Source organism: Oryx dammah, unplaced genomic scaffold (assembly GCF_014754425.2).
Source record: "Oryx dammah isolate SB20612 unplaced genomic scaffold, SCBI_Odam_1.1 HiC_scaffold_2, whole genome shotgun sequence".
Taxonomy (NCBI): domain Eukaryota; kingdom Metazoa; phylum Chordata; class Mammalia; order Artiodactyla; family Bovidae; genus Oryx; species Oryx dammah.
The window spans coordinates 34,191,585-34,335,763 of record NW_024070186.1 but is presented as its reverse complement, the minus strand read 5'-3'; positions in this window follow the sequence as shown (position 1 = coordinate 34,335,763).

Below are 144,179 nucleotides of genomic sequence, written 5' to 3'. Positions count from 1 at the left end.
GCTCAGTTCTTATATTTTAACAAATAATCTAAGCCAGATTCTGTGCCAAAGACCAAAATTCTGTCCATACCATGTTCTCTACTATCAAATAGTAGAACATCTTCAGACTTTTAAAAACTCTTATAATCAGCAGGTATCACATAACCACTTCTTTTGGAGAGGATAAGAGAAGTTTCATTCTTTTTTTGTCTCCAACTTATAATAACACATGATAAATTTAAAAGATGGCATTAGAGAACAAGCTGTTGTATCTAAATTAGCTGGAAAATTGATAAATAATGCTCTCAAAGATTGCTGTGAGTTACTAGTTGCCTCTTTTATATTTGCTGTAGCTTGGTATGTTTTTGGCTTTGACAGGTGGAAGGAATGTCTGTGCTCACTGAAGGATTTAAAAAACTGAAATGTTATCATTTTCTATTGTAGTAACACCAAAACTAGCTATTTTGTCTTTTACAATAAAATGTTTTAAAGCCAATAGTTGTGTGATGAAACTGATTGTGGCAAAGATTTTAATGGCTAAAATAACTAGAACCTATCTATCTGTGTCTATTTATATTATCTTCAAAGAAATATAAAAAAGACATTTATATCTACTGTCACCATTATTATTTAACATTATTTTGGAAATTTGGAGTAAAGCAATAAGGCCAGAAAAGAATCTTAATCATAAACTTGGGAAAAGATTGTAAAATATTATTACTAGCAGATGATATGCTTGTCTAACAAGAAAATAAAAGAGGACCACTAAAAGATTCTAAAATGTTTAAGTGAATTAAGCATGCTGACTAAAACAAATATATAAAATTTACATATTTCTAAAATATGAAGAATAATCAGTTAAAATAAAAATAGAGAAGAAAGATCATATATATTTGCAGCAATAAGCCATACAGAGGTGATAAATTAAAAAAAAAAAACTAAGTAATGAACTTCAAAAACAAGTATACTTAACTATACAGAAATGTTAAAAATTCTACCATGGAACAAACAAAATTATTTTAATGGGAGAAGGATAACAAATTTCTTTATTGTAATACTTGTTAAATATATCCTAGTGTAAACAGAGGGGCTTTCCTGATAGCTCAGTCAGTAAAGAATCCACCTGCAATGCAGGAAACCCTGGTTCAATTCCAGGGTCAGGAAGATCTGCTGGACAAGGGATAGGTTACCAACTCCACTATTCTTGGGCTTCTTGTGTGGCTCAACTGGTAAAGAATATGCCTGCAATGTGGGAGATTTGGGTTCAATCCCTGGGTTGGGAAGATACCTGGAGAAGGGAAAGGCTACCCACTAAAGTACTCTGGCCTGACTGAGCAACTTTCACTTTAATTTAAACAAAAGACAAATTTAGGAAACTTATTCATTTATGAAGTTTACTTCCAAGAAAAAAATGAGTTTAGAATAAAGTGGGAGAAAAGCCAATCATACAGTTTAAAATAGAGAGTCATGTTTTATAATTTATTGTGATATTTGCACAGTATGACATAGATCAGACTACAACAGGACAGAAAGCTCAAAATGTTGTCCAGAAGAAGAATTATGATGAATATAGTTCATTACAAAGATAACATTTTAAGGGTAGAGAAAGACTAAATTATTCAATAAGTGTCCTGTTATAGCTAGGTTCATTATTTGGAAAAACAAAAGAATCTATGACTCTCATAAACTATGTGAGCAGCAATTATTGAAGAACTAAATGAACAGATAATTAAAATAATATTCAACCTTACAAATACAGTCACAAAATATTTCAAAATATTTATGGGACTAGTCTTTGTAAACATAAAATAAAAAATAATAAGGAAAAATTGATAATTTTGACTATATAAAAATGTGAAACATTTTTTAAGATGAAAAGTAAACCACCATTAAAAGATATGTGATGAATCAATTAACAAATGTTTTCTAAAATATAAAATATAAAAGCCACAATATAAAGCATTTGGCCTTGAAATATTAAGATATTCTATACCAATTATATTTGAAGAAAAACATAGTTTGCAAATGCTTGTATCTTGCTATAGTATATAAAGTTTAATTAAAATTTCAGATTAAAATTTTGGCAACTCATTATGAAAGTTGCAAGTTGCCTATTTCAAATAACTAGTTTTTCATACAATCCAACTACAAGAAAGCCTGCAAATCTTCACTTATAAGGTAGAGATTTCTCTTTGTAGGCTCAGTAGTTTGTATTTTCTCCCACAAAGTACTATAATGATACCTCTGTGATGAAGCTGCTAGTTTTATTGTTCAGCCCACTCTGACATCAATGGCAATGTCACTGATGATGATATCTTTTGGATTCAGACTGTTAATCTCATCATTATACATAGGTGAATAAAACAAAATACCTTATAGCTGCTATGGAAAAAAAGAATAAATCCTGTGACAGCAGGTTCTTATAATGAAACAGATCATGCATAGAGGACTTTGAAATTTGGTGCTAAGGCAATAACAGCTTCTGTCAGATCCGGGTAACTTCATTTGACAGGCGTAATGTTTCTACTTTGTCTTCATTTAGGACAGCTTTGCTTCAGTGACTGGGAAACATGACGGTGAGTTGTAACAGCTAGCAGCTAAAACTAGTTTCCAGCGAAGATAACAGATTTTTGCAAATAGGGAAATAAATGGTCTTTCACTAGCTCCCTCTTGAAATCACACAACTATGATTTTTTTTTTAATGTAGATGTGTAATGATAATTGAAATCATTATGGGAAACTATTGAATATTAGCAATAAATTTAAGTAAGAGTGACTTTTGCTGCAATGGATGTTTTTATTTGGATGTGCTTCCCAAAAGCCATGCTTCATGCTACAATGGTTTTCTTCAAGAATGAGTTTGGGTTTCAAGTCAAGCAAGTATTTATAGATTTCCTCAAGGATTGAGGCTAAGTAGTGAGAGGTCTACAACTGAAAAAATGTTATTGGATAAAATTAAGGTGTTATATTGACTTAATTGTACAGAGATATCATTGCATTACATTCTTTTCATGAATTTCTGAGTATTCAGAGAAACATAAGGTGAAGTTACTTTGTAAAAAATTTAGTGAAATTCAGATGTGGGCTCTGAGCCCTTCTTTGCAGGTGCTAGCTGTGTGACCTTGGAAAATTTAATTCACTTATTTGGGTTAGGGTTTTTTCATCTGTAAAATGAAGAATTGGCTGTCCTTTATATTGGGGTGCCTTCCATGAGAAATCACTCTGAAATTTCACTGAACATTAAAGGGATGTTTTCTCATTACCGTCAGAGTAATCAGCATGAAGTTTTCTAAAAATAAGCCATTTGCCATGTTACAAAGTGACAAATGGTGTAATTTGAGGGCAAAAGGTAACTAGGAAAATATCTGTTTATGATTGACTGTCAATGCAAGCTATATGAAGTATAATAAGCTTATTCACAGTGATTTTTTCTGCATCTGCATAGAAAAATACAAACCTTTGTATTTTTCTTTTGCCTCAAGATAAGCCCTTATCCTTCTCCATCAGAGGACAGACAGACTAAAAACCGCAATTACAGAAAACTAACCAATCTGATCACAGGGACCACAGCCTTGTCTAACTTAATGAAACTATGGGCGACATCGTGTAGGGCCACCCAAGGTGGAGAATTCTGACAAAATGTGGTCGACTGGAGAAAGGAATGGCAAAACACTTCAGTATTCTTACCTTGAGAACCTCATGAACAGTATGAAAAGACAAAAAGATAGGACACTGAAAGGTGAACTCCCAGATTGGTAGGTTCCCAATATGCTACTGGAGATCAGTGAAGAAATAACTCCAGAAAGAATGAAAAGACAGAGCCAAAGCAAAAACAACATCCAGTTGTGAATGTGACTGGTGATGGAATCAAGTACCGATACTGTAAATAGCAATATTGCATGGGAACCTGGAATGTTAGGTCCAAGAATCAAGGCAAATTGGAAGTGGTCAAACAGGAGATGGCAAGAGTGAATGTTGACATTTTAGGAATCAGTGAACTAAAATGGACTGGGATGGGTTAATTTAACTTAGATGACCATTATATCTACTACTGTGGGCAAGAATCCCTTTGAAGAAATGGAGTAGCCATCATAGTCAACAAAAGAATCTGAAATGCATACTTGGATGCAATCTCAAAACTGACAGAATGATCTTTGTTCATTTACAAAGCAAATCGTCCAATATCACAGTAATCCAAGTCTATGCCCCAGTCAGTAATATTGAAGAAGCTGAAGATGAACAGTACTATGAAGACCTACGAGACCTTCTAGAACTAACACTCAAAAAAGATGTTATTTTCATTATAGGGGACTGGAATGCAAAAGTAGGAAGTCAAGAAACACCCACAGAAACAGAAAAATTTGGCCTTGGAGTACAGAATGAAGCAGGGCAAAGGCTAACAGAGTATTGGCAAGAGAACACACAAGTCATAGCAAACGCCCTCTTCCAACAACACAAGAGAAGATTCAACACATGGACATCACCAGATGGTCAACACTGAAATCAGATTGATAATATTCTTTGCAGCCAAAGATGGAGAAGCTCTATACAGTCAGCAAAAACAAGACTGGGAGCTGACTATGGCTCAGATAATGAACCCCTTATTGCCAAATTCAGACTTAAACAGAAGAAATTAGGGAAAACCACTAGACCTTTCAGGTATAACCTAAATCAAATTCCTAAAGATTATAGAGTGGAAGTGAGAAATATATTTAAGGCAAGAGATCTGATAGAGTGCCTGATGAACTATGGACAGAGGTTCATGACATTGTACAAGAGACAGGGAGCAAGACCATCATCAAGAAAAAGAAATGCAAAAAAACAAAATGACTGTCTGAGGAGGACTTACAAATAGCTGTGAAAAGAAGAGAAACAAAAAGAAAAGGAGAAAAGGAAAGATATACCCATTTGAATGCAGAATTCCAAAGAATAGCAAGGAGAGATAAGAAAGCCTTCCCCAGTGATCAATGCAAAGAAATAGAGGAAAACAATAGAATGGGAAAGACTAGAGATCTCTTTAAGAAAATCAAATATACCAAGGGAACATTTCATGCACAGATGGGCTCAATAAAGGACAGAAATTGTAGGGACCAAACAGAAGCAGAAGATATTAAGAAGAGGTGGCAAGAATACACAGAAGAACTGTACAAAAAAGATTTTCACGACCCAGATAATCATGATGGTGTGATCATTCACCTAGAGCCAGACAACATGGAATGTGAAGTCGTGGGCCTTAGGAAGCATCACTACAAACAAAGCTAGTGGAGGTGATAGAATTCAAGTTGAGCTCTTGCAAATTCTGAAAGATGATGCTGTGAAAGAGCTGCACTCAATATGCCAGCAAATTTGGAAAACTCAGCAGTGGCCACAAGACTGGAAAAATGTCAGTTTCCATTCCAATCCCAAAGAAAGGCAATGCCAAAGAATGCTCAAAATACCATACATTTATACTCGTTTTACATGCTAGTAAGATTATGTTCATAATCTTTCAAGCTACCGCACAATTGCACTCATCTCACACACTAGGAAAGTAATGCTTAAAATCCTCCAAACCAGGCTTCAGCAGTACATGAACCATGAAATTCCAGATGTTCAAGCTGGATTTAGAAAAGCTGGAGGAACCAGAAATCACATTGCTAGCATCCCTGGAACATTGAAAAAGTAAGAGCGCCAGAAAAGCACCTATTTCTGCTGTATTGATTATGCCAAAGCCTTTGACGAGGTGGATCACAATTAACTGGAAAATTCTCAATGAGATGGGAATACCAGACCACCTGACCTGTCTCTTGAGAAACCTATATGCAGGTCAGGAAGCAACTGTTAGAATCCGACCTGGAACAACAGACTGGTTCCAAATAGGACAAGGAGTACATCAAAGCTGTATATTGTCACCCACTTATTTAACTTATATGCAGAGTACATCATGAGAAATGCTGGGCTGGATGAAGCACAAGCTGGAATCAAGATTGCTGGGAGAAATATCAATAACCTCAGATATGCAGATGGCACCATCCCTACAGCAGAAAGCAAAAAACTAAAGAGCCTCTTGATGAAAGTGAAAGAGAAGAGTGAAAAAGTTTGCTTAAAGCTCAACATTCAGAAAATGAAGATCATGGCATCCAGTCTCAACACTTCATGGCAAATAGATGGGGAAACAATGGAAACAGTGAGAGACTATTTTTGGGGGCTCCAAAATCACTTCATTTTGGGACTGCTGCAATGAAGCTAAAAATATACTTTCTCCTTGGAAGAAAACTGATGACCAATTTAGGCAGCATATTAAAAAGCAGAGATATTAGTTTGCCAACAAACATCGGTCTAGTCAAAGCTATGGTTTTTCCAGTGGTCATGTACAGATGTGAGAGTTGGATTATAAAGAAAGCTGAGTGCCGCAGTTTGATACTTTTGAACTGTTGTGCTGGAGAAGACTCTTGAGAATCCCTTGGACTGCAGGGAGATCCAACCAGTCCATCCTTAAGGAAATCAGTCCTGAATATTCATTGGGAGGACTGATGTTGAAGCTATACTTGGTGGTCCAATACTTTGGCCACCTGATGCAAAGAGCTGACTCATTGGAAAAGACCCTGATGCTGGGAAAGATTAAAGGCAGGCAAAGAAGGATGAGATGGTTGGTTGGCATCGACTGATTGACTGCACTGAGCTGAACTGATGGAGTTAGAAAGTGTTCTAATTTCTTTCTTTTACATGTAGCTGTTCAGTTTTCTGAGGACTATTTATTGAAGAGGCTGTCTTTTCCCCATTGTATATTCTTGCTTCCTTTGTCAAAAATAATGTACTCATTGGTGCACTAGTTTATTTCTGAGGTTCTGTCTTGTTCCATTAGTCTGTATTTTTGTTTTTATGATAGTACCATGCTGTCTTGATGACTGTAGCTTTGTAGTATAACCTGAAGTCAAGAAGCTCATTTCCTCAAGCTCCATTCTTTGTAAAGACTACCTTGGCTATTTGAGATCTTTTGTGTTTCCATATGAATTGTGAAATGTTTTGTTCTAGTTCTGTGAAAAATGTCATTGGTAATTTGATAAGGATCACATTGAATCTGTATTGTGTTTGGTAATATAGTCAATTTCACAATATTGATTTTTCCTTCCCAGGAACGTGTAATATCCCTCCATCTGTTTACATCATCTTTGATTTTTTTTCATTAGTGTCTTGTAATTTTCTGTGTACAGTTCTTTCATCTCCTTAGGTAAGTTTATCCCTAGATATTTAATTCTTTTTTTTGCAATGGTGAATGTGATTGATTCCATAATTTCTCTTTCTGATTTTTCATTGTTAGTGTATAGAAATGCAGGTGATTTCTGTGTGTTGATTTTGTATCCTGCAACTTTGCTAAATGCACTGATTAGCTCTAGTAATTTTATGATAATACCTTTAGGGTTTTCAATGTACATTATCCACAATTTATTGTGATCCACACAGTCAAAGGCTTTGGCATAGTCAATAAAGCAGAAATAGATGTTTTTTGGAACTCTCTTGCTTTTTCCATGATCCAGCGGATGTTGGCAATTTGATCTCTGGTTCCTCTGCCTTTTCTAAAACCAGCTTGAACATCAGGGAGTTCACGGTTCACGTATTGCTGAAGCCTGGCTTGGAGAATTTTGAGCATTACCTTACCAGCATGTGAGATGAGTGCAATTGTGTGGTAGTTTGAGCATTCTTTTGCATTGCCTTTCTTTGGAATTGGGATGAAAACTGACCTTTTGCAGTCCTGTGGCCACTGCTGAGTTTTCCAAATTTGTTGGCATATTGAGTGCAGCACTTTCAAAGCATCATCTTTCAGGATTTGAAACAGCTCAACTGGAGTACTAGTCAGGAAGCAACGGTTAGAACTGGACATGGAACAACAGACTGGTTCCAAATAGGAAAAGGAGTATGTCAAGGCTGTATATTGTCACCCTGCTTATTTAACTTATATGCAGAGTACATCATGAGAAATGCCAGACTGGAAGAAATACAAGCTGGAATCAAGAGTGCCGGGAGAAATATCAATAACGTCAGATATGCAGATGACACCACCCTTCTGTCAAAAAGTGAAGAGGAACTGAAAAGCCTCTTCATGAAAGTGAAAGAGGAGAGCGAAAAAGTTGGCTTAAAGCTCAACATTCAGAAAACGAAGATCATGGCATCTGGTCCCATCACTTCATGGGAAATAGATGGGGAAACAGTAGAAAGAGTGTCAGACTTTATTTTGGGGGGCTCCAAAATCACTGCAGATGGTGACTGCAGCCATGAAATTAAAAGACGCTTACTCCTTGGAAGAAAAGTTATGACCAACCTAGATAGTATATTCAAAAGCAGAGACATTACTTTGCCAACTAAGGTCCGTCTAGTCAAGGCTATGGTTTTTCCTGTCGTCATGTATGGATGTGAGAGTTGGACTGTGAAGAAAGCTGAGCACCGAAGAATTGATGCTTTTGAACTGTGGTGTTGGAGAAGACTCTTGAGGGTCCCTTGGACTGCAAGGAGATCCAACCAGTCCATTCTGAAGGAGATCAACCCTGGGATTTCTTTGGAAAGAATGATGCTAAGGCTGAAACTCCAGTACTTTGGCCACGGCATGCGAAGAGTTGACTCATGGGAAAAGTCTCTGATGCTGGAAGGGACTGGGGGCAGGAGAAGAAGGGGACGACCGAGCATGAGATGGCTGGATGGCATCACGGACTCGATGGATGTGAGTCTGAGTGAATTCTGGGAGGTGGAGATGGACAGGGAGACCTAGTGTGCTGCGATTCATGGGGTCGCAAAGAGTCGGACACGACTGAGCGACTGAACTGAACTGATGTACATTATTATGTCATTTGCAAACAGTGAGAGCTTTACTTCCTCTTTTCTGATCTGGACTCCTTTTATTTATTTTTATTCGCTGATTTCTGTAGCTAGGACTTCCAGAACTATGTTAAATAATAGTTGTTAAAGTGGACACCCTTGTCTTGTTCCTGATCTTAGGGGGAAGGATTTCAGTTTTTCACCATTGAGAATAATGTTTGCTGTAGGCTTGTCATATTCATGGGGTCGCAAAGAGTCGGATATGACTGAGCGACTGAACTGAACTGAACTGAACTGTCATATATGGCCTTTATTATGTTGAGGTAGGTTCCTTCTATTCCCATTTTTTGAAGAGTTTTAATCATAAATAGGTGGTGAATTTTGTCAAAGATTTTTTCTACATGTATTGATATGATCATATGGTTTCTATATTTCAATTTGTTAATATGGTATATCACATTAATTGATTTCTGTATATTGAGGAGACTTTGCATCCCTGGAATAAACCCAACTTGATCATGGTATATGAATTTTTTGATGTGTAGCTGAATTCCATTTGCTAAAATTTTGTTGAGGACTCGTGCATCTATGTTTATCAGTGATATTGGCCTGTAGCTTTCTTTTTTTGTGTTGTCTGTCTGATTTTGGTATCAGGGTGATGGTGGGCTCATAGAATGAATTTGGAAGTGTTCCTTCCTCTACAATTTTCTGAGAGTTTTAGAAGGATAGGTATTATCTCTTGTCTAAATATTTGATAGAATTCTCCTATGAAGCCAATTGGTCTTGGGTTTTTGTTTGTTCGGAGATTTTTGATCACAGCTTCAATTTCAGTGCTTGTAATTGGGTTGTTCATCATTTCTATTTCTTCCTGGATCGGTCTTGGAAGATTGAACTTTTCTAAGAACTCTGTCCATTTCTACCAGGTTATCTATTTTATTGCCATATAGTTGTTCACAATAGCCTCTTATAATCTTTTGTATTTCACCATTGTCTGTTGTAACCTCTCTTTTTTCATTTCTAATTTTGTTGATTTGATTCTCCTCTCTTGTTTTTCTTGATGAGTCTGACTAAGGGTTTGTTAATTTTGTTTTTCTCAAAGAACCAGCTTTTAGTTTTATTAATCTTTACTATTCTTTCTTTCTTTTTTTTAAATTTTTTTCTGCTAGGATTTTTATGATTTATTTACTTCTACTAATTTGGTTTTTTTTTTTTTTTTTGGTTCTTCTTTTTCCAGTTGCTTTAGTTGTAAATTTAGGTTGTCTATTCGATGTTTTTCTTGTTTCTTGAGGTAGGGTTGTATTGCAATAAATTTCCCTCATAGAACTGCTGTTTCTGTATTCCATAGATTTTGAGTTGTCTTGTTCTTGTTGTCATTTTTTTTTTTCTAGAAAAATTTTGATTTCCCTTTGATTTCTTCAGTAACATGTTTGTTATTCAGAAATGTGTTGTTTAATCTCCATGAGTTTGTGTGTCTTACAGTTATTTTCTTGCAATTGATATATAGTCTCATAGCGTGATCAGAGAAGATGCTTGATATGATATTAATTTTCTTAAATTTACTGATGTTTGATTTGTGACACAAGATGTAGTCTATCTTGGAAAATGTTCCATATGCACTTGAAAAGAAGATGTTTTCTTCTGAATTTGGATGGGATGTCCTGAAGATATCAATAAGATTCATCTCATCTAATGTATCATTTAAGACTTGTGCTTCCTTATTAATTTTCTGTTTGGATAATCTGTCCATTGGTGTGAGTGGGATATTAAAGTCTCCCACTATTATTATGTTACTGTCAATTTTTCCTTTTATGTCTGTTCAGTTCAGTTCAGTCATTCTGTCCAACTCTTTGTGACCCCCATAGACTGCAGCACACCAGGCCTCCCTGTGCATCACCAAATCCGGAATTCACTCAAACTCATGTTCATTGAGTCAGTGATGCCATCCAACCATCTCATCCTCTGTCGTCCCCTTCTTCTCCCGCTTTCAATCTTTCCCAGCATCAGGGTCTTTTCCAATGAGTCAGCTCTTTGCATCAGGTGGCCAAAGTACTGGAGTTTTAGCTTCAGCATCAGTCCTTCCAATGAATATTCAGGACTGATTTCCTTAAAGATGGACTGGTTGGATATCCTTGCAGCCAAGGGACTCTCAAGAGTCTTCTCCAACACCACAGTACAAAAGCATCAATTCTTTGGCACTCAGCTTTCTTTATAGTCCCACTCTCACATCCATACATGACCACTGGAAAAAACATCATCTTGACTAGACGGACCTTTTTTATGTATGTTAGTGTTTGTCTTATGTATTGAGGTGCTCCTATGTTAGCTGCATAGATATTTATAATGGTTATGTGTTCCTCTTGGACTGATCCCTTGATCATTATGTAGTGTCCTTCCTTCTCTCTTGTAATCTTCTTTATTTTAAGGTCTATTTTGTCTGATATGAGGATTGCTACTCCAGCTTTCTTTTGCTTCCCATTTGTATGGGATATATTTTTCCATCCTCTCACTTTCAGTTTATATGTGTCTTGAGGCCTGAAGTTTTTTTTTTGTAGACAACATATATATGGGTCTTGTTGTTGTATCCATTCAGACAGTCTGTGTCTTTTGGTTGGAGCATTTAATTCATTTACATTTAAATTAATTGTTGATATATATGTTCCTATTGCCATTTTCTAATTGTTTGGGGTTGATTTTGTAGATCTTTTTTCTTCTGTTTTATTTCTTAATTATAGAAGTTCATTTAACATTGTTGTAAAGCTGATTTTGTGGTACTGAATTCTCTTAACTTTTGCTAGTTTGAAAAATTTTTATTTCTCCATCAATTTTGAATGAGATCCTTTCCAGGTACAGTAATCTTGGTTGTAGATTTTTCCCAGTCAGTATTTAAAATATATGCTGCCATTCCTTTCTGGTCTGCAGTTTCTGCTAAAAGATCAGCTGTAAAGCATATGGGGTTTCCCTTGTATGTTACTTGTTGCTTTTCCCTTGCTGCTTTTAATATTCTTTTTTTGTGTGTTTAGTCTTTGTTAGTTTGATTAGTATGCACCATGGTGTGTTTCTCCTTGGGTTTATCCTGTATGGGACTCTTTGTGCCTCTTGGACTTGTTTGGTTATTTCCTTTTCCATGTTGGGGGGATTTTCAACTATAATCTCTGCAAAAATTTGCTCATACCGTTCTTTCTCTCTTCTTTTTCTGGGACCCATCTAATTCCAATATTGGTATTCCATTTTGTATGGTCCTTTAGGTGTCTGAGACTGTTGTCAGCTCTTTTTATACTTTTTACCTTATTCTGCTCTTCAGAAGTTATTTCCACCATTTCATGTTCCAGCTCACTGATTCCTTCTGCTTCAGATATTCTGCTATTGATTTCTTCTATTTTTAATTTCAGTAATTGTCTCGTTTGTCTCTGTATGTTTATTTTTTAAATTCTTCTAGGTCTTTGTTAGTTGATTTTTGCATTTTTTCCATTTTGTTTTCAAGGTTTTTTATCATCTTTACTATCAGTATTCTGAAATCTTTTCCAGATAATTTTCCTATTTCTTCTTCATTTATTTGGACTTCTGTGTTTTTAGGTTGCTCCCTCATTTGTACAGTATTTTTCTGTTTTTATTTTTATTTTTTAATTTTTCTTAAGTTATTGTGTTTGTGGTCTCTTTTTCCCAGCCTTCAAGGGAAGTTGAATTCTTTTCTTGAAGAAGATTGAATTATTTCTTCCTTTTGATTTCTGCCCTCCTAAGGTTGGTCCAGTGGTTTGTGTGAATTTCGTTTAGGGTGAGATTTGTGCTTAGTTTTTGTTTGTTTGGTTGTTTCTCCTCTGATGGGCAAGGCTGGATGAGGTGGTACACCTGTTTGCTGATGATTGGGTTTGTATTTCTGTTTAGTTTGTTGTTTAGCTGATGCGTCCTGCACAGGGTGCTACTGCTGGTTGGGTGATGCCAGGTCTTGTATTCAAGTGGTTTCCTTTGTGTGAGTTCTCACTATTTGACACTCCCTAGGGTTAGTTCTCTGGTAGTCTAAGGTCTTGGATTCTAGACTCCAAAGACTCAGGGTTTGATCTCTGGTCAGGAACAAAGATTCCACAAGTGGTTTGTTATGGCATTAAGGGAGAGTAAAACAAATATCCAATAATGAGAAACCAAAGATGAACCCCAGACCAATGGCAGTTACAAAATCAGGAAAATAATAATTAAAGTAATGGAATAAACACATTTACACCCATGAGCAAAGTGAAAACAGTCTAACAAAAATAAAGAACAGTAGATTGATCTGGAGAACAAAAGAAATAAAAAATATATTTACCAGTTAAGAACAAACTAACTAAAGCACAAACTGGAAAACAAAACTAAAGCAAGGTGCCAAGTGGGGAATAAAGCAATGAAAACAAATCTAACAAATATATAGATAGGAAAGGAAAGAAAGAAAGAATAGATATGCAAAGTTAAACAGAGGTAGATGAAGATTTATATACATTAAAGATTAACTGCAAGGAGGAAAGAACAGTAGGGAAATCAAACAAAGTAATAAATGTATAAAAAATATAATAGGTTTAAAATTTTTGAAAATTAAAATCATAAAAAAGAGAAAAGAGAAAAAAACAGAAGAAAAGGGGTGTGGGGGAGGAAAATGCCACAGAACTGTAAAAGCCAGATATAGAGGTGGAGATTTATAACAACAATAGACAGTGTGACTGAATATACATGTATACATCTACAGCCATAAGCAAAATCAAAACAGTCCAACAAAAATAAAGTACAATAGACTGACCCAAAGAAGAAAGAAACCAAAAATTATATTTATCAGAACAAAACTAATTAAAGCAGAAACTGGAAAACAAAATGAAAGCAATGTGCCAATTGGGGAATACAGCAATGAAAATAAAACCAACATATATGTTGAGAGGAAAGGAAAGAAAGAATAAATATGCAAAGTTAAGTAGAGGTAGATAAAGAAGACATATAAATTAAAGAGTAACTGCAAGGGGGAAAGAACAGTACAAAAGCAAGCAAAGGAAAAAAATATAAAAATAAAATTAATAGGTTTAAAAATTTAAAATTAAAGTTAAAGAAATAGAAAATTTTTAAAAAAGAGGAAAACTCCACATAATTGCAAAAGCCCAATGTAGAGGCAGAGGTTTATGACAACAATAAAAAATATGACTGAGGAAAAAAAAAAAACCAACTCAAAAGCTTAATTGGATTTCTCAGTGCCAATAAAATCAACAACTACAACAGAAGGGGAATTAAAAAAAGAAAAGAAAAGAAAGAAAAAATCCAAAAGAATCTACAGAATGTCAAAAAATAAGAAAAATAAATGTTTTCCTGAGTCACTGTTGTCATAGTACTTTCCAGCGCTGGAAATCATAGTCCAGTTTATCTCCCTAGAATGCCCTCCAACACTGTGCTGATCTCTGGACCTGCTGTGGGGGCAGCTCAAATTCTAATCTGGTCCTACTCCTCTGTATTCTTGTTTCCAATGTCCACAGCTATCAGAGACAGTGCGTTTTCTTTTGTGGGAGCTCTCAGTGTCCTTTTAAATATTTCATAGACACAGAGTCTGCCTAGTTAATAGTGTGGATTTAATCTCTGGATTGTACATCTGGTCTGAAGGTTTTGGATATTCTTCCTTAGCCACACTGCCCCTGGAAATAAAACCCTGGCAGTGGTTTTATTTCCACCTCTGCATGTGGGTTGTCCACTGGGGTTTAGCTCCTGAATCTGCCCTGGAGGGCTTGGGTTTGCCCCTATGAGGGCCAGGTATGGAGGTGGTGCAGCTGCTTGGGTCACAGGGGTTCTGACAGTTCCAGGTACTCAGTGGGTTGGCAGCTAGGGTAGTAGGAAATATAGTGCTCTAGAAGGGTATGGCAACATGTAATGTCCAATAACACTTCAGTATTCTTGCCTGGAAAACCCCCTCTCTGACAATGAAGCCTGGCAGGCTACAGTCTACAGGGTTGTAAAGAGTTGGATAGGATGGAAACGACCCTGCATGCATAAACCCAAGACTTTTTTTTTTTTTTTGGCCTGTCACAGCTCTGCCCCAGTGAGAGTTGAGCAGGAAGGTGGTGCAGCTGCTTGGCTTGAGGGGACCCTGGTGGTCCCAAGTGTGCAGGGACACAGACTGTCTCCCTGGTAAGAGTTATGGCCCTATTAGTGTCTTTTTTCTAGGCTCTTATAGCTGGCGATCAGAAGGCCTCTTTGGCCAGTCTTTCTTCAAAGCTCCAACCATTCAGGCACTTAGAGGGATCCCTTGCCTGGGGTCCTTCTCTGTTGATCTGTGCATCAGGCACATAGAGGTGCCACCTGATGGGGGTCCCACTCTGTAGCTCGGTGCATCAGGCACTGAAAGAAGCACCCTGGGTGGGGTCCTAGTCTGTAGTTCAGTGTGTCAGGCGTTTGATGGGTCAGGCTCTCTATTGTTCATCTGCCGATGCTGGCGTGTGGGGAGAGAGAGAGACTATGGTGATGGCTCCACACCCTACGTGTGACTCAGCAGTATTGCCTTGCTTCCATGGCTGCCTGGCTTTCCTCCACAGGCATTTCCCACCATGATCTCTTCTTTCACATTTCCTCGATCCAACTCTCCAGTCAACAGCAGCCCACACTCTGGGATTTCACCACAATCCCTAAACTCCAGCTCCCAGCTGCTGCCCTTCCAAGAGACCCATGTTCCTGCCCAGTGTATATATGGCTGTGGCAAGGACTGTCTGATTCTCATTCCATTCAGGCTGCCACAGATCAGCTGTTTTGGGCTCAGCCTTAAATGTTTCTCTTCTGACTCAGACAATGGCCCAGCTATGGGGATTGGACCCCTGCCTCAGTTCCCCTACCTGCTAAGGGCTGGTCCAGTCTTACTAACACTCTTGTTTTCCCCCCTAGTCCTTTGTCCTACCGAGTTTTGCGTGGTTCTGTATATTCTTTTCCACTGGTCAAGTACTCCTGTCTGCTCTCAGCTGCTGTTCTGCACGCACTTCTCTGTTTGAAGGTGTATTCCTGATGTATCCATGGAGACAGAGGTACCCAACATCCACCTACTCCTCTGCCATCTTGTTCTCCCTCCCTTGAATTCTTAATATTGGATGTAGAACCTTCTAGAAAATTCCCCTAGTTTTAAAATTATTCTCTCCCAGTTATTATCACTTATCTTTTCACTTTAACATTATTGAAAAAATTTTTTAATGTTGCCTTCTACACATACATACTTTCCAAAGTATCTGTGTGTATATAATGTGTACATGTATACATGTTATACAATATATATTTTAATTTTCATATATCTTATTATTAATTTCCAAGAGCCCTTTCTAGTTTTTCTTTCATATGTGCATTTTCATTTTTTTAAAATTACCTTCTATGACCAGATTCACTTTACACTCCTTTTCTGCTTTGTGTCCCCAACTTATCACAGTGGGCTGATTGATACAAATGGCCTCTCTAGGGCTTCCTGTCCTCTGACTTCTGGTTGGGATTTGTCAATAGAGTCTGGTCCCATTTTCAGTAGTATCTTTGCTTTGCCTTCTTTATAGTGCTTGGTTTCCCTGATCTGGTGTCTCTCTGCTTCCACTTTTCTTTTTATGACTTAAACTTGTAGTCTCCTGGTGGATGGAGAAGGAATGGTCCCCTGGATGTGTTGAATCTGGGAGAAGACTGGTGGTATCATTGCTCCTCATATAGACTTTCTTTTTTCTTTTCTTTTGTCTTTAGTTCCCCAATGAGGGATCAGACCAATGTCTCCTGCATTGGAAGTGTGGAGTCTTAACCACTGGAAACCCACTGGACCACCAGGGAAATCCTTATATAGACTTTAAAACATGCCTCCTATTTTCAACTTTTGGCTCACATAGCCTTTCTGCAATTCCTCAATCCTTCCAGTGTGGTACAGAAGAGATTGGCCTGATTTTCATGGCATCTGCAGGCATTCAGTTATCAATTTTATCAGATAAAGTTGTTTCATGTATTCTAAAATTATACAAACACCTTTCAGGTCTTCTTGCCCATTGTCTTGATGTGTGTTCATATTAAAAATATATATATATATTCTTGCAATTGTTATGACATAATTTTATTTGAAAAAATTTAAATTTGAATTTGTTTTGGGGTGGCGAAGATTATTGCCTCTAATAATCGAAAGTCCTTTGAGCTAATCTCCTTATGAGACTTTATATCTCTCATGGGGTTGGAGAATTAAAAGAGAAATTGTAAACAGTTACTTAGGGCTTGCCAGGTGGAGCTAGTGGTCAAAAATCCACTTGCCAATGCCAGAGACATAAGAGATGCAGTTCAGTCTTTTAGTCCTTCTGTTGGAATGATATCTTGGAGGAGAACATGGCATCCCACTGCAGTATTTTTGCCAGTAGAATCCCATGGGCAGAGAAGCCTGGCAGGCTGTAGTCATGAGGTTGCAAAGACTCAGATATGGCTGAGTTTCTGAGCAAACAGCTCCTTCAAAGATCAGTTTTAGGGTGTTGTCCCTCCCAGGACTCCTAAGAAGTATTTTAGATAAAATGAATTTTTGTCACTTAAACATAGTACTAAATATAGTCTTTGCTCAAAAGATCAAAATAATATGCCTGTTTTTCCTGACCACACATTTAATAGTTCCCTTTTATCAAATGCAATGAGAAACAATGTTAAGAACCTAGAAGTGAATTAAACACATGCATGCACACTTCTGACATGACAATTGGTTTAGCTACATTCACTTTTGAGCACTCCATATTGCTGTGAGATCATACTTATTATATTTATACACTTCAAACTACTAAAACACATTTTGACAATGCTGTAGACTTCTTCAAAATCTGGAGAATAATTACTTTCTAAAACTGTAGGTTCCATAATGGAACATGTAAACGTGAATCCAGAAATAAAATAAAAACATAGCTTGCCTTATATATAAGCTCTTTCTTAATCTTTAATAAAATTCTATCAATAATGACTTCTATTATGGAACAACTTTGTATCATATCTGTATTAATTAAAATTTATGGCCAATGTTTAATTGCAATATAACTCTAACTTGCTATCTGCCACGTTGGAAAGTTTTTAACATAAAAGAAATTGTTAGAATATTTAATCTTTAAGGCCTTAATGGCCCTAAGTTGATTTTTTCATGTAGTCTTAAAGTAATATTAAAAGAATCATTTGGAAATAAAATTTTTAGACAGTTAATATGTTGCTTAGCATATTTCTACTACAGACTTACAGATGCATCTTATAGATGTAGACAATTTTTGTTAGATTATAGAGTTGATAACCCAAGACTTATTTCAGTTAACTAAAGCAGTGGTGCTAAATTGAGGCTGCATCATTAATACATTTATTCAGTTCAGTTCAGTTCTATTCAGTCACTCAGTCGTGTCCAATTCTTTGTGACCCCATGAATCGCAGCAGGCCAGGCCTCCCTGTCCATCACCAACTCCCGGAGTTCACTCAGACTCATGTCCACCGAGTCAGTGATGCCATCCAGCCATCTCATCCTCTGTTGTCCCCTTCTCCTCCTGCCCCCAATCCCTCCCAGCATCAGAGTCTTTTCCAATGAGTCAACTCTTCGCATGAGGTGGCCAAAGTATTGGAGTTTCAGCTTTAGCATCAGTCCTTCCAAAGAACACCCAGGACTGATTTCCTTTAGAATGGACTGGTTGGATCTCCTTGCAGTCCAAGGGACTCTCAAGAGTCTTTTCCAACACCATAGATCAAAAGCATCAATTCTTCCGCGCTCAGCTTTCTTCACAGTCCAACTCTCACACCCATACATGACCACTGGAAAAACCATAGCCTTGACCAGATGGACCTTTGTTAGCAAAGTAATGTCTCTGCTTTTGAATATGCTATCTAGGTTGGTCATAAGTTTCAGATTCGTGCCATTGTCTGCATTCTTGTATTTGTGACCAATCAATTTTGAAAGAGAAGCAACTCCACGTCCAAGGAGAGGTGGCTGCATGGGCGCAGGAGGGCCGAGAGGAGCTACTCCATGTTCAAGGTCAGGAGAGGTGGCTGTGAAGAGATACCCCACATCCAAGGTAAGAGAAACCCAAGTAAGATGGTAGGTGTTGTGAGAGGCATCAGAGGGCAGACACACTGAAACCATAATCACAGAAAACTAGTCAATACATTTGTTACTACTATATATTTAAAATGGAGATTATCTTAAATACTAATATTAATATCTGTGAATAATTATGCTTTTGATGGAGAGAATGTAGTTCATTCCTTAATAAATATGAATCCCTAATAAGCATACATGCTTCAGAGAATGACTAATAAGAAGTGTTGCTTTAAGGGAAACATTTTTTGTGAGAAAAAAAATATTTTCTCAAACACAGTTATGAAACTTTCTACATATTTTTATGAACGTATTCTAAAAGAATTATTTTACTCAGTCACTTCATTTTAGAGAAAAATTGAGATAGCAGATCATTTTCCAACTTAATCATGTGTGTATGTTGTGTGTGAATTTACCTTTTTCTTAAATAATTTTACCACGTGAATATATCTTTCTATTTTGCTAAGCCATTATGTAAGTTTTGGAATGACTACTAAGTCCAAACATGAAAAATCTAAAAAATAAGTGTATACCATTCTGTGTTATAATTCTTATATTTATAAAGAAAAGTCTATTTTTTGATTACTTGGGTTTACTTGAAGATTTAGATTGAGAAATTCATTTTAATACAAATTTGTTACAAATTGAGCACTTAAAATTATCTAAAATGGAGTTTTCACTTTAAGAGTGATACCCTATGTTTATCTGTAGCTCTTTTCTGAATTATCATCCTACTCTTAATAGAATCTAAATAATTCATGAAAGACACTGGACAAAGACTAAAGTATTTGCATAACATTAATCAGAATATTTCTGCCTCTTCCATTTCCTGATGCCAAATACTTCTTTTACAACTAATGGTGCAATAAAATTTCTTAGTGTTTTGAGTAACTACCATTGGGCTGAGGCTTACTTTGCTCTTTTATTAATTCTTTCCACTTCACATCCACACTTTGCTTCCAGCACTGTTTATGTCAATATTATAGGTTTGACAGTTTTAAAATAAATATTTTTCTTGAATATAATAAAATGTGTCAATACAATTGTATTTTAGAGTAATTTAATATGTATAAAATATATGTAGATATAATTATTTTAGTGTAATTTAATGTATACTAATACACCATGTGATGCTGCTATTATATTTGTTATATGAAAACAATGGAAAACAACCTAGATGTCCATCAGCAGATGAATGGATAAGAAAGCTGTGGTACATATACACAATGGAGTATTACTCAGCTATTAAAAAGAATACATTTGAATCAGTTCTAATGAGATGGATGAAACTGGAGCCAATTATACAGAGTGAAGTAAGCCAGAAAGAAAAACACCAATACAGTATACTAACACATATATATGGAATTTAGAAAGATGGCAATGATGACCCTGTATGCAGGACAGCAAAAAAGACACAGATGTGTAGAGTGGACTTTTGGACTCAGTGGGAGAGGGAGAGGGTGAGATGACTTGGGAGAATGGTATTGAAACATGTATAATATCATGTAAGAATCAAATTGCCAGTCTATGTCCGATGCAGGATATGGCATGCTTGGGGCTGGTACGTGGCGATGACCCAGAGAGATGTTGTGGGGAGGGGGGTGGGAGGGGGGTTCAGGTTTGGGAACGCATGTACACTCGTGGTGGATTCATGTCAATGTATGGCAAAACCAATACAGAATTGTAAAGTAAAATAAAAAATAAATAAATTAAAAAAAAAGAAAACAATAACTTATCTAATCCATCACTAAGTCCTATTGATTCCACCTTCTAAGTATATTTTGAATTTGTATCCTATTTTCTAACCAGTTTACTCCTGACTTGAGACTAGTTGTTATCAATCAGACTTTATCGGTGACATCCAAATTGGTCTTATTTCCACTCTCCCCAGTTTCCAACTTGCCCTCTATGATAATCTGTATACCACAGAAATCTAATCAGATCTTTTCAATGATTTATGGTTCTTAGATGAAGTTAGTACTCATTAGATTGTATATTAAAAATGTCCATCTCAACCATGGCATTGTGTCTTTCTTGAGTTTTATCAATTGTTACTCCTATTACTCTCCATCCACATAAATTTCACTTGCATACTAAATTTTGAAAATACTCTTCTATAGTCTTCTGCCTTATCAAGTACTTTTCATTCTTTATGAATTGGCTCAAGATTAACTCTTTCCTGAGATGTCATCATGAGAAACGTTGGGCTGGAGGAAGCACAAGCTGGAATCAAGATTACCGGGAGAAATATCAATAACCTCAGATATGCAGATGACATCACACTTATGGCAGAAAGTGAAGAGGAACTAAAAAGCCTCCTGATGAAAGTGCAAGAGGAGAGTGAAAAAGTTGGCTTAAAGCTCAACATTCAGAAAACGAAGATCATGCCACCTGGTCCCATCACTTCATGGGAAATAGATGGGGAAACAGTGGAAACAATGTCAGATTTCATTTTTGGGGGCTCCAAAATCACTGTAGATGGTGATTACAGCCATGAAATTAAAAGACACTTACTCCTTGGAAGGAAAGTTATGACCAACATAGATAGCATATCAAAAAACAGAGACATTACTTTGCCAACAAAGGTCCATTATTCAAGGCTATGGTTTTTCCAGTGGTCATGTATGGATGTGAGAGTTGGACTGTGAAGAAAGCTGAGCGCGGAAGAATTGATGCTTTTGATCTATGGTGTTGGAGAAGACTCTTGAGAGTCCCTTGGACTGCAAGGAAATCCAACCAGTCCATTTTAAAGGAAATCAGTCCTGGGTGTTCTTTGGAAGGACTGATGCTAAAGCTGAAACTCCAATACTTTGGCCACCTCATGCGAAGAGTTGACTCATTGGAAAAGACTCTGATGCTGGGAGGGATTGGGGGCAGGAGGAGAAGGGGACAACAGAGGATGAGATGGCTGGATGGCATCACTGACTTGATGGACGCAACACTGAGTGAACTCCGGGAGTTGGTGATGGACAGGGAGGCCTGGCGTGCTGCGATTCATGGGGTCGCAAAGAGTCGGACACGACTGAGCAACTGAACTGAACTGAGATGTCATCTATTGATCTTTTTCTACCCCCAAACTTTCTTATGACATTGAAAGTTAGGCCTTCATCTAATCCTGTCATATTGAAAGTTAGGCCTTCGTCTAATTCTGTCATATACCATGCTATCTCTATATATTTACTATTTAATTTCTAAAAAGAACCCTATGAAGTAGGTACTTTTATTTACTCCTTTTTGAAGAAAAGAAAATAAGAGGCACAAAGAGATCAAATAATTTACTCAAGGCACAGGTAATAATTAGTGATTGAAGAAAAATCATATGATTTCCAAGAGAACTGCATGTATTTTTACTATTTCTATATAAATTAAGAATGTTTTGTTTTGGTTCACAAATGCTTCATAGACCTATAAGACTAGATGGTATTTTGGCAGTTCCTTTATCCTGCCACTTCTAAGAAAGATCATTAAAAAAATAATCTTCAAAAAGCACATCTAATTGTAAGATATATTTGTACATAATTTGAAAATTATGCATAAGTTTGTAATACTTGGTGTCTGAATACTAGATATTTTTTTCTGAAAAAGAATGAATTTAAGAAACCTAGTGAATTATAAAGAATCTGCTAAATAAACTTCACATAGAAGCCAAATAACAAAATAACATCTACACATACTCAGTTTCAATTGTCTATTGCTGCTGAACAAAATACCTCACAATTTTGGAAGCTAAAAAAAAAATAACCATTTCATTTGGTTAAAATTCATGAGTCAGAAATCCAGACAGTGCTCTCCTGGGCAGTGGTCTGCTCTCTGTGCCTTTGACTAGGGTCATTTACTCAGCACTGTTCAATTGGTAGCTCAGCTGTGCTAGCAGGTCCAAAATGTTCATGCCTTGATCAACCTTCATGTTCTTTCTCTCTCTCTGTAGCACAGCTCTTTCATAACTGTTCGACTTCTTACATGGAAATGAGCTTTCCAGCAGGAAAACACTTGAAAGAAAATGGAAAAAAAATTATCATACATATGTGTATTCATTTGTGTTACATAATTCTCACAGGTTCATATAGATATAATGTATATTTATACATGTTTTATACATGTTAATCATGTATGCTGCTGCTAAGTCACTTCAGTCATGTCTGACTCTGTGCGACCCCATAGATGGCAGCCCACCAGGCTCCCCCATCCCTGGGATTCTCCAGGCAAGAACGCTGGAGTGGGTTGCCATTTCCTTCTCCAATGCATGAAAGTGAAAAGTGAAAGTGAAGTTGCTCAGTCGTGTCTGACCCTCAGCGACCCCATGGACTTCAGCCTTCCAGGCTCCTCCATCCATGGGATTTTCCAGGCAAGAGTACTGGAGTGGGGTGCCATTGCTGTCCATGAGATTTTCCAGGCAAGAGTACTGGAGTGGGGTGCCATTGCCTTCTGTATCTATATTAATGCCTATATAATTGAGCTATTTTAAATATTTTTTCACATTTCTACTATATACACATATAAATATGCTACTCCTGTATTTATAAAATGTGAAATTGGCTTCAATTTTGTATTTAGAGACATTAAATAAATTGCTACTATGGATATTCTTAGGGCTTCCCTGGTGGCTCAGAGGTTAAAGCATCCGCCTCCAATGCGGGAGAGCCGGGTTCGATCCCTGGGTCGGGAAGATCCCCTGGAGAAGGAAATGGCAATCCACTCCAGTATTCTTGCCTGCAGAATCCCATGGACGGAGAAGCCTAGTAGGTTACAGTCCACGGGGTCACAAAGAGTCGGACACGACTGACCGACTTCACCATGGATATTCTTGATGTTGTTCAGTAGCTCAGTGGTGTTCAACTTGTGACCCCATAGACTGCAGCACACTAGGCTTCCCTGTCCTTCACCATCACCCGGAGTGTGCTCAGGCTCATGTTAATTGAGTCAGTGATGCCATCCAACCATCTCATCCTCTGTCGTTCCTTTCTCCTCTTGCTTTCAGTCTTTCTCAGCATCAGGGTCTTTTCCAATGAATCAGCTCTTCACATTAGATGGCCAAAATATTGGAGCTTCAGCTTCAACATTAACCCTTCCAATGAATATTGAGGACTGATTTCCTTTAAAATTGACTGGTTTGATCTCTTTGCAGTCCAAGGGACTCTCAAGAGTCTTCTCCAACACCACAGTTCAAGACACCAATTCTTTGGCATTCAGCTTTCTTTATGATCCAACTCTCACATCCATACACAACTACTGGAAAAACTGTAGCTTTAACTATATGGACCTTGGTCAGCAAAGTAATGTCTTTGCTTTTTAATGTGCTATGTCATAGCTTTTCTTCCAAGGGGCAAGCGTCTTTTAATGTCTTGGCTGCAATTACCATCTACAGTGATTTTTGGAGCCCAAGAAAATAAAGTTTGTCACTGTTTCCACTGTTTCCGCTCTGTTTGCCATGAAGAGATGGGACCATATGCCATGATCTTAGTTTTTGGAATGTTGAATTTTAGCCAACATTTTCACTCTCTTCTTTCACATTCATCAAGTGGTTCTTCAGTTTCTTTCACTTTCCGCCATAAGGGTGGTGTCATCTGCATAGCTGAGATTATTGATATTTCCCCAGAAATCTTGATTCCAGCTTGTGCTTTATCCAACCTGATAGTTCTCATGAAGTACTGTGCATAGAAGTTAAATAAGCAAGGTGATGATATATAGTCTTAACTACTCCTTTCTCAGGTCGGAACAAGTTTGTTTTGTGTCTGGTTCTAACTGTTGCTTCTTGACCTGTATACACATTTCTCAGGAGGCAGGTAGGGGGATCTGGTATTCCCATCTCTTGAAGAATTTTCCACAATTTGTTGTAATCCACACAAACTCTTTAGCATAGTCAATGAAGCAGTAAATGTTTTTGTGGAATTCTGTTGCTTTTTCTATGATCCAAAAGATGTTGGCAATTTGATCTCTGGTTCCTCTGCCTTTTCTAAATCAAGCTTGAACATATGGAAGTTCTTAGTTCACGTACTATTGAATCTTGGCTTGGAGGACTTTGAGAATTAGTTTGTTAGTGTGTGAGATGAGTGCAATTGTGTGGTAGGTTGAACATTCTTTAGCATTTCCCTTCTTGGGACTGGACTGAAAACTGGCCTTTTCCAGTACTGTGGCCCCTGCTGAGTTTTCCATATTTGCTGGCATATTGCGTGCAGCACTTTAACAACAACATCTTTTAGAATTTGAAATAGCTCACCTGGAATTCTATTACCTCTGCTATCTTTGTTCATAGTGATGCTTCCTAAGACCCACTTGACTTTGCACTCCAAGATGTCTGGCTCTAGATAAGTTACCATCGTGATTATATGGGTCATCAATATCTTTTTTTGTATAGTTCTTCTCTGTATTCTGTCACCTCCTCTTTTATTTATTTATTTTTAAAATTTTTATTTTATATTTTTAAAAATTTTATTTTTACTTTATTTTACTTAACAATACTGTATTGGTTTTGCCATACATTAACATGAACCCGCTACAGGTGTACATGAGTTCCCAAACATGAACCCCCCTCCCACTTCCTACCCCATATCATCTCTCTGGATCATCCCCGTGCACCAGCCCCAAGCATCCTGTATCCTGTATCGAACATAGACTGGTGATTCGTTTCTTACATGATGGTATACATGTTTCAATGCCATTCTCCCAAATCATGCCACCCTCTCCCTCTCCCTCAGAGTCCAAAAGTCCACTCTACACATCTGTGTCTCTTTTGCTGTCTCACATACAGGGTCATCATTGCCATCTTTCTAAATTCCATATATATGTGTCAGTATACTGTATTGGTGTTTTTCTTTTTGGCTTACTTCACTCTGTATAATCGGCTCCAGTTTCATCCATCTCATTAGAACTGATTCAAATGTATTCTTTTTAATGGCTGAGTAATACTCCATTGTGTATATGTACCACAGCTTTCTTATCCATTCATCTGTTGATGGACATCTAGGTTGTTTCCATGTCCTGGCTATTATAAACAGTGCTGTGATGAACATTGGGGTACATCTGTCTCTTTCTATTTTGGTTTCCTCGGTGTGTATGCCCAGCAGTGGGATTTCTGGGTCATAAGGCAGTTCTATTTGCAATTTTTTAAGGAATCTCCACACTGTTCTCCATAGTGACTGTACTAGTTTGCATTCCCACCAACAGTATAAGAGGGTTCCCTTTTCTCCACACCCTCTCCAGCAATTATTGCTTGCAGACTTTTGGATTGCAGCCATTCTGACTGGTGTGAAGTGGTACCTCATTGTGGTCTTGATTTGCATTTCTCTGATAATGAGTGATGTTGAGCATCCTTTCATGTGTTTGTTAGCCATCCATATGTCTTCTTTGGAGAAATATCTATTTAGTTCTTTGGCCCATTTTTTGATTGGGTCATTTATTTTTCTGGAATTGACCTGCATAAGTTGCTTGTATATTTTTGCTATTAGTTGTTTGTCAGTTGTTTCATTTGCTATTATTTTCTCCCATTCAAAAGGCTGTCTTTTCACCTTGCTTATATTTTCCTTTGTTGTGCAGAAGCTTTTAATTTTAATTAGATCCCATTTGTTTATTTTTGCTTTTATTTCCAGTATTCTGGGAGGTGGATCATAGAGGATCCTTCTGTGATTTATGTCAGAAAGTGTTTTGCCTATGTTCTCCTCTAGGAGTTTTATAGTTTCTGGTCTTACATTTAGATCTTTAATCCATTTTGAGTTTATTTTTGTGTGTGGTGTTAGAAAGTGATCTAGTTTCATTCTTTTACAAATGGTTGACCAGTTTTCCCAGCACCACTTGTTAAAGAGATTGTCTTTATTCCATTGTATATTCTTGCCACCTTTGTCAAAGACAAGGTGTCCATATGTGTGTGGATTTATCTCTGGACTTTCTATTTTGTTCCATTGATCTATATTTCTGTCTTTGTGCCAGTACCATATTGTCTTGATGACTGTGGCTTTGTAGTAGAGCCTGAAGTCAGGCAAGTTGATTCCTACAGTTCCATTCTTCTTTCTGAAGATTGCTTTTGCTATTCAAGGTTTTTTGTATTTCCATACAAATCTTGAAATTATTTGTTCTAGTTCTGTGAAAAATACCATTGGTAGCTTGATAGGGATTGCATTGAATCTGTAGATTGCTTTGGGTAGTATAATCATTTTTGAAAGCATTTCCCCTAAAGTCAGGAACAAGACAAGGGTGCCCACTTTCACTGCTACTATGCAATATAGTTCTGGAAGTTTTGGCCACAGCAATCAGAGCAGAAAAAGAAATAAAAGGAATCCAAATTGGAAAAGAAGAAGCAAAACTCTCACTGTTTGCAGATGACATGATCCTCTACATAGAAAACCCTAAAGACTCCACCAGAAAATTACTAGAGCTAATCAGTGTCACCTCCTCTTACTATATTCTGCTTCTCTTAGGTCCATACCTTTTCTGTCCTTTTTGTGGCTCAGATCACAAACTCCTTATTATAAAATTGAGGCTTAAATTGAATAAGGTAGGGAAAACCACTAGACCATTCAGATATGACCTAAATCAATGCCTAGTGATTATACAGGGGAAGTGCCAAATAAATTCAAAGGATTAACTCTGATATTCAGAGTGCCTGAAGAACTATGGACAGAGGTTTGTAACATTGTAAAGGAGGTGGTGATCAAAGCCATCTCCAAGGGGAAAAAATGCAAAACAGTAAAATGGTTGTCTGAGGAGTCCTTACAAATAGCTGAGAAAACAAGAGAAGCAAAAGGCAAAGGATAATCAGAAAGATATACCCAATCTGAATGCAGCATTCTAAAGAATAGTAAAGAGACATAAAACAGCCTTCGGAGGTATGGATATTGCATGATCTTAAAGGTTTTTTTCTCAAAGTTTGATGGTTTAATTTTCAAATATCTGCAAATCATGACGGGTTCATATAATTTGCTAACAGTTCAACATAAAATATAAACTTAGAGTAACAATCTTCAATGATATTTTGAGTGATCGTCTTGATAATTTAAAACAAATATTTTGGACAATTTTTTTTTTCTTGTATGACTAGGTCATTATTACTCTTGTATTGCCTGATGGTCACTACAACCTTTCTGTAGAGAAGGGAAGATGACTAGTCTTAGCTTCTCTCTGTTCATGTGAATTTGTGTTGTTAGTGTTAATCCAAAATTTCTTTACAAAACTCTTTTTAAAGGAATAATTTAGTTAAAATCAGATAACACTATACTTAAAGCTAATTAGCTGCAGGTACTGACTGTTGCACATATCACTATAGGCTAGAAATGAAGAAAAAAGGAAAGCACCACTTGGAATATCTCTGTGTTCTGGAACTTTCACAGTTCCTTCAGGGTGAAGTGAAAGTCAAAGTCATTCAGTAGTGTCTGACTCTTTTTGATCCCATGGATTATCCAGTCCATGGATTCTCCAGGCCAGAATACTGGAGTGAGTAGCTTTTCCCTTCTACAGGGAACTCAGGGATTGAACGCAGGTCTATGTCATTGTAGGAGGATTCTTTACCAAGCTGAGCCACAAGGATAATTCACTGGTAATAAATAACATGTCATTATTTATTTTAATTAATTCATTATAATTATTATGATTTATTAATTAATTTAATTATTAATTTATAATTGAGACCTGCACCACGTCTTAATTGCAGCATATGGGATCTAGTTCTCTAATCAGGGATTGAACCTAGGCCTCCTACCATTGGCAGCTCAGAGTCTTAGCCTCTGGACCACCAGAGAAGACCTGCACGTCACTTTTCAACATAAGCACAGAATTCAGAGAGAGGGCCTTACTGAGCCAAATATAAAATATTCGTTAGATCAATTATCTGCTTTATTTTTTGGTAAAAATAAATGTAAAGGCAAAAATAAATATTTGGCAAAAATAAATTATATTTTTGAAAAATAGCTACAACAATGCTTCTTATTCCACATAAACTCCCAGAACCTTGTCATTTCCTCCATCAAAATTTGTAGACTTGACTTTCTTCTAGTGAGCCTAGCAAAGCCCTGTGACTGCCTCAACTAATGGTATGCTTAAGAATTGAGCTCAGGAAGGCAATCTAGCTTCTTTCTAGTGCTCTCTCTATCTCTCAGGACTGCTTCTTTAAGATCCTACTCACCTTGTAGGCAGGCCATGTGTATATATTCTTCCCAGAAGTCCCAGTCAAAGTCCCACTTGACAGCATAAATTGCCAGGTGTGTGGATGAGGCTGGTGCATACCATCCTTTGATCACCCTCAGCTATTGCCATGGAGAGCAGAGATAAGCTGTCCCCACTCAGCTCTACATAAAGTGCACATTCATGAGCTAAACAAATGAGTGTTGTTTTATAGTACTAAATTTGAGGTGGCCTATTATGTTATACTTCATAATTTGAACAAGAAATTAAGGCATTTTCCCCAGCATTTCAATGGATTGCCTTGGATATACCACTTTGAGACAATTAATCCTGGTTATTTTCCAGCAGTCATGTAAGGATATGACAGTTGGACTGTGAAGAAGGCTGAGCACCGAAGAATTGATACTTTTGAACTGTGATGTTGGAGAAGACTCTTGAGAGTCCCTTGGACTGCAAGGAGATCCAACCAGTCCATTCTGAAGGAGATCAACCCCGGGATTTCTTTGGAAGGAATGATGCTGAGGCTGAAACTCCAGTACTTTGGCCACCTCATGCAAAGAGTTGACTCATTGGAAAAGACTTTGATGCTGGGGGGGATTGGGGGCAGGAGGAGAAGGGGACGACAGAGGATGAGATGGCTGGATGGCATCACTGACTCAATGGACGTGAATCTGAGTGAACTCTGGGAGTTGGTGATGGATAGGGAGGCCTGGCCTGCTGCAATTCATGGGGTTGCAAAGAGTCAGACACGACTGAGCGACTGAACTGAACTGAACTGACTGATGACCATGAGGGATCAAAACTAATTGAGATTTGGGGGAAAGGGTGAAAATACTTTCTCCTGTTAAGACTGTAAAACATGAGTGACTGCTTCAGTGGTGGAAGTCCCCATGAACAAAACTATTGCTTTGACCCAACTGTCATTCTGTCTGGGTTTCCATCATTTTATTATGTCTTAGATAAATATATTGTTATTTTGTTGAAATAAAGAGGCCATGTATTAAACTGTGATCATAAATAGCTAAAATATTTTGGAACCTATATATATATATATATATTTATTGTGATAACAGGAGATTTGGAAAAAAGAAGGGTCTTTTTAAAGGAGGGATTTATATGTATGGGTGGGTATCAGACGGTGGTTGCAGCCATGAAATTAAAAGACGTTTACTCCTTGGAAGAAAAGTTATGACCAACCTAGATAGTATATTCAAAAGCAGAGACATTACTTTGCCGACTAAGGTCTGTCTAGTCCAGGCTATGGTTTTTCCTGTGGTCATGTATGGATGTGAGAGTTGGACTGTGAAGAAGGCTGAGTGCTGAAGAATTGATGCTTTTGAACTGTGGTGTTGGAGAAGACTCTTGAGAGTCCCTTGGACTGCAAGGAGATCCAACCAGTCCATTCTGAAGGAGATCAACCCTGGGATTTCTTTGGAAGGAATGATGCTAAAGCTGAAACTCCAGTACTTTGGCCACCTCATGTGAAGAGTTGACTCATTGGAAAAGACTCTGATGCTAGGAGGGATTGGGGGCAGGAGGAGAAGGGGACAACAGAGGATGAGATGGCTGGATGGCATCACGGACTTGATGGACGTGAGTCTGAGTGAACTCCAGGAGTAGGTGATAGACAGGGAGCCCTGGCCTGCTGCAATTCATGGGGTCACAAAGAGTCAGACACGACTGAGCGACTGAACTGAACTGAACTAATCTTGTGGCAATGGATGTGTTAGACATATAGAGTTGAACTGGTGTAAATCTGGCAACTTGTAGTGAAGGTCAGAAATATCAAAGATGGATATAGACGCTTTGGCTCTGAGAGGGTCCGGAGATAAATTTTATTTCATAGAAATTTTTGTGAAAATGGGCTTACTAACCTCTGTCCCATAAGTTTTGTTTTAAAACTTTTTTTTTAAGTTTTCTTCTTCTGTCAGAGTTAGGAACTCATTATTATTCATAACTGAAGGAAAGTTATGACCAACCTAGACAACATATTAAAAAGCAGAGACACTACTTTGTCAACAAATGTCCATCTAGTCAAGGCTATGGTGCTTCCAGTAGTCATGTATGGGTGTGAGAGTTGGACTATAAAGAAAGCTGAGCACTGAAGAATTGCTGCTTTTGAACTGTGGTGTTGGAGAAGATTCTTGAGAGTCCCTTGGACTGCAAGGAGATCAAAACAGTCCATCCTAAAGGAGATCAGTCCTGGGTGTTCATTGGGAGGACTGATGTTGGAGCTGAAACTCCAATACTTTGGCCACCTGATGTGAAGAGCTGACTCATTTGGAAAGACCCTGATGCTGAGAAAGATTGAAGGCAGGAGGAGAAGGGGACAACAGAGGATGAAATGGTTGGATGGCATCACTGACTCAATGGACATGGCTTTGGGTAGACTCCGGCAGTTGGTGATGGACAGGGAGGCCTGGAGTGCTGCAGTTCATGGGGTTGCAGAGAGTTGGACACGATTGAGCGACTGAATTGAACTGATAACATGTATGATTTATACAAGTACAAAAAGGCTGATGTCATGTTTGCTTACTAGATTACACAGGTTTGTGGGTTTCTTGGATATGTCCCTGCCAATTAAAAACAAAACAAAAAAACTGGTAGAGGCAAATATCAGAGGTCCATGAGACCATCACATGGTGTAAAGAATGAAAACTGAATCCAGTAGGATATATATGTGGGTTGGAGGTCCCTGATGTGGTGAATTATGCTATTGATTACTTTGAAAATGGTGAACATTAGAAAAGTATAAGAAACAATACTCTTTAACATATATTTTACTTGAAGCTGCAATAAACAGTCTCATCTATGTTGTGTTAATGTTCGTTGCTGACATCTCTGCTGCTGCTAAGTCTTTTTTTTTTTTTTTTTGTAGCAGAATAATCAGTTCTTTGACACTGGGGTTGTTAAATCAAAACATTCAGTATACTCTCTCTATCCAAGCAAAAATTCATTTTACTGTAAATGTCACGTTCTTTCAGCATTGCAAACTCCTTCACTAAGTTTTTGCTTATGCTGAATTATGACTTCTAATGAATACAGTGGATATTTTAAAAGCAGATGTTTCTCTTTCAGATCCTTTTTGATATCTAAATATATCGTGTCATATATAAACACCATTTTAATGTTGTTTATACATACCATGCAATATCAATATATAATGATTTCACAATTTAATATACTCCTAACAAAGTGCAATTATATTAAGTTGGTCATAAATTTGTGATTTTGCAATTATACATTACTTGTCTAGTTAATATTTTGATTATTTTTCTAACTCAAATTTGTCAAAATGGTTAACTCAATGTCTCATGATAACAAATCCCTGTAATTCGTGCTGAAATCTCAGGTGATGCAGATTTTCATTTTAGCAATTCATTTAATTAAGAAGATCCTATAATTAGAAGAAAAGACTCTCCCAAACTTTAATGACTTAATAGTTATTTTTTTTAAATATTCTCGGAATTCATTTTAGTGATGGTGACAAAGTTTTAAAGAGATGTTTTTTAATAGATTTTGTTTTTTTAGAGCAGTTTTAAGTTCAAAGAATAATTGAATTAAGGGTACATATATTTCTCACATACACTCTGCCCCCATTTATGCACAGCTTCCTTGACCATAAACATCTACCATTAGAGTGATACATTTGTAACAGTCATGGACTTGCAATGACATGTCACTATTACCCAAGGTCTGCAGTTCCATTTAAGCCTCTTTCTCAGTGTTGTATATTCTATCAGTTTTGACAAGCATATAGTGACATGTATCTACTTTTATGGGCTTCCCAGGTGGTGCTAGTGGTAAAGAACCCTCCTGCCAATGCAGAAGACAAGACACATGGGTTAGATCCCTGGGTAGAGAAGATCTAATAGTATCATGTAAAATAGTTTCATTGCCCTAAAAATTCTGTGCTCCACTTAATAATTCCTTTTATTTTCCTTAACCATTGGCAATCAGCCATTTTTGTCTCCACGTTTTTTTTTTTTTTTTTTTTCAGAATGTCATGGCTGGAATCATACAGTATGGAGCCTTTTCAATTTGTCTTTATTCACTTAATAAAATGCATTTAAGATACCTCTATATCTTTTTATGGCTCGATACCTTGTTTACTTTTAGTGTTGAAAATATTCCACTGTCTGGATGATCCCTTGGAGATCATGGCAATGTAATCCCATATTCTAGCCTGGAGAATCCTCTGGACAGAGGGGTCTCATGGGCTACCGTTCAAGGGTCGCGAAGAGTCGGACACAATTGAAGTTACTTAGTATGCATGCACATTTGGACCTACTACTGTTTATTTTTCATTTTCCTACTCAAGGACATCTTGATTACTTCTCAGTTTTTGCAATTATGAATAAAGCTGTTATAATCATCTGTGTATATCTTTTCATATGGACATAGGTTTTAGTGACTTTGAATAACTTCTGAAGGACATTGCTGGACCATGTAAGAGTATGTTTCATTTAATAAAAAATCTATCTTCCAAAGTGGCTATACTATTTTGAATTCTCACCATCACTGAATGAGAATTCCTGTTGCTCTATATTCTTGCTAGCCTTTGATGTGGTTAGTATTTTGGATTTTGGCCGTATTAACAGTTGTGATATCTCATTGTTTTAATCTGAAGTGCCTTAATGATATGTGATTTTAAGTGTTTTTTATATGCTTATTTACCATTTGTTTATCTTCTTTTGTGAGGTGTTTGTTTAAGTCTTTTGTTTATTTTTAAAACAGGTTGTTCATTATCATATTGTTGAGTTTTAAGAGTTTTTTTTTTTTTTTGTATATTGATATAATAGTCCTTTAACACATATGACTTTTGTAAATATTTTCCCAGGGGCTTGCCTTCTCATTGTCTTGACTGTCTTTCACAGAAAAAGAATCATAATATTCATAAAGTACAGATTATCAATTATCTCTTGTTTATCTTTTTAGGTAAGAAAAAAAGATTAATAAGAAATTCTGCCCACATATTCTTTTATTCCTTGCCAACCAGTCAATCCTAAAGGAAATCAATCCTGAATATTCATTGGAAGGACTGATTCTAAGGCTGAAACTCCAATATTTTGGCCACCTCATGCAAAGAATTAACTCCTTGGAAAAGACCCTAATGCTGGGAAAGATCTAAGGCAGAAGGAGAAGGGGATGACAGAGGATAAGATGGTTGGATGGAGTCACTGACTTAGTGGACATAAGTTTGAGAAAGCTGCAGGAATTGGTGATGGACAGGGAAGACTGGTATGCTGCAGTCCAGGGGTTTGCAAAGAGTTGGACACACCTGAGCGAATGAACTGAACTGAACTTTCTTTCTTTAAGGCTGCTTTTTCTACAATTCTCTAGTTTATATTCAATATTAACACACTTTCATTTTTCTAAATGAATATGAAAGGTTCATCCATGTGAACTCTGTCTGTTGATAAGACTGTCCAGAAAGAAAACTAGCAGAAAGTTTTAGCTCACTGTTGATAGGAGTGGTAAATTTTAGTGTAATTTTCTACATTCAAGAAAAATAGTATGTCACTTAGGATTCAAATAGAGAAGCAGAACCAGTAGGGGATACACTTACAAGATGCTTCCAGTAGGGGATACACTTACAAGATGCTTTTCAAAGAATCAGTTTATGTGATTCTGGGGCTGGCTAGGCAAGTCTGAAATCTGTAGAGCAGGTTGTCAGGAAGGGCAGGATGAAGTTTTCAGCCATGGACTGAAACTGCTGTTTATAAGTGGAATTTCTTCCTCTTTAGGGAAGCCTCAATTCTTCTCTTAAGACCTTCTCAACTTACTGAATCTGGTCCACACAGATTAACAGATTATTTAGGATAATCTCATAAATGAGACGCATTCAAAAAATAACAGAAAATGTAAGTATCCCAGTCCTCATTTCTGTAATTGGCCACATGGTTATAGATGGCTTTATAACTACTTGCTTTTACCATCCTTTCATAATTCCTTTATCCTCAGCAAACACCTTAGCTAAATTGATAATTTGTCTGGTGGTTTGACCAACCCATTATTCCTGAAGGGCTTGGACCTTAGTTGTCCTGCCTAATTTAGGTTGTAGTTTTGCATTGTATCAAGTTACAGGATGACTGTAGTAAGCAATGTCCTAAGGAATCCCCTGTATTCCAGATATACTCTTCCTTACATCCCTCATGGAGTAGCAGTCCAATTTCCCCTTGGTATCATGATCAGTCACTCTAGCCAGTACATAATTTGTCACTGTTGTTTAATTGCTATTGTGTCTGACTCTCTGCAACCCCATGGATTGTAGCCTGCCAGGTTCCTCTGTCCATGTGATTTTTCAGGCAAGAATACTAGAGTGGGTTGCCATTTCCAGCCAGTACACTAAATACCTTTTTTGCCTCTGAATTAAAGGCATGAGGAATCCACATGGATCTGGTGTCAGTTTTAACTTCCAACTCAATGGAATCATAGTTGTGTCTCTTGATAGAAACATTCATTTGAAACTGAGACCTCTAGACTAGCAGAACCTAAGGTGACCAAGATGGGAAGCAAAAGTTTTGCTGATAGGTCAGCACTAGCAAGTGGACCACTAGTGGGCAAAAATGAACAGAGACACCTTCATTTCCACCTCTTAATCCTTAGGAAACAAATGAGAAAAATAACTCCATGTACTGAAAACTAGTTTAGAACATATACCACATCCTGGAGCCCATTACCCCAGCCTTTAAGGTGTGGCCTTATACTTCACATGGTAATTGAGTCTTTAAAAGTTCATTTTATAAGTCTGTCAAGTCGGTTGCTTCAAAATAAACATGATACAATTAGTGAATACCATGAGCATAAGCCTATTGTCATATTTCATTTATTATTAAATGAGCTCCTTGATAAGTAGCAATGCTGTGGAATACCACAATGGTGGACTAGACATTTTGCAATTCCATGCATGGTAATTTTGTCAGAAAACTTGCATATAGATAAGACAAATCTATATAGTTTTGTTCAATCTCTAAGTGATGTCTGACTGTTTGTGACCCCATGGATTGCAGCATGCTAAGTTCCCCAGTCCTTCACTATCTCTCAGAGTTTGCTCAAATTCATGGCCATTTAGTCGGTGATGCTATCTAACTATCTTATCTCCCCTTCTCCCTTTGCCTTCAATCTTTTCAAGCCTCAGGGTCTTTTCCAATGATCCAGTTCTTTGCATTAGGTGACAAAAGTATTGGAGCTTTAGCTTCAGCATCAGTCCCTCCAGTGAATATTTAGGGATGATTTCCTTTAGGATTGACTGGTTTGATCTCCTTGCTGTCCAAGGGACTCTCAAGAGTCTTCTCCAGCACCACAATTCAAAAGCATCAATTCTTTGGTGCTCAGCCTGAAGGTCTAACTCTCATATCCATACATGACTACTGGAAAAACCATAGCTTTGACTACAGAGTAAATACCTACTTCAGAAATAACAACAACAAAAAAAATCCAGTCTTTTTATGACAGAAGTGGTTCAATATGATCAACCTGCCATCAGAGGCTTGGTTGATCACCCCAAGGAAAGATGCCACAGTGGGCACTTGGTGTTGGTTGCTGCTACTGATTACTGGCAAACAGGCTGTGTTAAAGTAGCTGTAGCCAGATCATGATTGGTGAATGAAGTTCATAATGCTGAACTCATGTGCAACCTCCATCCTTCTAGCATATTTGCTTTGGTTGTTAAACCATTGAAGAATGCCAGGAGTAGCTGGGAAAGTGGCTGCCTGACCTCCACTAACAGGTCATCTTTGTCACTTATTTACTAAAGTTCTTCTAAGCTGAGGTCATCCTTTTGTGAGGCTTCACTTAGGAGACAAATATCCTCACATTTTTTGCCTTCAGAAATATATATATATCCACATACTTCATTCCCAGACTTGCCGTCTTCAATTTTCCAATCATTTCTTTCCATTTCATTGAACCATCTGCCCAAATAATTGAGTACAACCCATAAAATTGAATAAATTTGTACTTTGGTCCATTTCTCCTTCCAGGCATAATGGACAACCAGGTATACTGCTCAAAGTTCTACCCTCTCTTTCACAGCAGTCTCTGAAATTTAAAACCAAATTTAAATACAGAGCAATGGAGTGTTCTGTATTTAAAGCCAAAATATTTCTGAATCTTCCAGTTTTGTCAGCCAACTTTTAAAATTCCTTAAACTCGATTTTTAAAGATCGTTTTATCCTACTGCAATTAAAGGAGTATGATCACAATTTGTCCTTATGTGACTTGAGCTTTTCTTCACTGAATCTTCAGTACATAGGAAGACCATATGTCATCTATATCAAAATGATTTTAGAGGGAAGGGGGGTGCTATAAAAAATTACACAGGACTAAAAAGTATAATTAAAAGGAGCTACCAGGGCTTCCCTGATAGCTCAGCTGCTAAGGAATCCTCCTGCAATGCAGGGGACCCCAGTTCGATTACTGGGTTGGGAAGATCCCCTGGAGAAGGAATAGGCAGCCACTCCATTATTCTTGGGCTTCTCTGGTGGTTCAGATAGTCAAGAATCTGCCTGCAATGCAGGAGACCTGGGTTTTATCCTTGGGTAGAGAAGATCCCCTGGAGGAAGCCATGGTAATCCACTCCAGTATTCTTGCCTGGAGAATCCCCATAGACAGAGGAGCCTGGTAGGCTATACAGTCCATGGGGTGGCAAAGAGTCAAACACGACTGAGTGACTAAGCACACAGTAGCTTCCCTGGTGGCTCAGATGGTAAGGAATTTGCCTGCAATGTGGGAGACCTAGGTTCGATCCCTGGATAGGAAAGATCCTCTGGAGAAGGGAATGGAAACCCACTCCTGTATTCTTCCCTGGGGAATCCCATGGACAGAAGAATCTGACTGGGTACAGAAAGTATAGGATCGCAAAGAGTCAGGAATGACTGAAGTGACTTAGCACACACAAAAGGTACAAATTTTGACTATTTCTAGCAAATGAAGAAGAATAGTTACAGTAACTGTATTGCAAATATTGGACTGACTAGCCTAATTCCATTCCTTCTAGTGAACTTATATAAAATGAGTGCAATGCATTTTGGGGACCCTAACTCGAGATATATACAAGACCTTTAGTATATATGAGATATATTAAAAAATAAATTGGAGAGGAGAAGAAGCAGGAAATAAAAGTGTGCTTGCTGTAGAATTACTGCTGTTGTTTACTGATTTTTTATCCTTTTGGTTTCCTGGCTTCTTTCTTTTTCACTTCATTGGTTTTTCTCTTCATGCCTGACTAACCTGTCATTGTCATTTACAGTGTATATGGTTGCTGGTGGCTATTAGTTTTCAATAAATGAATGTTTCAAATTTTACATGGGACTTCTGTGGAAAATAGGAGTCAATAATAGAAATTGTTTTTTTTTTTTTGTATAGTACTTTTCGGGAATCAGCATATTAGGAATCTCTGTGCCTGAAAATCTTAGAAAAACAAAGCTTGGATGTTTATTAACACTTTTGGACATGACTGAGTGACTGAACTGAACTGAACACAATATAATGTAAAATAGTTTTTAAAAATTGCAGAGTAGGGTGTTAAAAAAGAATGTAATGGCAAATATTTCTTGCTCTACTTTCTCAAATTGTGCAAGAAAAGAAAATCATTTGACTTTCTAACTTCTTAATTTTAAACACATTTTTAATACTGATTCTGGATTGTAATTACGAATTAGAACAATATTAAAGGGATTGTTTTGTCTTTATAAAAACTTAAGAGGACAGTTGTTTTTTTTTTTTTTCTTTATAGTGATAATTTATGGTCCTTCTGATTGCTGGTCAGTAAAATAAAAATTAGAAAAAGATTTCTTCTTTCCATGTTGCTGTATTATATCAAATACTCTCCTGCTTCATAACAGGTGTGGAATGTATTATTTCCAATGAAGATATTTTATAGAATACTTGAATTTAGGGATCATTTCAGCCTCTGTAAAAATTGTCTTTAATCTCTTATAATATACAACTATCATTGAAAATTATTTTTAAATGGACATCAATGTTTTCTAAATGATATGAACACTTACTTAACTTACCTTTTGGTATTTATTAAATTAACATAAGTTCTTAAGCACATCTTAAGAATTTCTATATGTATGGAAGTCTTCTATATGTATGGAAGTACAGTAAAATGTGAGCCTCTATTAGATTTATTTAAATAAAGTTTTTGAACTCCTTGATCTTTTAAATTAGCACAAGTTTCATAAAAAGTCAGCTCTAAGCAAAACTCAATGTTGAAGTTTGGAAGAGTTAATGTGTTTGTACTACCATTGTTATTTTCCATTATCATCAATATAATCATGAGGTAACCCATGTAGACCATTTAATAACAACAGCAATAGCACATGAGGGCATAGAATGTACAAGATTTTGTTTTCCTCACTACACCCATTTCTAAGCCCATTCTCCTGAATCAATCATTGTCTAACATTTCTTCTTTATTTAATTCTTCACATGGTATTGATATCTTTATTCATAAATATATTAGCTTTTAAAAGATTTTTGATGTGTACAATTTTTTAAAATTTTTATTGAATTTGTTGTAATATTGCTTCATTTATGTTTTGGTTTTCTGGCCATGAGGCAAGTGGGATCTTAGTTTGCTGACCAAGGATAAAACACACACCCCCTTCATTGGAAGCACAGAGACAACCACTGAAATGCCAAGGAAGTCCCTAAAAATGTCAGTTTTGAACAGAATCTTTTGGCTTCTTGCATAATTGAGTTTCATTCTCCCTTGTTTTCCTCTAGCATTTTCTTGAAGTTAGCACTGACATTTTCAGTTTCCCTATTAGTTTAACTTAATATATTATAGATATTTATTAATGTATATTATATATTCTGTTTTCTGTGTATCTATTTATAATTTTTTATTGCATCTATATTATAATGTAATATTAATCTATATTATACAATTAAAATAAACTTGGTTGTTTGTTAATTAGACTCTGAATCTCAAGCGAATGACCCTGTAACTATTTCTATTTCTCTTTTACCCAATCTCTTATGTCAGTCTCTACCTTTCAATTTCTTTTTTTTATTATTATTTATTTATTTATTTTTATTTTACTTTACAATACTATATTGGTTTTGCCATACATTGACATGAATCCACTACGGGTGTACATGAGTTCCCAATCCTGAACCCCCCTCCCAACTCTATCCCCATATCATCTCTCTGGGTCATCCCCGTGCACCAGCCCCAAGCATCCTGTATCCTGTATCGAACATAGACTGGCAATTCGTTTCTTACATGATAGTATACATGTTTCAATGCCATTCTCCCAAATCATCCCACCCTCTCCCTCTCCTACAGTTTCTATTTTTTATAGTTTTATTTACACGGTTTAAATTTGTAACAGGATTTTTTTTTTCATTCATCTGTCAATGGGACGTTTTGTTGTTGTTATTTTCTTGCATTTTCCCTTCCATATGAACATTAGAATTGGCTTGCCAAGTTTCTTAAAAAACCAAAGTAAACCGAATTGGGATTTTGACTCTTAGTTGTACTTAGTGAATTTGGGGAAGAAATGATAATTTTAATATTGAATTTCTTTTTTGCCTAGGAATGAGATATGTTTTCCTTTCCATTTAGTACTTTTCTTTCTTTTTTAAAAATATAAATTTATTTATTTTAATTGGAGGTTAATTACTTTACAATATTGTATTGGTTTTGCCATACATCAACATGAATCCACCACAGAGCTAATCAATGAATATAGTAAAGTTTCAGGATATAAAATCAACACACAGAAATCCCTTGCATTCCTATACACTAATAATGAGAAATAGAAAGAGAATTTAAGGAAACAAGTCCATTCACCATTGCAACAAAAAGAATAAAATACTTAGGAATATATCTACCTAAAGAAACTAAAGACCTATATATAGAAAACTATAAAACACTGGTGAAAGAAATAAAAGAGGACACTAATAGTTGGAGAAATATACCATGTTCATGGATCAGAAGAATCAATATAGTGAAAATGAGTATACTACCCAAAGCAATTTACAAATTCAATGCAATCCCTATCAAGGTACCAATGGTATTTTTCACAGAGCTAGGACAAATAATTTCACAATTTGTATGGAAATACAAAAAAACTCGAATAGCCAAAGCAATCTTGAGAAAGAAGAATGGAACTGGAGGAATCAACCTGCCTGATATCAGGCTCTATTACAAAGCCACAGTCATTAAGAAGGTATGGTACTGGCACAAAGACAGAAATATAGATCAATGGAACAAAATAGAAAGCCCAGTGATAAATCCACACACCTACAGACACCTTATCTTTGACAAAGGAGGCAAGAATATACAATGGATTAAAGACAATCTCTTTAACAAGTGGTGCTGGGAAAACTGGTCAACCATTTGTAAAAGAATGAAACTAAATTTATAATAGTTATAAATGATACCTAAAAGATTATGCCCCTCTATGTTTTATTGATAGATTGATTCTAAAAATTGGAGAATATACATGTATAATATTCTAGCATAATCTCCTTTAATTCTAGACTATTTCCTGTCTTCTGAGTTGTGCTTAGCTACCTTAAAAATATCTCACCATTCTTTTACTGGGATCTTGTTTTATTTTGACTTAAAATTTGAATGAGAGTCTTCCTAAGAATGAAGTTAATTCTTAATATTTAGATTATTGTCATTTGGGATATAGCCTGGTTATAAAAATATGCTATGACCAGTGTTTTCATGTTTTCCCTCTTTTTCTCTCTAGGCTTTCATACTCATAGCTTTGAATATTCAGAAACATATTTCTAAATGTCAGTATTATTTTAAAACTCTGCTCAGTTTTTGATGCTCCCTTTCATTCTGGTGATTATATTTCTCTTATTAGTTCTTTTCATCCACTAACTATTCTTCTTTGTTTCTTTGTGAAATTTTATTATGTAAATATTCTATCTCTTGGTTCTACCTCCATGCGTCTTTTTGTTTCCCTTACAGTATTTATCTCTTTCTATGCACAGCTTCATGAAAACTTTTTCTTTCATCAATAGACACCTGCAATTTCACTTGCTTCACTAATTCAAATTTGAAAAAACAGATCATTTTCTGTTGTTTGACTTCTCCTAGTATTTGACATTATGGTCATCTGGTTTTATTTAGAACTCTAAGGTATTTGTGGTTGGTGCAGATTTTCTCAGCAATTGTGTTGATTTGTTTCCCTTGAATACAGATGACTCATTTTGATATATGTTTGATTCTTGGGCAGACAGATTCAAGCATGAAAAGCAGGAAAAATTCCAAATAAAGAGAAGTTAATATGCAGGTTACACATCAATACTGGAGTGGGTTATCATTTCCTCCTCCAGGGATTTGTCCCAAACCAGGGATCAAACTTGCATCTTTTGCATTTGCAGGCAGATTCTTTTCCACTGAGTCATATGAGAAGCCCTCAATGATGCTGACATAGCTTAAATTTTGTTTATTTTAGAAAAGATGAACATCTAAGAAGACTGATTTTGCCTGGGCTTTGTTTTGCAAAACAACTTGCCAAAACTTCCATGAAAGGGAATCCAGGGAAATATGCATCCCCAGCAGTGAGAGAAATGTGTGCAAAGGCATAGAGGTAAGGAGAATGTGGAACATGTATGGAGTTGAAATCGCTCAGTGTACAGAAGCAGGGCATGTGATCTGGATTGTTCCACATAACTAGCTTCTAGATGGAGCAGAGATTTCTAAACCACATTCAGTCTTTTCCTCCCCTTTTAAGTGAACTTCAATTTTTAAGAATAGTTTTAGGTTCAAAGAAAAGCTGAGCAGAAAGTACAAAGAGTTCTCATATATTCCCTGCATCCATATGTGCACAGGGTCCCCTCATCAACATCCCTCATCAGATTGATGTTACAAAATTGACGAACCTACACTAACACATCATTATCATCCAAAGCCCAGAGTTTACATCAGACAGCATTACTCTTTTATGCTATCTGTGGGTTTTAAGAAGCATATAATAGCATGTAGCTACAATTGAGTATCATACAGAATAGTTTCATCACCCTAATAATTTGCTTTGCTCTGTCTATTCATTTCTCACTCCTATAGCCCTTTGCAACTACTAATCTTTTTACAGTGTCAATAGTTTTGTCTTTTTCAGAATGTCATATAGTTGGAATTGTACATTTTGAAATGACTTCTTTTACTTAATAATATGAATAATGAGCATTTATGGGTTCTCCAAGTATTTTTATGGCTTATTAGCTCATTTGTCTTTTTTTTTTTTAGTTTGTTTCTTTTTAGCACTGAAAAATATCCAACTTTTTGGGTCTATTGCAGTTTATTTATCTATTCACCTAGTGAAGAACATCCTGGTTGTTTCCAAGTTTTGGTGATGAGAAATAAAGCTGATACAAAAATCCATGCATGTTCTTTTTGTGGACACTGTTTTTTATTTGCTTGTTTAAGTCAAAAACAACACATTATTGTCCGAAAATGCTGAGTTTTAGAGAATTTTTTTTGTCATGCAGGTATAAATAATTACCTCTACTATTATAAATGACCATTAATTTTGTTGAAAAATCATTCCCTGGTACCTCAGTTTTTACAAAGGATTTCAATCTTATGAACTAATTCAGTCTGCAAGGTACAGGAACTTGATAATCATAGTTGTTTTTAATTATAAAACAATGATTTTATAAATTACCAAATGAAATAACTTAATTATCAAAAGGTTTCAAAGATAAAATAAAAGCAAACTCTATGTATTTATTGTTTACAAACTGAATAATATGGTCTCAACTAGTGGGTAATTTGGATTCAGTTAAATTGACTTATTTTTATTATAATAATGCAAAAAGTTATATATTTGTGTTTGTGTGAAAATGTTCAATAAGTCATGAGAACAGAGCTTAAGAAATACAGTATCATATTATGCCAGTTACCAAATACAAAGCATGAAGTCGTGTGACCTTCTACAACATTTATGATGTAGTTAATGTCACTTATTTTGTTAGCTGCTTCATAGTTAAAAAATTAAATTCCTTTAGTACTGCTAGTCATTTTGTTTGACATTAGAATGTAAGGATGAAAAACCTTGGACTCTGCCCTTAAGTAATTCAGTCTTGTAGGGAAAGCACATATAAACAAACAAGACAGTGCTTGGTTATAAGGGCATCAATAAATGTCTTAAACATATTCCAGGAACAGCACAGGGGAGAAATACAAGGTTACCAAGTGTGTAATTCTTTCCTGTGATTGTAAGGCCAGCTGAAGATTCAAGGAAGCTGGGATATCTGATGAAAGGTTTGAATGATGAGACGGTAAGGTCTTACACCTGTAAGTATTTACAGTGTTAGACATTGCAACCCACATGCTTATCTTGCCAAACCTTCCAAATACACACAGATGAATATTGTATTTATCAGGTGAATAGAATTATGAAGTTTTGAGAAATATACAATTTATAGCTGATATCTTTGTGATAGCAGTGTCTTCAAAATGCCAACTAAACTAGGAGTACATACTCCTGTTTCAGTAGTACCTGTAATAGCCTCTCCGATGGCTTGCTTCTCCATTTCTGATAATATGCCTTTAAAAACAATGTCCTTTAGGGTTCAATGGACCATGAAATAGCCTCTGCAGAAGTACCCCTTGGTGCCAGCACTGAGACAAACATTCATTTTGGCTGTCAGCTAAAAGAACTTGGAAGAAATGAAGCACATTTATTATGTACTGATATATTCTGACTAGATAATCCTTTTTAGTTGGAGGCACTATAAAAGCAAGTGCAGATTACTGTTGGCAAAATAGTGAAAAATAAAATTCAGTTGAGCTGCAAAAGTTTTGTTTCCAATTTCACAGCTGGCTAATTTTCTTTATAAACTTCCATTAAAAAGTTTTGCTGGCAATGAGTATATTATTAAATAAACAATTTATAGGATAGTAAAGTAAGATGAATCAACAGAACTTCACAATGATAATTTTTTATATTTAAAAAATTGGATTTTTTTTCTATTATTATAAGACCAATGGTTCAGTTAAATAATTCAACTAATGAGAACTGGCATAATTATTAGCATGAAAATTTAGTTGTAGAAAATTTTTCTAAACTTTTTTTTATTTTAGGAAATAATAAATAATATCCTTTGTGTTTAAAACTGTGGAAAATCAGTCTTACATAATCTCATTTTGTATCCTGAAATCTTAAAATAATAAGATTTTTCTTATTTTTCTGTTTCCTATTTAGCCATAATCTTAAAAAAGTGGTAGCAAATATTTCTAGAAGGTAAGTAAAATAAGATTAACTTTTCAGAAGTAAAACAATAGGTATCTTTAACACGGTACAACAACAGGTTGACCTGTTTGCAATCTTTCAAAGGAGAAAAAAATATTCAATTGTATTTTGCACTGTTAAAAAGTCTCTTACTTCTCTGGTGGTACAGTAGCTAAGACTTTGTGCTTCAAATGCAGGGAACCTGGGTTTTATGCCTGATTAAGGAACTAGATTCAATATACCACTGCTAAGTGGAGTTTGCATGCTTCAACTAAAAGAGGTCTCAAGCTACAAGATTAAGAAAAAAAAAGAGAGAGAGAGAGAGAAAAGGTCTTACATGCCACAGTTAAGATGGGCACAGTCAAATAAATAAATAATTTTTCTTTTTTTCTTTTTTGTTTAAAAAGGTCCTTTATCAGTACAAAGAAGTAGAAGAAAACAATAGAATGGGAAAGACTAGAGATCGCTTCAAGAAAATAAGAAATACCAAGGGAACATTTCATGCAAAAATGGGCTCAATAAAGGACAGAAATGGTATGGATCTAACAGAAGCAGAAGATATTAAGAAGAGGTGGCAAAAATACACAGAAGAACTCTACAAAAAAGATCTTCATGACCCACATAATCATGATGATGTGGTCACTCACATAGAGCCAGACATCCTGGAATGTGAAGTCAAGTGGGCCTTAGGAAGCATTGCTACAAGCAAAACTAGTGGAGGTGATGGAATTCCAGTTGAACTATTTCAAATCCTGAAAGATGATGCAATGAAAGTGCTGCACTCAATATGCCAGCAAATTTGGAAAACTCAGCAGTGGCCACAGGACTGGAAAAGGTCAGATTTCATTCCAATCCCAAAGAAAGGCAATGCCAAAGAATGCTCAAACTACTGCACAATTGCACTCATCTCACACGCTAGTAAAGTAATGCTCAAAATTCTCCAAGCCAGGCTTCAGCAATACGTGAACCGTGAACTTCCAGATGTTTAAGCTGGTTTTAGAAAAGGCAGAGGAACCAGAGATCAAGCTGCCAACATCCGCTGGATCATGGAAAAAGGAAGAGTTCCAGAAAAACATCTATTTCTGCTTTATTGACTATGCCAAAGCCTTTGACTGTGTGGACCACAATAAACTGTGAAAAATTCTTCAAGAGATGGGAATACCAGACCACCTGACCTGCCTCTTCGGAAATCTGTATGTCGCTCAGAAAGCAACAATTAGAACTGGACATGGAGCAACAGACTAGTTCCAAACAGGAAAAGGAGTACATCAAGGCTGCATATTGTCACCTTGTTCATTTAACTTATATACAGAGTACATCATGAGAAACGTTGGGCTGGAAGAAGCACAAAATGGAATCAAGATTGCTGAGAGAAATATCAATAACCTCAGATATGCAGATGACACTACCCTTGTGGCAGAAAGTGAAGAACTAAAGACCCTCTTGGTGAAAGTGAAAGAGGAGAGTGAAACAATTGGCTTGAAACTCAACATTCAGAAAACTAAGATCATGGCATCTGGTCCCATCACTTCATGGCAAATAGATGGGGAAACAGTGACAGACTTTATTCTTTTGGGCTCATAAATCACTGCAGATGGTGACTGCAGCCATAAAATTAAAAGACACTTACTCCTTGGAAGGAAAGCTATGACCAAACTAGGCAGCATATTAAAAAGCAGAGACATTACTTTGTCAGCAAAGGTCCTTCTAGTCAAAGCTATGTTTTTTCCAGTATTCATGTATGGATGTGAGTGTTGGACTATAAAGAAAGCTGAACACTGAAGAATTGATGCTTTTGAACTGTGGTGTTGGAGAAGACTCTTGAGAGTACCTTGGACTGCAAGGAGATCCAACCAGTCCATCTTAAAGGAGATCAGTCCTGAGTGTTCATTGGAAGGCCGGATGTTGAAGCTGAAACTCTAATAATTTGGCCACTTGATGTGAATAACTGACTCATTTGTAAAGTCCCTGATGCTGGGAAAGATTTGGGGTAGGAGGAAAAGGGGGTGACAGAATGACATGGTTGGATGGCATCACCGACTCAATGGACATATGTTTGGGTAAACTCCGAGAGTTGGTGATGGACAGAGAGGCCTGGTGTGCTTCAGTCCATGGGGTCAAAAAGAGTCGGACACGACTGAGTGACTGAACTTAGCTGAACTTAGTTATCTAAACTGTTATCTTTTTAAATGTCAATTTACTCCTTTGATATACAGTTCATGAGGTTCCCAAGGCAAGCATACTTGAATGGTTTGCCATTCCTTCCTCACGCCACATTTTGTCAGAACTCTCCACTATGACCAGTCAGTCTTAAGAGGCTGGGAAAAATTGAAGGCAGAAGAAAAGCGTGACAGAAGATGAGATGATAGGATGGAATCACCAATTCAATGAACATGAACTTGGGCAAATTCCGGACGATGGTGAGGGCCAGGGAGGCCTGGAGTGCTGCAGTCAATGGAGTTGCAAAGAATTAGATATGACTTGGTGACTAATCAACAACAATATCTTTGTAAATGATTTATGACAATCAAAGCCAGTACTTTGCCATCTTTCTGCAATTCAAAGCACTTTAGAATTTCACCCTGTCCTACATGTATTCCAGTCATGAATGAAATAAAAATAGCGTGTAGAATGGTATCCAAGTGTTCTGATCTACAATAGGTGAGGTGCATTTTTAAATGTAGTGGTTCTGTCACTTTTAGAGCAATGATCTCAATTCACTGTATGTCTCAATTCACTATAGCCAGACTTATCCTTCATGTTGGTATATACCCTAAAGTACAGAGCAGTGATAGTAGATTCAGGGAGCAATGGTGTCTTTGTAGAATACATCAAAATATTTTACCACTTACAGTCAATAGGAAAATAATATGCATAAATAGAATGATTTTTTCTATGATTGTTTCTTTGTTATTATATAATGGAAAGATTGATGGGTAAATTTTTATCACATATTGGAGACTAAGTTTTGGATAGTCTATTTGGAACACATGTTATGTCACATTCAAAATTTACCTTGGAGGTTCAGACTATACCTCACAAAAGATATTATTCCTCAAAGAAGGCTGTTTTCACAGCCACATGCACAGCTGTAAGTAGCTCTTCCAATAGTAGTGGCAAAGATTAATTTATTTTAGAGGCTAACAATTTCCCAGGCAATGAAAGAGAGCCACTAATCCAAATGAAATCACTTGTCAGTGTTTTCATAAACATATTCTGCCATTAATCTTATATATATTAAACTTATTGAACTAATGAGTGGATTCTAATGGAAGACAGTAAATAGGCCTTCATTATGTTTGTTATGCAAAATCTGGCCATTACAGAAATGTATTCCATATTTCACTAAATGTAAGCTGATACAACTATTTTTCACCTATCACTAAGAAAAAATGAGTTTTAATTAATCAGTAAAATAATATTATCCTATTTAAAATTTGGATTTATGCTTTTGGAAAAAAGACCTTTACAACTCAGTCGGACATAGATTTTTTTTTTAATGTAAAGAAGGAAAAATTTCTCTTCTGCCCTCTTAAAGTTTCTGGCTGTGCCTAAGAATTAAACTGACATAAGACAGATTAACAGGAGAAAATCATGTACTATGTTTGCTAAGTCGCTTCAGTCATGTCTGACTCTGCGAATGTATAGACTGTAGCCTGCAAGGCTCCTCTGTCCATGGGGATTCTCCAGGCAAGAACACTGGAGTGGGTTGCCGAGCCCTTCTCCAGGGGATCTTCCTAACCTAAGGATTGAACCCTCATCTCCTGCATTGGCAGGTGGGTTCTTTACCACTAGTGCCACTTGAGAAGCATTCAGGAAAAACATCCATGTTTCAGTATTTTTACATGTACATGGGAGCCTTCTTGAGAAAAATGAAAATGTCAAATTTCAGTTAGAGTCAAATGTTATACACTTAGTTGGACAAAGAGCAGGAAATTATGAAAACTTGAAAAGGCAAAGCTAGGATAATCATGAAAAAGGGACTAAGACAATAAGAACTGGTTTAACAAGCTTTCTTTGTACAGATTTCTCTCCACCTCAACTTCCCATCTGTGGTAAAAACATTTCTTTCCTCATGGTATAGAGAAAACAACTATCTCATGACAGTTTTATTTCCTGCTTTCAGGGAAGGAAAAGAAAAATAGAAGAAGGTCAGAGAGTCCTTGCATTTGCTGTTTTCCAAATGCTTTTAACTTAAAACAGCCAATATGTTCCAATATGTTCTAAAATATAGCATACTTTGGGGGTGGCATGTTCTAAACTCTTTCAAAAATCACCACTATTTTGCATATTGTATTAATTTCTAATTGTTGCTGTAATAAATTACTACGTAATTATTGAAAGGGCTTCCCCAGGGGCTCAGCAGTAAAGAATCTGCCTCTAATGTAAGAAATGCAGGAGACACTGGTTTAAACCCTGGGTCAGAAAGATCCCCTGGAGGAAGCAACCCACTCCAGTATTCTTGCCTGGAAAATCCCATGGATAGAAGAATCTGGCAGGCTATAGTCTGTCTACAGGGTTGCAAGGAATTGGACTTGACTGAAGCAACTGAGTATGCACACATGCAATGGTTTTTAAAAACACAGATTTAATTGTCTAACAGATCTGGAAGTCAGGAGTTCAAAGTGAGTCCAAAGTCCAAAGTGTGTGTGTTTCTTCTGGAGCAATAGAAGAAAATTCATCTCTTTGCTTCTTCCAGCTTCTAAAGGCTTCCTACTTGCTTCCGCTCAGCCCACTCCTCCATCTTCCAAGTCATCAGGAGGGTATCTTCACATTTCTCTCCCTGTTTCTCCTTCCCTCCATTCTTTTTTGCTTTTCTCCCTCTCTCTCTTTCTTCTCCCATTTCCATTTCTCCTATAATCACATCTGTTTCTGTCATCACATTAACTTCTCTCTGAGTCTCTTGCTTCTCTCTGATAAGAAGCCTTGTCAGGGATCATCTTATCTCAAAATTTAGTTGCATTTATAAAATCCCTTTTAGCATATAAGGTAATATAATCACAAATTTTGGCAATTTTAGGATATAGACATCTCTGGGTGTTATTATTCTACCTGCTATAAGTATACAAAAGGAAAAATATATATATAAGTGAAATGAATAATTATGGTTTCTCTAAAATTTAATATCCAGAATTTACTTTTAAAAGCACTTTTCTGGGCTTCCTTTGTGGCTCAGCTGGTAAAGACTCCGCCTGTAGTGCAGGAGACCTGGGTTCAATCCCTGGGTTGAAAAGATCCTCTGGAGAAAGGAAAGGCTATCCACTCCAGTATTCTGGCCTAGAGAATTCCATGGACTGTATAGTCTATGCGGTCGCAAAGAGTTGGACATGACTGAGCGAGCTTCACCTCCACCTCACCTCCATAGAAATATAAAACTTATTAAGAAAGTATAAAATCACACATATATAATTCAATAAAATAATTGCATAGTGAACACATGAGGCATGACAGATAATAATAGAATATTGCTTGTACTCAAAAAGCTCAATTCATAGCTGAATCTTTCCTTCCTTGCTCCATTCTGAAAGTAACCAGTCTTCTCACTTACAACACCACTTGTTTTTTAGTTTTGTCTGTTCTGAACTTTATACTGGAGAAGGCAATTGCAACCCACTCCAGTACTATTGCCTGGAAAATCCCATGGACGGCGGAGCCTGGTAAGCTGCAGTCCATGGAGTTGCGAAGAGTCAGACACAATTGAGCGACTTCACTTTCACTTTTCACTTTCATGCATTGGAGAAGGAAATGGCAACACACTCCAGTGTTCTTGCCTGGAGAATCCCAGGGACGGGGGAGCCTGGTAGGCTGCCGTCTATGGGGTCGCACAGAGTCGGACACGTCTGAAGCAACTTAGCAGCAGGAGTAGCAGAACTTTATACAAATTGAATAGCATAGCAAGACTGTGTATGTTAGCATGTGTGTCTATGTGTGTGTGTAGTTTGCTTTGCTTAATAATACATTTTTTGAAATTAATATATTTTATTTTGTGAATTGTAGCTAATCATTTTCATCACTGTATAGTATTCCATTGATAGAGTATATCACCATTTATTTATCCATTCTGTAGTTGTTAGACACCTTGGTGGTTTCTAGTTTAAGGATATTTTGAATAATGCTTTTTTGAATACTCAGTTGCTTGTATCTTTGGGAATACATGTACATGTTTACACTGAATACATACCTGAATGAAATGTCATAGGCACTGGACATGTGTGTGTTCGATTTTTAGTGACCTCATTATGCTAATTTCCAAAGTGATTAAACTGTATTTCACTGTCATGGGTTCTATTACTTATTTTACATCCCTGCCAATAGTTTGTCTTTTTCAATACAGCATCCTGGTATATGTATCAGGATTTCACATTACATTAGTGTTATATTTTAAGTTGGTATTCTCTTGATCATTAATGAGGTTGAGCACTGAAACATATTTTCATAATGTTTACTGGGCTTTTGGAAATCTTTTATTCAGTGTCTAAGTTAGCTAATTTTTCAATTTGATTATGTCTTTTTTGTTATTATTTGTTAGAGTTCTTTATGTGTTTTGGATCTTAGCCCTTTGTTGATTTCATGTTGTAAACATCACATTCTGTGACTTGCCTTTGCAAGGGAATTTTTGAGTAATAATTTATTTTTATTTTTAAGGTCCAATTTATCAATCTTTTTCTTAATAGAAAGTGATTTTGAGTTCTATTTGATTTGACACTTTTTTTTTTTGCTAGCTTTTCAGTATCACTATTCTCCACTGGGCTTATAATATGTACGTAATGAATAAACATTTAAAGAATGAACAAATGAATGAATAAGAGTGATTGCTGAATGATTATCCCATCAGCCTTTTATACCTACGAATGTTATTAAGTGACTTAAGCCTAGTATATAAAGGGCTTCTTTATGTAGCAGCTTCCTTTCAAAATTTCTCTTTCATATATGTCTGTGCTACTCTTTAATAAAGAAAGAGAGCTAGGTAATCCATTTTCCAGGCTGTACAAAATTAAGATTTTCTTAAATCAGGGACTTCTTATACATATATATATATGTGTGTGTGTATAGATAGATAGATAGATATCTTCAGGAAGATACCTGTGAAAGTAAAAACAGGACTATTATTGTGTAAATATATAAATATTATGTATATATTTGAGAGCTTATAAGAAGTCCTGCACTTACTGCCTATCCCACCTTGGTCAGTCACTCAATGTAACCAGTAAATCGTACGGTCTGGTATGTCGTATATGTTCTATAGACTAGCTGACATCATCTATCAATCAACTATATATATATATATATATATATATATATAATAAAGAATATTTTTTCCTCTTTCTCTCTCTCCTCCACCGTGGCTTAACTGATTTGTCCTTTATGCAATATTAATGACTATTAGGCTTTTGAGGTTACATGTGTGATATATATCATCTCTTTGTTCTGTTTAACCTTCCAGGTGATCACCTCTCTATCATAAAGACAGTGACAAGAAGACTTGATTTACAGCCTGATTTGCTGCAATCCAAGTCCGCTCACAGGATACATGAGGAGAGTGAATCTCTACCTTGTCTCAGGTGTGGTTTGTATAAGCAGAGATATCAGCTAGTTGATAGAACACATTTAGGGACCACATATACCACATACTTGTTTTCTTCTAAGCATGTGTATCCATTTATGTGCTTACAAGACCATAGGATTTACTGATTGTGTTGAGTGATCATGGTGGATAGACAGTAAGTACAGGACTTCTCATAACTTCTCAAATACATATATTTTATATTTATATATTTACACAATAGTATTTCTGTTTTTACTTTCACAAGCTATCTTCCTGAAGTAATTTTGTTTCCTGAGGAACCAAATAATTCAGCCTAATTCTATATTCAAACTGGGCATGTACATCCATCTCCTTGAGTGGCCAAATGATAATGACTTGTGAGTGTTTGCCCTCTAGTTGGAGCCTGGTGGGCTGCCATCTATGGGGTTGCACAGAGTCTGACACGACTGAAGCGACTTAGCAGCAGTAGCAGCAGCAGCCCTCTAGTCTACCCTGTTTGATTTCAATATAGTCTGTCCTTGGTGATAACCCTAGAGCTAGTTTGTTTTCTTCTAAGTGTGTGTTATCCATATAATGTTTAGTCATCAAAAATATGCAAAGAAACAGACATTTGCTAATGATTGTAATAGGCACCAGCTGGAGTTAGCATCACATGTTTAAAGACTGTCTTTGTTCTTTGTTTCTGTGTTTTGGTGAAAGCCTTTTACTCCCCTATTGAAGCACTCCTAGACTTATTTCTATAATTTATTTTACTTCTAGCATAGTAATTTCCCTCAAATAAGTTTTGCAAATAATCAGGGTGCATAAAAACAAACAAAATGACAGTTATCCTCCCCAAAGCTACTGATTTTCATCTGAAATTGAATATATCAAAATTTTTTTTTAGTTACCCAGATTAAAAAATCCATACCTACATTTAATTCTTTGTTTGGGAAGCTGTCAAATCTTATAGATTCCATTTCTGCAATGTTTCCTATTTTTTTTCTGGGACTCAAATTCAAGATCATTGGGTTCTTGAAGCACTTTCAAGCCAAACATCACACTGTTGCTTAGATGGTCCTTCCTAAGGACCTAACACACATTTAATTGTTGCTCTTTGGTTCTTAGAACATTAGTAGAAAGTGAAAAGTGAAAGTGAAAGTCACTCAGTCGTGTCTGACTCTTTGTGACCCCATGGACTATAGAGTCCATGGAATTCTCCAGGCCAGAATACTGGAGTGGGTAGCCGTTCCCTTCTCCAGGGGATCTTCACAACCCAGGGATTGAACCCAGGTTGCTGCATTGCAGGTGGATTCTTTACCACCTCAGCCATAAGGGAAGCCCAAGAATACTGGAGTGGTGGTCCAGTGGTTAAGACTCCACTTTCCGATATAGAGGATATGTGTTTGACCCCTGGTGAGGGAGCTAAGATCCCACATACCTCAAGGTCAAAAAACCAAAACATGAAATAGAAGCAATATTGTATCAAATTCAATAAAGACTTTAAAAATGGCCCACGTCACCCCACAAAAAATTTTTTTAAATCACATTCGTCCTTCAAAACTTTTTTCAAATATCTTTTTTGTAATGAGACTTTTCTGGCCTTGGCTCTGCTTTACCTATACTGGTACTCCTCTCCTTCGCTTTTCTCTTGGTGCCCCTCTTATAGTCTTAGTCCACATATTCCTAAGAATTCTTAACAAACTGGTCCTATTATGTTCTCTGACCATCCTTAAGAAAAGGCCCCTACAGTGAAAAACGTAGATGTTCTCCTCAGATTTCCTTGGATCCCTTTTACTGATTCTTGTCCTCCCTCCCTTCCTCCTTTACTCCCTCCTAGTACAATTTCCCTTCCAACAGCCAGAGCCTGCAGATCTTGATAGGAGAAAACCCTTGGGCTACTGGAGCCTGCTTACCCTAAATGATCAGCTGTAAGAACTGTGAGTGCCTGGGAGTTTTAGCTTCCAGGGGAAGTATTTATTTAGCCAATGACCAAAGTGGTGCTAGAGTATGAGAGCCAAGCCCCCCTGCTCAGGATGACTCTGGAGTGGCTCACCTTGTAGTATTCCCTTGGGACCACCTGATGTTGCCTGAGATGGCAAAACTTTACCTGATGTGGCATCTTGCTTATCTGCCTCTTCTTTGACCTTCCTCCATTTCCTTCCTAGCTTTTCCCTGAAAGCACTTCCTTCATATTATGTTGTTGTTGAGCTATCTCTAAGTAGTGTCTGACTTTTTGTGACCCCATTGACTGTAGCCTTCCAGGCTCCTCTGCCCATGGTATTTTCCAGGCAAGAATACTGGAGTGGATTGCCATTTCCTTCTCCAGGGGACGTTCCTGACCCAGGAACTGAACCCGCATCTTCTGCATTGGCAGGCTGATTATTTACCACTGAGCCACCAGGGAAACCTCTTCATATTATGTACTCAAATGCTTATTTCAGGATCCACTTCTGAGGAATCTGACCTAAGATTGCAGTCCAAATACCTCAAACAGTTGTCCAGTTTAAATAGACGTAACTTGGAGGGATAAATCAAATAGCTTAAGTCCCTATATATCAAGGCAGAATGCTGCTGGTATTCTGAATAGGTTCTAATATATGATTGCTTTTGGTCTAGTTTTTAAATCCCTGTGGGTGTTTAAGAGGAGCTGTTGAAGGAGAGAAGGTTAACATTTATCATTATGCTTATGAGAGAAGACATGCTTACCCATATCAGCATATTGTTATAATGATTCTGATGGAATTGGCTATAGTTTGTGCCCCTGGTTTGCAGAGCTTGAACTCCCTTGGGTTATTAGAGTCTGGGATTTGATTAGTGCTGGCTGCAGTCTAGTCCCTTATCAGCTATTTCTGCAACACATCAGTTCTGTGTCATTCAGCAATATCTTTGCTGGGAAATAATTTTGACAATCTAGTTTACTTTAAATTTATCAAATAATTGTATGCAGCCTAGTCTTAGTGGATTTTCCACAAAAATGCTCCATATTTTCTTCTTGACAAGCTTCATCTCACTTTCTGTTAAGTTGTGATAAGCAGCCAGTGTCTGGCTAAAGAAGCCATAGATTGCTGTATTTTCAGTTTTGAGGGCTCCATTGAAATACCTGAAATAAACAATGGGATTTATAGGCCTTTAAATTCTATCCAGAGATCATATAGATATTGCTAAAGTTAGCCTCTATCATTTTGTATAACCTTTTTTTCTTAAAATCTGGTATTTCTGCTACATTTTTCTTATTGTCTTTTTGAAAATGTTTGGCTATAAGACATTTATATAACATAGGAAAGCCATAATTCCAAGCAATTCATTTTATTGGTTCTCTGCATTACATTATATTCACAGCACTGCATTTATTTTCTGCCCCACAATTGTCATTGCATAGCATGCTTTGTAGATGGTGAGTTATTGTGGCTACAATTTGTTTTCATTGTGTTTTAATTTCCAGATAACTTGAGCTCCTTTGCACTGATAGTAATTATCTTTACTTCCATTAGGGATTCTATTTGTGTTTAGAAACTGGCATTTTAAAGTAGAAGAGTCAACTACATAAAAGCTTTCCTCTTTATTAAAGTACAAAATATACTGAAACAGAATATACTGATTGTGAACTTTCTGATTTATTCTAATTTATAAAAATCTGAAAACTAAGTTTTCATATTCAGAAAACTAAGATCATGGCATCTGGTCTCATCACTTCATGGCAAATAGATGGAGAAACAATGGAAACAGTGACAGACTATTTTCTTAGGCTTCAAAAATCACCCCAGATGGCGACTGCAGCCAAGAAACTCAAAGATGCTTGCTCCTTTTCCAGTAGTCATGTATGGATGTGAGAGTTGGACTATAAAGAAATCTGAGCACTGAAGAATTGATGCTTTTGAACTGTGGTGTTGGCGAAGACTCTTGAGAGTCCCTTGGACTGCAAGTAGACCCAACCAGTCAACCCTAAAGGAAATGAGTCCTGAATATTCATTGGAAGGAATGATACTGAAGCTGAAACTCCAATATTTTGGCCACCTGATGCAAAGAACTGACTCATTTGAAAAGATCCTGATGCTGGGAAAGATTGAAGGCAGAAGGAGAAGGGGATGATAGAGGATGAGATGGTTGGATGGCATCACCAATTCAATGAACATGAGTTTGAGCAAGCTTCAGGAATTGGTGATAGACAGGAAAGCCTGGCATGTTGCAGTCTGGGAGGTCGCAAAAAGTTGGACACGACTGAACGAATGAACTGATAAAAATACGTTTTTATGTAAAAAATACACATCTGTCAGTTAAGGATCCTTTTCTGGATAAATATTTTGATATAAAGAATGAACTTTGTATTCCTTACAAGACATAAAGTGAAAGTGAAAATTTTAGCCGCTCAGTCGTGTTTGACTCTTTGCGACCCATTGACTGTAGCCCACCAGGTTCCTCTGTCCATAGAGTACTGGAGTGGCTTGCCATTTGCTCCTCTAGGGAATCTTCCTGACCCAGGGATAGAGCCCGTGTCTCCAGCATTGCAAGCAGATATTTTAATGTCTGAGCAACTAGGGAAGCCCAGTAAAACATAACAGTAGAGCAAATATAATAAGTGTTTTCACTGCTTTGTTTTAGTCTTAGGAACATACAACCTAGAGAGAGATTAAACTTTTGTTTCTGATATAATTGCCTTGAGAGAAAGAGGAGAGATTAGTGAAAATCTGGTTTTCCTATCAGGAATCAGAGTTGGGGAAACACTTTAAACTTTGAGCTTTGCTATGTAGATATATAGCTATGAGTAGACATTTCCACTAGGACAGAACACTGAAATCTGATCATACTGCTGTAGCTCTACCAATAGGAGGCCGATGAGAAGGATGATCCATTAGGTCTACTCATGAGCTATGAATGTCTGTAGGGAAGAAGACCCAGACTCCTAAGAGCCTACCAAAGGATGCCAAGGGTGTCATTGCTACATTTCTGTGCCTTACTTACCTCTTTAAGCTTCTCGCTCTGAGATTTTGTGACTTTTATTATCTCTGTCCACATCAAACCTCAATGTAACAGCTTCCTTTACTCTATTTCACAACACATACAATCATGCTCAGCAGAGTGAATATTGTGCCTGATTCTTGATTCCCAGTGTGTCGAGCAGAATCATAGAGTATCCTTTGCAGTCTCTGTCACATCCACATCAATGCCATTGACCTTGATATTCCCCTGCCTTCTGGAGCCCACATACTCCCCTCTAGTTATCCACCTGCCATGTGGAGCAGCCTGGACAGTGGATCCTCCTTCTCTACTCTACTTTATGTTCTCTGAGACTCTTCTTGCTACCCTACTCCCCCTTCCCCTGTGCCTCAGAAAGTCTGCCTGTCTAAAGTCCTCTGAAAGCCTGGTAAATACAATTTTCTCTCTTATTTAATAATAATTTACTACCATATTGTATGATACATGCTGGAAAAGTCATGAACAGAGTAGTACACAACAGAACAACAATTCCTCCTCAGGGATGGGAAAGATCAGATGAGGTCGTCTAAGATCAGATTATTTTTGAACTGATATTAAAATAATTTTAAGATACAGGAGGTCTAGAGGCTTTCCTGATGGCTCAGCAGGTGAAGAATCTGCCTGCAATGCAGGAGACAAGGGTTTGATCCTGGGTCAGGATGATCTCCTGGAGGAGAGCGTGGCAACCCACTCCAGTATTCTTGCTAGAAAAATCCCATGGATAGAAGAGAGTGGTGGGCTGTGGTCACAAAAAGTTGGACATGGCTAAAGCGACTGAGAACACTCACACAGGAGATCTAACTGGAGAACAGAGGGAAGAGAGAGCTTTTTATACATTTAAAACTTTCTAGATATAAAGTGTTCCTAAAAATGAGACACTGACTCATTCTCTTAAGTGGATTTCCATGAGAAACAGATTCTGAGTTGGAGATTTGCTGCAGAAGTTTTATTGGGAAGAGCTCTTGGGAGCAACAGCACTACAGGGGGATGCTGGACTGGGCAGAGGTGTGATGCTAACCACGATGCTATTCGAACAGAAGTCTCATGAGATCTGAAACTCCAGAACTGGGCAGTCTCTCAATGTTGTCTCCAATGGAGGTGAATGGGCTAGACTTTAATATCCCAACATTGACCAACTATTAAATGCAGACTGTCTCTGAGAAGAGCACATCAATAGCAACAAGTGGCTTCTTCTGGAGGAAAATGACCAGAGGCAGCTGGGGAAATTAGTGTAAGACTCCTGAAAGGAATCTGGGAGGCACACCCTAGCATGTACCTCTCTCACTGTAGAATTCATCATTCTTCAGTTATCAAGTTTGACAGCAGGTAGCTGTTCTCTTTTTGCATTGACTAGAGAAGATGTAGTATATAATGAAACTATACACATTGGTATAACTGATGGCCAGTTTGACTGAGTACTAGAAAATTCATCATCTTCTGTTGTGTCAACTTTCCTGAGACATACAGGCATACATGCCTTAACTTTTTATTTAAGTGTTTACCATCTTTACCCTGGCTGACAATTATAGCATATTATATTTACCCTTGTTGACAATTTTGAAAGTCTATGACAGCGACTTGAGGATTTTAGACCCCCTTATTAGTTAGAGTTAGATTTAATCTTGTGGGTATAGAGAAAATGATCTCAATGACTTATCTGGGACTAAGTGAGCTTGATTGAGTTAACTGGTTGATTTTATTCTGATGTATGGTTAAATTTTATAACTGATTCAGTCCCTCTGGAGAAATTCTAAATGTCAAATTATGCTTTTCCAATATGCATATTATAAATATTTAACACAGTAAGGTCACAGGTCTAAAAGCATAGATAGGCCTATAATGGATTTATTAATGATGTGACATTATCAAAAGTTTAATGTTTCTAAATACCTTATATCACAACTTAATTTTTTATATCACCAAGCAGTAGATTGTTTCACATTAAAGATTTTCTATTACAATGATTGCAAGTATTAAACTCATTGGAGGCTGACATGGTATAAAATGTAAAGATGTATATTCACATTCATATACCTAGTCTTGTTGTCTTTGTCACATGAAGAATGCATGCACTTTATTTTCAAAGATTGGGTCAGTGTATTAAAAATGATTGCATTTTTAAATGTGTATTTCATCTTATTTTTTTGATATTTATTTTGAATTGATGATTGGTTTACAATATTGGTTTGATTTCCATCATACAGCAACATGAATTAATCATAGGTGTGCATATGTCCCCACTCTCTTGAATCTCCCTCCCACATCCTACCCATTCCTACCCCTTTAGGTTATTACAGAGCCTCAGTTTGAATTCCCTGAGTCATACAGCAAATTTCCATTGGCTATCTATTTACATATGTTAGTGTATATGCATCCCTGCTACTCTCTCCATTTATCTCAAAAATGTGAATTTTTGATAGGCAGAAAAATTAAAGAGAGAGTTAACTCGTTGAGTCAGAGTAAAAAAGTACATTCATGATTCAAGAAAATTTGTATTATATGTATCTATAAAAAACTAAGTTAGCATGTGACCTAAGGAGAATATCAGATGACCATGTCATTAAATAAGAAATAATGCATTTGGCAAAATTTAGCACACTTTCATGATGAAAACTGAGCAAACTAAGAGTGAAATGGACATTTCTTAATCTTATAAAGAACAACTAAGTAACTCCTACTTCAAATAAATACTACATAGCTATGTGTTAAATGCCATCCAAAATGAGAAATAAGAAAAGGATGACCATTCTCTTATATTTTACTTAATATTACACTGGAAGTCCTAGTCAGGGAAATAATGTAAGAAAATAAAATAATGGTATAAATCCTGGAACGAAACTACTCAGATTCACAAATGAATTTAGTAAAACAGAGCATATTATCAATATATAAAAATCAAATAAATATTCCAGGAGTAGATAGTTAGAAAATGAAATTTTTAAGAAACATCCCTCATGATGTATTAAACAACAAAAAACTTAAGATAGGCAAAATATCTCTATGTTAAAAAGTACAAATGTTTCAGGGTAATTAGAGAAAACCTAAGTAAATATAGCAACAATAGTTTATAAAGTATAAGATTTTCTTTCTCTTTGTGTTAGTTTTCTAAAGCTACCATTGAAAAGTACCACAAACTGAACAGTTAAGTAATAGAAATTTACTGATCACATTCTAGAGGCTAGAAGGCTGAAATTAAGACCTTTCTTTTGGCTATGAGGGAAAATCTGTTCCATGCCTCTCTCTTAGATTATGTTTGGATCGCTAGTAATCTCTCTATATTCCTGGGTTTGCACATGCATCACCCTAATCTCTACTTTCATATCACATGGTATTCTGCTTGTGTGTGTCTATATCCTAATTTCCCCCTTTAAGAAGGACACCAGTCATATTGGATTAGAAAGCTAATACTCCAATATGGCTCTATCTTAGCTAATTATTGATATGTATGCAATAGCCCTCTTTAAAAATAAGACTACATTCTTAGGTCTGGTGGCTTATGATGTGAACAAGTGAACTTTGTGGAGATACAGCAACACATAATACTCTACAAATTTATCTAAAATTTTAACACAATCTCAACAGAATTTCCCAACAGGGTTTTTATTTATTTGTTTGTTTTAGTAAAATTAAATATCTGATTCTACATTTGTATGGATATTCCAAAGACCTAGAATATCCAAAACTTCTTGAAGATAAATTAGAAGGTGCACACAACTTGCTTTTAAGACTATATAAATCTATTGTATAATGCTCAAGATATGTGTTTTTGATTTAACTTTGGAAGAATAGATCAATAGAACAAAATAGAGGGTTCAGAAATAGCCCAAGTATATAAAGTCAATTGATTTTTTTATAAAGTTGCTGAGGTAATTCAATGGGGGAAGAGTTGTCTTTTCAACACCATGGCACTGAAACAACCTGAAACATATTTATCAAAAAATATTCTCAAATCCTTTCTCACACCATATATGAAAATTAATTTTGGGGACATATTCCAAAAAGAAGAACATTGCTAGAAGAAAACAGAAAACATCTCTACACCACTGAGTAGGAAATATTTTTTCTGACACATGAAACACTAAAAAGAAAATATGCAAACACTCACACATGCTTACATGCACACATACACACTGTAGAAGTGGTAAGATGAACATCATCAAAAGTACAAATGCCTTGGAAGAAACAGTATTATCAGTGATAATACCAAGGTGTTGGATGACCATAGCATGGGAAGCCCCATCACAACAAGCAGAACCTTAGAGATTTTTTAGTCCTTTCCTATGCATCTAAGAATACTTTCTCCCACCCAGTGACACTGGTCTAGCCTGGAGGAAACCCTTCTACTCCTTCTGATCCCATCAGCAGCTATGCCAATGGCACCTAATTGATATCAGCTAAACCAAGTAGACCAAAGTCTCTGAAAATTAAACTTATGAAGTCACAGAACAAGAGCGGCTTCATACAGTGCATATAACATAAACAGAGTGACTGCCTGCTAAAATAAAAATATATATATATAAATGGGACTCAGGATCTTCTAGCATTGATAACATGTTACCATACAAACAGAAATCACCCATCTTACTAAGAATCAGAAAATAATATTTGGATGAAAATAGAAAATTAACTGATACCTGACAGGGAGTTTAATGCAGCTACCATGAAAAATTTTCAAAATTAATGAAAAATTCACTTAAGACAAATAAAAATATAAAAGCTCACAACAATAAATAGAAGTAATAGTAAAGAATCAAATGAAGCTGATATAACTGGAAAATATTAAATGGAAATAAAAATTAAAAAAAAAAATTCCTAGGTGGATTCAATGGTAGAGTGAAAATGACAGAGAATAGATTTAGGGAATTTGAAAATTCACCTAATCTAAAAAATGGGCTTCCCAAGTGGCACAGTGGTAAAGAATCCACCTGCCACTAAGGGGACACAAGAGACCCAGGTTTGATGCCTGGGTTGAGATGATCCCTTGGAGGAGGAAATGGCAACCCATTCCAACATTCCTGCCTAGAAAATTCTATGGACAGAGGAGCCTGGTGGGATACAGTCCATGGAGTTGGAAAGAGTCAGACACAGCTGAGCAACTGAGCACACGTACACATACAATCTGAAAAACAGAGGAAAAACGGAATGGGAAAAAAATGAACAGCACTAGGGAATCTATGGAACAATGACAAAAGACTCACATGCATATCATCAGAGATAAGTATTAAAGATACAATAAACCAGAGGATTCTCTATCTACCCCTGTCTTTACCATAAAATAAGATTGTTTTTTAAGTTGAAGTAAGTTTTATTTCAAAGTAGATTTGTTTTCAACTTTCATACTCACTGAAATTCATAATTCATTAAGTCAAGAAGTACTTAGTGAATATTTGCTCTGCTAAAGAGAGTAACAATTATGCACTCAGCAGCATGGAGAGTGTAGGGACCATCTGGAGATCCACACCATAATAAGTACTCACCAAGAAAGAGCTGTAAAACCTTTTAAATTACAAATTATAATTAAGCCATTATTGTCTTAGTGTTCTCATTTTACACACTGAATAAAATTGTCATTGCATGAAGCATGCCAGAAAAGCAAAGGACAAGGTGAGGAACCACAATGTCAAATATTTATTGTGTCTTTATGGCTGTTATTATTGACTCTGTGAAGTGTGTTCTCCTTTAGGAGTTGTAAGCAAATGAATTGTGGCATATTTGTAATTATCATAGCTAATTGGTTTATTTAGATTTCTTCATTTCTGGGCATAAACACAAAGCTTGGCCTATAAGTACATTTTCCACATTAATGTTAGTTAAAAGCAATACTGAAGGCAGGCTGATACTTCTATTTTCTGTTTTGACAAGATTGAGCTCTTTTTACATATATTAATGGAATTTTTGATTTGTCATGTCATTTTATACAACAACCTGCTTGAGGGTAACAGTGTCTTCCTATGTAAAATTTAACATAGATAAAAGACACTCTGTGGTATAACTTTCTTTGGGCTGGGGCTAACCAGCTCTGAATCAGAAACCAGAAAACTTCCACCCACTTCCCTGTAAGGTCATTTTATGTGTGTGCTAAGTTACATCAGTTGTGTCCAACTCTTGGTGAGTCTATGGGCTGTAGCCCACCAAGTTCCTCTGTTCATTGGATAATCCAGGCAAAGATATTGGATTGAATTGCCAGGCCCTCCCCCAGGGGATCTTCCTGACACAGCGATCAAACCCATGTCTCTTATGTCTCCTGCATTCGCAGATGGGTTCTTTACCATAAGCCACCTGGGAAGCCCAAAATATCATTATAGATTTGATTACACCTCTCTTCCTTTTAGAACGCTTTTATTTTCAATACATTAATTTACTCATAAAATCATTCTAAAAATGTACAAATTTTCCTTCTTAACAAAGTATGATAAAACATTAAAAAACCCCAGAATACTTGACACATATCTTTTAAAATATATTTAAAATTTACATGTAATTTTGTAGAAGTATAAAAGAATGGCTCAAAAATGGGAGGATTTTCCTTCATTCTTGAAAAGAAAATATGTCCAATGGAAACAATAAAGATTCTTGAGTATGCAAGGTCAGTTGCAGTACCAAAGCCTGTCCTTGTGCATCTAAGCAATTACGCATGTGAGGTGCTTTTACAACACTGAGATGAACTGGCTGGTGTTCCCCTCCCTCCAATAACAGTGCAGTAACATTGACCTTTGGACTCAACCAGCACAGTACATCTAGTCTGGGAGTGTTGATTGAAGATATTCATTTTATTTAGGAATCTCAGGACTTTTCCATAATTCAGCGTCTTTAGAGAGCTATGGCTTTATTTTAATTTTTGGTTATGGTAACTATTTTGCTTATTTATATATTAAACAATTATGCCTTTAGTATATGAATTGATTCTTTCTACATTTTTCAGTATGTATTCTTTTTTATATATTTGTTTTTAATCAGTTTCTTTACAATATTGTGTTCATTTCTGGTATATGACAATGTGAATCAGCTATAAGTATCAATATATCCCTTCCCTCTTGAGCCTCCCTCCTACCCCTTCCATCCTACTCCTCCAGGTCATCACAAGAACCCATGGCTTTAAGTGTCTTGTGTCTCATTCTTTGGGTACATCTCTATTAAATAAAATTAAATTATCTTTGACCTTAACTGGCAAAGGGTGTGCACAGCCAGTTTTATGGAGATATTGATGAATAAGCTTTGGGAAAACAGTCTCTATTCTTACTTGATTATTTGGTCATTTTTTAGATGACACTCTTCAAGTTCCATCAGCAGATGAGTAAACTTTTGCTCAGTGAGGTTTAACTTCCATGTTCCAGAATAAAAACATATTTATTTTTATATTTAAAAAAAACTCACTCTCTTCAAAATGTTTCTGGAAAGTATCAGTGGAAAATAAAATAGCTTAAATGCACAGCTAATCCTGTTTGTGTATCTGGACCTGCCTATTCTATTAAGTCACTAAATGGGATGCATGCTCCTTCACATTCAATTTGCCAATCACACTTGTCTCAGTATTTCAATGAAGATAAATTATAACTGTTGGTAATTAGTTAATTTGTAATTTGCTCATCCATCTCCAGGATGTGGGTATTTTCTCATCTTGTTTATTACATTATTCTTTTATCTTTTTCCCTTCTGAAGATAGGAGAGCAAAATTTGAATAAATTTCAGCCCTGGAATTCCCAAGTAACATAAGCCAAGCAGTTTTTAGTGTTTAGGAATTTAGATTTAATGTAGGAGTCAGTGAGGAAAGACAGGAGGACAGGAAATAAGATGCATCCAAAGTAAATGGAAAACTGTAATACTGAAGCAGTGCAAAAGTAAGAGTGCAAGTCATAAGAACAGAATACATTTTGGAGTTAGGAGGAATTATTCTCCTGGCCCTTCCATCCACCATGGGGTGACCTGTGGGTGAGAAAGTCTGCATCTGTAAACTTCTGCTACATTTTCTCAGCCAAGATTCTTAAATCAAGCAATGAAATCTCTGGTTAAAGAATTAAAAAGCATTCTAAAAGGATATTACCCAGTTAACCAATATTCAACAGGACCAGAGAATCAGATCTGATGACTTTTCAGCAAAGACAAATACCCACATCACACTGTACTCTCTGCTCCAAGAAGACCACACCACTGCTTCCCCAGGGCATAGACAGCACATCTCACACCATGAGGTTGTGCATCAGATGTCAAAATCTCCACCATAGACGCAACTCAGAGCGTGACACATCCTTTACCTTTCAGTCAGATCATAGTTCCAGTAGGATCCCTCGCTCTTCATGCAACCTTCCCACCTCAAGGTCTGAAGCAGTTGCACTTCAGCAGTTAGAGCCTAGGTTACCTGCCCTAAAATTGTGTTCAAGAAAATGGAGAAAATGAATGTCTAACTTTTCCCTTGCACACGTAGGATCTAATATAAATAACTTAAGATGAGGTAGAGGAATGTTCTGGAGAAGGCAGTGGCACCCCACTCCAGTACTCTTGCCTTGAAAATCCCATGGATGGAGGAGCCTGGTAGGCTGCAGTCCATGGGATCGCGAAGAGTCGGACACGACTGAGCGACTTCACTTTCACTTTTCACTTTCATGCATTGGAGAAGGAGATGGCAACCCACTCCAGTGTTCTTGCCTGGAGAATCCCAGGGACGGGGGAGCCTGGTGGGCTGCCGTCTATGGGGTCGCACAGAGTCGGACACGACTGAAGCGACTTAGCAGCAGCAGCAGAGGAACGTTCAAAAATTTGGGGGGATCACAAAATTCAATAAACATACACTACTGTTTCCTCAATGTCAACATACACTTTTTTCTATCCTTAACATTTCAAACAGAAAAGTCATCTCAAATTCATGCAATTCTTTAAAAAGAAACCAAGAATATATATATTCACCTCCTGAAAAAGTTGAAGCACTGCATTCTAGTTGTACACTCACGTTGTAACAAGTCCATGATAACTAGATGATGTTCATCTCTACACCCCCTCCTCTAAGTCCCATTTTGATTCTCTGTAACCTATCATAATGCATGAAGTAAGTCTCCCAAATTTTACCTTATATAATATACTACAGGGAATGTTAGAAGAGTAAGAAAAGAATAATCAGTTAAATTGTCATTAAGTCACTCTTGTGTCTGACTCTTTGTGACCCTATGAAATGCAGCTCACCAGACTTCCCTGTCCTTCACCATCTCCTGGTGTTTGCTCAAATTCACATCCATAAAGTCGGTGATGCCATCCAACCATCTCATCCTCTGCCTCTGCCTTCTCCTTTTGCCTTCAATCTTTCCAAGTCTCAATGTCTTTTCCAATGAGTTGGCTCTTCACATCAGGTGGCTAAAGTATTGGAGCTTCAGCTTCAGCATCAGTCTTTCAAATGAATATTCAGGGTCTGTTTTCTTTAGGATTGACTAGTTTGATCTCCTTTCTGTCCCAGGGACTCTCAAAAGTCTTCTCCAGCACCACAGTTGGAAAGCATGAATTCTTCAGTGTGTATATATATATATATATATATATACACACACACATATATATATATACAGTGAGAGAGAGAAGACAGTTATGTTTATTGCAAGAATAAATGTAGGTTCAACTGTTAGAGGTATTTTTTACAAATGTTCCTGAGATTCTAATCTCCATATGACTTCACTGGCTGCTCTGTGTTCTGTTTACTTTCAGCCAGAACTTCAACTTGTCCAGAACCAGTTGACACCATGGCATCTTACCCCAAACAATAATTATCATATCAAGTTGATGCCTTTGTGATTTTGCCTGCTGAAGTTTGCTGTAGTCTTCTCTTAATGTTTGTGTGGAAACATTCACAGATCCCAGAAAATACCCTAAATTTTGAACATACATCTAAGCAACCATTGGAAATCAATATCATGATTCCGTATGGTAAAGCATGTTTGGCTTCCATTCAACACACTCACTATTTTTTCACTATGTAGTAGTATTCTTTTCTGGAGTCCTTTGACAGGAACTCTACTATAAGTCTACTATATTGCTGTCTCTTTTAAGACTCAGAGGAAAATTTTCACATCAATTTTTGCAGTCTGGTTGGGGCAAGTGACTGAGGTTTAACTAACATATATGGTCAAAAGTGAGATTAGCTGTTTTTCCGTGTAGTCCTTGAAAGAATACAATTTGAACCTACCACCACCTCTCCCTTTCTCAATGGAGTTGAAGGTCATATGTCCTAGTTGTGGATACCAGATGGGAAATACTGACTGGTCTACATCAGACTATGATAAATATATGTGGAAGAAATTATCTTTGCCATTACAAAAAAGATTTATTTGCTTATTTACTTATTTGCCATAGCATAACCTATCTTATCCCTACTTTAACTGGTACTAAGGATTCTAACCCAGAAGAATTCAAAAGCACAAGAATAAATATGTACCTTTCGAGTAGGTCAAACATGTGAGATTCCAGTTTCCATTCTTCTGCTCCTCTACTCATAAATTTTCATTTTGGGAAAAAAAGTACTACATTGTTAGTTAGTTACTGTTCTCCCAACAAGATGGTGGCCATGGAGTGGGGAATACTTCTGTTGTTTTGTGTTTATTAGAATAAAATCAAGTAACTTAGCTCAATTATGACAGCTTAATCTCTGATAAGCTTTTAATGCCAGCAATATTAATATAGCTAGAGGGAAAAAATGATCTAAAGTATTTGAAGGTAAAGTTTTAAAATAATATTTCTGATTATAATAAATTTATTAGAGAAAGTGATGGTTTGGTATAGAAAGAATTCAAGTAATCAAGTTTAATTCCACATCATCAAATGCTCATTTTATGACTGCCTTTGGATGTTATTTAAAGTCTCTAAAATTCTACCATTTCATTTTTTAAATGGTTTTAAGATGACAAATATTATAAATAGCAAATGATTAATTTATTTAAAAGTTATTGCACAATACATGAGATAAATATTGAGAGTCTTAGCAAAAGTGTTATCATTATGGCTGTATTTTTACATTAATTTATGTATTTTTATTATATAATGAAAGTTTTTTCTCTTCCTTGGCCCTAACTAATATCCCTTGTGAGAAATATCTTGGGATATCCATTTATAGCTAAGCATGAAGCTAACATTTTAGAAACTTCAGCATCCTGTTTCTTCATCTATAATACAAGAGTAATAAATTGTGATGAAAAACAAAAACTAAGAATCTGATTGAACAAATTGTTGCTTTCAACATTTTTTACAGTTTGAAAATTAAATTAGCAGAGACACAAGCAGTGAAGATGAACCAGAGTATTTTTTAATGAAAGATCAAAACACCTTTCTCCCAGTTGTTAGATAATGAAGAAGCTGAGCAATTACAAAGGAAATAGCCACTCTGAGGGTATATATACCTCAAAGTCAGTGTGCTTTTCCCTCTGTCCCAACTTTGTTCCTTAAGTACATAAAATTCCTATCAGCTTCAACTTCAAAATATATTTTAAGTCTGACATTTCCTTTCATCTGAAACCATTGCCATTTCAGACCATCATAGTTTCTTGCTTGGATATGTTATTTTCCCCTCACATTTATTTTGAGGCACATTTGAAGTACAATGAACTACACATATTTAAGGTGTATAATTTGGTTTGGACATAACTATATAACCATTAAACCATCATCTCACACAAGGAGACAAACATCCATCACCTCCAAGAGTTCTCTCATTCACTTTTATAACTCCCTTTCCTTTCTCCCCACCCCTGGGAAAATCAGCTTCTTGTCACTAATTTGTTTCAATATGCCAGAATTTTCTGTATATAAAATAATATCTAGTCTACATTTGACTTCTTTCACTTGAGATACTTATTTTGATGTTCTTCATTTGTTGCCTACTAATAGCATATTGAAAAGCAGAGACATTACTTTGCCAACAAAGGTCTGTCTAGTCAAGGCTATGGTTTTTCCAGTGGTCGTGTATGGAGGTGAGGGTTGGACTGTGAAGAAAGTTGAGCACCAAAGAATTGATGCTTTTGAACTGTGGTGTTGGAGAAGACTCTTGAGAGTCCCTTGGCCTGCAAGGAGATCCAACCAGTCCATTCTAAAGGAAATCAGTCCTGGGTGTTCTTTGGAAGGAATGATGCTAAAGCTGAAACTCCAGTATGTTTGGCCACCTCATGTGAAGAGTTGACACACTGGAAAAGACTCTGAAGCTGGGAGGGATTGGGGGCAGGAGGAGAAGGGGACGACCGAGGATGAGATGGCTGGATGGCATTACTTATTCGATGGACGTAAGTTTGAGTGAACTCTGGGAGTTGGTGATAGACAGGGAGGCCTGGCGTGCTGCGGTTCATGGGGTCACAAAGAGTCGGACATGACTGAGTAACTGAACTGAACTGAACTGAACTGAATATTTCAATCTGTGGATATACTACAATATCCCTACACTTGTTGATGGATATTTGATTGTTTCTAGTATTTTGGCTATTATAGTTAAAGCTGCCATGAACATTTGTGTACAAGTGCTTATGTGGGTATATGCTTTCTTTTCTCTTTGCCAAATGGCCATGTATGAGAGTTTCATTTATTCCATCCTCACCAATGCTGGACAAAGTCAGTCTTAATTTTAGCCATCATAACAGTATATGGATTAATTACGTTGAACACCTTTTCATGTGCTTATTTATCATTCTTTCTGTTCTCATCTCCCCTGACTCTCTTCCTTGCTCTCTGCCTCCACCTGTTGTTATTTTTCTGTACCTGATATATCATACTAGTTCCTGTCATTACTGCTGTCTCTGTCTGAAATTCTCAGTCCAAAGTTTCCATGATTGTTTCTTATCATTCAGGCATCTGCTTGAATGTGAGGTATTCCTAACTTGCTTTAAATTAATCTCACTGTACCCCCAGTCACTTTATTCTGTTGATTCTCAGCATTTATGAAAAATCTGGTACTATTTTATTTATTTGTAAATTTTTAGTTTTTGCTTGCTCCAATAAATTAGAACTGTTTCTGCTAGGTTCACTATATATCTTTAAAATCTTAAACAATATCTGGTGTAAGAAGAACCTACTAAACATTTTCTAAGGAAATGAAAATCAGTGACCTATTATATTGATATTACAGGTCAATGTTAACAGTATTGATGTGCTGGTGCTGACTCACACTGGCCTAGAGAGTTGATGGTATGCCTTTTCCCCCAGCTCCATTCAGTGGCATGACATTGTTAGTTTGAAGGAGGTCATGGTGGAAATATATATACAGTATTAATCATCAATGCTACATATCAGAACCTTTTACCTTATTTCTTAAGAATTGGTTATTAAACATTTACTGGCATGCTCTGTGTTATATTTTCCTATGTGTGGCTGTTAATTCATTTTTGCTAAGTTCTATTTTGAGTATTGGTGGTTCTGATTTTGATTGTACAGGTTTGGAGTTTGCCACCAGTAACAGTATGAGGTTGTTGTTGCTATTATTCAATCACAAAGTCAGCATCAGGGTCTTTTCCAATGAGTTGGTTCTTTGCATCAGGTGGCCAAATTATTGAAGCTTCAGCTTCAGCATCAACTCTTCCAGAATATTTAGCTGCAAAACTAGTAACAGTTCCCACTAGCTCACTTTTCTGATAAGTTTACCTCTAGTCCTCCAGGGTTTGCCAGCTATCTAGGGGCAGACCCTATCTTTTCAGATCTCAGGTTCCGAACTCACTGCCTTAGCACTTTTGTAAATACCACTTTTGTCTCTACTTGATTTAGGCATTATATTAGCTTTCAGAATGTCAGATCCATTTAATCTCATGATAATCTCAGAGTCCCCTTTGTCTTTTGCTATCTATTCATTCTTGTCTAAGAGAACAGCTTGTTCCTATCTCCAGAACAATTCTCTCCTTTGCATATTTTAGCTGTGCTTTACTATTATCTTTTCCCCTAGTAATCCTATTGTTTCTGAATTCTATTGTTTGAAAACTCCTCACACTTTTTAATCAATGCATTGCACAGCTGATTCTATAGACTGTCAAAATTAGAGTTGTTGTTACTTTTAGGATAAGAGGGAGATAGAAGGTACATATTTTTGTGTAATGACTTTATGAGCTCATGATGTAACTTGACAGTTTAAAATAGGAATGAATGGATTTGCTAATGATGTGTAATATTTTATAGCATATTACACTGTTGTATTACCTAATAGGAAACTAAAAATCTCTCAGTGAAAGGCATATAGGTAAACTGGGTGCCTAGATTTTATGCTAATTTCTATGTCTCTTCCAGAACTAAAATTAATCCATATAAGAAACCAGAATGAAGAAAATATTTCAGTTTAAATTTGATATCTTCATTTCCTTGAAGTTGCTTTTTTTTTTTTTTAAATAATGAAAGTAGTGGATATAAACTTAAGTCTCCTGTTTCTTTACCCGCCAATGGCAAGGAGAAGCATGGAAAAAAATGATAAATTCTTGCTTAGTGAGCCACAGTAAAATGAAGCCATTCAGCCATTTAGCTATATTACCAAATGTACACTGTGGTTCCTTCATAACTATCAACATAATTCATGTCTGTGATAAATGTGCCTAATCATTCACTTTGATAGCACTGTTGACAAATATTGTTTATGAGAATGCATTTAGTTGAATGAGAAATACCTTTTTGAAAATGTAAGATATGTGGATTGGGATTGTACACACAAGTGAACTAGCTAGAGAAGTGAATAATTTCAGCAGGAAAAGGGTTGAGATATTTTTTGTGATCAAAAATGCAAGTAAGTGTGCTTTATTTTAAACTGAAATAAAAAGAACTGGATATATGTACAATCAATTATGAGGTAATAATAAATAGAAGCTCAAGTCTGGTAAAACTTTATGCCTGTAATTAAGTGCTATTTCAAATTATAAACTCTTTATTATTGTTTAATATATTATAAATACATTCTTTTTATATATCTGCTTTATTTTATCAACTTTTTTTAAAAAAATTCATGCTTATTAAAGAGAATTTTGGAACATAAAACAAAAGAATTAAAATTATCCTTCTACCTTATACTATCCTTATAATCCTTCAACCTTTAAAAAAGTACTGCGTGAAATTTAGTCTGTTGTCTTTCAGACCTCTTTTTCTAGGCACATAGTGATTTTTGTTTGTCTTTTTTGTGTCCCTCAGTATGATTGGCATAAGATGAAAGTCCTAAATTTCATGATGAATTCTGCCTAGTGGAACAGTTTTCTCAGAGGATTGCATGGGTCCTAATACACAGTTATTTCTTTCATGACAAATGTCAAATTCTAATCAAAGAATTTACTTGTATTAGTCCTTAGTCAATTAGACCCTCAATCTCTTAAGAGTATACTATGTGTCAGATTCCATCATGCATAATTTTGTGAAATTATGGTTTTTCTCAAGACTTTTAACAAGTTGACTTGTGAATAGCTATAGTTTTATTGGGCAAAATAAAAACCATTGAATATGGTGAATTTCCTTTTGCTGAGATATTAGCCCTGACTCATCTCTCAGCTAAAACACATATATCCTTCAAATAATTTTTCCTTTTCCTGAAATTATGAATGTATTATTAAATATCTGAGATAGAATTTCTGATATCATATAAATGAAAGACAAACTGTGCATAAAACTTTGTTGTTTACCACTTACAAATATATGACACTATAGTTCAAATTAATGTTGATGATTCTACCTCATCTAAAATCGGTATACCCAGGAGGCATCTTTAACCCTGTTGGGTTATGTGTACAATGTGTTTTGTTTTTATTTAATCTTTGTCTTCATCCTTAACACTAGGGTGTGTAAAAAAAAAAAAAAAGATAAACAGGTATCAAGGTGTTTAAATAATTTTTTAAGGATCATTCAATCAGAAAATAACAGAAACCTACATTAGAACTTGGATCAGCTGTTACTTAATTTCCATGCATTTTGCAATATAAATTAAGCTGAATTATTTAGTAAAAATTTCTCAGGTGACACTAGTGGTAAAGAACCCACCTGCCAATGCAGGAAATGCAAGAGGCACAGTTTCCATAGCAACTCACTACAGTATTCTTGCCTGGAGAATCTCATGGATAGAAGAGCCTGGTAGACTACAGTCCATAGGTTGCAAAGAGTCAGACACGACTGAAGTGTCTTAGCTCCTACCAATAAAATATATCAGAAATGTTCTACTGCTTTTTAAATTTTTTCATAAACTAAGGCATTTAAGAATACTGTGTTTGGTCATATGGACATTTAATTTTATCAACTTTTTTCAAATCTGATAATTCTGTTCCCAAAGAGGAGGGAGTACTTGATAATAAATTCATATACTTCTGATTAATTTTTCAGTGATTAAATTCATTGCATCAAACTTTAATTTTTTTTTTACAATATGCAATTGCATTAAATGTTAAAACATTATATCTATAGAGTCTTAACTGCTGAATTTTTAACACTGACATGCTCACTTAAAAAATAATCTGAGCAATAGTAGTTTGAAGAAATATGAATGTTTGAATTGGGTCAGATAATATTTTATTCCAATCCTATAAGTTTTATGCTTGTGTGCATATGTGTGTGTGTTCAGTTGTGTCCAACTGTTTGTGACCCCATGGACTGTAGACCACCAGGCTTCTCTGCCCATGGGATTTTCTAGGCAAGAATATTGGAGTGGATTGCTATTTTCTACTTCAGGGGATCTTCCCGACCCAGGGATCAAATCCTCATCTCTTGCATCTCCTGCATTACAGGTAGATTCTTTACCACTAGTGCCACCTCCGACTACTTAAAATTAATCGGTTTTTCTTATTAAGAATAAAAGTAGAGAATAAGATAAAAGTGATCTAGAGGGGTTATGTTTAAATTGAAGACTCTCTAGGCTTGTGTTAATTTCTGATTTGGCTGTCCCGTCTCTAGTGATGCAACAAAGTTGGTAATTATATGAATAATTTTCTCATATTTGACTATTATCCCCTTTATTTGCCTTATTAAAACTATTACAATTATATATAAAATTCAAAACTTTCAAAAGGAAATAAGTCAGAGTAATTAAATTTTCAAATGATTCTTTTTATCATTGGGCCATTACACTTCTGAAGTTATTGAGACTCAGAACTGCACTGTGATTTTCAGGACACCCTCTAGTACTATTGTGTTTTCTGTTTAGGAGACGGTTTTCTTTCTACTGTTTTGTATTTTATTCCACTTTATGATAACGATTACTACCTGCTTACTCTATTCTCCCTTAATTTATTTTCTAGAGCAAATTGTCTTTATACCACAGAAACATTGAGTCATATAGCTGATCATAGGAAATGATGTTGGCTGTGATGTTAAGAAGCTATGATATATCTACCAGAGCACATAGGAAATTAAAATGATGAGATCTCCCCCACCCCCAAATTTTAATTTTTCTTTCTGATTTCCACACTTAGGTGTTTACTTTCTTATACTATGTGTGACCTTGCCAGTTGCCTGTAAGACTTATTTACCAAGTTTGAATTTAGAATAAGTTACAGTGTATTTAATGGTATGGACCTAACAGAAGCAGAAGATATTAAGAAGAGGTGGCAAGAATACACAGAAGAACTGGACCAAAAAGAGCTTCACGATCCAGATAATCATGATGGTGTGATCATTCACCTAGAGCCAGACATCCTGGAATGTGAAGTCAAGTGGGCCTTAGAAAGCATCACTAAGAGCAAAGCTAGTGGAGGTGATGGAATTCCAGTAGAGCTATTTCAAATCCTAAAAGATGGTGCTGTGAAAGTGCTGCACTCAATATGCCAGCAAATTTGGAAAACTCAGCAGGGGCCACAGGACTGGAAAAGGTAAATTTTCATTCCAATCCCAAAGAAAGGCAATGCCAAAGAATGCTCAAACTACTGCACAGTTGCACTCATCTCACATACTAGTAAAGTAATGCTCAAAATTCTCCAAGCCAGGCTTCAGAAGTACGTGAACCGTGAAATTCCAGATGTTCAATCTGGTTTTCGAAAAGGCAGAGGAACCAGAGATCAAATTGCCAACATCCACTGGATCATCAAAAAAGCAAGAGAGTTCCAGAAAAATATCTATTTCTGCTTTATTGACTATGCCAAAGCCTTTGACTGTGTGGATCACAATAAACTGTGGAAAATTCTGAAAGACATGGGAATACCAGACCACCTGACCTGCCTCTTGAGAAACCTATATGCAGGTCAGGAAGCAACAGTTAGAACTGGACATGGAAGAACAGACTGGTTCCAAATAGGAAAAGGAGTCCATCAAGGCTGCTGATATATTGTCACCCTGCTGATTTAACTTATATGCAGAGTACATCATGAGAAACGCTGGGCTGGAAGAAGCACAAGCTGGCAAGATTGACGGGAGAAATATCAATAACCTCAGATATGCAGATGACACCACCCTTATGGCAGAAAGTGAAAAGAACTAAAAAGCCTCGATGAAAGTGAAAGAGGAGAGTGAAAAAGTTGGTTTAAAGTGTAACATTCAGAAAATGAAGATCATGGCATCTGGTCCCATCACTTCATGGCAAATAGATACCTCAGAAGAAATACTATTTTTATGATTCACCCTTGGCATTCTTTGAGACTTTTTGCATCATCATCAGACACATTTTAAAGCAAATAGAAAGAACAGTTTTAGAAAGCTGAAAGACAATCTCAATAACAAATATAACCATTTCATTGAATAGTCTAAACTCAGTAGGATAGGAACATAAAGGAAGCTTGTTTTCTTTAATCACAGTAGTAAAGATCCTTCTGTTATCCTGTTCTATGTGTCCTTTAACATTTTGGGGAGATGTCTTCATTTATTGTTACACATTCCATTATTACTAATTCTATCCTATCTTAAACTTTCAAGTCATATTCAGTTTCAGCTTCAGCCCATACCATCTCCCAGCACAAACCAGGATTCAGAGCAAATTATTAATACTTGAAGTTGAATTCACATAAATGGAGACCAAAAGAAAGCAGGAATAGCAATACTCATATCAGACAAAACAGACTTTGAAATAAAGGCTGTGAAAAGAGACACAGGACACTATGTAATGATCAAAGGATCAATCCAAGAAGAAGATAAAACAATTATAAATATATATGCACCCAACAAAGGGGCACTGCAGTATGTAAGGCGATTGCTAACAAGTATGAAAGGGGAAATTAACAGTAACACAGTAATTGTGGGAGACTTTAATACACCACTCACACCTATGGATAGATCAACTAAACAGAAAATTAGCAAGGAAAAACAGACTTTAGATGATAAAATGAACCAGTTAGACCTAATTGATATCTATAGGACATTTCACAACAAAATAATGAATCTCACCTTTCTCTTAAGTGCACATGGAACATTCTCCAGGATAGATTACATCCTGGGCCATAAATCTAGTCTTGGTAAATTAAAAAAAAATTGAAATCATTTCAAGCATCTTTTCTGATCACAATGTGGTAAGATTAGATGTCAACTACAGGGAAAAAAAAAAACTATTAAAAATACAAACATATGGAAGCTAAACAACATGCTTCTGAATAACCAACAAATCACAGAAGAAGTCAAAAAAGAAATCAAAATATGCATAGAAATGAATGAAAATGAAAACATGGCAACCCAAAACCAGTAAAAGTAGTGCTAAGGGGAAGGTTCATAGCAATACAAGCTTACCTCAAGAAACAAGAGAAAAATCAAATAAATAACCTAACTTTACTAAAGTTAGGTAGTAAAGCAACTAGAAAAAGAAGAAATAAAAAACCCCAGGGTTAGTAGAAGGAATGAAATCATAAAAAGTAGAGCAGAAATAAATTAAAATGAAACAAAGGAGACTGAAGCAAAAATAATTAAAACTAACATAAATAAAATAGACAAACCATTAGAAAAATGCATCAAGAAAAAAAGGGAGAAGAATCAAATCAAGAAAGTTAGAAATGAAAATGGAGAAATCACAACAGACAACACAGAAATACAAAGGATCATAACAGACTACTACCAGCAACTATAAGCCAATAAAATGGACAACTTGGAAGAAATGAACAAATTCTTAGAAAAGTATAATCTTCCAAAACTGAACCAGGAAGAAACAGAAAATCTTAACAGATCCATCACAAGCACAGAAATCAAACTGTAATAAAAAAAAAAATCTTCCAACAAACAAAAGCCCAGAACCAGATGGCTTCACAGGTGAATTCTACCAAAATTTTAGAGAAGAGCTAAAAGCAGAGACAATACTTTGTCAACAAAGTCCGTCTAGTCAAGGCTATGGTTTTTCCATTGGTCATGTATGGATGTGAGAGTTGGACTGTGAAGAAAGCTGAGTGCCGAAGAGTTGATGCTTTTGAACTGTGGTGTTGGAGAAGACTTTTGAGAGTCCCTTGGACTGCAAGGAGATCCAACCAGTCCATCCTGAAGGAGATCAGTCCTGGGTGTTCATTGGAAGGACTGATGTTGAAACTGAAACTCCAATACTTTGGCCACCTAATACAAAGAGCTGACTCATTTGAACAGACCTTGATGCTGGAAAAGATTGAGGGCAGGAGGAGAAGGGGATGACAGAGGATGAGATGGTTGGATGGCGTTACTGACTTAATGGACATGGGTTTAGGTGGACTCCAGGAGTTGGTGATGGACAGGGAGGCCTGGTGTGCTGCAGTTCATGGGCTCACAAAGAGTTAGACACGACAGAGCAACTGAAGTGAAGTGAACCCTATCCTACTCAAACTCTTCCAGAAAATTGCAGAGGAAGGTAAACTTCCAAACTCATTCTAAGAAGCCACAATCTCTAATACCAAAAGCAGACAAAGGTGCCCCAGAAAAATAAAACTACAGGCCAATATCACTGATAAACATAGATGTAAAAATCCTTAACAAAATTCTAGCAAACAGAATCCAATAACATATTAAAAAGATCATACATCATAACCAAGGGGGCTTTATCCCAGGGATGCAAAGATTGTTCTGTATTCACAAATCAATGTGATACACCACATTAACAAATTGAAAGATAAAAACCATATGATTATCTCAATAAATGTAGAGAAATCCTTTGACAAAATTCTACATCCATTTTTGATTAAAAAAAAAAAACCTCCAGAAAGCAGGCATAGAAGGAACATACCTCAGCATAATAAAAGCCATAATGACAAACACACAGCAAACATTATCCTCAATGGTGAAAAATTGAAAGCATTTCCCCTAAAGTCAGGAACAAGACAAGGGTGCCCACTCTCACCACTACTATTTAACATAGTTTTGGAAGTTTTGGCCACAGCAATCAGAAAAGAAAAAGAAATAAAAGGAATCCAGATTGGAAAAGAAGAAGTAAAACTCTCACTGTTTACAGATGACATGATCCTCAACAGAAAACCCTAAAGACTCCACCAGAAAATTACTAGAGCTAATCAATGAATATAGTAACTTGCAGGATATAAAATTAACACACAGAAATCGCTTGCATTCCTATACACTAACAATGAGAAAACAGAAAGAGAAATTAAGGAAACAAGTCCATTCACCATTACGATTAAAAGAATACAATACTTAGGAATAAATTTACCTAAAGAAACAAAAGACCTGTATATAGAAAAATATAAAACACTGATGAAAGGAATCAAAGAGGACACTAATAGATGGAGAAATAGACCATGATCATGGATCAGAAGAATCAATATAGTGAAAGTGAATATACTACAAGCAATCTATAGATTGAATGCAATCCCTATCAAGCTACCAATGGTATTTTTTTAGAGAACTAGAACAAATAATTTCATAATTTGTATGGAACTACAAAAGCTCGAATAGCCAAAGCAATCTTGAGAAAGAAGAATAGCACTGGATGAATCAACCTACCTGACTTCAGAATATACTACAAAGCTACCACCATTAAGACAGTATGGTACTGTCACAAAGACAGAAATATAGATTAATGGAACAAAGCAGAAGGCCCAGAGATAAACCCATGCACCTATGGACACCTTAACTTTGACAAAGGAGGCAAGAATATACAATGGAGAAAAGAAAATCTCTTTAACAAGTGGTGCTGGGAAAACTGGTCAGCCACCTGTAAAAGAATGAAACTAGAACACTTTCTAACACCATACACAAAAATAAACTTAAAATAAAATAAAGATCTAAATAAGACCAAAAATTATAAAACTCCAAGAGGAAAACATACGAAAAACACTCTCTGACATAAAGCAGGATCCTCTATGACCCACCTCCCAGAGTAATGGAAATAAAAGCAAAAATAAACAAATGGGACCTAATTAAACTTTAAAGCTTTTACACAACAAAGGAAACTATAAGCAAGGTGAAAAGACAGCCTTCAGAAAGGGAAAAAATTATAGTAAATGAAGCAACTGACAAAGAATTAATCTCAAAAATATACAAGTGGCTCATGCAGCTCAATTCCAGAAAAACAAACGACCTAATCAAAAAATGGGCCAAAGAACTAAGCAGACATTTTTCCAAAGAAGACACATAGATGGCTAACAAACACATGAAAAGGTGTTCAACATCACTCACTATCAGAGAAATGCAAATTAAAACCACAATGAGGTACCATCTCATGACGTCAGAATGGCTGCTATCAAAAAGTCTACAAACAATAAATTCTGGAGAGGGTGCAGTGAAAAGGGAACCCTCTTACACCATTGGTGGATATTCAAACTAGTACAGCCATTATGGAGAACAGTGTGGAGATTCCTTAAAAAACTGGAAATAGAACTCCTATACAACCCAGCAATCCTACTTCTGGGCATACACACCGAGGAAACCAAAATTGAAAGAAACATGTATATCCCAAAATTCATTGCAGCACTGTTTACAACAGCTAGGACATAGAAGCAACCTAGATGTCCATCAGCAGACAAATGGATAAGAAAGCTGTGGTACATATACACAATGAAATATTACTCAGCTATTAAAAAGAATGCATTTGAATCAGTTCTAATGAGGTGGATGAAACTGGAGCCTATTATACAGAGTGAAGTAAGCCAGAAAGAAAAACACCAATACAGTATAATAACACATATATATGGAATTTAGAAAGATGGTAAGAATGACCCTATATTCAAGTCAGCAAAAGAGACACAAATGAAAATAGACTTTTGGACTCTGGGAGAAGATGAGGGTGGGATGATTTGAGAGAACAGCATTGAAATATGTATATTATCATATGTGAAATAGATTGCCAGTACAGGTTCGATGCATGAGACTGAGAGTTCAGAGCCTGTGCATTGGGATGACCCTAAGGGATGGGATGGGGAGGGGGATGGGAGAGGGGTTCAGGATGGGGGACACATGTACACCCATGTCTGATTCATGTCAATGTATGGCAAAAACCACTACAATATTGTAAAGTAATTAGCCACCAATTAAAATAAATAAATTAATTTAAAAAATACTTGAAGTTGAAAAGTGGATAATCTTTCTGCTTCTCTTCCATCTGTCATTCTTCCATTACATTTTTTTTTTTCTCATATTTGGGCAGGGAAGAGGTACCTGAGAAATTAGACTCTAGGTTGTTGGTTGATTTATTTTTAGTTACTTAGGTTTATAATTTCAGTCCTCTGTTGCTGATGTTTCTCTGGCTGTTGTGGCTATAACTAGTGCTCCAGATGTGAGGAGTCGAGGGATTTGTGGGAGCCTCCTCTAGTGAAGAGATCTCAGTTTAACAGGCAGCATCAGCTTTGCCTCCAGAGGCTCCTCATTTACTGGTCATTATTTTTGATGCCAGGAACTTCCCAGGTTGCACTAGCGGTAAAGAATCCACTTATGCAGGAGCCATAGGATGGTTCCCTGGAGGAGGCCATGGTGATCCTCTCCAGTATTCTTGCTGGAGAATCCCATGGACAGAGGAGCCTGGCGAGCTACAATCCATAGGATCGCAAAGAGTTGGACATGAGTAAAGCGATTTAACACACACATTTTTGGTGCCAACAAGTTCAGTTGAACTGGATATCTTCCTTAACTTTCACTTAACTCACAGGAAATTCTGACAAAACCTCATACCTGGTAGGGATCTGCTGGTATTCTACATCCTACTTTTGACATAGAACTACCATTGCTTTTCTCTTTTTGCTGTTGTTAAGCTAGGAAGAACAGCCAGTTTGTTGTATGGCAGAAGTCCATCCAGAGAATGAGATGCTCATTTATTTTACTTGAAGTAACTCTCGGCTCTGAGATTGATTTCTTTGGAGTGGCCCCTTCCCTTGACAAGACGTTGGAAGATTTATATATATTTAGAGCTAGTGGTAGAAGGTTTGGGTCTAGGGCACTTTGATGATGATACTAATAACAAATCTAGTAAAAAAAAAATAATCTGGTATCTGTTTTCCTCAGCTCCTTTCTGGCTCTCTTAACAATGTGGGGTACTTGATGACTTTTATGCTGTTATGTACTGAGAAAGACATAATGTTATTTACTATTCCAGTCAAACCCTAAAACTTTTGTTTAATCAGGAGAAACAATCAGACAAATCCAAAGTGAAGGACATTTTACAAAAGAACTATTCTGCACTCTTCCAAAATGTCAGTGTCATTATTCTCTGGAAATGCACTGAAGTATGTAAAGGTGAAGTTTCATTATGTCTGTAAACTACTCTCTAGTGATTCAGGAAAAAAATAAAGATAAGAATAAAGAAAATGTGGCAAAATGATGACAGTTGGTGAATCTAGTTAAAGGGTATGTGAAGTTCACTGTCATTTCTCTTAAAATTTTTGTGTAGGTTTAATTTTTCAGTTCAGTTCAGTTCAGTTGCTCAGTCATGTCTGACTCTTTGTGACCCCATGAATCACAGCATGCCAGGCCTCCCTGTCCATCACCATCTCCTGGAGTTCACTCACACTCATGTCCATCAAGTGAGTGATGCCATCCAGCCATCTCATCCTCTGTCATCCCCTTCTCCTCCTGCCCCCAATCCCTCCCAGCATCAGAGTCTTTTCCAATGAGTCAACTCTTCCCATGAGGTGCCCCAAGTATTGGAGTTTCAGCTTTAGCATCAGTCCTTCCAAAGAAATCCCAGGGCTGATCTCCTTCAGAATGGACTGGTTTGATCTCCTTGCAGTCCAAGGGACTCTCAAGAGTCTTCTCCAACACCACAGTTCAAAAGCATCAATTATTTGGCACTCAGCTTTCTTCACAGTCCAACTCTTGAATCCATACATGACTACTGGAAAAACCATAGCCTTGACTAGATGGACCTTTGTTGGCAAAATAATGTCTCTGCTTTTGAATATGCTATCTAGGTTGGTCATAACTTTTCTTCCAAGGAGTAAGCATCTTTTAATTTCATGGCTGCAATCACCATCTGCAGTGATTGTGGAGTCCAAAAAAATAAAGTCTGACACCGTTTCCACTGTTTCCCCATCTATTTCCCATGAAATGATGGGACCAGATGCCATGACCTTCGTTTTCTGAATGTTGAAACTTTATGCCAACTTTTTCACTCTCTTATTTTACTTTCATCAAGAGAGTTTTTAGTTCCTCTTTACTTTCTGCCATAAAGGTGATGTCATCTGCATATCTGAGGTTGTTGATATTTCTCCCAGCAATCTTGATCCCAGCTTTATAATGTTTCACTATAAAAATGTCAAAAATGGAGAGAACAATAATATCCACACTATGTGTTTTCTTAATTTGATGTTAAGTTTTTTGAAAATGTACTTCTGTTATATTTGAATAATATATGTGAAAGATACTGTTGTATTAATTTTATGAGGATGATATATCAAATTACTACAAACTTGGTGGCTTAAAACAACAGAGATCTTTTCTATCATGGTGGTAGAGGCTTGAAGTCTGAAAACAAGGTAGCTTCAAGGATGTATGCCCTCTGAGGGTCTAGGGGAGAATCTTTTCTTTTGCTGCTTTTGATGGCATCAAATATTCCTTGGCTTGTCCCTGCATAACTCCAATCTCTGCCTTCATCTTCATATGGCCTTCTCCCCTGTTGGCCTCTATATAACAAATGTACCTCTCTTTTCTCTTATAGGAACACTTGTCATTGAATTTGGAGCCCACTCTAAACACAGGATAATATCATCTCAAGATCCTCAACTTAGTTATGTCTGCAAGGAATCTATTTCTTAAAAAGTGCATATTCACAGTGCAATTAGAATTTGGAGAAAAAATTTTGAAGTGTCACTATGCACCCAATAGACATACCTAAGTCTTTGAAAAAAAATAATACTTTTAATTAAACTTACAATATTTGCTTATGTTTGCAAATTCTAGTCTTAACTGAATGAAAATGTTCATATGTAAGTAATCAAGTAAATAAAAACATTTTGTTACCATGTTATTCATTATACCAATAAATTTAAAACTATTTATCTGTCTACATGAAAGTGATCAAATAAAACTATAGTTGCTAATATAAACAATGTGAATTTATATACATTGGCAGGAACTAATGCCCAGGAGTCTTTTTAAATAAATAAAAGATCAAAATAACATAAAAACTATGTGCATTATGACCTCATTTAATTCTAAATTTATAATATAAAATGATGGGATTAAGATACATATATATACAAATAGAAAAAGGTTAAATGAAAACTGCTCTGACCTCTGAGGAAAGAGTGAAAAAGATCCCATATGAGGAAAGAGTGGACTGATACAGGGAAAGTTTTTCTGTAATATTTTATCCCATGTTATATTTGTAACTTATAAAAGTAAATATTTCAAAATAAAATGGACTAATTTTCTTTAAGCCAATAAAAACATGGAAGAGTGAACACATTCTTCTTAATGTCTGCAAAGTAACATGTAGGGAAACATGATGGTAGCTGGAGGTGATTTGGCTTCTAGAAAAGAATTTGGTTTGTTTGCCTTGTAAGAAGAGCAGGTTTAGAAGCTCATGGGAATGAACCAATATAGTGTACTAACATAATGTAGAGTAATAGAGTGATGATGCAGGGGATAGAGCTGATAAGTTGAAGGTAAAGGTAGAGGGATTTTGAACATATGTGGAGGGGTTGGTTTTGGATATCACTGAATATGAGCAAACTATTGTAAAAATGAGGATTTGGGTAGGTTGTAATATTTGCAATGGGAAGATAATGGTGTTTGTATCTAATAACTCCAATTTTTAATATAGAATATGAATGAGATCATCAGTTCACACTGGAGTTGTGAGGGTGCATGGAATTTTGAGCAGAAAGGATTTTAGTAAATGTTTACTTCAGAAATGAGGATATAATTTTGTAAATAATAAATCACAGTGATACCAGTTAAATTATTTATTTGTTAATATTTAGCTAGTAGGCTTCCCAGATGGTGCAGTGGTAAAGAATCCACCTGCCAGTGCAAGAGATTCAGGAGACGCAGTTTCAATCACTGGGTGGGTGGGTGGGTGGGTGGGGAAATGGCGGGACACTTCAGTATTCTTGCCTGGAAAATTCCATGGACAGAGGAGGCTGGTGAGTTATAGTCCATGGGATAGTGAAGAGTTGGACATGACTGAATGACTAATCAGACACTCACAGGCCATTAGCACAGAAAATGAAAATGTAGGTTACATATAAAGATAAGAGTTTTCCAGGAGAATATGAATTAAATGTTTAAAGGCAAGGAAAAATTGTTGTCAGTTCAAAGTGTTGTCTTAAAATAACTTCATTGGGAAAAGAATGGGTCCTTTGAGATGGGGCTTTAAGGTAATACACTTTCTGGTAAACAAGATCAAGGATCAATCCTGGCAATGTGTGGCTGAGCTAAAGAAAAAGAAAAAGGTCATTGCATTTAAGAAATTTGAGATACAGTTTGGCTATGTATGGTTAAGGCATTTGTAGGTTGAATTTCCTCCAGATATTGATTAGAAATTCCTGACATCTGATCACTAAGAATGAATTTATGACAGAGATGGCAAAGACTTCATTGGAGGACTGTGATATGCATTCATTTATTCAAGAACTATTTATTGGGCACCTTCTATGTATCAAGAAGAATAGTCTCTAAGTATTTATCTAGGTTTCTCTTAAATATCTGACCTCTTACAACTGATTTTCTACTGGTAATTGCATTTATTCCCCCAACTTTATAGTGGGCTTTATAGTGGACTTAACTAAAGTCCAGAATATCTGAAGTACCCTGTTTTTTTCTGAATCTTTTCTTGTTGTTATTTTGTTAAGAGCTATCTATAATAAATAGTATAGCAAGATAATTTGAAATGTTTGTTTGCAAATATAAATTTAGAATAATTAGAAAATACAGACAACTACAAAATAAACATTTAAAATTCAAAATTCCTTCTATTAAACTTACAATTTTAAGGTAGCTGAAACTTACCAGTTTGAGACTAATGTGAAAGGCATGTTATTAGACATTAGATTTTAATAGAAATTGGTTAATTGCCTTCAAGTAAGTTTTACCACAAATTAAGTGATTTAAGAGCTAAAAAATAAACATATATTATCATTTCTGTGAAAATTTAACTCTGTTTACTTAATATAATTTCCTCCTAAAATTCTAATTTTTTTGGGTGATATAAAAGTATTAAAATTTTGAGACCCAGAACACGCACAAGTAGACAGTTTTCCATATACTGCTACATATGGGCTACATTTTAGAAATCAGTTATATATAAAGGCTTTGCAAGGTTTAGAGAGTTCCATCCTTATATGGAGAACTAGAGTATAAGCTCTATGTAAAGACAGAACTCTTAAGAGTATAAGCTAGGACCTCCCTGATGGCTGAGTTGTGAAGGACCTACCTGCAATTCAGGAGAAGCAGGTTCTTTTCCTGGGTGGGGAAAATCCACTGGAAGGAAGAAGGAAGTGACAATCCACTCCAATATTCTTGTCTAGGAAATCCCATGGTTGGAGGAAACTGGTGGTCCACGGGGTCACAAAGAGTAGGACATGATAGTGACTAAAAAACAAAACAACGAGTATAAGCTTCCCCTGTAGAACAAATTAACAATCATCTGAGCATAAGCAGTCTGCACTGTTAATTAATATAGTGGGAAGAGGAAATTGGAGAAATAGGAATTCATTCACTAAATGGCTGTAGAAGCATATTTTAAAACAAACAAAAAATTATCTTATGATCCATTATTTCTATCTTTAAGAATTTTGCAGGTTTAGTCAGACAAACTAACTCAGTTTCTTATATCAGTTCTTTCTTTATCATGCTAATAAAAGTCAGTGTTGTGGGCTGAATTGTGCCCCTCTCAGATTCATACCTTTGGAAGCCTTAACACCCAGTACCTCTGATTGTGACTGTATTTGGAGGTGGAACATTTAAAGGGGGGATTATGTCGGAGTGAGGCCATTAGAGTTTAAATTAATCCAATCTAATTTGTGTTCTTGTAAGAAAAATAAGGTCTGTCTAGTCAGGGCTATGGTTTTTCCAGTGGTCATGTATGGATGTGAGAGTTGGACTGTGAAGAAAGCTGAGTGCCGAAGAATTGATGCTTTTGAACTGTGGTGTTGGAGAAGACTCTTGTGAGTCCCTTGGACTGCAAGGAGATCCAACCTGTCTATCCTAAAGGAGATCAGTCCTGGGTGTTCACTGGAAGGACTGATGCTGAGGCTGAAACTCCAATACTTTGGCCAGCTCATGTGAAGAGTTGACTCATTGGAAAAGACTCTGATGCTGGGAGGGATTGGGGGCAGAGGATAAGGGGACGACAGAGGATGAGATGGCTGGATGGCATCACCGACTCGATGGACATGAGTTTGAGTGAACTCCGGGAGTTGGTGATGGACAGGGAGGCCTGGCGTGCTGCAATTCATGGGGTCACAAAGAGTAGGATATTACTGAGTGACTGAACTGAACTGACGGAAGAAAAATAAATTTGGGGGCACAAATACATGAGGGTTGTGCACACACAAAGAAAAGACCATGTGAGGACATCCCAGAAAGGGGCCATCTACAAGACAAAGAGAAGTATCAGGGACTTTCCTGGTGGTCCATGGGTTAAGAATCTACCTTGAAATGCAAGAGACATCAGTTCAATCCCTGGTCAAGGAGCTAAGATCCCACATGCCACAGGAAAACTAAACCCTGAACCATAACTAGAGAGCCTGCATGCTGCTGTGAATGACGCACATAACTCAACTAAGATGCAACACATCCAAATAAATTATACAGAGAGATTTAAAAGATTGTTTTAAAAAGAAGCATCAGAGGAAATCAAATCTGCTGTCTTCTTGACTGTAGATTTCTAACCTCATAACTGTAAGAAGATACATTTCTGTTGTTTAAGCCACCTTGTCTCAGATCTCTAACCTTAGCAAAATAATAGTTTTTAAGAAACATATGATCTTAAGTGGGAATTTTTTTTTGACTGTAGTTGATATTTTTGGAGTGATCACAATTTTAGAGTTAATTGAAATCAAACTTTTATTTAATTATATTTATATTATATTAGAATCAGATATAAATAACTATTGCAGATTTCCAATTATCATAGATTATTTCCCCTTAAATCATAATACATATTTGCTAATGATGTTGATAAATTCATTGTCCTGGGTTTTAAACCTGCACAATATGTTAGAGATTCTTTAATCCAAATTAACATATTTTAAATTTTACAAGTAATAAAACACTTTATATTTCTCATTAACAGTGGAAAGTAACAATTAAATTGTTTCTTCAATTGCAAAAACAAAATCACACTTAAAAAATTATTTCCACCTGTGATAAAAGATCTGATTTAAAATATTATCTAATTAGATCTAAATGATTCTAAAATGATGCACCACTTAATAACTGAAGTTTTAAACTTTCAAGTTGGTAATATTACAGTTTTTCAATAAAATTTTCCTGACTTCTTAAAACATATACTGAGGCCTCTCTGCCTCCAAGGCAGTGATACCTGGGGATTGTTCCCTGGAGGGTTGATGCCATGCTGCCAGGTTGAAGTACTGAGTATGAAGTATATTTACCAATGACAGAGATTGAAGTCAGAAAAATTTGTAATGACATTAGGCAGAAATGGCCAAACACATAGCAGTGTTCCATCAGCTTGGCTTAGTTACAATGTGGGAAGCAAATTTTATCACTGCTGTGTCCTCAGTCCATAGGACTGCATTCTTTGAAACTGTGAGCTATTCCATTGATATTTTAAAAGCCAAGGTGCCCATTTAGGAAAAGGAAATGTATGAAGAATCACCTTCCGTTGGGAAAAGAAACCAAGAGTGTTTTGGGCACAAGTGTCACTTTGGACAAAATCACTTGGTTTTTTAGAGTTGTAAAATTTAAACTTGGCAAACTCATCTTTGATTGCATTTTGATTTTTCTTCTCTAGAAGGTAGTTTACAGAATATAATCTCTTATGTTACACTAGTCGAACAAAAGAGAGAAAAATAAATGAGTGTTTAGATCGATGGCTTCTATGGGAACTAGAGATAGCAGAAAGAAAGGCTTTAGGGAGGAAAAAATGGAAGAATAATTTAAATGTAAGGAAAGATGCCAGAGATAGGCATATTAGTCCATAACTAAGTTCTAATTGTAACTTGATTCACACTGAAGTGCAGCCTCTCATCACTGACTGACTCAGAGGCTGGCCCCCAAACCCCTCCTCCTCTACCCAGTGATGTCATTATTGTCAGGATGCATTTAAGGAATATTAGCAGAACTGGATAGTGTGAAAAGTCTGTATCAGATATTCTTGATATGATGTATTTTTAGAACTTACATATTTAAAAACTAAGATAAATATGATTTAAAATGTCTAGAAGCAATAATTTCCTGATTTGTAAAATTCAGTGATACTACTTAAGGTACATCATAATATGAAGATTTCTAGTATTTCAGAGTCTATAATCTTACCATAATATTTATTGCATTTTATTAGTTATTGATATTGTATAACTGTATATGCTAGGGTAAAATTGTACAAGAAGGCAAGCTAACTAGCAACAAGGGTGCTTCATGTTACAGTGTTAGTTATAAGATTGGACTTATAGCAAATTAATCAGAAAAATTATATGATTATTTAATAAAGCATTTTCAGATAGTTTTCTTTTTTTATAATTTTATTCATTTGTTTATTTTTTGCATTGCTAGCTCTTTGTTGCTGCACTGGCCTTTCTCTAGTTGTCATGAGCAGGGGATACTCTCTAGTTGTGGTAAGTAGGCTTCTCATTGCGGTGGCTTCTTGTGTTGCAGAGCACAGGCTTTAGGGCTTGCAGGCTTCAGTAGTTGAGGCATGAGGGCTCAGTAGTTGTGGTTCCTGGGCTCTAGAGCACAGGCTCAGCAATTCTGGTTCACGGGCTTTCTTGCTCCATGGCATGTGGTATCTTCCTGGACCAGGGGTTGAACTTGTGTCTCCTGCATTGACAGGTAGTCTTTTTACCACTGAGCCATCAGGGAAGTTTTAATTACTTAAACAGCATTATCATTAGTGAGACCATTTATAGAGTTATGTTTTCTGCAAGATCTTTATACTAGATAATTGTCCAGTTTTTGTTTGGCCAATCTATGTAATATCATGATAGATTGTGGCATGTAAGTTCCATACATTTCTTTTCTTACATTGAACTACAGTTGGGGCTTCCCAGGTGGCTCGGTGGGTAAAGAATCCACCTGCAATGCAGGAGATGCAGAAGACAGCAGTTTGATCCCTGGGTCGGGAAGATCCCCTGGAGGAGGGCAGGGAATCCAGTACTCTTGCCTGGAGAATCCCATGGACAGAGGAGCCTGGTGGGCTACAGTCCATAGGGTCTCAAGGTGTCGGACATGACTGAAGCAACTCACCATGCACACGTGCAGGTGATTTACAATGCTTTGTTGGCTGCAGATATGCAGTATAGGAACTTGAAGGCTTTTTGCTTATTTTATTTTTTTAACAGCTTGTATTTCATTATACATTATTACAAAATACTGGGTATAGTTCTCTGTGCTGTAGAGTAAATCTTTGCTATTTAAAAAATTAAAAAATATGTACACACATAATATATTGGGATTAACACTTATCCCAGTGTTAAACTGCAAGTTAATGAACTTGAATAGTCATTATACTAGAAGGTAAAGAGTACTTGATGTGCTTCAGAGTGGGTTCTGGAATCAGCCTGTCTGGATTTTAAGTTAAAAATGTTAAAAGTAAATTTCTGAAGGTTCTACAACCTTCACTCCTTTTCTTCAATGGAAAATTGGATAACTGCAATAACTATTTTATTGGATTAAATGGCATAGTGCCTGTAAAGAGCTTAAAACAGTGCCTTACACACGGTTAACCCACTATACAAGTTTCTCCTATCATTCTTTATGTTCTTATGAAATGTGTGGCAGAGTTTAATCTAAACATAGTATTCATTAAAAATGGTGAGTAGATAGCTTTCTCAATGATAATATGGTATTACATATGATATTGAACACCAGAAGGTAAAAGTACTATCCATTCATTAATTTTTGAGTAGCATACAAGATACACTTCTCATCTGAGTTTGTCTTATACTGACTATTTTTTGAGAACAAGAATTATGTTTTTATTAAAAAAAAAAAATTCTAGATTAGCGCCTCCTTGGAAGGACTGATGCTGAAGCTGAAACTCCAACACTTTGTCCACCTCATGCGAAGAGTTGACTCATTGGAAATGACCCTGATGCTGGGAGGGATTGGGGGCAAGAGGAAAAGGGAATGACAGAGGATGAGATGGCAGGATGGCATCACTGACTCGATGGACATGAGTTTGGGTAAACTCTGTGAGTTGGTGATGGACAGGGAGGCCTGGCGTGCTATGATTCATGGGGTCGCAAAGAGTCAGACATGACTGACCGACTGAACTGAACAGAACTGAATCATAGTAGGTACTCTGTTCAAGTTTACTAAAAGCTTTTACATTGTTAACTTTAAAATAGAGTTGCTTCTCATTAAAGTAAATGATACTTAGCATAAAAATTGCCACCACTAAAGAAACACCGTACATTTGATTAAAATTTATTTTAAAGTAGCTGGATGTAATCAGAAGGGGAAATGGAATAAGTTAATGCTAATTCAGAATTTGCATTTACAACTCTTTTATCCTGATAAAGTTCTTTAGTATTTATTAAGGCGCTACAAGCTCCTTTGCCTGTTTTTATCTCTAACAGAGGACAATGCATAAGCTCAGACATTACGCAAAATAATAATTTTATTCTACAGACCTAATTAATCTAGATAAAACTTAAAATAATTATAAAATAAATTTTTCTCCTCTCCCAAGTGCATTATGTGATAAAATTGTAGACTTTTCTGTTCTGAGAGGATATGGAAATACTGTGACTGGATTCAAGAAAAGATTAAATGACTACTAAAAATAGCTCTCCTTTGCAAAGTAAGCATTGTAAAGATGTGGATAATTAAATTTGTGTCTGAGGGCATGAGATAATCACCTTTGGGAAATAACAAAAAATAAGCTACATCCTCACAGCATTTTCCTACTTTATCATTAAAATATATATATATATATATATATATATAAAATAGACAATAGATGTGTCTTATGAGGTTAACTGTAGTAACAATACTATTGTAGAACAATAGTTCTACCAAAATATGTGCATGTATACATATGTGTGTATATATTGTGCATGTATTGTGTGCGTGTGTGTATGTATGAGCAATGTACCTTCAAATATATATTCCTTAAAGTAAACTTTGAAAAGAAGCATTGTCTAATACTGAGAACAAAGCTATGTGTCATTTGAACAATAGAAAAATTCTATGAAAAATGTTCAAGTCATTGCAGTACACTGATAACATATGACCACTCTGAAGATAGGTTGAGCTTTTAAGTAAGTATATGGAAAAAGCTACTTAGGAGTATAATTCCTTATTTTCCATGTGAATAAAATGTGGTAACCACTGGATAAAGCATTAGGAATAGAGAGCTACAGTTTTGCCCTAAATTTTCTGGTAACAATGGAAAGAAATAATGATGCTACTCCAAGATTTGATCTGCCTGCTTAGAGAAAATTTTTTTTTTTTCCTTCAGAGAAGCATTTTTTGGTGTGGAGCAGAGGCTCTGCTGAAAACAGTAAATAGAATTTGATCCAATTATTTTGTACTGGGAAATACATTATATGAAAATGCAGTTTTAAATTGAATATAACTAGTATTCTGATCCCTCTAATCCACTTTATATCTCAAATTCATTCTTTCAACATAAGGTACACAATAAAAAACAAAACCATATTTTTCTTTCACACACAAATGTTCTTGATTTTCTAATGAAGAAGCTGGAAAAAGGAGAAGAATGAAATAATATTCATATGATTTTATTGTAAAAGCATACCCAAAATATTTGTTTCAAACTGCTTTTCCTGATATCTACCTATTTTCTATACATAACAGTCAAAATGGACTTCTCTTCCCCTCCAGTTGCTCAGACAGTAAAGAATCTGCCTGTAATGCAGGAGACCCAGGTTCAACCCCTGGGTCATCAAGATCCCCTGGAAAAGGAAATGACAACCCACTCCACTATTCTTGCCTGAAGAATTCCATGGACAGAGAAGCCTGGTGGGTTACAGTCCATGGGGTCGCAAAAAGTCAGACACAACTGAGCAACTAACACACATGCAATATTCAAAAATATCCAATCACCAATTTAATTAATTCAAATATTTCCTATTATTGGCCATTTGTTTGGTTTCCAATGCTGCTTCTATAAATAATACAATGATTAGAACATTTTGTATACATTTTTTTCCCATTTTGGATTAATTTATGCAGATTTCTAGAATGAGAATGATTAGAACTGATATACAAAAGTACCTAATGTGGATGGTTAAATTATTTCCCCCAATTTGTTTGATCAGCAGGTTCACTAACAGCACTTGATGATTCTGATACTCTCATACTCATTGGAAAAGACTCTTATGCTAGGAAAGAATGAGGGCAAGAGGAAAAGGGGAGAGACAGAATGAAATGGATGGATGGCATCACTGACTCAGTGGACATGAATCTGAGCAAACTTTGGGAGACAGTGAAGGACAGGAATGCCTGGCATGCTGCAATTCATGGTGTTGTAAAGAGTTGGAGATGACATAGTGACTCAACAACAGGATACAATCTCCAGTATTATGTAGAATTTAGTTTTTAATAAATGCAATACAAAAATTGATAATTTACCAACTTAGTATTGTTTCAGTAATTAATGACAGTTGTTTTAAAATATATGTATTAGACACTTGCATATTTTTAATATATTTGTTGTGAAATAACACATAACAGAGCATTCTATGAGACAAATGAGACAATTGTAAGATTTAAGAAATTGTTATCAAGAGACTATCCCATAACTAATAGTCAGGTCAAGATAGAGAAATCACCAGTCCTTCTGAAGTTATCCACCACAGCTCCCTCCCTTTCATCTAAAAACTTAATGACTGCAAGGACAGTTATTTTTTTCCACTTTTTTTTTTCCTTTTTTAAAAATTGTTGCATGTTGTGATATGCATCACAAGACCTAATGTTTAATTTATTATGTTTTGGATAGAAATCACCAAATTGGGATTATATAGTATGTACTGTTTTGTATTTGAGCTTCTTAATCATTGTGTTTATGAGATTCATCCATGCTGTAGTTTTTTTAATTTTTATGTATTATTCTATTACATGTATACATTATCCCTTTCTGCTATTGATAATTATCTAATGGTTCCCAATTTTTGTCCATTACAAATAATGGAGCTGTGATTATTCTTGTAAATATCTCTTGATGTGTAAGCATACACATTTTTATTGATTATGTACTTAGGTACAGACTGGCTGAATAAGAGTATTTGTGTAAGTTCATCTTTAGTAGATAATGCCAAACTTTAAAATTTCTCTGCCTCTAGAAATATATAAGAACCTCTCTTGGGCTTCATCCTTCCGTGCTTCATCTTCTCAATGTTTTTTGTTTATAACTGTTCTTTGGATATTAGCAGTATTATAGTGTTGCTCTAATATATATTTTGGTCTTATACATTTTAGCCACTTAGATATTCCTTTTATCCTCTTTTGTGAAAACTGATATGTTTTCCTATTTTTTCTTGTCAACTGGTAAGAGCTTTCTGTATAAGCTTAATACAAAATCTTTGTCTGTTATATGTGATACTAAACTTTTCTCCTGTTCTGCAGCTTTTATTTTCTCTCTCTGCATGATGTCTTTTGATGTTACAACAGAGTCAAACATACCGAATTTGCCCCTTAGGATCAATATTTATTGTCTTGTCTTAAAAAAAAAAATCCTACCAATAATTTTTTTTATATAAAATTGCAAAAGTCTTATTGTTTTGCCATTCTGACTTATTTAAGAAAATCTTTAAGCATTACACAGGTTATATAGAGCCTGAATGCACTGATAGAATTTTGGATTGTCTGATTTTGTACAAACTTTCTGCTAGTTCATTATTTGACCAGGACACATCAATCCCTTAATTTTCAATTTCCACGATTCATTAATGAAAGTCCCTGAAGTGACCTTTGTTTATCTGTTTTTGAAAAGTATGGTTAAATCTGATTTTATTTTATTTGAGAAAAATTTTCTTAGGCAATAAGGACCAGCGAGGTAAGCTAGACTACCTCATTTGTGTTATGGTTCCATGGAGGAGTAAACCACTCTGTTACTCTGACACTCCTGCTGCATAATCAATGCAATCCATAATGAGAAGAGACAGCAGTGCAAATATCACACTACAACACATGTCAGGGAAAACAATTCTTTAAAAAAACACCCATTTTCTCTAATGTGTTTCTATAGGAACTGAAATTAAATGTCAGCTGGATGCCTGTAAATAGTTTATTTTTTAATCTGAAGATTTACGTTGGAAGAAGCCATTAGTTCTCAATCCTAAACCAATCATGAAGTGGTCTATTGATAAATTGATCTGGTTATTGTATTTTAGAGTCTAAAAACTATTGAAGCCAAAGTTGTGATCAAGTTTGTAATTAAACTTCTTTTTATTCAAGCACATGGTGAAGAAGTCATTTTAGTTTTCAGGCAAGAACATAGATCTGAATTCATTTGTTATCAAATATTTACTGAATGCCAAGCCTGCATTTACTCACTGTGCTGTCTGCAAGAGTTCCAGAAACACCTGTGATTGACCTTAAGTTCCTCTTAGTTTGCTTTATTTTCTAAGTCAGAAAAATTGCATTCTCAATAATCTGCCAGCTAGTGTGAATGTGTATGTGCCCTTGATTGTGTGTGTGTGTGTGTCTCAGGATAACAATAGAGACTGACTTAATACTTGACTTTAAGGCTCTAGTGAATTTGTAAAATGGAAATCACTATAGGACTTCATTTATTATGAAAGTAATTTTACATTTTAATTGTACAAGAAAAACCACCAGCTACTTTACAAATATGAAAAAAATATATGGAAGGACAGTATTAAATATTTAAAGCACTTAGATCAATTATGTATTTAAAATTCATCAAGGCTTTCATATTTTTATAGCACAATTGTATGATACTAAATGATATCTTGATGATCTGATATATAAAATTTCTCTGAATTTGTGTGTGTGTGAAAATGGGGAAACAGTGGAAACAGTGTCAGACTTTATATTTTGGGGCTCCAAAATCACTGCAGATGGTGACTGCAGCCATGAAATTAAAAGGCACTTACTCCTTGGAAGAAAAGTTATGACCAACCTAGATAGCATATTGAAAAGCAGAGACATTATTTTGCCAACAAAGGTCCGTCTAGTCAAGGCTATGGTTTTTCCAGTGGTCATGTATGAATGCGAGAGTTGGACTGTGAAGAAAGCTGAGTGTCAAAGAATTGACGCTTTTGAACTGTGGTATTGGAGAAGACTCTTGAGAGTCCCTTAGATTGCAAGGAGATTCAACCAGTCCATTCTAAAGGAGATCAGCCCTGGGTGTTCTTTGGAAGGAGTTCCAAAGAACAGAAAGAATTCCATGGACTATATAGTCCATAGGGTCACAAAAAGCCAAAGATGACTGAACAATTTCCACTTTCATTTTGGGCTTTCTCTAGTTGCATCCAGCAGGGACTATTTTCTGGTTGCACTGCCCTGGCTTCTCATTGCACTGGGTGCACAGGCTTCCGTAGTTGCACCACACAGGCTTAGTTGCCTCATGGCATGTTGGATTTTCCAGGACGAGGGATGAAACCCATGACCCTGCACTGGTAGGCAAGGATTCTTAACCACTGGTTCACTATGGATTTTTTCTGATTTCTAATTTACAAGAGTGTGTGTGTGTGCTATGTCACTTTGTGACCCCATGGACTGTGGCCCATCAGACTTCTCTGTCCATTGGATTCTCCAGGCAAGAGTACTGGAATGAGTTGCCATGCCCTCCTCCCAACAGAGGGATCAAACTTGTGTCTCCTGCTGCTTTTGCATTGCTGGTGGATTCTTTACTGCTGAGCCACTAGAGACTCAGTCTTTAAAAGAACGAGTAAACAGGAATTCCTTAGGGCTTTCAGGTGGCATTAGTAGTAAAGAATGCAAGAGACATAACAGATGCCGGTTCCATCCTTAGGTTGGGAAGATCCCCTGGGAAGGAAATGGCAACCACTCTGGCATTCTTATCTGGAGAATCCCAAGGAGAGAGGAGTCTGGCAGGGGGGGTTGTAGAGTCAAACATGACTGAAGTGACTTACTATGCAAGCAAATAGGGATCCCTTATGTTTGATAAGACAATGGGCTTACTTGTTGTTTGAGATAATCAGAGTGAAATATGAAGTCCTGGAAGAGGCCAATGAAAATGATGGGCTTTGCAACTTACCTTTCATGATCTTTATCATCTGGTTATAAATAAATATATAGAGGATGGTAAGACTAGAAAGAAAGAATTTGATTTTCCTTGTACTTAGATTTCTAAATATATAAGAGCACAAACTGAATAAATGAGAATGTGTTCATCATATCTTATGATATTATCAAATGAGTGATTGGCTAACTTTCAGGTATGTGTAAATTACCTGGGCTGTTTATTAAAAATGTTTTGACTTGTATATACAGATTATGATTCATTGCATCTGTAGTGAAACTCAGAAATATACAGTATTAATGAGCAAGCCAAATGACTGTTATAAACAGACAAGTTTTGGAGATGTTGCTTTACAGGAGATTAGGAGTTCTCAGTAGAGACAAGCTAGTTAATCCATTTGTAAAAGGCTTAAGCAAATTCTACGATTATAGATGTGTTCATTGCAACATTAAAAAATTAGGAAAAAAATGACCTACAAGTTAAATTTTTAATGTCAATCTCAACTCATCCTAGACACTATCAAAGTCAACAAGAATTCATCCAAAGTACTTTCCTTGAATACAGACAATGAACAGCAATCGAAATTAGAGAATTACTTTTCTTAAATTTGTTTTACAATCATACAGACACCCTACTACTGTCTCTCAACCACTACCTATTATCCTAGGCCATACCACCAACATATTTTAATTATTGAAATATTCTTTTGCTTTTCCTGGTTTTCTTTCTGTATTTATCTTCATCTTACATAATCTAATTTTTCCTTAATTTTGATTTATTGTCAATATCCTTGACTGTCTTCACTGAAGTACAGCATACCCTCTAAGTACACAATTTTGTCCTTATAAAAGGTTTTTGTTCTTATAAAAATTCCTGGTACATAGTGAGAGGTTGATAAGTACTTTTAAATGAATACATCTCAATGAATATTTTTAAAAAATTTGTTTCATTCATTTATTTATTTTTATCTGCACTGAAACAATGCACTAGTTCAAAATTGGGAAAGGAGTATGTCAAGGCAATATATTGCCACACTGCTTATTTAACTTATATGCAGAGTACCTCATGTGAAATGCCAGACTAGATAAAGCATAAGCTGGAATCAAGATTGCTGGGAGAAATATCAATAACCTCAGATATGCAGATGACACCACCTTTATGGCAGAAACCAAAGAGGAACTGAAGAGCCTCTTGATGAAAGTAAAAGAAGAGAGTGAAAAAGTTGGCTTAAAACTCAATGTTCAGAAACTAAGATCATGACATCTGGTCCCATCACTTAATGGCAAGTAGATGGGGAAACAATGGGAACAGTGACAGATTTTACTTTTGTGGACTACTAAATCAGTACAGATGGTGACTGCAGCCATGAAATTAAGACACTTGCTCCCTGGAAGAAAAGTTATGACCAGACTAGACTGCATATTAAAAAGCACAGACATTACTTTGCCAACAAAGGTACATATAGTCAAAGCTATGGTTTTTCCAGTAGTCGTGTATGGATGTGAGAGTTGGATGGTATAGAAAGCTGAGCATCGACGAACTGATGCTTTTGAACTGTAGTGTTGGAGAAGACTCTTGAGAGTCCCTTGGACTGCAAGGAGATCAAATGAGTCAATCCTAAAGAAAATGAGTCCTGCCTATTCATTGGCAGGCTCATATTGAAGCTGAAGCTCCAATACTTGGCCACCTGATGTGAAGAACTGACTCATTGGAAAAGACCCTGATACTGGGAAAGAAAGGCAAGAGGAGAAAGGGCTGACAGAGGATGAGATGATTGGATGGCATCACTGACTCAATGAAGATGAGTGTGAGCAAGCTCCAGGAGTTGGAGATGGATGGGGAAGCCTGGTGTGCTGTAGTTCATGGTGTTGCAAGAAGTCAGACACTGCTGAGTGACTGAAATGATTGACTGCACGTGTTCTTTGTTGCCCAGCAAGGGCTTTTTCTGTTGCATTGACTGGAGGCTACTATCCAGTTGCGGTGTGTGGGCTTCTCATTGCAGTGGCTTCTCTTGTTGTGGAGTATAAGCTCTGGGGTATGGGATTCAGAAGTTGTAGCACACAGGGTTAATTGTCATGCAGCATCTGGAATCTTCCCAGACCAGGGATTGAACCAATGTCCTCTGCATTGGCAGGCAGATTCTCAACCACTGGACCACCAGGGAAGCCCATAATGAGTATTTTTTAAGTGACTGAAAAAACAACCTGGAAATAATTTCCAGAATAGTGAGAATTTTCTGATAGAGATGCTGAATGTTTGCATGACAGGCACTATTTATTATTTTAAAAAATATGACTAAATAATACTCTATTCTAAAGAATAGTCCTGTTCTCATTTTTGGGTCTGTTGTCTACTCCTCCCTACTGCTAATCTCCTAATTTTCCTCTTGTTTGACTCCCACCTGGCATAGACTCCAGCGCATATCTCTCTATACTTTCTGCTTTGCATGTAGACACACTGCAGGCAAAGGGCTGTTTTCTCTACAAGTTATTAGCCTACTTCTTTTGTATAATAAGAAGCAGGATAAGAATACCAACGATTTGGCAATTTCCCCAGTGTTCAAGAGGGTCACACTCCCTGTTACCATATTATTCACAAGGTAAAGAAAATGTATGAATCAGAGAGGGATAATGAATCTGAGCAAAACTACCAAAGAAGCTGACCAAGGAGCTGTTTTACTGGGTACTATTTCTTTTAACATATATACAAGAAATATTGTTTTTCTTTTAAGATTTTTTTTTTGAGGTGGACATTTTAAAAAAATCTTTATTGAATTTGTTACAATATTGTTTCTGTTTTATGTTCTGGTTTTTTGGCCATGAGGTATGTGGGATCTTAGCCCCTGGATCAGGAATAAAACTCCCACCCCTTACCCTGGAAGGTGAAGTCTTAACCACTGGACCATCAAGGAAGTTCCTATACCAGAAATATTTGATATAAATACTTTTGCTCATTAAGCATGGTCTATCAATCTACAGCTGATTCAGGTGATGGAATATGAAGAGGGATAGAAGCCATCTGAGGCTCACGTTAATTGGGGTTTGCTCTAGACTTGTGTGTCTTTTCAAGTAATTACTACTTCAGGGTAATGAAGGAAGCATAACACTGTCTTAGTCTTTGCTATCACTTCTATCTGTTCTTTTTAAAATAAGATTCTGTAGTTTCCTGCTTGATTTCTTTGGTAAGACTTACAATTAATTACCTCTTCATCATTGCACTAGAAGTCACTTCCATTTTAATCATTAAACCTGCAATTCACAGTCAAAATTATTTTACCAATTATGGAACCAAAGAACTTAGATCCATATAAAGGTATTTAGTGGCCTGTGCCATCTCATAGCAGGCTTCCCTTATGGCTCAGCTGATGAAAGAATCTGCCTGCAATTCACTCATGCTACTGAATGAGTTGGGTGTAGATTTAAAAAGTGTGGTAAATTATATATCTTCAGGAAATACGTTTTATTGACTTTTTGTTTTAGAGTTTATGTGAATCTTTGTGCTTTTCTAACATTGCTTTATTGGTATTATTTTGTTCTAGTAATTAAAGTCACAGTTAAACAAATGTTTTATCCAAAGTGCACAAATCAATTTCAAAAGATGATTGGAATTCTATGGCTCCCATTTATATAACATTTATTCTTGTTCCTTATTTTGTTAAGAGGGGTAATTGGATCCTGTAGTCCTCTGTGGAATTTTTATTTTGTTTAACTTTTATGTTTACCAAAGTATTGTCTGTATACAGTTTAAAAAGGCAGAGTACTCAAAAGCCCAAAAGAAAAACTCAACACATAACACACTTATATCTCAAGCTTCAGAGGAAACCACTTTCAAGTCTTTATGCAATTCCTTCTCTGTTCTGATTAAAAACTAGCAGTTATCAAATAATAGGTTTATAATGCTATTTTTCCCCTATGTAATCTGCCTATTGTCTGTTTCAGTGGAAGAGATAAATTCTCTTACATCAGTTCTCTTATAGCTGAGAATTGATGCTTCAGAGATAAGTTTTTTTCAGATCTTTCAAATCTGAAAACACATTCTATTTACTTTCACCATTGATTAGTTAATTGGCTAGATTTAGAATTCTCAGTTGCAAATAAAATTTTCTGAGACTTTTTTTAAGGCATTACTCATTTCTCCTATAGCAACTTGTGCTGCTATTGAGAAGTACAATGTCATTCCCATTCTGGTCATTCATTTGAGGGCTTGAAATTTTCCCCTCACTTTTGAAGCTTTTGAGATATTCCTTTTCTTTCTACTGTTTTGTGATCTCACAGATATGAACTTTTGTGTGTGTGTATCTATTATGCTGAACATTTTGCACACATTTCAATATGAAAATTCATATTGTGGATTTTTTTTTTGGTAATTTAAAAATAATTTCCTCAGTTTCATTTCTCATTCTCTCTCTTTTTTTCCTTTTCTGTAACTTATTGTTTTAAGTGTTGTATTAACTGTTGTCTCTAATTTTCAATCATTTCTCTCTTATTCTCTGATTTCTATTATTTTATATGTATGGCAGAAATAGAAGAGGAATTAAAAAGTCTCTTGATGAAAGTGAAAGAGGAGAGTGGAAAAGTTGGTTTAAAGCTCAACTTTCAGAAAAATAAGATCATGGCATCTGGTCCCATCACTCCATGGGAAATAGATGGGGAAACAGTGGAAACAGTGGCAGACTTTTTTGGGGGGCTCCAAAATCACTGCAGATGGTGATTGCAGCCATGAAATTAAAAGATGCTTACTCCTTGGAAGGAAAGTTATGAGCAACCTAGATAGCATATTGAAAAGCAGAGACATTACTTTGCCAACAAAGATCCATCTAGTCAAGGATATGATTGTTCCAGTGGTCTTATATGGATGTGAGAGTTGGACTGTGAAGAAAGCTGAGCATCGAAGAATTGATGCTTTTGTTTTTTAAAAATATTTTTAATTTTACTTTATTTTACTTTACAATACTGTATTGGTTTTGCCATACATCAACATGAATCCGCCACAGGTATACATGAACTGTGGTGTTGGAGAAGACTCTTGACAGTCCCTTTGAACTGCAAGGAAATCCAATCAGTCCATTCTGAAGGAGATCAGTCCTGGGTGTTCTTTGGAAGGACTGATGCTAAAGCTGAAACTCCAATACTTTGGCCACCTCATATGAAGAGTTGACTCACTGGAAAAGACTCTGATGCTGGGAGGGATTGAGGGCAAGAGGAGAAGGGGACAACAGAGGATGAGATGGCTGGATGGCGTCACCGACTTGATGGACATGGGTTTGGGTGAACTGCCAGAGTTTGTGATGGACAGGGAGGCCTAGCGTGCTGCCATTCATGGGGTCGCAAAGAGTCGGACACGATGAGCGATTGAACTGAACTGAACTGAACTGAACTGATGTGGTGTTTTCTCAACTTTATTGTCATCTTTAAAATATTTGAATCTGTAATAATAGTATTATTATTTTAATTTTCAAAGGTCTTTTATTATCATCTAAATACTTCTTTTGAAAAATAAGCTGTTTTTAGGTTAGGGGAAAAATATTTTCCTCTTTCTCTGAGTTTTATTAAATATAATTTTTCTTACTGTTTATTCTTTGTTATCTTTTTTTTTTTCTGTTCTGATTCTTCCTCCCATATTAGGAAGTTTTGTTAAATATTTACTGATCTTTTGTTTACTGAAGCATCTCAGTGTCTATAATAGTGCATTTTGTGGAATGAATAGATGGTTGTTTGGCAGTCTTTCTTATTTCTAAAGCAGATACTGAAAATCTATTATGAATGCCTATGACCTTGGTTTGAACTTGTCAGCCTCTCAGTTTTACTGTGAAGTGGTTCCAGGGAGAGAGCTGGACCATTTTGTTTAATAACCTTCAAACATGAGTATGAAGAGAAAAAAACAGACTTTTTCTCTTGGACCTATTCCTAAAATGTTTCTCTAATCTCTGGCTGGATGGCAGGTGAGGATAGGTAATTCTGTCTCTAGAATCTGTAACCTGAGTGGGGAAAGGATGCTAGAGGGTCTCAGTCTTCCTTATCTAGACTTTCACTTAATACCAGTGTTTTCAAAATCACCTTGATTTGCTGTAGTTAAGTCAGTCGCTCAGTAGTGTCCAACTCTTTGCGACTCCATGGACAGTAGCCCACCAGGCTCATCTGTCCATAGGATTCTCCAGGCAAGAATACTGGAGTGGGTTGCCATTTCCTTCTCCAGGGGATCTTCATGACCCTGGGATCAAACCCAGGTCTCCCACATTGCAGGTAGACGCTTTAACCTCTGAGCCACCAGGGAAGCCTAAACCCAGTGTCTCTGGCTCATTTTATCTAGAGAGTAAAGCCATATTGCCTACTGGGCTTCAGGAGATGTCTTATTATCTATGGGTTGGGGAGGAAACCTAGATATGGCACTGCCTCTTATACCACTTTCAACTAATCTATACATAGAAGCACTTTGCACCCACTCTCAGTTTAAAAGATTTAGTATACAAAATTAGAGAAGTCTTAGTTACATTTAAATTTGAGAATAACAGTAATTTTTTTTAGAATAAGTATGACTCAATGTGAATTTCAGAAAAACAGTAAGTGTATTTTTTGAGTAAGTATGCCCTGTGTCTCGCTTGGGACACATAAATGCATCCAATAGTTATAATTTTCAGATTTAACTGAGAGTTTTTTATTTTACCTGGCAAGTCCACCAGAGGTATGTGTTACCAATTCCTAACTCTTCTTAATTTCGTGCTATGCATTGAATTAAGCTTTCTCTTCACTTGGCATCGAGATTTCAGCTCTTCCGAACCTAAAAGTCAGTAGCACTTATCCATACAATTTTCATCTTCCTAAAATGTGATTGATAATTCTAACCTCCTTTCTTTCCCTCTTTGTTCTCTATGTGTTAGAGAATGTAAACCTTTTGTTCTTTTCCTGCCTTTATATTGGAGTTTTTGGCGAGATGGGTAATGAACAAATTTATTTCATATGACAAAATTTGGCTGAAAATCTTTTTTTCAATTTTTAATTAGAAGATAATTGTTTTACAGTGCTGTGTTGGTTTCTGCCATAAACAACATGAATGAGGCATTCAGTTCAGTTCAGTTGCTGAGCTGTGTCCAACTCTTTGTGACCCCATGGACTGCAGCACGCCAGGCTTCCCTGTCCATCACCAACCCCTGGAGCTTACTCAAACTCATATCCATTGAGTCAGGGATGCCATCCAAACATCTCATGCTCTGTCATCTCCTTATCCTGCTGTCTTCAATCATTCCTGGTGGCAGGGTCTTTTCCAATCAGTCAGTTCTTCGCAACAGGTGGTCAAAGTATTGGAGTTTCAGCTTCAGCATCAGTCCTTCCAATGAATATTCAGGACTGATTTCCTTTAAGATTGACTGGTTGCCTCTCCTTGCAGTCCCAGGGACTCCCAAGAGTCTTCTCCAACACCATAGTTCAAAAGCATCTTTAGTGCTCAGCTTTCTTTATAGTTCAACTCTCACATCCATACATGACTACTGGAAAAACCATAGCTTTGACTAGACAGACCTTTGTTGGCAAAGTAATGTCTGTGCTTTTTAACATGCTGTCTAGGTTGGTCATAACTTTTCTTCCAAGGAGTAAGTGTCTTTTAATTTCATGGCTACAATCACCATCTGCAGTGATTTTAGAGCCCCCAAAATATGTTTCCCCATATATTTCCCATAAAGTGATGGTACCAGATGCCATGATCTTCGTTTTCTGAATGTTGAGCTTTAAGCCAACTTTTTCACTCTGCTCTTTCACTTACATCAAGAGGCTCTTTAGTTCTTCTTTGCTTTCTGCCACATGGATGGTGTCATCTGCATATCTGAGATTATTGATATTTCTCTCAGCAATCTTGATTCCAGCTTGTGCTTCATCCAGTCTAGCATTTCTCATGATGTACTCTGTCAGTTCAGTTCAGTTCAGTTCAGTCACTCAGTCGTGTCCGACTCTTTGCGACCCCATGAATCGCAGCACACCAGGCCTCCCTGTCCATCACCATCTCCCAGAGTTCAATCAGACTCACGTCCATCGAGTCCGTGATGCCATCCAGCCATCCCATCCTCTGTCATCCCCTTCTCCTCCTGCCCCCAATCCCTCCCAGTACTCTGTACATAAGTTAAATAAGCAGGGTGACAATATATAGCCTTTACGTACTCCTTTCCCAATTTGGAACCAGTCTGTTTTTCCACGTCCAGTTCTAACTGTTGCTTCTTGACCTGCATACAGATTTCTCAGGAGGCAGGTCAGGTGGTCTGGTGTTCCCATCTCTTTCAGAATTTTCCACAGTTTGTTGTGGTCCACATAGTCAAAAACTTTGTCATACATAAAGCATTAGTTCGTGTTTTTCTGGAACTCTCTCACTTTTTTATGATCCAACAGATGTTGCCAATTCGATCTCTGGCTCCTCAAGCTTTTCTAAATACAGCTTGAACATCTGGAAGTTCACGGTTCATGTAATGTTGAAGCCTGGCTTGGAGAATTTTAAGCATTACTTTGCTGTCATGAGAGATGAGTGCAATTGTGCAGTAGTTTGAGCATTCTTTGGCATTGCCTTTCTTTGAGATTGGAACAAAAACTGACCTTTTCCAGTCTTGTGCCCACTGTTTAGTTTACCAAATTTCTGGGAGCTGACTATGGCTCAGATCATGAACTCCTTATTGCCAAATTCGGACTTTAATTGAAGAAAGTAGGTAAAACCACTAGACCATTCAGGTGTGACCTAAGTCAAATCCCCTATGATTATACAGTGGAAGTGACAAATAGATACAAGGGATTAGATCTGAAAGACAGAGTGCCTGAAGAACTATGGACAGAGGTTTATGACACTATACAGGAGGCAGTGATCAAGACCATCCCCAAGAAAAAGAATGTAAAAAGGCAAAATGTTTGTCTGAGGAGGCCCTACAAACAGCTGTGAAAATAAGAGAAGCTAAAGGCAAAGCAGAAAAGGAAAAGATATACCCATTTGAACGCAGAGGTTCAAAAAATAGCAAGGAGAGATAAGAAAGCCTTCCTCAGTGATCCATGCAAAGAAACAGAGGATATCAATAGACTGGGAAAGACTAGAAATCTCTTCAAGAAAATTAGAGACACCAAGGGAAATTTTCATGCAAATGTAGGCATACAGGTATGGACACAGTAAAGGGCAGAAATGGTATGGACCTAACAGAAGCAGAAGATATTAAGAAAAGGTGGCAAGAATACACAGAAGAATCAGCCATAGGCATATATTAATATATATCCCCTTTCTCTTGTAACTGAAGTCCTTGTGGTTTATTTAAAATTTTTAAGATTTAGTTTTAAAGATATTCCTTCCTATGATATTTTGAATTTTTCTATGATATTTGTCTAGGAATAAATAAATTAACAGAATTAACATTTTTATTTTGTTCTAAGAGTTTTCTCTTGATTTTAAACATAAATTATAAAATAACTATATCTGTAGAAAACTTTTGCTTTCATATTCAGTTCAACTAAGATGGATACTTAAATACTCTAACTTCATGCAATTGTTTAAATAAATTTAACAAGAATCACTTAATTATCTGATGAACATATATGGAAACTGAGAAAAGCTTTAGTAGGCTTGCTTCTTGTCATAGAAACAGAGATGCTATCAGTGGCTTCAGGCATGCATGCCAGGTAGCTTCAGTCATGTCTGATTTTTTGTGACTCCATAGACTATAGCTTACCAGGCTCCAATATCCATGGGATTCTCCAGGCAAGAATACTGGAATGGGTTGTGGTGCCCTCCTCTAAGGGAGCTTTCTGACCCAGGGATAGAATCATGTCCCTTGTGTATCCTGCATTGGCAGGCAGGTTCTTTATCACTAGCACCACTTGGGAAGCCCCAGTAACTTCAACCCTAAACAATAAAGTCAGGATCATTCTCACACTGTTAAAGAAATACTTAACAATGGAATGATTTTCTTAAATTTGCACCTGTGTGCATTCTCAATCATGTCTGACTCTTTGTGACCCCATGGACTGTAACCTGCCAAGCTCCTCTGTTCATAGAATATTCCAGGCAAGAACATGGGAGTAGGTTGCCATTTCCTTCTCCTGGGAGTTTTCCCAACCAGGAATCAAAGCCAAGCTTCCTGCATTGGTAGGTGGATTTTTTACCACTGAGCCACCTGGGAAGCCCATATTCGCACCTGCTGCTGCTGCTGCTGCTAAGTCACTTCAGTCGTGTCCAACTCTGTGCGACCCCATAGACAGCAGCCCACCAGGCTCCCCTGTCCCTGGGATTCTCCAGGCAAGAACACTGGAGTGGGTTGCAGTTTCCTTCTCCAATGCATGAAAGTGAAAAGTGAAAGGGAAGTCGCTCAGTCGTGTCCGACTCTTAGCGACCCCATGGACTGCAGCCACCAGGCTCCTCTGTCCATGAGATTTTCGAGGCAAGAGTACTGGAGTGGAGTGCTATTGCCTTCTCCGATATTTGCACCTAGTAAACTCCAAAATACATGAGCATTTTTAGTAAATTAAGTAGAAAGTTTCTTTTATTTGCCTTAGGAGACATTGCAGTACATGCTCCAAAAGATAAATGAAGAGAGTTGAAATAGAGAAAAAAAATGAGCATTTGTCAAATCAAAATTGAAGGCAGCAGGCAGTAAATTGGATTTTCTTTTACAATAACATGTAGTTCACCTTCTATCAGTGTAACAAATATTATAATATATACTTTATGACATCATATCTTTCATCTATTGTTGTTGAAATTTTAAGAATAAGATGGGCTGGGTCCTTATTGTTGTTGTACCACATTTCACTGTTAAGCATGCAAAATTTGTTTCCTTAAGGACTTTTTTCCCCACAGAGAAAATATTAGCCATCATCTGTCATCTCAAATACAGAATAGTGCTATCAGTAATCAATTCAGGTTCAAAGGAGTCTGTGAATCACAGTGTTGAGCCTGCTCAAGGTACTTATCATCTCTCACAGCTCAGCTGTTCTCAACTGCAAGGAAAAACACCACTCGGATATTTTGTTGTCTTTTTTTCCCTAGATGCTAAAGCATAAATGTAAGAATGAGGAAGAGAATAATACTGCATCTTTCATCAAATCCCAGAAAGTATCTCCCAATTCAGGTGATGTGTAGGAATGCAACACAATTAAGTGGAAAAGCATTTTCCCCAGAAATTTTAGAAAACGTTTGTCCTCATTTTTTTTTTTGCCATTTTATAAAGAGATGCTAAGTGATTTATAATTATATAGCTGTGAGTAGTCTCACCTGCCCTTCAAGAGAGAGAAAAATGTGGTTTCCTTGGTACTGCATTTTCAAGCTAGAGTGAACTGTTCAATGCAAAGAATTTTAAAAATTGAAATAGCCCCCAGCATTAAAAGCTAAAAGCTGAAATTGATATGGCTCAGATGGGAAAGAAACTGCATGCAATGCAAGAGACCCAGGTTCAATCTCTGGGTTAGGAAGACCCCCTGGAGAAGGACATGGCAACCCACTTCAGTATTCTTACCTGGAGAATCCAATGAACAGAGGAGACTGGTGGGCTATGGTCCATGGGGTCACAGAGAGTCAGACACGATTGAGTGACTAGCACTCATTCACTCACTCACTCACTTGCTTTTTAAAAGAAAAAGCATAGTGCATATGTTGAGGTTCACTATTCTCTACCTAATCTGCTAGTTATTTAATATAATTGTATGTAATTCTCACAATCCTCCATGCATGGTATTTTTACTGTCATTTTACAGACCAGAACAATGAGTTTTTAGAGAAGATAATTAACCTCTCAATGTTTACTGATTAATAAGCACTGCAGAAGAAATTTGTGCCAGGATAGACTGATATGAAATCTATGCTTGTCCACTACAGTATACAAAGTCACATATAGAATTTGGTTCAATCATTTGTCATCTGAAAAAATGCATAGCATCAAAGTTGAAAATTATGTTTTATTTAATGGACAAAACAGCAGACTTAAATATGAGACACAGTACCTTAGATAGCTCTGAGAGACTGCTCTGAAAAGCCAGTCTCAGAGTTATCTGGAGAAGCCAGGATACATAGGAGCTTTTGCAACAAAGACCAGGTAGTCAGAACTCCAAGAAATTACAGTTTTTCAAAGAAAATGAGTCATCTCAAGTTAAAGAATTTAGTACTTTTCTTTGTATGAAAAGATGCAAGAGCCTGGGCTCATTTGAAATCAGGGATCTGGGGCCAGGGTCCTGTGCTTTCTCATCCTCATCTCAGCATACACTGTTGTGAGAAGCTGCAGCAGGTGACTGCTAGATGGCAGGCACCCTATTTCTATTTTGAGTTCCCATGGGACTCAGAGTTGAAGGACTTAAACATGATGGCTTGATGGTTTCCAATCCTGTGTTTACTGATATGGCAGGCAACCTTTCTTTTCCTCATTGATACATTCACTAATCCATTTATGAAAAGGACAGTTGCTTATAAGTATTTAAACACTGAACTGCCTGATGGCTGATAAGGATATTTTTGTATTTATCTGAAAGTTTCGTGGACATTATTTATGATGATTGGAATAGTAAAATATTTTAAATGATCCCCCAAAGACCGAATTTATCTGTTCCTTGAGGAGCTAAGTCATTACATGGAGGAGATAGATAGGTGGATAGACAGATGATAGATAGATAGACAGACATATAGATAAATACAGAGAGATGACATTTGGAGTGACTGCTATGAGGAATCAGGAGACAGATGTGTTCATGAAAGGAAACTGCCCATATGGCCCTTCTTTCAGAGACTTCAGTAAAGATTTCAATTACTTTGTAGCATTAATTACTTTTATCATTGCTTTTGAAGATGACAACGCTCTGTGATAAGCCATAAGGAGGCACAGTTTTATTGAGGTAATACTGAAAGCTTATTAGATGTCAAGCATGATTCTAGATGTTAGGAATACAAAGATGAGAAAAATAATGAAAACAGTGTAATCCCTGCCTTCAAGAAGGTTTCAGTTCAGTAAGGGAGAGGGATGTATAATAACACATAATCGTGCAAATAAACAGTCACAATTTTCATAAGATTGTAGGGGAACTATAATAGGATATTTCAATAAAGATGATAAAAGAGGAGATATTTTAGGTCCAGGCAAATACCATGCCAAGAAAATAATATTGAAACACAATACCGAGTATAAAGAGTTAAAGATTACGGGCAGAGAAAATTGCCTGTGAGACAATCCCTGAGACATGTGACTGAAGAGAAAGTGAATGTAGACAGAAAATGTAAAGACCAAGGGGATAAATCAAGAAATGAGGCTGCTTGAGGGGGTAAGAGTTTAATCCAACAAAGCCTAGAATTTAATGCCATAGCCTTTTCTCTTCCTCTATCTACTGTTTGCCAAGCATTGCTCTAGGTTTTAGAAATATAACACTGAATTCAACAAAGTCCCTGCTCTTATGAGGTTCCTATTCCAGTGAAAAAGAAATAGACAATAAAATGATTACACATATATATGTGTATGTGTGTATGTGTGTGAGGTGATAAATGGTATGAAGATAAGTAGAGCCAGGTAATGGACTGGACCTGAGCAGGGTTGGCCGTATTATAGCTAATGGATCAAATATGGCCTGTGGCCTGATTTTGTACAGCTTGAAAGCTAAGAATGGTTTTATATTTAACATTTTATATTGTGAAAATAACCCCTTACTCCAAATGCAATGGAGACTGTATGTGGCTTGTGATACCTAAAATATTTACTTCTTGGCCCTTTGCAGTAAATGTCTACCAACCCTGAAGTTGAGAAAGGAAGGGAACGCTATTTTTGTTTCATGGGAGTGAAAGTTCTCCTTGATGCTTGAGCAAAGACCTCTTTGAGGTGAAAGAGAATCTTTTCTCCTAAACAAGATGATCTGTTTTAGAGGCAGAAAGAACAACAGTGCAAAGATGCTGAAATGAAGGACTTTTGTGCTCCAGGAAAGCTAATCAACCAGTGCTATCCGAACAGTGAGTGATAGATGATTATAGAGATTAAGCCAGAAGCAAAAATATGTTGGGCTTCATCAGGCTCTTGGATATTATTCCAAGTGTGAGGGTGTTAGGGGAGTGTGTAATTTCCTCTGTTCTGTCTCGTCACAACAAAAATTTGAAGAGACGGATGTTAAAGGCATCGGCGCGTCACAGCTCTCAGTGTTACAGCTCCGTGGTACAGCTCAGTTTTATTTTAAAAATAAAGGAAAACACATCTTCGAGGCATGAGGGCATGCAGACCCAAAAGACGGGAAGAGAAGAGAGAGAGAGAGAGCGTGTGGGGTGGGGTGGGGCAAAGAGAGAGAGAAAGAGAGGGACCCCTTGATTCTTTGGCTCCTCTTTTTATGTTTTTTCTCCTCCCCTTGGGCCTGCCCTATGTAAATTGGGGTAGCCAGGAATGCTGTTTGTTTTACCTGAGGTCCTCACTCCGGTCCTCGGACCTTTCTTTGTTCTATTTTTGTGGGCTTTTCCCTTCCTAGTCTTTTGACCACCGCCATTCTGGACTCCTTTTTCCTATTCTAACTACCTAACAAGGGGAAACCTTTGGATGATTGATGACAAGGAAGTCATATGATCTAATTAAATTTTTAAATGAATAGTCATATAGAAAGAGGCTCTAGGGGCCAGTGTGGAAGCAAGGAGAATGACCATGAAGTTATTACGATTGTGGAGAGAGAGATGATGTGGCTGGTCCTAAGATGGTAATACTGGAAAAACTTAAGAGGCAAAAAGTGGTTGGACTCATGATATATATATATACATATATATATATATATGTATGTGTATATATATATAAATTTAATTAAAACACTTGTTTTCCAGCATAGTTAAAACTTATATTCCTAATGAAAGCAGCTCTTTTGCCCTTTTCCTGTTTGACCATTTTTATTCCCCTCTAACTAGAGTACATCATGAGAAACGCTGGGCTGGAAGAAGCACAAGCTGGAATCAAGTTTGCCGGGAGAAATACCAATAACCTCAGATATGCAGATGACACCACCCTTATGGCAGAAAGTGAAGAGGAACGAAAAAGCCTCTTGATGAATGTGAAAGAGGAGAGTGGGAAAGTTGGCTTAAAGCTCAACATTCAGAAAATGAAGATCATGGCATCCAGTCCCATCACTTCATGGGAAATAGATGGGGAAATAGTGGCAAACTTTATTTTTTTGGTCTCCAAAATCACTTCAGATGGTGATTGCAGCCATGAAATTAAAAGACACTTACTCCTTGGAAGGAAAATTATGACCAAACTAGACAGCATATTAAAAAGCAGAGATGTCACTTTGCCAACAAGGGTCCGTCTAGTCAAGGCTATGGTTTTTCCTGTGGTCATGTATGGATGTGAGAGTTGGACTGTGAAGAAAGCTGAGGGCCGAAGAATTGATGCTTTTGAACTGTGGCATTGGAGAAGACTCTTGAGAGTCCCTTGGACTACAAGGAGATCCAACCAGTCCATTCTAAAGGAGATCAGTCCTGGGTTTTCTTTGGAAGGAATGATGCTAAAGCTGAAACTCCAATACTTGGGGCACCTCATGCGAAGAGTTGACTCATTGGGAAAGACCATGATGCTGAGAGGGATTGGGGGCAGGAGGAGAAGGGGATGACAGAGGATGAAATGGCTGGATGGCATCACCGACTCGATGGACATGAGTTTGTGTGAACTTCCAGAGTTGGTGATGGGCAGGGAGGCCTGGCGTACTGCAATTCATGGGATCGCAAAGTCAGACACGACTGAGTGACTGAACCGAACTGAACCTGAAAAGAACTCAATTATAAGTATGAGATCTACTAGGTAATTTAACCTAACCTGACTTATGTTCTCCTGAAGGCATACTGCATGTTGTCTAACCTGTTGATTCTTTACTTAGATAAAAAGTGGTGAGAATGAAGGATTTAAGTGGTTAAAAAATGACTATCCCTCTATTTCCAATAGCCCCCTTAACAATTCTGCAGGCAGATCATGCAGGCAAGGTAACATCTGAAGAAAGAATCAGCTGGTCTGCACACCGTGGAGAATGATGCAGAACCCAGCTTCCTGACTCAGTGATTCACTGAGATTCTTCTCCCATTTTCCCCTTTAAAAACTGCCATGTCTGAGGAGAATCTTCAGAGTTGGTCTTGGGATATGTTATTCAGGTGCTCAGTTGTTTCCGACTCTTTGCGATCCCATGGACTGCAGCACACCAGTTTCCCTGTCCTTCACTATTTCCTGGAGTTTGCTCAAACTCATGTCCATGGAGTTGATGATGCCATCCAACCATCTCATCCTTTGTTGCCCCCTTTTCCTGCCCTCAATCTTTCCCAGCTTGAGGATCTTTTCCATGAATCCACCTTATCCCCAGATTGCCAGTTTTTCTGATTTTTCCTTTCTATTGACACTTGTCTCTCAAATTATTGACTTTCATTGGTGAGCCACTGAACTTGAATTCCATGACACTAGCTCTTGAGCTCATGAACTGAGACTAGCATGTGTTATTTCTGTGCAAGTACACACACTGTGTTAATAACAGGCAGGGAGGGCTTCAAGCAGATTGTATGTATGTTGCATTGTATTTTCCATTTGTGTATAGAAGCTATTTTGCACTAGAGTGAAACTTTAGAGACAAAATGTGAGGGAGCACATGTATAAACACAGGTATACAGAAAGGGAGATAAATTGGCACAAATACATATTTGAGGGTTTACTATGTGTCAGGTGTTTTATGAGTGGCATGTTTCATTTAATCTTCACAAAACTCCTACCACAGGCATTATTATTCCTTCTTTTGAAAGCACAAGAAAATTTCACTGAAAGAGCATACAACTAGGATTTCCCTGGTGGTCCAGTGTTTAAGAATCTGCCCTACAGTGCGAAGAATGTGGGTTCCATCCCTGATTGGGAAACTAAGATCCCACGTGCTGTGAAGCAATTGAGCCCTCATCCCACAACTACAGAGTCTGTTTTGCCTCAACAAAGATCCTGCATAATGCTGAGAAAATCCTGCATGCCCCGACAAAAACCAGACCCAGCGTAATAAATACATTTTTTTAAAAAGAGTATACAACCAATAAAGTGGTGGATCCAAGATTCAAAACCAGTCAGTTTTGTTGTAAGGACAATCTGCCTCACAACTATATCATAACCACAACTTTATTATTTTCCATAAAGATATTTCTAGAAGCATGTGTGTATGTGTGTGTGTGTTCAGTCATTTCAGTTGTGTCCAACTCTTTGCTACTCTATGGACTATAGCCCTCCAGGCTTGTTGGGCCATGAGATCTTCCAGGCTGGATAACTGGACTGGGTTGCCATGCCCTCCTCCAGGGGAACTTCCTGACCCAAGGATCAAACCCATGTCACTTACATGTGAACTGCAGGTGAATTCTTTATCACTGAGCCACCAGGGAAGCCCCTTCTAGAAGCATAGTCTTCCCCAGATCCCAGGGTCTCCCATCCATCAGGATCATTGGTCTCACATGGGGCTGCCAAAGTCTTGCCTGCATTATCCAATCCCACTTTTTCCTACAACCTCTACTAAAAAGTTAAGAAAACCCAAGACCTAATTTCAGAGCTGTCACTTGTGCAAAACAAATGACTGACATTGAGAGCAGAGGGGAAAATTATCCTTTGAACCACTCTGATTTCCTGGGTGTGGGCTTCTAGGATGACTGGGTCATGAACTAGGCCAAGCCCCCACACCGAGTTCAAAACAATCATTCCTTGAAGCTGTGTGCTTTCAGAAACATTTCTTTCTTCCTTTATAAGCTTACAGGGATGAAAATCTGTTGGATGACACGCAACCTGCCTTTTCAAAGCTCCTTAAGGACACTGGGGATTTTGCAGCCATCTGGAATTTGCTGTCATGCTGTGATTTCTGCAGGTTTGTTTAACTTTTAATCTCTCCAGTCACATCTTTTATTATTCACTCTATGCATAATTTTTGCATTATATAGTCATTTTTTCTCTTTAAAAAAAACAGTGGGCTGAAACTGCTCAATTTAATCACAAATGTGATTCTGAAAGAACTCAAAGTCTTAAAAGGTATTCCTTCTTTTATATTTTAAAAATGTGTATTGGCTATAACAGATTTGTTGTTAAGAAATTAAATCCCATCCTCCTCCAAAGGAATGCAATATAAAAAGGTTTGAATGAGGGCTAGGTAATTTCAGGATTCATTATGAACAACTGAGAGAACTTTAATTTTATTTACTATTTGTTAATGCTTAGAGTTTAGCTGTTTCTCTTGTTTCTAAGCCATAGAATGTTAAGACTAAAAAGAGAATTGCTGAGTATATAATTATGGACAGGGCATATGCCCCCAAAATGAGTTTGTTAAAGATTAATTCACAAACTTAATCTGTTTGCCTAAAACTTATTTTTTGAATGCTGTGGTGTCTTTTTTCTTTTCTCATAATTTTCATTTTAATAATTTTAATTCTAAAAACATTTTCTGTTTTTTTCACAGCAGTTTCAGCAGTTCCTTAGCACCTCCATCATCATTTGCGTGGTGGGTGGGGTGGTAGGGTGGATTGCAAATAACACAATAGCTAATTTTTTATCATTTTGTTTCATATTTCGAATGTTGTTCTATCCTATTGTATAAATACACCACAAAATTTATACCATTTTGTTTTGGATGAGCATTTTGTTTTTTTCCAGTTTATATTACTGTAATAATAATGCCAAAAACCATTGCATATATTCTGGTTCATATGTCCAGTTTCTCTAGGATGTAGTCCTTCTAGTTGGGACATGTATGTCTTCAAAGAACATAATTATGCCCTATTTCCCAGATGGGTGAACCAGTTATACACTGGTGTATTTGCATCAGATTTATACACTCCCACCATCACGGTCAACATTTCTCATGTTTCCCATTCTCATTGGTACTTGGAACTGATGATAAACCTCAAAAATTTTATCCAATCTATGTGTCTCTACAGGCATTTCATTGTCATTTTAGTTTTCATTTCTGTTATTACTAATGAAGTTGAGCACACTTTTGTTAGTTTTATGACTGTTTGGAGCATCCTGTTTGTGAACTAGTTCTTTTTTGAGATTTTGCCACTGCTTTTAGGTTATTCCATCTTCTTTTTATCAGGCAGAATCAAAAGCTAAAAGTGAAAACACTATTAAATTTTTAGAAGAAAATATAGAAGTGTATGCTCCTTACCTAAGGGAAGGAAAGATTTTCTGAATGATACACAAAATATATAATATAAAGGAGAAGATTGATCCATTAAACTTAAGGTTAGAAATTTTACCAAAGAAGGAGAAGATTGATCCATTAAACTTAAGGTTAGAAATTTTACCAAAGACACTTTAAATGGAGTATGATATTTGTAACTTATATAACTGAAATAAATGATAAACTCCCACTTTTAGTAATTTAGTGGGCTAGCTCCAACCAATTGAAATATGTCAAAGTCGAAGAGATGTTAGATTTCCTGAGATGGGGGAAGGAGAATGACGAAAGGAGAATCGGGGCTGTGACTTTACCTGATGACCTTCATGGAAATGAGACTAGGGGGATAGAAGTTAATTTCTTTCTTTTTTCTTTCTTCTTTCTTTTCCATTAGCCAACTGGATTTAGCCTTTACTTCTTCAGTTATCCTTGAAGTTCACTTCCTTTTTTGTGGAAGGTGATCAATGAGCTATTAGGAAAATCTTTCCTTTCACTTGCCCAGAGTTAGTCCACAAGACTCCTCTTTTCCTTTCTCTCTCTCTCTCTCTTTTTTTTTTTAGTTTGTTTGCATTTATTTTTATAGGCCGTGTTTTAAAGTCTCTGTTCAGTTTGTTACAATTTTGCTTTTGTTTTATGTTTTGGCTTTTTGACCATGAGGCATGTGGGACCCTAGCTCCCCAACCAGGGCTTGAACCCACACCCTCTGCATTGAAAGGCAAAGTCTCAGCCACTGGATGGACATCGAAGTCCCAGTTTGTATGCATTTAGAATCATAGCTAGAAGTATTTCCCCAGCATTTATGTTTTTCACTCATATGTATATGATTTATATTTTACATCTAGAATTGAGATATTTATCCTGGTATATAGTAAAGAATGAATGTAGTTTTATCTTGTTTACCATACAAAATTCAGGTGTCCTGGCACCACTCATTGCATTGTTTTAATTACAGATATTTTACTGTATGTCTAATAGAGCCATTTGGTACCTGATGTCCCTTAAAAGCCAAACTCTCTGGCAACCATTGCCTCAGATTCAGCACTGTTCACTATTGTTTCATTGATATCCCATAGAGATGGTGTGGTAAGTTTTATGAATTGAATGTGTCACACCCAAATTCATATGTGAAACATCTAATGTCCAATGTGATGATATTGCAAAGTGGGATCTTTGAAAGGTCATTAGGCCATGATGGTAGAACTCTCATAAGATTAGTGCCTTTGTAAACAGAGACACAGGTGATCTATCTCTACCATGTGAGGAAATAGCAAGAAGGCAGCTGTCTGTAAATGAGGAAGAGAGCACTCATGAAGAACCTGGACATGATGAACAGATCTCAGAGTTTCAACCATCAGAACTATGAGAAGTCAATGCATGTTGTTTAAGCCACCCAGTCTACGGTGTTTTGTTAGAGTAATCTGAATTGAACTGACTAAAGTCTACCACAGATGTCCATATCCCAAACCCTGGAACTTGTTAATATGCTATAATATATAGCAAAGTGAAATGAAGATTGCAGAATTATTAAGATTGCCAATCATCTGAAATTATCCTGAATTTTCTTTTTTTTTTTCAAACTTTAAACTTTTTATTTTGTGTTGAGATATAGCTGATTAGCAACGTTGTGGTAGTTTCAGATGAACAGTGAAGGGACTCAGCAATCCATATATCCATCCATGTATCCATCCTTCCCAAAAACCCCCTCCCATCCAGGCTGACACAGAATATTGAGTAGAGTTCGGTGTGCTATACAATAAGTCTTTGTTGGTGATCCAATTTAAACATAGCAGTGTAAACCTAACCTCCCCAAACTCCCTAACTATCCCTCCCCACTGGCAACCATATGTTTTCTAAGTCTGTGAGTCTCTTTCTGTTTTGTAAGTAAGTTCTTTTGTATCATTTCTTCTTAGATTTCATATATAAGGTATGTCATGCAACATTTCTCCTTCTCTGTATGACTTACTTCACTCAGTATGACACTCTCTAGCTCCACCCACATTGCTGAAAATAGTATTATTTCATTCTTTTTAATGGCTGGATGAGTAATATTCTATTGTATATATGTATATATTTTATCCTAATTTTTCTAAGTGGGCCCAATGCAATGACAAAGGTCTTTAAAAGAAGAGGGAAGCATAAAAGAAGGTCAGAGCAATTTAACATAAGGACTCAACTCCCTGTGGACTTTTTTTTTTTTTTTTTTTTTTTACTGTGCTGGGTCTCTGTTTCTGTGTAAGGGCTTTCTCTAGCTGCAATGAGTGTGGGCTTCTCCTTGCGGTGACTCCTCTTGTTTCAGAGCATGAAGTCTAGAGTGTGCAGGCTTCACCTTAGTGGTAGTGCATGGGCTCATGCAGTTGCAGCTCAGAGGCTTAATTGCCTTTCAATATGTGGGAGCTTCCTGGACCGGGATTGACCCTCAGGATTGACCCTGCTCCCCTGTATTGGCAGGCACATTCTTAGCCACTAGACCACCAGGGAAGTCTATTGTGGATGGATATGAAGGTTGAAGAAGTAGCTAAAAGTTGGAAAAAAGCAAAGAAATGGATGTCCCCTAAGAACATCCAGAAGAAACTCGATTTCTGACACCTTGATTATATACAGCGAGATTTGTGTCAGAAGTCAACATACAAAAGGTAAAAAAATAAACATGTTGTTTCAAGCAATTAAGTTATGGTAATTTGTTACAACAGCAATAGAAAACAAATACAGGTAGTCTTATTCTATTTGAGCTGGCTATCCCTTTCTGTTTTCTCCTTTCATTGCACATATATCATTGCCATATTTTGGGGAAAGAAGAAGTTGTCAAAATGAGAATTTAGTTGATTATCTTAACTGGAGTGCTAATCATTTTCCCACTAAGTTTTCTGCAGTTGTGTAACTTGGGTGTTACAGGAAGGCATATGTCTATATTGTTAACACATGATTCGATTATTGGGTTTTTTGCTTCTGTGTAACTGGTATTGGGTGGAAGGTCTTCCCTCCTTCCTTTAATTTCCCTTTAACCATCTTTGCTTTGCTTTCAGTTCAGTTCAGTCTCTCAGTCGTGTCCAACTCTATGCGAACCCATGAATTGCAGTATGCCAGGCCTTCCTGTCCATCACCAACTGCCGGAGTTCACCCAAATTCACATCCATCGAGTCAGTTTTGCGATCCAGCCATCTCATCCTCTGTCATCCCCTTCTCCTCCTGCCCCCAATCCCTCCCAGCTTCAAAGTCTTTTCCAATGAGTCAACTCTTCGCATGAGATGGCCAAAATACTGGAGTTTCAGCTTTAGCATCATTCCTTCCAAAGAACACCCAGGACTGATCGCCTTTAGAATGGACTGGTTGGATCTCCTTGTAGTCCAAGGGACTCTCAAAGAGTCTTCTCCAACAACACAGTTCAAAAGCGTCAATTCTTCGGTGCTCACCTTTCTTCACAATCCAACTCTCACATCCTTACATGACCACAGGAAAAACCATAGCCTTGACTAGACAGACCTTTGATGGCAAAGTAATGTCTCTGCTTTTGAATATGCTGTCTAGGTTGGTCATAACTTTTCTTCCAAGGAGTAAGCATCTTTTAATTTCATGGCTGCAATCACCATTTGCAGTGATTTTGGAGCTTTGCTTTCAGGCTCAAGCATTTATTTTCTGACAGCTTCTCTACATTGCTTTCTCTTGAGTTCACTCTGAGTAAGAAATATGAGTTCAGTCACTTCTAATTGGGCAAAATATCCGTCTTGTTTAAAGTTAATCTTGTCTCCATTTACTTTTGTACAATGGAACATAGGAGGTGTTTTCTAATTAAGTTAATAAGCCATCCAAGAAACCATTTAATCCATCATGGTTAGGCCAAAAACTATTTTTAGTGTATCTTATATTCATATTCAGTATATATTACTTCCCTTTGAGTTCTGTTTTTAAAATTTATATTTGTTCCCTTTTGACACAGGTAATAGCAACATCTTCAACAATAGTGACTGTTGTGTGTAATTCTCCTAATTGTATTTGAATGCTTCTTTTGGCATTCCTATTTTTGGCCACTTAGATTGTCTATCTTTTATGAAATCTCTTTGCAAAACTGTCTCAGTCTTCAAAGGCTTGTTCCCCAATTGCTCTTATTGGAGACTCTGCGTTAACAATATGACTCCATGTACCTTATTGGATCAAGATCCCTCTGAACGATTCTCTTCATTTTTCTTTAAGTAATAATCTCTCAATAACCTCAGATATGCAGATGACACCACCCTTATGGTAGAAAGTGAAGAAGAACTAAAAAGCCTCTTGATGAAAGTGAAAGTGGAGAGTGAAAAATTTGGCTTAAAGATCAACATTCAGAAAACGAAGATCATGGCATCTGGTCCCATCACTTCATGGGAAATAGATGGGGAAACAGTGGCAGACTTTATGTTTTTGGGCTCCAAAACAGATGGTGACTGCAGCCATGAAATTAAAAGATGCTTACTCCTTGGAAGAAAAGTTATGACCAACCTAGACAGCATATTCAAAAGCAGAGACATTAATTTGCCATCAAAGGTCCGTCTAGTCAAGGCTCTGGTTTTTCCTGTGGTCATGTATGGATGTGAGAGTTGGACTGTGAAGAAAGGTGAGCACCGAAGAATTGATGCTTTTGAACTGTGGTGTTGGAGAAGACTCTTTAGAGTCCCTTGGACTGCAAGGAGATCCAACCAGCCCATTCTAAAAGAGATCAGTCCTGGGTGTTCTTTGGAAGGAATGATGCTAAAGTTGAAACTCCAGTACTTTGGCCACCTCATGCGAAGAGCTGACTCATTGGAAAAGACTTTGAAGCTGGGAGGGATTGGGGGCAGGAGGAGAAGGGGACGACAGAGGATGAGATGGCTGGATGGTATCACTGACTCGATGGAGGTGAGTTTGAGTGAACTCCATGAGCTAGTGATGGACAGGGAGGCCTGGCGTGCTGCGGTTCATGGGGTCGCAAAGAGTCAGACACGACTGAGCAACTGAACTGAACTGAACTGAATAATTTCTCTCCTGGCTTTAGTAATGCTTAAAACATCTTTTGAAACTTTCTCATCAAAAGCAACTAGACGGACTCATTTCTTTTTCTCTTTCTGCTCAGTTTTCCAAGTTCTCAAACACTGTCCTAAGAGTTTGCACTTTTCTTTCACTTTAACAAGCTTGTTTTAGTTTATAACTCTTTTATACTGTTTCACACATCTCCTGTTTTGAAGGTAAAACTAAAGAAGTATACCTTAAAAGAAAATTCAATTATTCTTTGATTTCTTATGAAAATCTGCTTTATGGAAGGAGATTCTACCAGGGGCATATGTTTCAAATTCTTTTAGAGCCTTTGGTTATAAAAACTTCAAGAAGTTTTTTTCTCTACTGTATTCAAGAAGTTGGCATGTTCCTTTCATAATTAGGACCTCTTTTCTCCTGTTTTCTTTTTTACATTCTACTGTAGTAAGCAGTAGTCACAGTACAGGTCTCTGAAATCTAAGCCCAAATTTAGGGCTTACCTGATTAATACTTTCAGAGGCAACTGAGATTCATGTGGTAGATGGCAAATATTTAGTCATAGACTAGCTATATGAATCTCACAGTTTAGTCTGCACACTTTAATTTCTTTACTCAGCCACAAATAGAGTAAAAGCAGCAGAGGAAACTGCAGATTTAGACAATGAAGCTAATGCCTCTTACTCATAATACTTTTTATTTAGAGGCATTTTTACAAGTGAATGTGAAAGTGTTAGTCACTCAGTCATGTTTAAATCTGTTAAAAAGAGAAAAAACAGATTTAATGTAAGTAAAGGAGAGGTAGCTTATGGTCAGAGTATTCAATATTTCTGATTTCAGAGATGGGATCATATTTTGGTGGTAAATTCTATATTATGATCCTGTTTACAGTTTATTGATATCAGTTACAGTTGAGAATTATTAGGGTTAAGAAGCTAAATAATTTTGAGATTGTTTTGCTGTATAAGGAATACAAATTGATATATATATATATATATACACATACATGTATAGGAATATATACATATATGCAATTATATGCATATCTTTTATGATAATGGTAAGAATTAATATGAGGCAGAAAACTTTTAGTTCATCACACAATTTCTCAGTGATTGAACTGATAGACTGAGAACTGGTGAGTCAGCAGTAGTGAAGAGTACCATGGCATGCATGTTGCTAGAAATTATGATCCATGATATTGGAAAGAGAGATCATCAAGGAAGTAGAAATTTTAATATGAAGTCAAAAAGTAAAGGAACAAAGATAGCAATAAACAGTGAAACAAGAGAATATGATAGATGATCTTGGAAGAATAAGCAGTCAGTAGATTAGTGAATTTCTGGGGAAAAGTTTTCCTCAGTGCAGGAGTAGATAGCAGATAAAAATCTTAACATTTTTTCAGATAAAGCTCTGAAGATGCTGAACATTGCTGGAGATAAATGGAGGACTGTGGATAAATGAGCAGGATTACTTGGATTAGAAAAATTGTTATAGACAGTAACAGTTAAGAGGCATGAAAGTGTAAAAAAGAGGAGATATAATGCTGGACCATAGAAAATGTTATTAGAAATAGTTCATATCTCCAGGGAATAATTCTTGCTGGATTTATCTTAAAATATTTCGACTAGAAACTCTGTTTGAAGCACTTCCAAGAACAATAAAACACATATGGATACTTATCTTAAGGAATGTGTACATGAAACAATAGACTAAACGTTTCCAAGTTTGTTCTGTCCCCACACGAACATTAAACCACCAGAGACACAGACAAGCATACATATAACCACAGACAGAACCAAATGATACACAAGTGCCTCAGAATAGAGAAGGCTATTTTCTCCTTATTCAAGTTCTTTGAATAATTACTTTGAGAATATGTAACAAAATGAGAAATATGCTTTTACTTCCAACTTTATGGTGAAGCATTTAGTTACTTGATAGCATTTTGGTCATTTAAATATAATTTACCTATACTAATTGAGAAAATAGTCCTTCTATCAACAGTCTAGGTGTACAATTACTCATTTTGGTGTTTGTACCATTTATAATGTCAGCTGATGTCACGTTTGATTTAGTTTAAAGAGGATCCAAGAGCGCCTACTTCTGCAAGCAAATAAACTGGCTTCATTAGTATGTGTCAAAGCATGCTTCTTCTAAATGATTTTTAAAAACTGGTTCATTAACTTGTTTTTGGAAATTGCTTGCTGAATGAAGTGATATTGATGACTTAGAACTGCTCACATGGTTCATTAGCATGTCATCTGGGAAAGCTGAATTGTCTTGAATGAAATGATGTTTGTTCAACTATCCTCACATCTCTGTATGTGAGTATCTGGGTCTGTATGTGAAAGTATATGTATATGTGTGTCTGCAAAGTGTATATTTGCATAAACACATTGATTTTAATCTTGCCATATCTTAAGACAATATTATTGCCTTTCTTCTCATTTATGATTTTTTGATACAATATTTTTGGTTGACCCTATAGTTGGACATGACTGAGCAACGTCACTTTCACTTTGCACTTTCATGCATTGGAGAAGGAAATGGTAACCCACTCCAGTGTTCTTGTCTGGAGAATCCCAGCGACGGGGGAGCCTGGTGGGCTGCCATCTCTGGGATCACACAGAGTCGGACACGACTGGGGTGACTTAGCAGCAGCAGCAGCAGTGATTCTAAAGGACAGTAGTGCAGTGTATGTGTGCTTGCTCAGTTGTGTCTGACTCTTTGTGACCCCATGGACTGTAGCCTGCCAGGTTCCTCTGTCCATGGGATTTCCCAGGCAAGAATATCAGAGCAGGTTGTCATTTCCTACCACAGAGGATCTTCCTGACTCAGGGATAGAACCCATGTCTCTTGAGTTTCCTGCACTGGCAGGCAGATTCTTTATTACTGAGCCACCTAGGAAGCCCTGTAAAGGGATTCTAAAGGACAAATGAGCTATAAATAGATGCAATTCCTGGAGTATGGAAGATAATTAAGCCAGAAATGAAAGTACTTGTTTAATATTGTATTCATGTTGGGGCTCAACAGATTAATATCAGAATAAGTCTTTCATAAGAGCTTTAGGTTTATTCATAATAAGGAAAATTGAATACTATCGTCTCAATGCTAGTTCTGAACTCCCCTCCAAATTCATATGTTGAACTCCTATACCCAAGGTGGTGTTATTAGTAGGTGAAGCCTTTTGGAGATCAATAGACAACGTTCATGGTTGGGATTAGTGCCCTTACAAAAGAGGTCCCACAGAGCCTTCTAATCCTTCTGCCACATGAGGGAACATTGAGAAGACAACTGTCCATGAAGAATTAGGCTCTCATGTAATTTTGTGCCTTGATCTGGGACAGAGGTCCATCTAGTCAAAGCTACGGATTTTCCAATAACCATGTATGAATATGAGAGTTGGACTGTAAAAGAAAGCTGAGAGCCGAAGAATTGATGCTTTTGAAGTGTGGTGTTGGAGAAGACTCTTGAGAGTCCCTTGGACTGCAAGGAGATCTAACCAGACCATTCTAAAGGAAATCGGTCCTAAATATTCATTGGAAGGACTGATGCTGAAGCTGAAACTCCAATACTTTGGCCACCTGATGTGAAGAGCTGATTCATTTGAAAAGACCCTGATGCTCAAAAAGATTGAAGGCAGGAGGAGAAGGGGATGACAGAGGATGAAATGGTTGGATGGCATCACCAACTCAATGAGTAAATTCCATGATTTGGTGATAGACAGGAAGGCTTGGTGTGCTGCAGTCCATGGGGTTGCAAAGAGTAGGACATAACTGAGCAACTGAATTGAACTGATCTGGGACTTTCCAGATTAAAGAACTGTGAGGGGATTAACTCACAGATTAAGGAGAACAAGGAGTCCCATGATCTGCCACCTGGAGACCCAGGAAAGCCTGGGAACCAGATGATGTAATTTCAGGCTTGGGATCCAAGGCCAGTTCAAGGACAAAAGAAGACTGAAGTCTCAGCTCAAGTAAGCAGGTAGGTAGGAAGGGGATGCATTCTTTTTTTTTTTTTTTTAATAATTAATTTATTTTTTATTTGACTTTACAATTCTGTATTGGTTTTGCCATACATTTTTTTTTTAATTTTAATCAGTCCCTTAACAGATTCGATGATGCCCAGCCACATTGGGAAAGGCTGTCTACTGAATTCATTGATCTAAAGACTAATGTGATCTAGAAACACCATCATAGACACAACTAGAAATGATATTTAATCATGTTCCAGTCAAATTGACACATGAAATTAATTATGACAGACAGATTCTGTATTCATTTTAAAATGTAGTTTTTAACATTATAAAGGACTGTATTGGTCACATTTAATGCCTTTTGCCTTGAGCTCTATGTTGGTATCAGATTTGCAAGCCCCCCCCCCCTTTTTTTTTTGGTCTGGCAAAATCTTTATGTATTTAGTCATTTTCAGCCTGTTCAAATTATGACATTTTAAACGTGTCTTTTGTCCATAGTATTATTAGATTTTATTTTAGGAGCCAATTTTGAAAACTTTTTCTTTACATAAGTAGGCATGCAGATTGGTGACTCTGAAGAAGAAAGTCAAAACATTGGAATAGAAATAATACTTAAAATAATAATTCAAGGAAAATTTCCAAAAATAAAGGACAATGTGAATCTCTCCACTTTGGAAGAGCCTACTGGTTATCAGGGAAAATTGACCAAGAACAAACAATCATTAAGATATATTTTAGTAAAAAATACAATACTATAAAGACAAAGAAAAAGTCCACAGCACCTCAGGCAAAGAGATAAAATAGATCAAAATCATAAAAACATCAGAATGGCATCAAATTTCTCTGTAAAGGAAAACATGCAATGAAAGGCAATATGGGGCAGAATTTTCAAGAAATGTAAGGAATTAAAATGAAAACTAATGTCAGTTAAAGACAGTGCAGGCTGAGCTGTCGCAATTGCATGGGCATAAGAAAACAGGTTTGAATGTGTCACATGCAGGGAGCACTTTACAAATGTTTCTAAGGAATCCTGTAAAGGATGAGCTTAAATTGTCTTCCTTTTCAACCAGTTTTTCCTTGGATTGTTTTATTTCTTTATCTCATTTTTATTTTCAAATGTCTGATTTCCTTTTCATCTTCCAAGTCCTTTATTAAGTCTTCATTTGAATCCACTCTCCCTTGGGAACCATGTAATTTAGTCTTTATTTCTTATATGAGTTTTACTTTTTTTCATTTTACTTTCCTAAATCCATTCAATTCTCATTATATTATTTTAATTGTTTCTAGGTTTTGCTCATTTTTTTCAACTTTTATATTTCTAGTTTGGGTTCCTTTTTCATATTCTCATAATTTTTTGATATTTTCCAAATCTTATTTGAGCAAGTTATTTTTTCTCAAAATGTTCAGTTACAGTTATTTTCACCTCTGTTGATGGCATTTTGCTAAGACTTCATCAACAGAAAAGCTTACATATTTTCTTTTTTCTCAGTAGTTTTTGCTAAAATATATGGTCTGATTTTTTTTCTAATCTTGTTCATTTTTAGGCCAAGATATCTGGTTTAGGAGTGCTCATTTCTGTTAGCACCATGCTCTTTTCTGCAGGTTCTTTCTCTAAAGTGATGCTGATTGTGGGAGGGGTATGAGAAAGGGTTGGTATATCTGGTTTCTCTCTCATTTCTACAGGGTCTTTCATTTCCCCTTCTGATATGCTTTTTTACCTTCATAACCTCATCTCTAAGAACTATTACTTTTTTTTTTTTCCTGAATCTCATTCTTTTCCAGAACTATGCTTCTCTGAGGCTGCCACTTTCAGTCCTGCACACTTCCATACTTTCCTTTAGCCAGTTATTGAACCACAAGTCCTAATCTGCATTTAGTAATTTACCATCTCACTTTGTGGCAGTTTTGTCTGTGCTTTCTATAAGTCCTTTCTTTCAGTATTATTTCACTGAGTTGTTTTTGTTGTTGTTTTTAAACTCCTCTCCCTTGTTCCCTTACTCACAGCTCTATAATGAAGGGAAGGCAAGGGTATGCAGAGCATGCTGGGATTTATTTTGTCCTATATTTACAATTAATTTGAAGATTATCATGTTTTCCCTCTTACGCTGTTGGTGGGAATGTAAATTGGTGCAGCCACTATTTGGAAAAGTACAGAGAGTTTCCTTAAAAAACTAAAAATAGAGCTACCATTGTGGTTGTTCAGTCACTAAGTCATGTCCGACTCCTTGTGACCCCATAAACTGCAACATACCAGGCTTCCCTGTTCTTCACTATCTCTTACAGTTTTGCTCAAACTCATATCCATTGAGTCAGTGAAGTCATCCCACCATCTCATCCTTTGTCACCCCCTTCTCTTCCTGCTCTTAATCTTTCCTAGCATCATGGTCTTTGCCAATGAGTTGGCTCTTCACATCAGATGGTGAAAGCATTGGAGCTTCAGCTACAGCATCAGTCCTTTCAATGAATATTCACGGTTGCTTTTCTTTAGGATTGACTGGTTTGATTTCCTTGCCGTCCAAGGCTCTCTCAAGAGTCTTCTTCGGCACCATAGTTCAAATGCATCAATTCTTTGGTGCTCAGCCTTCCTTATGGTCCAACTCTCACAGCTAACATATGACCCTGCTATCCCACTCCTGGGCATATACCCAGAGAAAAACATGATCCAAAGGAATATATGTATCGTACTGTTCATTGCAGTACTGTTTACAATAACAGTAATCTGCCTGCAATGTAGGAGAGTTGGGTTCCATCTCTGGGTTGGGAAGATCCTCTGGAGAAAGGAAAGGCTACCCACTCCAGTATTCTGGCCTGGAGAATTCCATGAACTGTATACAACATGAAGTCACAAAGAGATGGGCATGACTGAGCAACTTTCACTTCACTTACAATAACCAAGACATGGAAGCAACCTAAATGTGCATCAACAGAGGAATGGATACAGAAGAGGTGTTATATATATGCAATGGCATATTAATAACCAATATATGAAAGCAACCTAAATATCCATTGACAGTAGAATGGATAAAGAAGAGATGGTATATATATATATATATATATATGGCATATTAATCAGTCATTAAAAAGAATGAAATAATGCCATTTGTAGCAGCATGGGTGGACCTAGAAAGTGTCATGTTGAGTGAAGTAAGTCAGCTAGAGAAGAAGAAATATGGTATGACATCCCTTATATGTGGAATCTAGAAAGACATGATACAAATAAACTTATTTATAAAACAGAAACAGACTCATAGACTTAGAGAGTGAACTAATGGTTGCCAGGGTTCAGGGAGGGGGAGGATAAGGAAAAGGAAAATTAGGGAATTTGGGATGAACTTGTACTCCGTGCTATATTTAAAATGATAACCAACAAGGACCGACCATATAGCACATGGAAATCTGCTCAATGTTATGAGCCAACCTGGATGGGAGGAGAGTTTGGAGAATGTATATATGTATATGTATGGCTGAATCTCTTTATTATTTACCTGAAACTATCACAACATTGTTAATCAGCTATACCCCAACACAAAATTTTTAAAAAATTTTAAAGTAGGAAACAAAAAAAATATTATCATGTTCTCTATCTCTTGGTAATACTGAAGTTGTTGCCTGTGATGCAACTTGTTCTTAATTTCACATTTTAGGGGGGAATTATAAGGAGGAAAATAAAATTGGATTTTACCAATTTTCTTCAAACCCACAAGTCATTGTAATAAAAATGTTTAAATGATATAAAGAAGGCAGAGTCACATTTGTCTCTCTACTGTTCATTCTTCTCCCTTGCACTCCCTAGGTAGATGTAACTACTGTAATTACATTGGTATATTATAGACCATAACTATGTTTTTTTTTTAAAGTGTTCTCTATTCAGATTTTTTAAATTAATTAATTAATTTATTTATTTATTATTTTATTATTTTACTTTACAATTCTGTATTGGTTTTGCCATACATTGACATGAATCCACCATGGGTGTACATGCGTTCCCAAACATGAACCCCGCTCCCACCCCCTCCCCACAACATCTCTCTGGGTCATCCCCACGTACCAGCCCCAAGCATGCCATATCCTGCATTGGACATAGACTGGCGATTTGATTCTTACATGATATTATACATGTTTCAATGCCATTCTCCCAAATCATTTCACCCTCTCCCTCTCCCTCTGAGTCCAAAAGTCCGCTATACACATCTGTGTCTTTTTTGCTGTCCTGCATACAGGGTCATCATTGCTATCTTTCTAAATTCCATATATATGTGTTAGTATACTGTATTGGTGTTTTTCTTTCTGGCTTACTTCACTCTGTATAAACAACCTAGATGTCCATCAGCAGATGAATGGATAAGAAAGCTGTGGTACATATACACAATGGAGTATTACTCAGCCATTAAAAAGAATACATTTGAATCAGTTCTGATGAGGTGGATGAAACTGGAGCCGATCATAACTATGTTTTAAAGTGTAGAAAAATATGCAATATTTTTAAATAAGTAAAAGATTCTATACTCAAAGTATACAATTACCATTAGCTTTTTTCATTTAATATTTCTTGATATTTCTTGTTAGTATATATAGATATATATCATTCATTCAAATGTTCCATGCTATTCCATTGTGTTTAGTAACATAACCTAGGTCAGTCCCTATAGGCGGGCCTTTAGTTTGTTTCAAAAAATTCACTTTTATAAGAATTTAATAAAGGTTATTCATCTAAATACTTAAGAGCATAATAATGTAAATGATCCTGATATATGAGTTGTCTTTGAAGTATACATTAAAAACATGATTGTTGAGGTATAGAGAATGTTTGTTCCTAAATTTGGCAGATGTAACCAAATTGCCCTAGAAAGTAGCTACAGTGGTATAAACTCTCTACCCAGTGCACTGGCCACATACTTGCAAACATTTGATATTATTCATTGAGACTTATTCATCAATCTGATGGGTGATATATGGCTTATTCCTTGTTTAACTTTTGTTGTTGCTGTTCAGTTGCTAAGTTGTGTTTGAACCTTTGTGACCTCATGGATTGCAGCACTCTAGACTTCCTTGTCCTTCATTATCTCCTGGAGTTTGCTCAAACTCATGTCCACTGTGTTGGTGATGCCATCCAACCATCTCATCCTCTGTTATCTTCCAAATTCCTACTTTAGTTATGTTCTTCTTTATATTATTTCAAATTTTATCTCTTATTCTTGAATTATTTTTGTACTCTTTTCCATTTCCTTTGTAAAATCTTTTGCTTTGATTTGAAGGCATTCCTTAGTAATCAGAATAGTAAGGTTTTCTTATATCAGCTGACATATTTCCTCATTCTGCTATCTATTTTTCAATTTTGTTTACATCATGTCTCATCATGAAAGCATTAGTTTCTCAGTCATGTCCGACTCTTTGTGACTCCATAGAGAGTAGCCTGCCAGACTCCTCTGTCCATGGAATTCTCCAGGCAAGAATACTGAAGTGGGTTGCCATTCCCTTCTCCAGGAGATCTCCCCACCCTAGGGATCCAACCTGGGGTCTTCTGCATTGCAGGCAGATCCTTTACCATTATTGCCACCTGGGAAGCCCCATCTAGAGTTTAGGTCTTCATATTCAGTGGAGAAATCATATTAGAGAAGAATCTTCATATAACTGGTACCAGTTTAAGAAACATATCATGGCTTGTGCATGCACACTAAGTCACTTCAGTCCTGTCTGACTCTTTACAACCCTATGGACTGTAGCCCACCAGGCTCCTCTGTCCATGAGATTCTCCAGCAAGAATACTGGAGTGGATTGCTACCCTCCTCCAGAGGATCTTCCTGACCCAGGGATTGAACCTGCATCCCTAGGGTCTCCTGTATTGGCAGGTATGTTCCTTACCACTAGTGCCACATGGGAAACCCCCATATGATGGCTTAGTAGGCACAAAGAATTCTTTACAGAGAGAAATTTTAGAGATATTAGGTTCTATGTTTGATATAATATTAGGTCTGTAGTTTCCTTCATATGAAACTCATGTTCAAGTTTGTTTGAGAGTTCAAAGCTAAGGCCACTACTTACTGATTGGAATGATGTCTTCTCCTATAATTTAACTGTTTGTACCATCAGGGCCTACCCAAGAAGAATACTTCCCCAAAATTATGAATACAATAAGGTGTTCCATGAGAGATCAACATTTGGACCCACTGGAATGTTCATATAATTTAGATAAAAATCAGGTATAAAAGTAAAAACTTCAAATATATAAATGATTAGGAAAGAAATATTGTATATAACTCTTACTGTGCTAAGAAATATTTACCACCATCTTTTCTGAAGACAATAATTTTTGCATTGTTAAGCTGTTCTGCCTTCTTATCACTGAATAAAAATTTTTTTAAACATATGTCAACAGTTGAATGACAGATTTTATTCATTAAGATCTATATTTCTCATTACCCCTTCCTATGTCTTTCTAATTAAAAATGTCATTTGCAAAATCTGAGGTTCTGAGTCTTTTATATAAACTTTTAATGTATAGTTGTCCATAAAAGACAGTAAAACTTGAAATATAGTTAGTGGGTTGATTGATTTGGTAAAAATGGATTTCACTGACTTCTGTTGATATCTATGGATATCAATAAATTTACATTTTCCCTTTTGATCCAAGAATAGTAGCCTATGGATAGGAAATGAGGCAGTTCACTTTTTTGAAGTAGCCCATATTTATTTCAGCTCTTATTGAGCTTTCCTTTTAACCTGCAAGTGTTTATGAAATTAATCTGCTTGAATGATCTGGAATTCCACCCCAGACATAATTAAAAGTCCTTTATAATTAGTCATATAAAAGTGTGATAGCTAAAAGACAAATCTTTCCTGGTGATATACTATTAGATGATCTGATAATCAGAGTTTTTAAGAAAAAAGTGTAGGGCCTTGTGGGGGCTGGATAATCCCATGGAAAGGAGTTTGGTGGGATACAGTCTGCCAGGGGTTGCAAAGAGTCAGGCAAAATTGAGCACCCACGTGCATGCACATAGTGCTTACTGTCTTTCAGATGTATTATAATGTAACTTGGCTGTAATGTACATATTAAAAATATTTCTTGGGATCTGGAAAGTGGCTAAACATACATAGTAAGGGTTGAAAGTAATGTTTTCTCTATAAAATATTGCTTATTATATTAGTGCACAAAAGTTTAAAATGGATCATAACATTTAATCATCAGCACATTAAGATTTTATTGATGAGTTCATCAAAAGAACTGAATTTTAGTACAAACCTTCCTATTAAAAAGACAGTTTATGGAGAAGGAAATGCAACCCACTGCAGTATTTTTACCTGGGAGATCCCATGGACAGAGGAGCCTGGGAGGCTACTGTCCATACAGTCACACAGAATCTGAAACAACTGAGTGCCTAACACTAACACTTTCACACCCAGGATGGATTTTCTAACTCCAAGTTACCCTTTGAGTCACTGCCTCATTCTGTACTGCTGTGTGTAAAAATAAGGACTATTGTCAAAAGAAAAAAAAAAAGTTTATTTTACATGTGATTTAACAGGCAAACTCTTTATTTTGATTACTTTCTATAAATCTGCAAAGGATAAAAATATATATAAATTTTCAAGTCCATGTTACAAAATTGTCTTAACACTTTTTGTATGATTATTCTGGAACACTGCAGAAAAATTTTCTACTTTTTAGTAGAAAAGAAGTTTGAAAAGTAGCTAGTAGAATGCTGATTCAATAGATGGGTTTCATTGACAGTTCTGTTCAAATCTGTGGATGCCAATACTGGCCAATCCCTTGATACCTCTGTGCCTCAGCTTTTTCCTTACAGAATTGAGATATCATAAATTGTAATAAGAAACTATCCTAGGTTCTTGGCTCACAGCTCCTCAAATCTTGGAATTTCCTAAGCAATGAGACCTTAAAGATGTCTGTTATGTTATGTTAATAAGGTGACTTTGGAAAGCACTAAGGATGGATCCTGGCTGGCAGTGGAGTCAACTGTGTAATCAGAGAGTTGGAACTTTCAGTCCCACCCCTCCCCCTAACTCCTTGGAGGAGAGAGGAATGGGTGAGAGTGAATGACTAATAACTTATTTATTCACGTGTAAAGGAGCCTCCATGAAACCCCAAAAGAAGACAGTTTGGAGAGTTGATGAGCACCTGGAGATGCTGGGAAAACACCTGGAGATGTCTGGAGAGGGCATGGTGTCCCTCTGGTGTTCAAGAATTCTTTGATGCTGTGTGAGGAATTCCCAGGTTGGGCTACTGGTAAAGAATCTGCCGGATAATGCAGGAGACATAAAGAGATGCAGGTTTGATCCCTGGGTCAGGAAGATCCCCAAGAGAAGGAAACAGGAACCCACTCCACTGTTCTTGCCCGGAGAATCCAGACAGAGGAGTCTGGAGGGCTACAGAGTCTCACAGAGTTGGACAAAGACTGAAGTGACTTAGTAAGCACAAACCTGTGAGGAAATAACTCCCACCTCACACACACCTTGGAATCGGGTCCAAGAACTTAAGAAAACTCAAATCATTACACATAATGACCTCCCAATAATCTTTCTAGTATATCATTGAGCTTTCTTTAGGAAAAAAAAAAAGGATCTTTTAATCATATTTATTTGGAGAATAAGACTAATACTAATATGACTATACTACTATTACCATGAGGAAGTTGTATGGAATAATCTTAGAAAAATGCCACAAAGTGTGCCTTCTTGGGAATACAGATTGATATTTTTTACCTCCAAGATATTGAGTTATTATTATTTATTGCTTGATGATTCTTGGGAAGAAGAGTGAAGAATGGAACTTATGAAAGCCAAGAAACTTATGAAAAGATAAATGTCTAAAAATTCAGCCAGTTCTCCATGAATTTAAATTATATAATCCTACTTTATCTGGATAGGGCATGGAATAGCATAAAAGGGCAAGACAGCAATTAAAACTCTGGATAAAATTTCAATAGATGGATATGGCAAAGCTGGCTTTGACACCTAGTTCAGGATATGACTGTTTCTATGAAGTGTCAAGCTTCCATTTGGAGGAAGTGACTGCGAATTAATTCAAAGAAATGCCTTAAATGAAATATTTGTGTAATGCTGTCACGTATGATTTTGAAAGTTGTGCATTGTCAAACTGTACCACACAAGATCTGATCTAAGATATCAGATCATAGTCAACTTTATTATTTTGAAAACTTATATACATTCAGTTCAGTTTAGTTCAGTCACTCAGTTGTGTCCAACTCTTTGTGAACCCATGGACAACAGCACGCCAGGCCTCCCTGTCCATCACCAACTCCCGGAGTTTAGCCAAACTCATCTCCATCGAGTCGTAATGCCACCCAACCTACTCATCCTTTGTTATCTCCTTCTCCTCTTGCCTTCAATATTTCCCAGCATCAGGGTCTTTTCAAATGAGTCAGGTCTTCACATCAGGTGGCCAAAGTATTGGAGTTTCAGCTTCAACATCAGTTCTTCCAATGAATATTCAAGAGTGATCTCTTTTAGAATGGACAGGTAGGATTTCCATGCAGTCCAATGGACTCTTAAGAGTCTTCTCCAACATCACAGTTCAAAAAGATCAGCTTATCAGTGCTCCGCTTTCTTATAGTCCATCTCTCACATCCATACATGAGTACTGGAAAAACCATACTTTTGACTAGAAGGACCTTTGTTGGCAAAGTAATGTCTCTGCTTTTTAATATGCTGTCTTGGTTGAGCATAACTTTTCTTCCAAGGAGTAAATGTCTTATAATTTCATGGCTGCAGTCACTATCTGCACTGATTTTGGAGCCCCCCCAAATAAATTCAGCCACTGTTTCCTCTCTTTCCCCATTACTTGCCATGAAGTGATGGGACCGGATGCAATGATCTTAGTTTTCTGAATGTTGAGCTTTAGCCAACTTTTTCACTCTCCTCTTTCACTTTTGTCAAGAGGCTCTTTAGTTCTTCATCACTTTCTGCCATAAGGGTGGTGTCATTTGCATATCTGAGGTTATTGATATTTCTCCTGGCAATCTTGATTCCATCTTGTGCTTCATCCAGCCCACTGTTTCTCATGATGTACTCTGCATATAAGTTAAATAAGCAGGGTGACAATATACAGCTTTGAAGTACTCCTTTTCCTATTTGGAACCAGTCTTTTTTTCCATGTCCAGTTCTAACTGTTGCTTCCTGACCTGCATACGGATTACTCAAGTGGCAGGTGAGGTGGTCTGGTATTCCCATATCTTTCAGAACTTTTCACATAGATGCATATATATGTAAATGTATACTTATTGATTTCCAAGATAAATAGGTTTACAGTTTTCTAATAATATCAGCCTGTCTTATTTTAATGAGGTCAATATAATATAGTTTTCCAACATATTAAAGTGTAATGTATTTTATTTTAACGTAAACAGGAGAAAAGGCGATAACCCAAAATCCCTGTTGATTTAGCACCTAAAATAAACTGTGCTTGAGATAATATATACAAAATCCTATATGTTTAGTAATTCTTCAGTTCAGTTCACTTCAGTCGCTCAGTCGTGTCTGACTCTTTGCAACCCCACGGATCACAGCACACCAGGCCTCCCTGTTCGTCAACAACTCTCGGAGTTTACACAAACTCATGACCATCGAGTCAGTGATGCCATCCAGACATCTCATCCTCTGTCGCCCCCTTCTCCTCCTGCCCCCAAACCCTCCCAGCATTAGGGTCTTTTCCAATGTGTCAACTGTTCACATGAGGTGGCCAAAGTACTGGAGTTTCAGCTTTAGCATCATTTCTTCCAAAGAAATCCCAGGGCTGATCTCCTTCAGAATGGACTGGTTGGATCTCCTTGCAATCCAAGGGACTCTCAAGAGTCTTCTCCAACACCACAGTTCAACAGCATCAATTCTTCGGCACTCAGCTTTCTTCACAGTCCAACGCTCACATCCATACATGACCATTGGAAAAACCATAGCCTTGACTAGACAGACCTTAGTTGGCAAAGTAATGTCTGCTTTTGAATATGCTATCTAGGTTGGTCATAACTTTCTTTCCAAAGAGTGGATGTCTTTTAATTTCATGGCTGCAATCACCATCTTCAGTGATTTTTGAGCCCAAAAATATAAAGTCTGACACTATTTCCACTGTTTCCCCATCTATTTCCCATGAAGTGATGGGACCGGATGCCATGATCTTCGTTTTCTGAATGTTGAGCTTTAAGCCAACTTTATCACTCTCCCATTTCACTTTCAACAAGAGACTTTTTAATTCCTCTTCACATTCTGCTGTAACGGTGGTGTCATCTGCATATCTGAGCTTTTGATATTTCTCCCAGCAATCTTGATTCCAGCTTGTGCTTCTTCCAGCCCAGTGTTCCTCATGATGTACTATGCATATAAGTTCTAACTGTTGCTTCCTGACCTGCATATAGGTTTCTCAAGAGGCATATCAGGTCGTCTGATAGTCCTATCCCTTTCAGAATTTACCACAGTTTATTGTGATCCACACAGTCAAAGGCTTTGGCGTAGTCAATAAAGCAGAAATAGATGTTTTTCTGGAACTCTCTTACTTTTTCCATGATCCAGCAGATGTTGGCAATTTGATCTCTGGTTCCTATGCCTTTTCTAAAACCAGCTTGAACATCTGGAAGTTCATGGTTCAATATTACTGAAGCCTGGCTTGGAGAATTTTGAGCATTACTTTACTAGCGTGTGAGATTAGTGCAATTGTGTGGTAGTTTGAGCATTCTCTGGCATTGCTTTTCTTTGGGATTGGAATGAAAACTGACCTTTTCCAGTCCTGTGGCCACTGCTGCATTTTCCAAATTTGTTGGCATATTGAATGCAGCACTTTCACAACATCATCTTTCAGAATTTGAAATAGCTCAACTATAATTCCATCACCTCCACCAGCTTTGTTTGTAGTGATGCTTTCTAAGGCCCACTTGACTTCACATTCCAGGATGTCTGGCTCTAGATGAGTGATCACACCATTGTGATTATCTGGGTCATGAAGATCTTTTTTGTACAGTTCTCCTGTGTATTTTTGCCACCTCTTCTTAATATCTTCTGCTTCTGTTAGGTCGCTTCAATTTCTGTCTTTTATTGAGCCCATCTTTACATGAAATGTTCCCTTCATATCTCTAATTTTCTTTAAGAGATCTCTAGTCTTTCTGATTCTGTTGTTTCCCTCTATTTCTTTGCATGGACCACAGCCTTGTCTAACTCAGTGAAACTAAGCCATGCTGTGTGGGCCACCCAAGACTGATGGGTCATGGTGGAGAAGTCTGACAGAACGTCTTCCACTGAAGAAGGGAATGGCCAACCACTTCAGTATTCTTGCCTTGAGAAGCCCATGAACAGTAGGAAAAGGCAAAATGATAGGATACTGAAAGAACTCCCCAGGTCGGTAGGTGCCCAATATGCTACTGGACATCAGTGGAGAAATAACTCCAGAAAGAATGGAGAGATGGAGCAAAATTAAATACAATACCCAGTTGTGGATGTAACTGGTGATAGAAGCAAGGTCTGATGCTGTAAAGAGCAATATTGATTAGGAAACTGGAATGTTAGGTCCAAGAATCAAGGCAAATTGGAAGTGGTCAAACAGGAGATGGCAAGAGTGAATGTCGACATTCTAGGAATCAGAGACATAAAATGGACTGGAATGGGTGAATTTAACTCAGATGACCATTATATCTACTAGTGCGGGCAGGAATCCCTTAGAAGAAATGGAGTAGCCATCATGGTCAATAAAAGAGTCTGAAATGCAGTACTTGGATGCAATCTCAAAAACGGCAGAATGATCTCTGTTCATCTCCAAGGCAAACCGTTCAATATTACGGTAATCCAAGCCTATGCCCCAACCAGTAACGCTGAAGAAGCTGAAGTTGAACAGTTCTGTGAACATCCAAAAAAGATATCCTTTTCATTACAGGGAACTGGAATGCAAAAGTAGGAAGTCAAGAAACACCTGGAGTAACAGGCAAATTTGGCCTTGGAATGTGGAATGAAGCAAGGCAATGGCTAATAGAGTTTTGCCCAGAGAATGCACTGGTCATACAAACACCCTCTTCCAACAATACAAGAGAAGACAACACATGGACATCACCAGATGGTCAACACCAAAATCATATTGAATATATTCTTTGCAGCCAAAGATGAAGAAGCTCTACACAGTCAGCATAAACAAGACAGGGAGCTGACTGTGGCTCAGATCATGAACTCCTTATTGCCAAATTCAGACTTAAATTGAAGAAAATAGGGAAAACCACTAGACCATTCAGGTATAACCTAAATCAAATCCCTTATGATTATACAGTGGAAGTGAGAAATAGATTTAAGGGACTAGATCTGGCAGACAGAGTGCCTGATGAACTGTGGATGGAGGTTCATGACATTGTACAGGAGACAAGGATCAAGACCATCCCCATGGAAAAGAAATGCAAAAAAGTAGAAAAAGCAAAATGGCTGTCTGAGGAGGCCTTACAAATAGGACTTTAGCACATAGTAAATGCTATGTCTGTATTACTTCAGAGAGCTGTTTTGGACAGATGACCTAATGATTGAGTATCATTAAAGAAAAAAAAAATCTACTGGAAATAATCTCTAGTTAAAAGTGATACCCATATTGTACTTCACACTGTCTACCATTTTTTAAAATTAATGATTCAGCTGTTTTCAACTTGAAACTATAAGTTTTTATGACACAATTTACTGCAAATAATAAATATTCATTTATCACTAATAATACATCCAGTAAAGATTATACGTATGTATCATGTACCCACTTCCTTTCTTGTAGCTAAATTATATCTTTAGTTTGTGGATCACCCTTTCTGCAACTGTTTTGCACCAATAATTAGACATATCTCTATTTTCCTCTATCCCCATCATTTTTACATGACAAATAGTGTATTATAGTTTTTTCCTTCATTTTAGTTGTTTCATTTGACTGCATAATCTGAAAATCACTCCAAATGAATGCATAGAGATTGTTCTCAGTTTTTAAAGGCTACATAGTATTCCATTATGAGGACTGAGCATACTTTCTTCAAAATTTTCCTACCTCAGGATATTTAGGCTATACTAAATATGTTGCAATTACATAAAAATTAAATACTCTCATTCAAATGTATTTTTGTATTCTTGGAGATGTGTCTTTAGGGTAGAGTCTTAGAAGTGTGATTGCTGGGTCAAAAAATAAGCACATATGCAGGTTAATTAATTATTGACAAATTCTCTTCCAGAAAATTTGTATTGATTTGCTTTCCCACCTACATTCCCTCATGGCTCAGACATTAACAAATCTACTTGCAATGCAGAAGACCTAGATTTGATCCCTGAGTTGGGAAGACCTCCTAAAGAAGGGAGTAACTACCTTCTCCGGTATTCTTGCCTAGAGAAATCCATGGACAGAGAAGCCTAGTGGGGTACAGTCTATGGGATTGCAAAGTCGGACATGACTGGGCAACTAACATTTTCACATTTTTCACTTTCATGGCATTGTATAACAACAAATGTTTCCTCATTTCTTTGCCAACAGAAGTTAGTGTCATACTTTTTCATTTTCACAGTCTGATGATAAGAAATGGTATTTCAGAGTTATTTTAATTTTAATCTCTTTAACTATGAATGAGATTGAATGTTTACTGTAGCCTGCCATGTTCCTCTCTCCATGGAGTTCTCCAGGCAAGAATACTGGAGTAGGTATCCATTCCCTTCTCCAGGGGAGTCTTTTGATCCAGGGATCAAACCCAGATCTCCTGCATTGCAGGCAGATTTGTTAACGTCTGAGCCACCATATGTACACATATATGACTGCTCATATCCCTCCACCCCCCTCACTGTTCTATTGGAAAATGGTAGAAATTTGGGGAAAATGGATGAAATTGTATCTATGTATCACATCCTACATAAAATTGATTGGAGCCCCAAATTTAAAAAAAATAAAGCTATAACAATACTGCAAGGAAATATGGTTAAATTCTTCTTTAATCTTGGTGTAGGAGAAGACATTTTAACTGTGATTCAAAATTCAGAGGAAATTGAAAAAAAGTTTGATAAATACATCTTTGCATGCAAATAGTAGCATAAAAAGTCAAAGTACAACTTATACAGTGGGAGAATGTGTTTGCAAAAAATATCACTTTTGTGGGTTTATTTTCTGATTGCTTTGGATAATGAAGCTTTGTGAATCCTCTTGTTTTATGGTTCCCTTTTGCCTTCTAGGTCCCTAAGATTTACTCCCTCTTTTAACCTCCACCGCCCAATTGTAAAAACACTTTCTCCTCTCTTTATGTCAAATGGACATAAAACTTCTCCAACAAAAGCTATGCATTTTACTGCTTCTTTATATGTGCTTGTCCCTTTAAATCATGCCTATCTTTACAATGTGCTGCTTCTTTAAAGAAAGTGAAAGTGTTAGTCTCTCAGTCTTGTCTGACTCTTTGGTTCCCCATAGACTGTAGCTCACCAGGAGCTTCTGTCCATAGGATTCTCTAGGCAAGAATACTGGAATGGGTTGCCATTCCCTTCTCCAGGAGATCTTCCCCACCCAAGGACTGAACCCAGGTCTCCTGCATTGCAGGTAGATTCTTTACCACCTGAGCCACCAATACTCAGATGGAGCTTCTTTAAAAATGCTCCTTTAAACAACAACAATAACTCTAATCTGTTTGAAAAACAATGACACTTAAGGGATGGATTTAATATTTCTGATGATCATGCCAAATCACCCTTACCACCACTTTGCTAGCTTTATCTTCTATGTAGCCTTCTGTCTGGGTAAGGCAGTAGCAAGAAAAATTTCAACTTGGGATTGGTGTTTTGCTCTTTTCACTCAGAGTTAGTTGGTATTTTCAGCTTTCTCTTTTTTTTCCAGATGTGCCTAGAGCATGTTTTTGTGTAGGATTTACTTATCCCTTCTTATTTTCTCATATCTTTGGAGAAAAATTTTAGGAATATAGATAGCTATACTGCTGTCTTTATCCTCAGCTATATCTATGCCTAATAACTTTTATTGTTTTTTAATCAAAGAAAATCAGTGCAGACAGAAATTAAAAAGGTAGGATAAATTTTATTATGTATACAACATGATTGTAATGGGGAGAAAGAGAGGTCAGTGAAGAACTGGGCCCAATACTGAAAGCAGCAAGGAAAAGTGGGTGTCAATGAATAGAAAGTTACTGCAAGAAATCAAGGCTGTGGAGGTGATTCCAGGTAAACAAACATGACAAAATTCTTGCTGGAAGCAGACCAGGGTAATTAGGTATCAAGGGTGTGGTGTAAAGAATTAGATCAGATATCAAGGGGGCAGGTGAGGATGCTGGATAGAATGACCTAGCAGGTTTCTTGTTAGAACCGGACTGGGCTTCCCAGATAACACAGAGGTAAAGAACCCACCTGTCAATGCAGGAGATAAGGGGTTTGATCTACACGTCAGGAAGATTCCCTGGAGGAGGAAATAGCAACCCATTCCAGTATTCTTGCCTGGAGAATCCCATGGACAGAAAGGCCTGGTAAACTATGGTCACAAAAAATTGAATACAACTGAAGCGACTTAGTATGCATGCGCTACAAGAAAGGGCACATAAGCTGTGAATTTAAATGAGAGCTCAGATGAGCTTGATCAAAGTTTGTTCATGGAGAGAATTTTGTCAGTTTCCAAATATTATTAATTTTACATTAAAAAGTGGGATATTTTGTTGTATTCCTTTAAATAATGAGGAATTTTTTTCTTTCACACAGGTAAGTTATTTGGGTTCAGTTTGATTTTTAAAAGCTTGCTAAATTGTTAATGGTGGGCTTCCTTGGTGGCTCAGATGGTAAAGAATCTGCCTGCAATGCAGGAGACCTGGGTTCAGTCTCAGAATTGGGAAGATCCCCTGGAGAAGGGAAAGGCTACACACTCTAGTATTCTTGCCTGGACAATTCTGAGGACAGAGAAACCTGGTGGGCTACAGTTCATGGATATGACTGAGCAACTAACAGACAATATTTTACCTCTAGCAATGTGAGACCCAGTTTGAGACCTCTGCCTGATGGTTCATTTATAGCTAGGTCTTAAAACTCTTTCAACTTAGATTTCTGTCTCCTAAACTGCTAGACTCTCTTTTATTACCCTTCCTTAACTACAGCTTGAAATTTGCCTCCAGGAAGTAAAGTGGAGCAGTCATATCATTCACCTTGTTTGTTTCCTTCTTTGAAGAAGGAAATCCTATGTTGGCCATTGCCCATATCTGAAAAGAGTTGTTTCATATGTTTTATTTGGTTTTCTGGTTATTTATAGTGAGAGGGCAATTTTGTAGCAGTTAATTCTTCAATAACAGTTCTGGGCATCTTATTCCTACCATAATATATATTTCAATATTTTTCATTGTTGTTGTTCAAAGTTTATGACAATGATGAATATAAGCAAGGAAAATATAAAATAAATTATTATATCTTTAATTCATAACTTCCTTTTGTATTTTTTTTTTTTAAGTAGGATGACTGCTTCATATCCAGCTATCCTGAAATTCTTCAAGGTAATCCATGTGTAATGTAAGAAAATAACCTAAACTCTTTTAATATAAGGAGAAACAAATTACTTTTCTTTACCTTAATCTAAAAATAGATATCTATATTTCTAAAAATTGCTGATTAAAAGTCAAACATTTTTTAACTTTCAAAAGACTAAATGTTTAAAAGCACCCAAGAAAAAGTTAAAGAAATTTTATTTTGCCAATAATTAAATTAAGAATTAACCCCTAGCAGTGGCTGCGCAGGCACAGGAGGGCCTAGAGGAGCTATCCCACGTAGAAGGTCAGGAATGGTGGTGGTAAGGAGATACCCCTCGTCCAAGGTAAGGAGCAGCAGCTGTGCTTTGCTGGAGCAGCCGTGAAGAGATACCCCACGCCCAAGGTAAGAGAAACCCAAGTAAGATGGTAGGTGTTGCAAGAAGGCATCAGAGGGCAGACACACTGAAACCATACTCACAGACAACCAGTAAATCTAATCACACTAGGACCACAGCCTTGTCTAACTCAATGAAACCAAGCCATGCCTGCGGGGCAACCCAAGACGGGTGGGTCATGGTGGAGAGGCCTGACAGAATGTGTTCCACTGGAGAAGGGAATGGCAAGACACTCCAGTATTCTTGCTTTGAGAACCCCATGAACAGTATGAAAAGGCAAAATGATATGATACTGAAAAAGGAACTCCCCGGGTCAATAGGTGCCCAATATGCTACTGGAGATCAGTGGAGAAATAACTCCAGAAAGAATGAAGGGATGGAGCCAAAGCAAAAACAATACCCAGTTGTGGATTTGACTGGTGATAGAAGCAAGATCCGATGCTGTAAAGAGCAATATTGCATAGGAACCTGGAATGTCAGGTCCATGAATCAAGGCAAATTGGAAGTGGTCAAACAAAAGATGGCAAGGGTGAAAGTTGACATTCTAGGAATCAGCGAACTAAAATGGACTGGAATGAGTGAATTTAACTCAGATGACCATTATATCTACTAGTGCGGGCAGGAATCCCTTAGAAGAAATGGAGTAGACATCATGGTCAACAAAAGAGTCTGAAATGCAGTACTTGGATGCAATCTGAAAAACGACAGAATGATCTCTGTTTGTCTCCAAGGCAAACCATTCAATATCACAGTTATCCAAGCCTATGCCCCAACCAGTAATGCAGAAGAAACTGAAGTTGAACGGTTTTATGAAGACCTACAAGACCTTTTAGAACTAACACCCAAAAAAGATATCCTTTTAAGTATAGGGGACTGGAATGCAAAAGTAGGAAGTCAAGAAACAACTGGAGTAAGAGGCAAATTTGGTCTTGGAATACAGAATGAAGCAGGGCAAAGACTAATAGAGTTTTGCCAAGAAAATGCACTGGTCATAGCAAATACCCTCTTCCAACAACACA